At 44.1% G+C, this 121,896-nt stretch overlaps 1 protein-coding gene across 1 annotated transcript; it reads left to right on the forward strand.

Annotated features, from left to right (window-relative positions):
* Nucleotides 1-50,425: 50,425 nt before the first annotated feature.
* On the forward strand, nt 50,426-112,204 carry HK2 (hexokinase 2). The gene is made up of 18 exons (XM_032652283.1): nt 50,426-50,967; nt 70,392-70,554; nt 85,931-86,079; nt 91,207-91,326; nt 91,936-92,031; nt 92,814-92,913; nt 93,238-93,421; nt 96,067-96,222; nt 97,554-97,787; nt 98,938-99,242; nt 100,583-100,731; nt 100,987-101,106; nt 104,197-104,292; nt 104,741-104,840; nt 104,942-105,125; nt 106,443-106,598; nt 107,809-108,042; nt 109,903-112,204. Exons 1-18 carry the CDS (start codon nt 50,905-50,907, stop codon nt 110,045-110,047), a joined length of 2,754 nt encoding a protein of 917 aa, XP_032508174.1. The 5' UTR covers nt 50,426-50,904; the 3' UTR covers nt 110,048-112,204.
* Nucleotides 112,205-121,896: the final 9,692 nt, after the last annotated feature.

A 121,896-nucleotide genomic window follows, 5' to 3' on the forward strand; every position in this document is an offset into this window, starting at 1 on the left:
GCACAGATTTTCCTGGTCTCAAGACCTAAGAGAAATATCCCCTGGGGTTCTCAGAAACAGTCCTGTAATATGCCTTGGAACTATTCAACGAAAGCTGTACTAAGAGGGGTTAAAACAAAGTAGACCTACCATGAACTCCAGGTTCTCTTGGTCCTATCCAGACTCTCCTGCCAGAATAGGGACAGAAGACAACTTCTAAGCATTATATCTAGATGAATGGGTGATTTGCATATCCTTCAAGCCAGGGGCTGACAAACTTTTTCTGTAAAGGGCCAGATAATAAATATTTTAGACTTTAGGGCCATTAGGTCTCTGTTACAACTACTCAATACTGTTGTAGGGTAAAGGCAGCCATAGAGAATCTGTAAACAAATGAGTGTGGCTGAGTTCTAATAAGACTTTATTTTGGGATACTAAAATTTGCATTTCTTATAATTTCCATATGTCACGAAATGTTTTTTGGAGGGTTTTTTTTCTCCAACCATTTAAATGTGTAAAAACCATTCTTAGCTTGTGGACTGTAGCTATTCAAAAACAGGCAGCAGGCTGATTTGGTCCATGTGCCATGGTTTGCTGACCTCTGCTTCAGATGTTCCTCCATAATGAGTAATTTTTATAACTGATTAAGAAATCAGGACGTGAAGTGTTTGGGTAACATTAGCTACTGTTACAGACAAACCTCAAAATCTCAGTGGCTTACCATGAATGTATTTCTGCTTATGTCAGGTGTTCCTAATGGGTGGGCAGCTTTCCTCCAATGGGTGGCTCAGCAACCTGGGCTCCATCTACCTTCTGGCTCCACTCCCAGTCAGCAGACGGGGGGGGGAGACAAGGTGATGGTGGGGCTGCTTCTCAACCATATCAGCCCAGAAGTGGCACATACAACTGGGCCATGTTTAGATGCAAAGGGTTGGGCGGAGGGAATGCTGAGAAAGACAGCAGCTGGCCATGTCTGCTAATGATGCTCCCCTGTGGAAGAGAATGTATATCTGCCGGGTTGCTAGCTGCCCTGCTACAGTGACATTCTTGGACAAGAACTTGAGGGTTGATAGTGACGTTGATTAAGCATGGTTCTGTGAACCAAGCTGTGTGTAAAGAGGACATTCTTCTATGAAAGTTAAAGCTGCTGACCACACCACATGCCTGAAGTACATGGAGGGCCAAGACTTCCCTCTGAAAAACCACTCTGGGTATGCTCAATACAAACTCTAATATGTAGATGGTGGAAGTCTCAACATTCGTCACACAAAAACATGACTATAACATATTTTGTCTGGAAAAGCTTCAAAGAGTTGTAACCAATTATCCAATATGGCCATAAAAAATCATCAACAAAGAACTCAGGGAACCTATAAGATTAAGCGATATAATCTCCTGTTGAACCTTCCAAAATACAGTTATCTTAAAATGTATTTCCAGGTAACTTAAGGATTCTCAGCTTTGGCACGCTTTACCTTCTGGGTCAGATACTTCTTTGTTGTGGGGGGTGACCTGTGCATTATAGGGTATTAGTAGCTTCCCTGATCTCTACACACTGGATGCCAGTGGCATCCTTTGCCACCCTTCCTTGGTTGTGACAACCAAAAATATCCCTGGACATTGCCAAGTGTCCCTGGCGGGTAAAACTGCCCTGAGTTGAGAACCACTGTGTGACGAAATGATAGAACTTAGTGAATAAAATTGTTGAAAATGAGCCAACTAAATGTTGCAGGTGTGAATATAGATGACAATGTTGACTCTGGAGTTTTGTCTTGGGTCGGGCTTTCTGACAATGATTAGGAATTGGGCTAAGTCCTCTCTTGGTAAAAGATGACGCTCGATCAGCAGTATAGGCAAAAATAGCTGCCTTCAATACATTCCTTTCAGTTCTCAGTATTAGGAGGGCATTTAGCTACATATCCCAGAGTGGTTTCATGTAAGGATACGGGATTGCTGCTAAAATGTGCCAGGATTAACTTAATTAACTTATTAGTTTAAAAACTATTCTCTGATATGCCAGGTTGTTCTTACCAACCTTAGCCCTGGAGGTGGCTCTAAATTACAGGTTTCAAATACACGAATACTGCTCAGAAAACCCTGACCTTTACTATTGTCTGGCTGCAGTCTCCAAGGCCAAGATATAATCGATAAAGCCTCAAAACTGAATCTGTTTCTGAACACATGGTCTACAGTGTGATGGAGAATGCACTTAGCCTCATGGCTGAAACAAACAACAAATTGTTAGCTTTGTCATTATTATTGCTATTATTATTACTACTGTATAACAATGGGCATTTGCAGAGTGGCTTGCATTAAAGCTATGCAAGCTTGTAGTACAGAATATCTCCCTACCTTGTAGTTCATTAAAGAGGAAATTAGAGCAGAATACAGCCCAGACTCTTTAACATGGCCTTCAAGACCCTGAGTGATCTAGCCCCTAACTAAATCTAAGCTCATCTTGCCCCACTCTTCCCCCGGCTCACCAAACTTTGGCTTTTAAACATTCCTCTCACCTCTGGAGATTTGGCTTCAGTAGGTCCAGGAACGGGTACTGTTTTAGAGTCTCCCACTGGTTCTGATGGGCTGACAGATTTGCAAGTTGTGGCTGCAAGTTGTGCATGGCTTAAACCTCAGGCGGCTCCAAAGCCAGACAGTTGCCAAATGAAGTAAAAAACAGGGGCTCTATGAACCAAGGACTTCCTATATAGGGATGGGGAGGCTGTTGTTTTAGTGGCAATGTGGGCTGAGACTGAACTTGCTGAAAGTGAGGGGGCAGAGGGGACAAGCCCTAGGAGGGCAGATCCTAGTAGGCAAAATGAATAATGCAATTTCCACTTCAGGACCTTCTTCTAAGTGTGAGGGGTGTGTGTGTGTGTGTGTGTGTGTGTGTGTATGTGTGTTGGGGGGAGGTGACCTCAAGGCCTCAGCTTAGACCTAGACACTCTGGGGGAGGAGTGGAGTCTCTTGGTGGGGGGGTTGTGAGTGACTTTGGTGCCTAAAGTAAAACTTTCCTATTGTCTAAATTCCCTTCAATGGGCTTCCCCAGTGGCGCAGGGGTTGAGAGTCTGCCTGCCGATGCAGGGGACACGGGTTCGTGCCCCGGTCAGGGAAGATCCCACATGCCGCAGAGCGGGCTTGCTGAGCCTATGCTCTGCAATGGGAGAGGCCACAACAGTGAGGGGCCCACGTACTGCAAAAAAAAAAAAAAAAAAAATTCCCTTCAATGGCCTGCATCTGCCATGAAGTCCAATGTTCAGGATAAGCATATCCTGCTCTGCTTAGGAATTCATTTGCACACTGACATTTAACACTTAAGAGCCACTAATGATGGTGGTACAACCTTGTAGATGTAATGAATGCCCCTGAATTGTACACTCAAAAATGATAAATTTTATGTTATATATAATTTACCACCTCCCGCCCCTCCCAAAAAAGAACCACTGAGCCGGACTAGAGGTTGTGATAAAAGGCAAATCTATATATATGTGGATGTGGGACATTTAAATAATTCCCTTTAACCTCCAAAAGGAGGATAGGTGGTCAATTTCAAAGAGTTCTTGCTTGTCTGCAGGATTTATTATATTCTGACCTTTCTCTTATTGAACTTTTTATTATGAAAATTTAAAAATACACTCAAAAAGTGGAGAGAATTGAACAATGAACCCCCTTTGAATCCAGGACCCAGCTTTAACAACCGTCAACTTTTGCTGTTCTTGTTTATATAGCCCTCTAACTTTCCTTTCTTTCCCTTTCTCCCTTTCTTTCTTTCTTTCTCCCTTTCTTTTTTCTCTCTCTTTCTTTCTTTCTTTCTGTATTTTAAAGCATATCACAGACATATTTACAGTTCATCCATAAACACTTCAATTTTCCTATTCTAACATTAAGTTTTCATAGCTTAAATCTCATTAAAGGATTCATTTGCTGCTGTAAGGATTAACGAGATAAGTTAGCTTTGTCATTATTATTGCTATTATTAGGTTCAAAAGTCAGCTCAGTTTCTAAATTAGTATTTGCTTCTCATTCCATGTGATAGGTGGTCCAACCTTCAAAAACTTTACACTCTACCTGAAAAAACAACAACGGATATAAAATAAGATTGTGCAGAATTAAAGGTCACAATCACCAAACCACAAATGTCAAAGGGCAGCCAGTGTAAATTCTGTAATAAGACCTGAATCTTGTGTATGTCAGCTGTGCAGGAATTCAAGAGAGGGGGCTGCCTCTCTGAACCAAGCAGTTGGAGAGGTCAAGATAAGAAGGTACCAGGAATGGGTCTGGAATAGATAATCTCTATTCTTGGCCCTGAACATTTGGTGTCCCTCACAAGATCATTTGTAATTGGCAAGATTTAGAGATCTAGATTGCTAGTCTTTTTTAGTTGATAATACCTTTCTTTCTTTTTTTTTTAAATAGATCTTTATTGGAGTATAATTGCTTCACAACACTGTGCTAGTTTCTGTTGCACAACAAAGCAATTCAGCCATATGCGTACACATGTCCCCATATCCCCTCCCTCTTGAGCCTCCCTCCCATCCTCCCTATCCTACCTCTCTAGGTCATCTCCCTGTGCTATGATGCTGCTTCCCACCAGCCAACTACTTACATTCGGTAGTGTGTATATGTTGATGCTACCCTCACTTTGCCCCAGCTTCCCCCTCCCACCCTCACGTCCTCAAGTCCATTCTCTATGTCTACCTCTTTATTCCTGCCCTGCAACTAGGTTCATCAGTACCATTTTTTTTTTTTAGATTCCATATATATCTGTTAGCATATGGTATTTGTTTTTCTCTTTCTGACTTACTTCACTCTGTATGACAGTCTCTAGGTCCATCCACCTCGCTACAAATAATTTCATTTCTTTTTATGGCTGAGTAATATTCCATTGTATATATGTGCCACATCTTCTTTATCCATTCATCTGTCGATGGACATTTAGGTTAGTTCCATGTCCTGGTTATTGTAAATAGTGCTGCAGTGAACATTGTGTTACGTGTCTCTTTTTGAATTATGGTTTTCTCAGGGTATATGCCCAGTAGTGGGATTGCTGGGTCATATGGTAGTTCTATTTTTAGTTTTTTAAGGAACCTCCATACTGTTTTCCATAGTGGTTGTATCAATTTACATTCCCACCAATAGTGCAGGAGCGTTCCCTTTTCACCACACCCTTTCCAGCACTTATTGTTTCTAGATTTTTTGATAATGGCCATTCTGACCAGTGTGAGGTGTTACCTCATTGTAGTTTTGATTTGCATTTCTCTAATAATTAGTGATGTTAAGCATTTTTCATGTTCCTCTTGACCATCTGTATGTCTTCCTTGGTGAAATGTCTATTTAGGTCTTCCGCCCATTTTTTAACTGTGGATTGTTTGTTTTTTTGATACTGAGCTCCATGAACTGTTTGTATATTTTGGAGATTAATCCTTTGTCTGTTTTTTCATTTGCAAATATTTTCTCCCATTCTGAGGGTTGTCTTTTTGTCTTGTTTATGGCTTCCTTTGCTGTGCAAAAGCTTTGAAGTTTAAGTCCCATTTGTTTATTTTTGGTTTTATTTCCATTACTCTAGGAGGTGGGTCGAAAAAGGTCTTAGTGTGGTTTATGTCAAAGAGTGTTTTTCTTATGTTTTCCTCTAAGAGTTTTATAGTATCTGGTCTTATATTTAAGTCTTTAATCCATTTGGAGTTTATTTTTGTGTATGGTGCTAGGTAGTGTTCTAACTGCTTTCAAATCCTCTGCTGTATATAGTCCCTTTGTTTCTCCTATAACCTTCTTATACCACTGGTCCCCATCACAAACTCTTTATTCAGTTCTCTTCTTGGGTGTGCTTCCACCTACTCCTTGCTTCTTCTACCCCAGAACCTTCAAGACTCTGTTTATGTTGGGCACTGGGAAGGCACCGTCCCATCAGCCTTTCTCCAGCCTCCTGGTTCTTTAGTGGGGCTGTGGTGGAGCCCATTGCTGCTGTTTGAAACCAGTGAACTTTACTTGTTTTTAGGACTTGAACTAGCCATGGACTCAGAGAGAGAGCCTGATGGGCAAATTCATGTAAATGTTGAATGCAGGACTCCAGTGACTAAAAAGCAGTGGGTGGGGAGGGAAGAAAAGAAGGAAGGAAGAAAGGGATGAATTAGGAGTGTAGCTGAGGGTGTAGAAGAGGCTGGTGGCAGAGATCCAGTGCTCAGAATGTCTGGGGCCCAGCTCAGCTAGAACAAAAGCAGGGCCTGATCATTACTACTCGATGCCCTCCTGGTCTATCCAGGCCATATCAGGGAAAATTCAAGCAGAAATCTAAGTCGGGTCAGAGTGAACAAATTCTGGATGGAGAGAGATGAAAGATAACCTGAGTTGGCAACAGGCTGATGTCAGGAAGTAACAGTACAGTGGGATTTAGGACCCTGGTGCTCTGTAACCTCTAGCTTCCTGTTCTAGACACTTGCTACTTACAGTGTGGTTTTGGGATTGGCAGCATCTGTATTACTGGGAGGTTTTTAGCAATGCAGAACCGCAGGTCCTGCTCAGACTTACTGAATCAGAAACTCAGGGGTGGGAATTCCCTGGTGGTCTAGTGGTTAGGGCTCTTTATTTCCACTGCGGGGCCCGGGTTCAATCCCTGGTCAGGGAACTAAGATCCCGAAGCAGCGCAGCATAGCTGGAAAAAAAAAAAAAAAAGAAAGAAAGAAAGAAGAAGAAAAAAAAGAAACTTTGGGTTGGCATTCCTTGGCCCATGGCTACATCACTCCAAACTTTGCTTCTATTGTCGTCATATCCTTCTCTGACTTTGACACTCCTGCCTCCTTCTTATAACACTTGTGATTACATTAGGTCTACCTGGATAATCCAAGACTTCTATCCATCTCAAGATTATGAACTGAAGCACATCTACAACATCCCTTTTACCATGTAAGGTAATATATTTGCAGGTTCTGGGAATTAGGATGTGACATCTTTGGGGGCCCACTATTCACCCTACTACAGGAAGCCATTAGAGAAGTGACAAAATTTGACATATATTTTAAGAGTAATTATGGCTGCTTTCTTGAAAATAGTTTTGTGGGGGCAAGAATGGAAATAGGAAAATTAGTTACTATATCAGAGTGAGTCTTTAAATTCTAAGGGCCTTTTTGGCTGTTCCCACATAAGTGAGCATATAATTCTGTTATGGGCTGAATTTTGGCCCCTAAAATTCCTATGTTGAAGCCATAACCCCTAGTACCTCAGAATGTGACCATATTTGAATATAGGGCCTTTAAAATGGTGATTAAGTTAAAATGAGCCTGTTAGGGTGGGCCCTAATCCATTCTGACTGATGTCTTTATAAGAAGAGGAAATTTGGACAAATGAAGAGACACCAGGGACGTACGCACCCAGAAAAAAGACCATGTGAACACACAGTGAGAAGGTAGCCACCTGCAACCTAAGGAGAGAGGCCTCAGGAGAAACCAACCCTGCCAACACCTTGATCTTGGACTTCTACCTTCCAGAAATAAATTGTTGTTAAGCCACCTAGTCTATAGTATTGAGTTGTGGCAGCCCTAGCAAACTGATACAAATTTAAAATATCTCCCTGAAATCCAGATGCAGACTCTCTTCCTGATGCCTCAGTTCATGATTCTTGTCAGAAAAGGAAGTTGTGTCAGAAGAGTAGTTGGCAGGATCTTCCTGAAGTAACCTCACCTACATCCCAAGAGTGAACACTTAAAACAATCTTTGCTCTTTAAAAGACACTGTTTAAAAAAGGAAAAGAAAAGCCACAGACTGGGAGGAACAATTTGAAAAACACATACCTGATAGAGGCTTGTATCCAGAATACATAAACCACTTAAGTAAGACATGGGCAAAAGATTTGAACAGATACTTCACATTAGACGAGGTACAGATGACAAATAATCACACAAAATGATGATCAACATCATTAGTAACTAAGAGTATGCAAATTAAAGCCATAATGAGCCATCACTATGTACCTACCTACTAGAGTGGCTTTAAAAAAACTGACAATACCAAGTTTTTACAGGAATTCAGAGCAATAGAAACCTCATACACTGCTGGTGGGAATGCAAAATGATACAGCCACTTGGGACAACAGTTTGGTAGATTTTTAGAAGGTTTAAACATACTCTTACCATATGACCCAGCAATCTTACTCTTAAGTATTAAACCAAGAGAAATAAAAATGTTTTACTGAAAGACCTGTGTGGGAATATTTATAGCAGCTTTATTCATACTATCTCAAGCTGGAAACGACCCAATGTCTCTCAACTGGTGAGCAGATGAACAAACTGTGTCACATCCACACAATGGAATACTACTCAGAAATGAAAAGGAATGATCTATCAATATAAGCAAGAAAATGGATGACTCTCAAAAGCATTATGCTATTGAAAGAAACCAGAAAAACAAAGGCTACATACTGCATGTTCCATGACTTTTTGAAAAGGCAAAACTATAGGGATATAAATAGATTGGTGGTTGCTGGGGGCAACCCAGTTGCCCGGGTGAATTTTGGAGGGGTGATATATAATACCATATAATTGTGGTGGTCCTTACATGACTGTATATATTTGTCAAAATTCATTAAATTGTACATTTAAAATTGGTAAATTTAAATGTGTGTGAATCATACCTTGTAAAGCTGATTTAAAACAATAAGACCCCATACTACCTGGACATGGGGAGAGGATATCTAAGCTATGACTCGGGATAGACGCAGTCCCTGTGCCTTGAGTCCTGATGGCTACTTCTATACAGGTAACTCTACCACAATGGTGGAGCACTGAACCCCCAGCTGTCCTTGTCAGTGGAGGAGACTTTGGGATCACTCACAGGAAGCTGTGACAATGTCTTTTTCCACGATGTAGCTGAAGAGCAGGGAAGTGATTTTAATGCATATTAAAGTTTGAAAACCACTAGTTTAAAAGAGGGGTCTTTAGCAGTAATGTATGTGTGCACACAGGAGGCGCTATCTCTCTCTCTCTCTGTCTGTGTGTGTGTGTGTGTGTGTGTGTGTGTGTGTGAGAGAGAGAGAGAGAGAGAGAGAGAGAGAGAGAGAGAGAGAGAGAGAAAGAGAGAGAGAAAGAGAGAAGCTGTCTGTCTGTTTGTAGGAAGGAGGCTGAGGGAGAGGGAGCATTTATAAGTGCAAGTAGAACGCGGAAGACAACCTATGAGATTTTAATACCCTTAGATAATCTGGGCCCAAACTACTTTGGGAGAGCTAAAAGCCTGTTGATAACCATTATCTTTGGCTCCAACTACCTTCGCCACCACTTTTTCCCTGTGACTCCAAAGCCTCTCCCCCATCAGAGGCTCATCCCTTCTCCTTGAGCTTTAGGGACCTTACCATTGTTTTCCTCAGCTGTTAATGAGAGTTGCTTAAATCTGTTCCTCAGTTCCTCAGTGTTACATCATATTATCATCCACCTTTTACAAAGAAAAAAGTTTCTTGTCCCAGTTCACCCAGTGAGTAAGTGGACAGCTTTCAGGCTTCCAGCTCCAGGGTCTCCTGGACCAGATGGCTTCCATAATTTCCCACTACCCCTCACCATCCAAGAGTTTAATTCTGAATATTCCCTTTGTGACCGACCACAAATCAGAGTGAGGAGGAAAATTGGGTGGTGGGGAGAGGGGGCCTGGCAACAGGGTACAGAGGTGACCAGGAGAGAATGACTAGGAGATGATGGTTTTGAGCTCCCTACACTTTCTGTCCCAGGGTATTTGGCTGGGGACAGTGGGGGACAGAGTTGGGGAAGGTACACCTCTATAAGAGAAAAAGCTGCTAGAAGTGGCAAACAATGTAACTATAATTGTCAGGAGACCACCTCAGGAAGTGGACAACATGCTGTGGTCACAACTATGAGACCTTGGTAGAAAACCTCACCACATGGGAAGAACAGAGCCCGGAGCCCAGAGATAAGGATTTCTGTCTTGACTTATGTTTACTAAACCTTGAACAAGTCACAAACCCTATTTCAGCAAACGCTTAACCCAAATAAGACAACATATTCCAATGTGTTTTGTAAAATGCTACACAAGAAGGACATATTATTTCAAAAACCGGCAAACCTTCATTAGAAGAGCAATCCTTGTAACATGAAAGAATGTCTTGTACCACCTTTCCTGAGGCAATGGTGCTGCTGCTTTACACTTGAGCATTTAAAAGCCAGCACTTGAAAGATTTATTTGCAATCTTTGCTCCAAAGTAACTTGCTGGCAACTTACTCAATTCTTTCTAACCAGGCACAGCTGAATATCAGTGTCAGTTATCTCTTGGGTAGCAGAATTAGAGTTGATTCTTATTTTATTTTTATATGGTTCTGCATTTAAGAAAACAAAGGCATGGACATGTGAAATAGTGGGGAGGTTTTGGATAACTACAAGAGGTCAGGTGTGTTTGGAAGTTGGAATATTTGTGGGAGGAGATGGGGTGGGAGCTTGATGACAGCCGTGCTGGGGACTGTGCTTGTGGAGTCCTCTTTTCAAAGGCCCTTAGCCTACTCTGCTCTGGGTTTAAAGCTGTAGCCCTCAAAATGTGGTCTCTAGACCAGCAGAACTGGCCTTGCCTGGAAACTTGTTAGAAATGCAAATTCTTAGGCCCCACCCCAGATGTATTGCAGCTGAAACTCTGGGGCTAGAACCCAGCTCTGTTTTAATTAGCCTGCATGTTGAAACCTGAAAACCACTGGTTTAAAGCATGCCTAAGCTGGGACAGTGCTCCTTGCTCCTAGTGAGCTGGCAAAAAAGAACCAGTTGCCTCAACCATCTATTAGCCCACCCTTTTGTGTGGGGTCCCCTGGGTTGGTTCTCTAAGCCCTAGATAGGTCCTCTTCTCTGACATAATGGCAGGGAGGTGAGGCCTTGCAGTTGAATGATTAGTTGGGATTTTATTTACGGTCAGAGAAGCATCTGGGAGGGACAAACTTCACAGTGCTTGCTCAAATTTAGTTGCTTCTCACTTTGGGTTAAAAAAGGATCTGGGACTTCCCTGGTGGCGCAGTGGTTAAGAATCTACCTGCCAGTGAAGGGGACATGGGTTCGATCCCTGGTCCAGGAAGATTCCACATGCCATGGAGCAACAAAACCTGTGCGCCACAACTACTGAGCCCACGTACCACAACTACTGAAGCATGCGTGCTCTAAGGCCTGTGTGCCATAACTACTGAGCCTGTGCTCTAGCGCCCGTGAGCCACAACTACTGAGCCCACATGCCACAACTACTGAAGCCCACACGCCTAGGGCTCGTGCTCTGCAACAAGAGAAGCCACCCAATGAGAAGCTCACGCACAGCAATGAAGAGTAGCCCCCGCTCGCTGCAACTAGAGAAAGCCCGCGTGCAACAATGAAGACCCAATGCAGCCATAAATTAAAAAAAAAAAAGATCTGGAAGTAACACAAAAGAGGTCCTCAGAAGGCACTGGGTCATCTAGTTTTAGGGTGTTACAGTGTGCTCCTTGCTGGTTCTCCAGACTCTGCAGTTGCTCCTGCTTGTTCCCATTATCCAAGGACAGAGCCTCCCACCTGGGCCTCCCCACAGAACAAGGAGGCCAGGGGTGCATTGAATTGCTATAAATCCCTCAGGGCCAACAACTCCAACACCTCGGACTCTCGGATCCCTCACCTGGAAACCATCTCTGCTTTACCTGCATTTACTTTACTCTGAAACCCTACTTAGAAATACAACCATCCCTGTAGGTCTTACCTTCCTTACAGTCTAAAGTGTTTAGTATATAGTAAAGAGTTCAGTAAATAATAGTTACTACTATGGTTATTATTATTTTGTGTTAAACAGGGAGAGAAGGGGTGGAGGGCATCCCAGTAAGAGGAAACAGCAGGGTCGGCTGTATGGTTTGTAGGGCCCATTACAAAGTGAGGCCTGGCCAGAGGGCTGAGAAATCATTCTCCCTTTCCCACGGGCTCACTGCCCCAACTCAGGTCTGATGGGTTTCCCCCAAGAGACTGCAACCTCTGTGCAGGGACATGCTGAGAACCTGTGTCAGGGGTGGGAAAGGGGCCGTTACTGAGTCATCTGCCAAAAATCATCACCAGAGCACTGCCAGATCAGGGCAGGGATGGTCACCACCACCTCCTCCAGGAGGCACACCTCACCTTGACCCTCCTCACTCATGCACTTATTGGCCTGGGGCTGGAGGGCAATGGAGGCAATGACCTGGGCAATGACCCAGTTATCACACAGGCAGAGGGCAGCAGTTGTTATGAAGTGGGAAGGGGGATAGTGGGCTCCAGGGCAAGGAGCAGATGGCCAAAAACTCATCCCAAGTAGGCGGTGGAAGTGGGATCACACATGAGCCGAGGCTCTGAGCCTTTGAGCATGCTCCATTACCCCATTGGACTTCACTTACAAATTCAAAGATATAATTATTAAGAATTTCAAGACTGCAACCAACCAGAGAGCCCTCTAAGTGTGGAGCCCTGTATGACTGCCCTGGTCATGTGTCCATGAAGCTGGTCCTGTGGGACAGACTGTGTAAAGACATGGCATATAGTGAAACTGCAAGATGGTCCATTGTAAGAAAAGAGTAAGAGTAAGTTCTGAGGTCAGAAGGCGTAGGAGGGGAGGCTAGAAAGACAGACAAGAACATAATACTTAACAGTCAAAAGTAGAGCCATAAAACTTTGATTTAAGTTAAAGGATATAGTAATATATAATCAATACAAAAATTTTGAAATATGGGACTGTATTAGTTTCCTAGGGCTGCTGTAACAAATTATCACAAATTGGGTGTCCCGAAGCCACAGAAGTTTCTTCTTTCATAGTTCAGGAAACCAGAAGTCCAAAAGTCAAGATTTTGGCAGGTTGATACCTTCTGGAGTCTATGAGGGGGAAAGCTGATGCCTCTCCTAGATTTTCCTGGTTTCCTGGTTGCCAGCAATCCCAGGCATTCTTTGGCCTGTAGAAGCATCAATCCAGTCTTCACCTCCCTCTTCACATTACCTTCTACTCTTTATCTTTGTCTTTTCCTCTTCTTATAAGGATACCAAGCATTGGATTTAGGACCCACCCTAAATCCAGGATTATTTCATCTTGAGATCCTTTACTAATTATTCTTTTTACAAATAAGGTCACATTCTGGGGTTCTGACTGGACATGGATTGGAGGAATTGGGGGGGGGAGGGGACATAATTCAACTCACTACAGGGACAGTAAAAAGAAGAAGAATAAAATCATCCATGCTTCTGCCACCTAGAGCTAATATTGATGAATACCTTGTTATATTGGTGGGCAGTGGTAAGCACTAAGGGCTGGAGTGAAAGACGGGAGGCTGCATTGAGAGGAGTTTGGGAGCCATGCAAAATGATTAGAAGTTAAATTTTAGAAAGATAATAACTTTAGAAAGATAAGACTTCCTTCTGGACTTCAGCCCAGCTAGTCCCACCTAGCTTCAAATGTCTCTTACACTTAGAATTCAAGTCTCATTCCAACATATCTCTGGAACCATTGGTTATCATGAACAAACCTCCTTATTTTATTTCTTTATTAAAAAAATTTTTAAACATCTTTATTGGAGCATAATTGCTTTACAATGGTGTGTTAATTTCTGCTGTATAACAAAGTGAATCAACTATACATATACATATATCTCTATATCTCCTCCCTCTTGCATCTCCCTACCACCTTCCCTATCCCACCCCTCTAGGTGGTCACAAAGCACTGAGCTGATCTCCCTGTGCTATGTGGCTGCTTCCCACTAGCTATCTATTTTACATTTGGTAGTGTATATATGTCCATGCCACTCTCTCACTTCGTCCCAGCTTACTCTTCCCCCTCCCCGGGTCCTCAAGTCCATTCTCTACCTCTGCATCTTTATTCCTGTCCTGCCCCTAGGTTCTTCAGGACCATTTTTTTTTTCCTTTAGATTCCATGTATATGTGTTAGTATTTGTTTATCTCTTTCTGACTTACTTCACTCTGTATGACAGACTCTACATCCATCCACCTCACTACAAATAACTCAATTTCGTTTCTTTTTATGGCTGAGTAATATTCCATTGTATATATGTGCCACATCTTCTTTATCCATTCATCTGTCAATGGACACTTAAGTTGCTTCCATGTCCTGGCTATTGTAAATAGAGCTGCAATGAACATTTTGGTACATGACTCTTTTTGATTTATGGTTTTCTCAGGGTATATGCCCAGTAGTGGGATTGCTGGGTCATATGGTAGGTCTATTTACAGTTCTTTAAGGAACCTCCATACTGTTCTACAGAGTGGCTGTATCAATTTACATTCCCACCAGCTGTGCAAAAGAGGGTTCCCTTTTCTCCACACCCTCAACAGCATTGTTTGTAGATTTTTTGATGATGGCCATTCTAACTGGTGTGAGGTGATATCTCATTGCAGTTTTGATTTGCATTTCTCTAATGATTAGTGATGTTGAGCATCCTTTCATGTGTTTGTTGGCAGCCTGTATATCTTCTTTGGACAAATGTCTATTTAGGTCTTCTGCCCATTTTTGGATTGGGTTGTTTGTTTTTTTGTTACTGAGCTGCATGAGCTGCTTGTAAATTTTGGAGATTAATCCTTTGTCAGTTGCTTCATTTGCAAATATTTTCTCCCATTCTGAGGGTTGTCTTTTCTTCTTGTTTATGGTTTCCTTTGCTGTGCAAAGTCTTTTAAGTTTCGTTAGGTCCCATTTGTTTATTTATTTATTTTTATTTCCATTTCTCTAGGAGGTGGGTCAAAAAGGATCTTGCTGTGATTTATGTCATACAGTGTTCTGCCTATGTTTTCCTCTAAGAGTTTGATGCTGTCTGGTGTCACATTTCGGTTTTTAATCCATTTGGAGTTTATTTTTGTATACAGCGTTAGGGAGTGTTCTAATTTCATTCTTTTACATGTATCTGTCCAGTTTTCCCACACCATGTATTGAAGAGGCTGTCTTTTCTCAATTGCATATTCTTGCCTCCTTTATACAAAATAAGGTGACCATAGGTGCGTGGGTTTATCTCTGGGCTTTCTATCGTGTTTAATTGATGTGTATTTTTGTTTTTGTGCCAGTACCATACTGTCTTGATTACTGTAGCTTTGTAGTATAGTCTGAAGTCCAGGAGCCTGATTCCTCCTGCTCCATTATTCTTTCTCAAGATTGCTATGGCTATTCGGGGTCTTTTGTGTTTCCATACAAACTGTGAAATTTTTTGTTCTAGTTCTGTGAAAAATGTCAGTGGTAGTTTGATAGGGATTGCATTGAATCTGTAGATTGCTTTGGCTAGTATAGCCATTTTCACAATGTTGATTCTTCCAATCGAAGAACATGGTATATCTCTCCATCTGTTTGTATCATGTTTAATTTCTTTCATCAGTGTCTTATAGTTTTCTGCATACAGGTGTTTGGTCTCCTTAGGTAGGTTTAGTCCTAGGTATTTCATTCTTTTTGTTGCAATGGTAAGTGGGAGTGTTTCCTGAATTTCTCTTTCAGATTTTTCATCATAAGTGGAGAGGAATGCAAGAGATTTATGTGTATTAATTTTGTATCCTGCTACCTTACCAAATTCATTGATTAGTTCTAGTAGTTTTCTGGTAGCATCTTTAAGATTCGCTATGTATGGTATCATGTCATCTGCAAATAGTGACAGCTTTACTTCTTTTCTGATTTGGATTCCTTTTATTTATTTTTCTTCTCTGATTGCTGTGGCTAAAACTTGCAAAACTATGTTGAATAATAGTGGTGAGAGTGGACAACCTTGTCTTGTTGCTGATCTTAGAGGAAATGGTTTCAGTTTTTCACCATTGAGAATGAGGTTGGCTGTGGGTTTGTCATATATGGCCTTTATTATGTTGAGGTAAGTTCCCTCTATGCCTTCCTTCTGGAGGATTTTTATCATAAATGGGTGTTGAATTTTGTCAAAAGCTTTTTCTGCATCTATTGAGATGATAATATGGTTTCTCTTCTTCTATTTGTTAATATGGTTTATCACATTGATAGATTTGTGTATATTGAAGAATCCTTGCAATCCTCGGATAAACCCCACTTGATCATGGTGTATGATCCTTTTAATGTGCTGTTGGATTTTGTTTGCTAGTATATTGTTGAGGATTTTTGCATCTATGTTCATCAGTGAAATTGGCCTGTAGTTTTCTTTATTTGTGACATCTTTGTCTGGTTTTGGTATCAGGGTGATGGTGGCCTCGTAGAATGAGTTTGGGAGTATTCTTCCTCTGCTATACTTTGGAAGAGTTTGAGAAGGATAGGTGTTAGCTCTTCTCTAAATATTTGATGGAATTCTCCTTGAAGCCATCTGGTCCTGGGATCTTGTTTGTTGGAAGATTTTAAATCACAGTCTCATTTTCAGTGCTTGTGATTGATCTGTTTATATTTTCTATGTCTTCCTGGTTCAGTCTCAGAAGTTGTGCGTTTCTAAGAATTTTCCCATTTCTTCCAGGTTATCCATTTTATTGGCATAGAGTTGCTTGTAGTAATCTCTCATGATCCTTTGTATTTCTGCAGTGTCAGTTTTTGTTTCTCCTTTTCCATTTCTAGTTCTATTGGTCTGAGTCTTCTCTCTTTTTTTCTTGATGAGTCTGGCTAATGGTTTACCATTTTTTTTTATCTTCTCAAAGAACCAGCTTTCAGTTGTGTCGATCTTTGCTATTGTTTTCTTCATTTCTTTTTCATTTATTTCTGACCTGATCTTTATGATTTCTTTCCTTTTTCTTTTCCTTTGGGTTTTGTTTTGTTCTTTCTCTAATTGCTTTAGTTGTAAGGGTAGGTTGTTTATTTGAGATGTTTCTTGTTTCTTGAGTTAGGATTGTATTGTTATAAACTTCCCTCTTAGAACTTCTTTTGTTGCATCCCATAGATTTTGGGTCGTCGTGTTTTCATTGCCATTTGTTTCTAAGTGTTTTTTGATTTCCTCTTTGATTTCTTCAGTGATCTCTTGGTTACTTAGTAGTGTATTGTTAAGCCTCCATGTGTTTGTATTTTTTACAGATTTTTTTACTGTAATTGATATCTAGTGTCATACTGTTGTGGTCAGAAAAGATACTTGATACGATTTCAATCTTCTTAAATTTACCAAGGCTTGATTTGTGACCCAAGATATGATCTATCCTGGAGAATGTTCCATGAGCACTTGAGAAGAAAATGTATTCTGTTGTTTTTGGATGGAATGTCCTATAAATATCAATTAAGTCCATCTTGTCTAATGTATCATTTAAAGCTAGTGTTTCCTTATTTATTTTTATTTTGGATGATCTGTCCACTGGTGAAAGTGAGGTCTTAAAATGTCCCTTACTATGATTGTGTTACTGTTTATTTCCCCTTTTATGGCTGTTAGTATTTGCCTTATGTATTGAGGTGCTCCTGTGTTGGGTGCATATATATTTACAATTGTTATATCTTCTTCTTTGGTTGATCCCTTGATAATTATGTAGTGTCCTTCTTTGTCTCTTTGATAGTCTTTATTTTAAAGTCTATTTTGTCTTATATGAGAGTTGCTACTCTAGCTTTCTTTTGATTTCCATTTGCATGGAATATCTTTTTCCATCCCCTCACTTTCAGCCTGTATGTGTCCCTAGTTCTGAAGTGGGTCTCTTGTAGAAAGCATATATATGGGTCTTGTTTTTGTATGTATTCAGCCAGTCTATGTATTTTGATTGGAGCATTTAATTCATTTATACTTATGGTAGTTATCAATATGTATGTTCCTATTACCATTTTCTTAATTGTTTTGAGTTTGTTTTTGTAGGTCCTTTTCTTCTCCTGTGTTTCTCACTTAGCGAAGTTCCTTTAGCATTTGTTTTAGAGCTGGTTTGGTGGTGTTGAATTTTCTTAGCTTTTGCTTGTCTGTAAAGGTTTTATTTCTCCGTCAAATCTGAATGAGATCCTTGCTCAGTAGAGTAATCTTGGTTGTAGCTCTTTCCGTTTCATCACTTTAAATATATTGTGCCACTCGCTTCTGGCTTGTAGAGTTTCTGCTGTGAATCAGCTGTTAACCTTATGGGGATTCCCTTGTATGTTATTTGGTTTTTTTCCCTTGCTGCTTTTAATATTTTTTCTTTGTATTCAATGTTTCATAGTTTGATTAGTATATGTCCTTGCATGTTTCTCCTTGGATTCATCCTGTATGGGACTCTCTGCACTTCCTGGACTTGATTGACTCTTTCCTTTTCCATATTAGGGAAGTGTTCCACTATAATCTCTTCAAATATTTTCTCAGTCCCTTTCTTTTTCTCTTCTTCTTCTGGGACCCCTATAATTCAAATGTTGGTGCATTTAATGTTGTCCCAGAAGTCTCTGAGACTGTCCTCAATTCTTTTCATTCTTTTTTCTTTATTCTGCTCTGCAGTAGTTATTTCCACTATTTTACTTTCCAGATCACTTATCCGTTCTTCTGCCTCAGTTATTCTGCTATTGATTCCTTCAAGAGAATCTTTTATTTCATTCATTGTGTTGTTCACCTTTGTTTGTTTGCTCTTTAGTTCTTCTAGTTCCTTGTTAAACGTTTCTTGTATTTTCTCCATTCTATTTCCAAGATTTTGGATCATCTTTACTATCATTACTCTGAATTCTTTTTCAGGTAGACTGCCTATTTCCTCTTCATTTTTTTGGTCTGGTGGGTTTTTACCTTGCTCCTTCATCTGCTATGTGTTTCTGTTTTCTCCTTTTTCTTAACTTACTGTGTTTGGCGTCTCCTTTTCACTGGATGCAGATTTGTAGTTCCCGTTGTTTTTGGTGTCTGCCCCCAGCGGCTAAGGTTGGTTCAGTGGGTTGTGTAGGCTTCCTGATGGAGGGAACTGGTGCCTGTGTTCTGGTGGATGAGGCTGGATCTTGTCTTTCTGGTAGGACCGTGTCTGGTGGTGTGTTTTGGCATGTCTGTGGCCTTATATAATTTTAGGCAGCCTCTTTTCTAATGGTTGCGGTTGTGCTCCTGTCTTGCTAGTTGTTTGGCATGGGGTGTTGAGCACTGTAGGTTGCTGATCGTTGAGTGGTGCTGGGTATTAGCGTTGAGATGGAGAACTCTGAGAGAGCGTTCACCATTTGATATTACATGGAGCTGGGAGTTCTTTTGTGAGCCAATGTCCTGAACTTGGGTCCCCCACCTCAGAGGCACAGGCCTGACACCCAGCCGGAGCACCAAGACCCTGTCAGCCACACGGCTTTTGGGAAGTCTGCGGTCTTCTGCCAGCATTAAGTAGGTGTTCTGTAGGAGTTGTTTGACATGTAGATGTATTTCTGATGTATTTATCGGGAGGAAGGTGATCTCCACATCTTATTCCTCGGCCATCTTTAAGGTCTCCCCAGAAACCTCCTTGTAGCCTGAATCTCTTTAAAATAAACAAAAATGAACAAACAAAACCTTCCCCTGCCTTTTGGAAATCTGGTTCTCTCTGGGAAGCACTGGGCTGTTCATTCACCAACTACCATGTAGGGAGTGGGGGCAGGTTGTCAGAATTCTTCTATCATTTTGTTGCTCTTCCTGAAACATTTTCCTTCACCTTCTTCTAAAACCCTTTCTCCTTTGGGACAGTACCCACCTGTCTTACCAGTGTGCTCTGTGGATTTTCTTCCTAGTCCTTGATGTTCTAGGGTCCTAGATTATTGTGTTTTTGCCCAGCTCATGTTCTGTGCCATCTTGGGCAATTTTAACCATGAGGTCAATCCACCTATATCTGGACTCAAAATTTCCTGATCTCATGATTTATTTAATAGATCTATATTAAATTTTTGTATCCTATAAGCAGAGAATATATAGTATTTTCCAGCATTCCTGGGATATTTAGCAGGAAGCAAAGGTTATCACTGCTCTCAAAAGTCTTTCCTAACACATCACTCCTCTGCTGTCTCCTTTGTTCTTCAGAAACCAATCTTTTGAGAACCATGTCACTTTGTTCCATCACTGACATTGATGGTTCATGGGCATGTGACCTGGGTAGCTACATCAGGGCTCCATGCTCAGAAGGGCCCCACACTTGGCTTAATGATCTGCTGTTGCCATCTTGAAATTCTTAATAATTTTATCTTTGAACTTGTGTTTAGTAAGTGAAGTCCAATGAGACAATGGAGCATGAACATGAACAGAGGAGATACTTACAACGTGTGTCTGCTAGTCCTTGCTGCCCATCCATATGGCATTCATGATGCCCGATGGGCACAGAATTCTATTTTATAGCCCCAGAAGCCACATTTTCCATTTCAACTAGGACTTGCTTCATATGCAGAAAAGAAGGCATTTTAAGAAACAGAAACAATTGAGGAACACTATCATATCCTTTCTTACTGCATCAGCCAACCACTTACTTTGAAAATGATGATGTAGAAAGTAAAGTTCCTTCTCCTTTCAGTCCTTCCTTTCTCATCAGTAAGCCTAAGGTAAGTAGAATTGTATACATTAAGAAGGGAAGTTAAAACAGGTGAGTTAGTTTTGTTCTGATAAAAATGAAATACTCATTTTGTAGCATGTACCAACTAAAAAATACAGATTCTGGGATTTTAGTGATTCTGCATGTGAGTTATACGACTTAAATGCTCTTGCATTTTCATATAAAACTGGCATTCCACATAAAGATGAACAGTATACTTCATACTAATAATTTAAATTTTTAATTTTTTCTGTACTCAGAACGACATTAAATAGCAAATGTAAAACATCACGGGGACTTCCCTGGTGGTGCAGTGGTTAAGAATCTGCCTGTCAATGCAGGGGACACGGGTTCTAGCCCTGGTCCGGGAAGATCCCACGTGCTGCAGAGCAACTAAGCCCGTGTTCCACAACTACTGAAGCCCGGATGCCTAGAGCCCGTGCTCCGCAACAAGAGAAGCCACCACATTGAGAAGACCGTGAACAACAACAAAGAGTAGCCCCCTCTCACTGCAACCTGAGAAAGCCCACATGTAGCAAGGAAGACCCAATGTAGCCAAAAATAAATAAATTAAATAAATAAATTTTAAAAACCCAACACCTTGGCAAGTCAAGAGAGAGAACATGGAAGAAAAAAAAACTTTATAGATTTAGGATCATGGTCCATATGCTTCCTCTCCACCTGGCATCGTGCTCTGCAACTTCAACACTCATTTGGTTGATCCACAGTCCAGAGATATATGTTTTGGAAAAAGACTGTGTTTTATTAAGATACAAAGTTGTACATTCATGAAATACTTAGAAAAATTGACCCTATTTTATACAAGGATGTTTATTTCAATACTTCTTATAATAGGAAAATTTTGAAATGATGTTTATGGAATATAGCATAAACTCTTCCCTGAGCCTCCAGCCTGCTGGTCTGTCCCGCAGATTTCAAATTTGCCAGTCCCCCCAATCACATAAGCCAATTCCTTAAAATAAATTCCTCTCTTTATCCACACACATCCTATAGGTTCTGTTTCTCTGTAGAACCCTTACTAATAGAAGGTTCTACACTTTTCTTCACTTCTCCATTTCTATGACCACATCTGGATGGTGTCATGTTCAGAACCAGCACCATCTCAGAAATCTTATACCCATTTAGCACCTCAGATGGCACTCTTCTCTGACTCTTAGACCTGTGTCTACACACCTGTTTCTTCAGTCTCATTGAGATCTCTGGTCCTGCCATCCTTCTATTTTCTCATCATCCATTGACCCTCTTCTGGTTGACTCCTTTGTCTTTCCCACCCAGCTTAAGCTTCCACAACCCATTATTTCAGTCACTCTTATGCCCAAACTTTCAATTCCCTTACCTTTGTCCTTTGCTCAAACTGCCCTGCCAATTGCCAACTTTGGATCATCCTAGCTAACTTCTACCTTCACTTCTATAACCACAATTGATGTACTAGTGTTCTCCAGAGAGGCAGAATTCCTTCCTCCTCTGGGGTATGTCAGTATTTTTCTCTTAAGGACTTCAATTAATTGGATGACTATGGAGAGTGATCTGCTTTACTCAAAGTCTACAGATTTAAATGTAATTACATTTAAAAGATAGTTTGACCAAACATCAGAGCACCAGAGCCTAATCAAGTTGACCCATAAAGCTAAATATCACAGCTAAGTAGCTGCAAAAACTCACATTTTCATTTAACAAATATTTGTTGAACACATAGAATATGCTGTGTGATGAAAACACAAAGATGGATAAAAGACACAGTCCTTTCCCCCACAAGGAATTTATCATCTCTTAGCATGAGGCAGACACAGAAGCAGACATTTGTGATAGAAGGTGATAAGTGCTATGATGAAAAAGGTATTAGAGGTAATATCTGTTAGTAGGATACAAAATTTGATGTGGATCTATTAAATCAATGATAAGATCAAGAAACTTTGAATTCAGACATAGAATGAATCAACCTCATAGTTGAAGTTATCATATAGGATGACACAGAACTTGGGCTAGATAAAAAGGTGGTGACTGAACAGCATCTTGGAGAATAAGTAGGGATTGGGTAGGTAATGAAGGTAGAAGAGGACAGGGCATTTCAAGTTGGAAAGTAAGGCGATAAGGGAGCACATAGCTTGAGTCAAGAATCGGAGATAATATGGTGCATCAGGAATTTGTGTTACTCGAGTGGAAAAGTGGGGAAAGCAGAAGGAAAGATTCTTGAGTTCCATGAAACAACATCTGTTTATTGGGAATCTGCTATTGCCAGATACAAGTTTGTGTATGAGGGTTGGGGGAGAGAGGATGCAGTGTGGGGTACGTTGAGATGTTTCTACCTCCATGGAGTTAAAGCATAGGTTGGGTACACACACACACACACACACACACACACACACACACACCCCACTATGTGTTCTCCATGGGCTGGAGTGATCAGAGGTGGCTTTGGCCACTGTAGTTATACATATCTTGTATTTGGGGCGGTGGAGGAGGGACACTCCTAGGTGGAAGGGAAGGACAGCAGAGAGAAAAGGTGCAGCCATAATGTAAACAAAGGTTCAAAGGAGGCTCATAGGAGCCCATTTTCCACTGAGAAGAGACCAAGCTTGCCAGAGGGGAGAGTTTGTGCCAGGGAGGAGAGTAGGACAGGGAGAGTGATGATTACAAACTTAAGTAGTTTGGACTTGACACCATGTGCAGTGAGGCTTGATCAAAGCAGCAGTGTGGTAAAAAAACAAAACAAAACAAAACAAAACAAAACAAAAAGAAAACCCCAAAACCCAAATAACTTTAGGTGATATGGATGTAGACAAAATTACTAAAGTGTAGGGCTTCTGAGGATGGAGGGAGCATTAGGAGACATGGCAATATTATGAAGGGCTTTGAATGATAAGCTAAAGGCTTGAAGTTTATCTTTCAGGCTAACATTTTTCAAAAAGTTTTAAAGCGGTGGAACTCTTTTTTTTTCTTTCCTCAAAATAATCTTAACAGAAGTCCAATATATCAAACAGATACAAACAGCTGTCTATCAGGTTTTCCTGGTTTGAAAGCCCCTGATGAAGGTGATGTGGATCTGAGGAAGTTGTAAACTCTGATGGCCATGTAGGATCTGGGTTGGAAAGGGAGAGGGTAAAAGCTGAGAGGAAGGTTAGAAAGAGATGAGAGTCTGGATTTTGGAGGAGGCAGCAGAGATGAAAGAAGCAGGTGGATTTGAAGGATTTTAGAGGGAAAAGCAGTGGGAGTGGTGAGGAAGCAGAGTCCAGCTTTAGTCAGGAGGGAGGAAGGAGAGCTCTTGGTATGGTGGAGGGGTGAGGTTCTTGGCTGCCATCAGTGAGGAGAACTTAAAAACATCTGGTCCAGTTGTGTGGCCACTGTTACAGATGATCATTATTTCTTGTCCCCAAAACTTCGTTCAGTGCTGAGACTTTTTGGAAGAACTTCTGAAAGAAGCTTTCGAATTTAGAGTCTCATAAAAAGTGCAGTACTATGTATTTGTTCATGCAGTCTGACAGTCTGAAGAAATAAAAGAACTCCTCCATTTGGATGTCAGGGAAGTTTTATTTGAAAGATCCAACATGGTTCTTGATATCGTTAACATTGCTGTTAAGTCCTGTGCTAAAATTACCTTCACAGGTGCCAAACAGTCAAGAATTGTGAAGGGTTTGAGATTTTATCTGACTTGAAAGCTACAAGACTGCCTCATGGATGCTGGCAGAAGACATAAGATTCCTGGGCCAGAGACAAAGGACAGGTTATTATTCACAGCAATAGTAGTAGCTAGAGTAACATCATTTTTGCATTGTTTCATCAAACCCCAATTTCTACAGGGTGATATGAAAGAACCAAGTAATGCCTGCACATGTAGTGGGTTACATTTTAAGAGAGGAACCCCAATTTTAGGGAACTCAGATCTTTTATAATGGATAGTAAGCCTACCTGAACTTTGTCCTGAAGGGAGACACTATCTTTTTTGTTTTTAATATTAAAAATATTTATAGAAATATAGTTGATTTATAATGTTGTGTTAGTTTCAGGTGCATAGCAAAGTGATTCAGCTATTTTTTTCAGATTATTCCATTATATGTTATTGCAAGATATTGAATATAATCCCTATGCTATACAGTAAATCCTTGTTGCTTATCTATTTTATGTATAGTAGTTTTGTATCTGTTAATCCTGTATTCCTAATTTGTCCCTCCCTCCCTCTCCCCTTTGGTAACCATAAGTTGTTTTCTGTGTCTGTGAGCCTGTTTCTGTTTTGTATATAGATTCACTTGTATATTTTTAGATCCTACATATATGTGATATCATTTGTCTTTCTCTGTCTGGTTTACTTCACTAAGTGAAGTACTTCACTTACTTCTCTAGGTCCATCCATGTTGCTGCAAATGGCAATACTTCATTCTTTTTTAAGACTGGGTAATATTCCATTATATATATATGTATATATTTGTGTATATATATATATACACGTATATATTTGTGTATATATATATGTGTGTGTGTGTATATTATACCACATCTTAAGCCAATTTTCTGTTGATGGTCACTTGGGCTGTTTCCATGTCTTGGCTATTGTAAATAGTGCTTCCATGAATATTGGGGTGCACAAATCTTTTCAAATTAGAGTTTTCCTTTTTTTCCAGATGTATATCCAGTAGTGGGATTGCTGGATCAAATGGTAGCTCTAATTCTAGTTTTTTTAAAGGAACCTCCATACTGTTTTTCATAGTGGCTGCACCAATTTACATTCCCACCAACAGTGTACGAGGGTTCCCTTTAGGGAGACACTATTTTTATCATACTGGACAGTAAATAAATTTGTCTCATACTTTGGAGGAAGACACCATCTCTGTCTTCAAGGTGGTTTGCTGTATATATATTCCTGAAAACATAGTCTGGAATAAAGGCAGGCAGAGCTCTGATCCCAAGATATGCAGAAATGCCAGAGGACTCTGGAGAATTGTCCCTTAATGTGACAAGGCTCTAATAATGATGAGCTAATGGGGTGATTAATTTCCTTCACTTCCTATCTCTTTCTCCCATTGGACCTATAATACACAGGTGAATTTTCCAGTTGACCTAAAAGGTCAACTATTCTATTACACTGGCATTCTTTAAAATGTCTCAAAGATCTGACCACTATGTATCTGAAGTTCTCCCTTAAAGGGAAGTTTCACTTGTCTATACACAGTTTAATGATCCTTCATTGTTCAGGTCTTCAAGCTACTTTGATTCTTTTTACCTCAAATCTCTCACGTCCCTTTCTAGCTTGAAATTTTGTAAAACTTGATCAATTTTATTTATTTGGACCCAAATCCTGAGCTTATAATTAAGAGGTGTATAAGGAATGTTCAAAAACTCTCCTAAAGAATTTTCTCAAGTTTGAGAGAAATAAAAGGCATATAGATCTTTGCAGATAAGAGTTGTAAAATAGAGCAGTAATACACCCTGGTGAAAGATTTTATGAGGTAGTTGAAGAGAGTAAGCTTCCACACCTGGGAAGTCCTCCGAAGCCACCAGTCTACTTACTTTATAATATCACTGGAATGGAGATTCACCTTCTGACACCTTCAGATGAGGATAAGTTATAGCAACAGCCCTAAAGATGGGACTAGGAACTGTATAGTTCCTTCAGGTCAACTAAAGGTCACCCTCTAAAGGAGGGTGTATCCTCAGCCTCTTCTGAGGCTAGAGGGCTGAAGTGGAAGCTGCATCTGTTGCAGTGACCCAGGCCTGTACATTGAATGAAACTAACCTTGTTTCCAGGATAATGACTGACAGAATCAGGGATTGTTATCCATACCAAAGGCAACTAGGTATAGACTGAACATCACGCAGCTCAACCCATTGTGAGGTGGCTTGAAGAAAAACTTAGCTCAGGGCTTCCCTGGTGGTGCAGTGGTTGAGAGTCTGCCTGCTGCTGCAGGGACATGGGTTCGTGCCCCGGTCCGGGAAGATCCCACATGCCGCGGAGCAGCTGGGTCTGTGAGCCATGGCCGCTGAGCCTGCGCGTCCGGAGCCTGTGCTCCGCAACGGGAGAGGCCACAACAGTGAGAGGCCCGCGTATCACCAAAAAAAAAAAAAAAAATTAGCTCAGTAAAAGGGAGCTATATTGAATGGGCCAAACAAGTCCAACCAAATACTCCTTATTGAGGAATATAAATGTTAGATCTAAAAAATAAATTAATTAATTAAAAAAAATAAATGTTAGATCCACAGAGACACATTGGCAGACCCCTGGTAAGCAAAGCTGCAGTGTTTGAGTTCTCCTGGAGGCCTGCTGGTCATCCAACTCCTGGATCCATTGAAACCCATACAAACTGATTCTCTTGTATCCTCACCTCTGTTTCTAACCCATCCTTGAAATCTTATAGAGTAATATTATTATGCCCTAACCGATTAAAAGACCTTTTAATCAAAGTGTGAATGGACCCAGAATCAGAGGTAAAGAAGTAGAGAATAAGTCAAGGATTCTCACATGAGAGAGAAAGCTGAGACTCTAGGACATCATAAACACTGAGTTGGTCAAACATCTGCTGGTAAGAAAAGAAATTAGTTTCACCTGTCCATACTGCTAAATACAAAGGTGGAGACTTGCTCCTAGGTGCTTCAGAAAAAGTTTATGTGGCATGGTTGATAATGAATGGGAGACAAAAATTTCAAACACGTTAGAAACTAAAGCTTCTTTGTCCATACTCCATCACTAGGGGATCTCATCCTTTCCCATGACTTTAAATAGTCTTATGCGGACAACTCTCATGTTTTATCTCCAGCCAGATCTCTGATATGAAAAAAGTCATAGAACCAGCTGTCTACTTGTCATCTCCTCTTAGATTAACACAAGCATTTCAACTTAGCATGTCCAAGATGGTACCCTGGATCTACCTGCTGAGTCCATTCTTCCCCATATTCCCCTCAAAAAATGGTACTATCCATTTGCTTAAGCCAGAAACCTGGGGTCATTCTTCACCTCTCCCATCCAATCTACCAGCAAGTGCTGTCGGTTCTATCTCCAAACATGTCTCGACTCTGCACTATTCTTCCTCTCTGCAGCCATCACCCTTTGCTGCAATCCTTCATCTTTTGTCAGCTGACTCAAGGGCCTCTTACTGCTTACCTACTCTCTTCCAATCCATGCTCCAGACAGCAGTCAGAGTGGCTTTAAAATATTTATACATTGAATCGTGTCATTCACTGTTTAGTACCCTTTAGAACGTAAAGTTCCTCTCATAGCCCTCTAGATTCGCCATGAATCTGAGCCTCATCTCACACTCCTTACTTCATGCTGCCCTTACTCTGTACTTCCCGCAGTGACTTGTCCTTGCCAAACTGTTTCCTATTCTGTTGCCTTTGAGCACATTGCTCCCTCTCCTGGAAGGCATTTTGGCCCCACTCTGCCTGCCTGGCGTCTGGGATACCATGCACGTCATGCAGTGTCCACTGAGGTTATGTATCAAGGCAGCCCTCTTTCCTGATCACACAATTCAAAACGGGCTGCCGGCTTCTCTCTCTCAGTGCACCACACTCTGCCCTCGTAGCATGTATCACAATTTGTATTATATATTTATTGGGGTTTTTACTTTTCAACTGTCTTGAAAATGCTGTAAGCTCCATGAAGGTAAAAATCGTATTTGTTATGTTAACCACTGTCCGTCCGAAATGAAAGCCTACAGGGCAAGGGGAACAGGGTCTTACAGGCTGGGTAAAGGTGAATTAAGCAGCAGCATGGCACCAATACTGAGAGAACTTGAAGCATGAGGGCGTGACACGCTGGGTGCTTCTCTGAGAGTCCCATCTGTCAAAGCTCATAGAGCTGTGTGCTCTAGGTGGGAATAAATATTAACACACCATTATTACCCCGAATGCAAACTCAGCCTGCACAGTACTAGGCCTTATCTCTTGGATGTTCACCAGACACAAAATGGAGACAGATGGGTGTTCTCTGCCTCAGCCAGGCTGAACCTCTGCCTTTCTCCCTCCTCTTACACCCTCATTCCATACCCTGATATTCTTTGCCCCTTCAAGCTGCTGTGGTCTGCCTCTGCTACTTATTTATGTTTTCGGTGCTCCATTCTCCATGCCCAGAAGACTCCATGCCCAGAAGGCTGCCCTCTCTTTTTGGGCCCTGCATTGCAGAGGGGTCTCCGGCATTCTGGCCCTCGCCTTGGGGGTGACGGCTGAATCAACACGGTGCTTGCGTCCTTCCCTCTGGGCTTGCCGACTGCCTTGGCTAGAGAGCCTCCACCTCCTTCCTGCCCCCACCAGCTAGCGCTCACTCTCACCAACAGTAGGTTAGCTTTGTGACCTGACACCCACTCTCTGAGGCTACACTGTAGCTGTCTCTCATGAGGGAGTGAGAGCTATTCCTCATGCTCTGTGGTTTAAGAAAGCAGGCATTACTTCATCACTAAATGCCTAGAGAAACCAAACCCCAGAATAAAAACAGACCCTCTCTATGGTCTCTTTCTACTTCCTTTTCTGTTTGTTTGTATCTACAGTCAATAGAAATCAGAAGCATAACTTAACGGACACCAGAGTTCTGCTGGAAAAAACTGCCTTAGGTATATTTGTTAATCGTTGTTTAAAATTTCATTAGATTTTATAATGACGCATACGCTATAAAATTCAGCGGGTATGAAAAGGTAAACACGAAATGTTGTCTCTCTCTCCTGCCCACACTGCCCCCACTTCCCCTCTGTAACTTTCTTGCATAATCTTCTGGAGATCTTCTATGTACTTACAAACATGCATATATTTTCACTCTCCTTCCCCTCCCCCCACTCTTACATTGTCCTGCAGCCTTCTCTTTCTTTTGAACATGTTCTGCACCAATAATCCAAAAGCTTTACAACTTTTTATAGCTGCATGTGGTATTCCATCATTTAGGCAAATTTATAATTTGCGTTAATAAAATGATGTGTAATTTCACACATATTCAAGTATATCTGTGAATACATTCCTAGAAGTCAAAAGGTATGTTTATTTTTAATTTGATATATTGTCAAATTGCTGTCTGGAGTAACTTACAAGAGTGTCTATTCCCATACATCTTTGTCAGTGTAGTTTCTAAAATCTTTCAAAGTTGTCAATCTGTGAGCTGAAGAAATGTATCACTATTGTAACCCTAATTTGCATTTTCCCTATTATAAGTGAACTCAAGTATATTTTCATATGTTCAGAGCATTTATATTTTCTTTTCTATGAACTCTTCATATTCTTGCCCATTTTTTCAAATAGGATAATGGTCTTTTTCTTATTGAATTGTAAGTGATTATATTTTAAGGAAGGTTGTTTATGGTAGGTTTGTCTCGAGGAATTAAAATTTTTTTAATGTAGCTAAATTCATCTTTCTTTTGAGGCATCTAGGTTTTTGCGTGATGCTTAGAAAAGCTTTAATTGGAGGTTACTGCAAAAATTTTCCCATGATTTTTTCTAATAATTAATTTTTTAACATATAAATCTTGGTTTCATCTGGAATTTATTTTGTTGTATGCAGTAAGATAATAATCCAAATTAATTTTTCTTTACTGATCATCACCCTGATGCTCCAACACTACTTATTAGTTAATCCATCTTTTCTTCTCTGACTTGAAAAACCACTTTTAGCATATACTAAACCCATATATGTCTCTGGGTCTGTTTCTGGGTCTGTCTCTGGTCTGTCTAATCATGACTTAAACTCTTTAACTTCTATCATTATGTCAAAGGGGTGACAACAGTATTTTGGGTTAGTGTTAGGGGCGCTGTTGGTATCTAGCAAAGTAACTGGGCCATATGGAGACTGAATTCTTTATCCTGGCCTAAATCACTCATCATCCAGTCCTTTGCCAGCTACAACAAAAGAGGGTCTGACACTTTAGGAGCAATGGGCCGGGGATGTCTAGACATCACATCTTGCCCTCAGTTGAGCTCACAACCACCCTATGATGTAGTGTGTTCCTTGAGTTATTTTGGTTGCAAGAAATAGAGACTCTCTTGGGTTGGTTCAAATAATAAGGGCTCATTCTCTTGCTATATAAATAAGGGGGTCATGAATCTCAGCCACCTCATGAGAGGAAGCCCACAACAAGACCTCATAGGAAGGCCTCATGTTTTTTTCTTTGTAAATTGCACATCATTTATAAGTTTAAAAACATAAGCATACACAACTCATCTTTCAAGGTTGAATGCATGCATGTTTAATGACCTATAGCGAACATACTAGAGTGCTGGCCTATGATAAGCGCTGGGGAGGGAAAAGGTGCAGCTATCAGGGTTGAAGAGTTAAAAAAAATGAAAATGAAAAGAAATAAACTACAAGTAGCGGGACCTTTCATGGGCTGATGAGAGTGTGCTATGCATCGAAGAATAGTGAACCATTTACATCTGAGATTCTTTTAAAAATTAAAAGTCAAAATGCGAAACTCCAGGCAGAACTCAGTTCACTGGACTCCTTGAGGCAGGTCTCTATTTTGGGGGCAGGTTATACAGGGATTGATTAGAACTCAAAGAGGTAGTGGTGAGCTCTTCTCATAGGAAGAATAGAAAGCACAGGGTAGCCAGGTTTCATGGACACTTAGCTCCTTGTGACTCAAAGTAAGGTCCATGGACCAGAGACATGGCTATTACCTAGGAGCTTGTTAGAAATACAGAATCTCAGGTCTCACTCCAGACCTGCTTAATCAGAGTCTTCCTTTTAACAAGGTCCCCAGGTGATAAGAAAAAAATCATTAAAATTTGAGAACCTCTGCTCTAGGACATAGTCTGGGAAGAGGAAGTTTGCTTAGAATCCAGTGCAACTCAACCTACTGAGCCATTTCATCATACCTCCACAGTGGTCATCATAGGTTTGACTGCAGAAGGGAAACAATTCTGAGTGGTGACAAGGTTCAGGATGTAGCCTCAGAGAGAACGACCAGAATACAAAGAGGGTGGAGGTCGCTGGATATGGAAAGGTCCAGAAACTATGAGGCTGGGGTGCTTGGTAGTTGTCCATGGGGCTGTTGAAACCTTCCAGAATTCTGCAGGACTTGGAGAAGACAGGAAGACTATGGTCCAGGTGCCCAAGAGGGCAGGATGTCTGTAAAATGAGGAAAGACCTGGGGTGACCCAGCTGGAGGCCGTGAGTCTTAATGGAGTGGGACTTTTACTCAAGAATAGAGCCAGCACTGGCACTGGGAATTCTGATCTCACCTGCCAACCCTCAGGAAGAGAAGCCTCTAGAGGAGAGCCAGGGTTCAAGTAAGGTCCAGAGGTAAAGGACACATTCTGCGGAGAAGCTAAGGATGCAGGAGAATTTCTCTGGTACAAAACTGGGGCTCCAGAAGACACACTGTAGATATTGGGATGTGAAAAGAGAGGTAGGAAATTAGATGGAGGACAGCAAACTTGGAGCAATACATGGAGAAGATGCAGGAGGAAACAAACAACTGGAGGGGACTGAACATTTTGGGGATGGTATCAGTCAGGATAAAGTGGTTTATACTTCCTAAAACCAACATTACATGTTCACATTACATCTGCTCCATGTCATCTTCACTTAGGGATCCAGATTGATAGAGGCTGTCTCTGTGCTTCCATGATATAGCCAAAGCTCAGTTTTTGGTGTGCACTTGCTGAAGTTTTCATTGACCAAAGTCACATGATCACATCTAAATTTAAAGGGATGGGGTTATGCAATCCTACCATGAACTTAGAGGGAGAACTAGAAACATTTGGTGACTAGAGCTAATGACTACCACCGGTAGTGACTATAACTTATGGGGATATGAACCATGGGGTGAATGAAGTTTTATGTTTAATAAAACTAAGTTATAGAACAGAATTCTGGGATAGAGTCATGTTGGCATGGAAACCAGCTGCCGTCCACTGGGGGTGGCTGAGTCCTGATGACACCAGAAGTTTGTGCCTGTTCTGTAGGCATGAGTTAGTTCTCAAGATATTTCCAGAGGCTTAGTAATCAGAAATCTATACAGACATACACAGTTTCCAGGATGGCATGTCAACCCTGCTCTTTGCTCTAAAAAGTTTGTCTTTGTAATTAATGGTTTTGTTTTTAGGCCAAAGAGATACTGGACAAATAACTGTCTCAGCTAAAAAAAAAAGAACAGGGATACATTGTTCTGGATGTTTTAGCTGACACTTTAATCTTTTTTATTATTTATTTATTTATTTATTTTTGCGGTACGCGGGCCTCTCACTGTTGCGGTCTCTCCCATTGCGGAGCACAGGCTCCGGACGCGCAGGCTCAGCGGCCATGGCTCACGGGCCCAGCCGCTCCGCGGCATGTGGGATCTTCCCGGACCGGGGCACGAACCCGTGTCCCCTGCATCGGCAGGCGGACTCTCAACCACTGTGCCACCAGGGAAGCCCGATACTTTAATCTTGACTCCCTGAACTTCCATGTCTCTTTGAGACACACACCAGTGTTGCAAGTGGAGCAGCCAACCACATATTTTCTCTGATGGCTAAAATCCTACCGAGAGTGATGCCACACTGTCCCCTCTGATAAGGTTTAGAGAAGCAAAGTTTTAATGTTCTTTGATTGACCAATGAGCAAGTGTCCTGTGGTCATTTTGAGTGCCAGCTTTCTAGTTCTGCAAAACTATAAATACTAAATCACGAGTGTTAGCCTCACTGGGTTCTGGGACTATAGTTCCATGTATTCTGTTTTGATTTCTCCACCAGTTTATAAATTCTGTGTCTGGATTACTCTGCAGGAGGCAGGTGCTGGACCCCAAAACCTTTGAAGAGGTAATATAGGGGACATTGTTGGCTGCCTACCACATCCCTTCTTTTCCCTAAAAAAACCTGATATTGTTTGGGGTCCACCAAATGACTAGGGGAAGGTAACCCTGTCCTCAGCTCCAGGGGTGGCCCTTGGTTGGTCTAAGCCAGGTGTCTCAGTCTTGGTACCCTTGACATTTTGGACTGGATAATTCTCTGTTGTTGGGGCTTTTGTGTGATTATAGAATGTTGGGCAGCATCTTTGCTAGTGACACCTCCGACTCCAGTTGAAACAACCCAAAATGTCTTCAGTTATTGTCAAATGTCTCCTGGGAGGCAAAATCACCCTCCCAGCAGAGAACCACTGGTGTAAACCAACCATGATAAACTTACTCCTCTTTCAAGATTTAGAAGGTTTAGAATGGCTATGTGGCAATTTGACTAATGAGATTAAGGGGAAAGAAGGCTGCTGGGAGTTTCAGGATATGTTTTTTTTCCCTTATAAGAAAGAAACCCAGGGGGAGGCAGGTCCTTTCTCTTTCTCTGGATCGTGTAGTTTGTGGATGAAATCTGGACACGCTGCAGCTATCTTGCTACCAGCATGAAGATGAAGCCAACTCAGGGAGCAAGACAAGGCCAAGACATTCTCAGAGAAGTGGGGCCAGAGCCCTAATGCACCCAGCCTGGAGCCCAGCCCACCACCAGGAAGCTTTTTATTTGAAACTACAAGTATCTTTATTGTTGGAGTCAGAGTGTTCTGTTCCTTGAACCTAAAATCATCCAAACTGAAGTCATCGGGTGAGAGGGCCCTCACTCATTCCTGCTGGGACAATTGCCTTCTTAATTAAAAGTAATACATTTCCCATCACTGAAGTGACAGGAGGTTAGGAAGTTTACTTGGCTTTTTGGCAAGTTCATAAGAAAACTGAGCTCCTGTTGTCTAGGGGGCAGGAGTGAGGAAGCTACAAAGATAAGGACCAGATGATGCTGGGCCAGAAACAGATACAGAGAAGTGCAAAGGGATCAAGCTGTGCTTATGGGGTGGAGGAGTCAGATTTCAGTGCTGAGACTGACACAGGCTCAGCTGATCCCCCCCAAGCGCTGAAGCCAAAACACCAGAGTTGCTACTGTCATGGGTTTTTTTGTTCCTTTGCTTTTTGTTTTTTTAAAACCATTGCCTGCACATTGGAATCACCTGGGGAGCTTTAAAAAATATTGATGCCTGTGTTCCCCCTACCCTCCTCACAAGATTCTGACCTAATTGGACCAGTGTGTGGGCTGAGCATTGTTTTTTTTTTAACTTAAACTTTTCACATTTGGTGGATTCAGGTGTCTAACCCCAAGTCGTTTTCACTCGATTGTGTTGCCTTCACACTAGCAGGTAATTAATTTAATCCCTTTTTTTGGGTGAATAAATAATACTTGCACCTGGTGTAGAAGATTACACAATAAAGTCTCTCTCCTATGCCTGTCTACCAATCACCCAGTTCCTCTATCCAGAAGAAAGTTTATGACTATACTACACAGGTACATGTTTAATTTTCAGTTCCTTTTTATACACTAATGATAACTTTGTATGCACACTGTTCTACATCTTGTATTTTTGACTTAACTGTACTTACTGATCATTCCATATTAATACTTAGCCTCTTTGTTTTCTAATATGTGATGACTAAGTAATTCCATTGTATGGATGTGCTTTAATTTACCTAACAAGTCCACAAATAATAGGATTTAGGTTGGTCCCGGCCTTATTATGACAAATTATGCCCCAGTGAATAAACTTACACAACATGTGTAGGTATGCCTGTAAGAAAAATGGGATCTCAGGATCAACAGGCAGGAGTACTTGTAATTGATGGACAGTGTCAAACTGACCTCGTGGAGCCTGTGTTCTCCTGTCAACAATGTGCTGGAAGAAAGAGTAGCTCTTTCCCTGTGGTAGGGTGTGTTATGATTATTTGATTTCTGCCAAGCTGATGGGCGAAAAATGGTACATCAATATGTTTTAAATTTGCATTTTCGCTATTCTGAGTGACGTTAATCATTTTTCATACATCAAATAGCCATTTGTTCCTTTCCTTTGAACTGTCTCCTTTACTCGTTTTTTTTTTTTTAAATAAATCTATCTATCTATTTATTTATTTTTGGTTGCGTTGGGTCTTCGTTGCTGCCCACGGGCTTTCTCTAGTTGTGGAGAGCAGGGGCTACTCTTCATTGTGGTGCGTGGGCTTTTCATTGCGGTGACTTCTCTTGTTGCGGAGCACAGGCTCTAGGCACGCGGGCTTCAGTAGTTGTGGCTCGTGAGCTGTAGAGCGCAGGCTCAGTAGTTGTGGTGCTTGGGCTTAGTTGCTCTGCGGCACGTGGGATCTTCCCGGACCAGGGATCGAACCTGTGTCCCCTGCATTGGCAGGCGGATTTTTAACCACTGTGCCACCAGGGAAGTCCAACTCAAGGGTTTTTAAAATTTCTTTTTCTTATATATGGTACACCATTTTCCCAAAGAGCAGCCCAACGGTGAGAACCACTGCCTTGGAGTCTTTCCTGTCTCCACCCCTCACTTTCAATCTTTTATTATGTCCTGTTTGGGCTATCTCATACTTTTCTCACTAATTTCACATCTCTGTCCTTCTGTCATAAGCCTAGTAGTGGCCTTCAGCATCTTTCCCTAGGACTTCAGTCTCACTTCCCACCAGTCTATCCTCCACAGTGTTTCCAGCCTAGGTGCTGTGCTTTTGAGTGCTGATGGGATTCTATTACTTCTCTTTTGGCTGAGCCTTCCCTGCCTACCTGCCCAGCCTCCCTCCTGCCAATCCCCACTGAAATCTGCTCTCTAGGCCAGAGCACTGCATGCCATTCAGAACAAACCAATCTCTCCTATGTCCCCAAGACGGGGCATTTGCTGTTTCTGACATCTGGAGTTTTCTTTAATCACTGAGTTCTTACCGCATAGAAACTTGATATTATGAGTGATGTACTTAGGTAACTGGTATTCAGGATCCACCATGTACCAGGCTCTGAACTAATGTCTTTGTATATTCTGTCTCATGATCTCCACTCTGCAGAGGAGGTAACTAGGGCTCAGAAAGGCCTGAGACCACACAGTGTTCCCATGTCACCCTCAGCATGCCACCATGCTCTTCTCAGGCAAACTGTTTGGGGGATACATAATCCTGTGGCCATCGGGATGAGGGGATCAGACACGATAGCCCTCATGTTTAGGATGGCACTGCAGGGGGGACTCATGGCAATATTTCATAGTGGCCTTTTCCTCATTTACTGTGACACTGAATACATCTGTGGAGAGGCACTGGGTTACAGAATGTGTGTGGAGAGGGTGAATCATCCGGCCAGGTCAATTCATTTATAGTTAGTTATCCTGGTGTCATTTAGCCTGCTGACTATTTTCTCCTTCCCACTGAATACAGATACCCTATTTTTAAAGTTCGTTTGCTTTGTTTTTTAGATATAAGTGAAATCATATGGTAGGGGTCTGACTTATTTCACTTAGCATAATACCCTCTAGGTCCATCCATGTTGTCACAAATGCAAGATTTCATTCTTTTCAATGGTTGAGTAATATCCCATTGTATGTATATACATCTTCTTTATCCATTCATCTATGGATGGGCATTTAGGTTGCTTCCATATCTTGGCTATTGTAAATAATGCTGCAATGAATATAGGGATGCACATATCTTTTCAAATTAATGTTTTTGTTTTCTTTGGAAAAATAACCAGAAGTGGAATTAGTGGATCATATTATAGTTCTATTTCTAATTTTTTGAGGAACCTCCACACTGTTTTTCATAGTGGCTGCACCAATTAACATTCCCATCAACAGTGAGGACGGTTCCCTTTTCTCTACATCCTCACCAACATTTACTTGTTATCTTTTTTTTTTTTTACACCTTCATTGGAGTATAATTGCTTTACAATGGTGTGTTAGTTTCTGCTTTATAACCAAGTGAATCAGTTATACATATACATATATCCCCCTATCTCTTCCCTCTTGTGTCTCCCTCCCTACCACCCTCCCTATCCCACCCCTCTAGGTGGTCACAAAGCACCGAGCTGATCTCTCTGTGCTATGCGGCTGCTTCCCACTAGCTATCTATTTTACGTTTGGTGGTGTATATATATCCATGCCTCTCTCTCGCTTTGTCACAGCTTACCCTTCCCCCTCCCCATATCCTCAAGTCCGTTCTCCAGTAGGTCTGTGTCTTTATTCCTGTCTTACCCCTAGGTTCTTCAAAACCATTTTTTTCCTTAAATTCCATATATATGTGTTAGCATACAGTATTTGTCTTTCTCTTTCTGACTTACTTCACTCTGTATGACAGACTCTAGGTCTATCCACCTCATTACAAATAGCTCAATTTCGTTTCTTTTTATGGTTGAGTAATATTCCATTGTATACATGTGGGAAATCTTCTTTATCCATTCATCCGATGATGGACACTTAGGTTGTTTCCATTTCTGTGCTATTAGAGCTGCAGTGAACATTTTGGTACATGACTGTTTTTGAATTATGGTTTTCTCAGGGTATATGGCCAGTAGTAAGATTGCTGGGTGATACGGTAGTTCTATTTTAAGTTTTTCAAGGAACCTCCATACTGTTCTCCATAGTGGCTGTACCAATTCACATTCCCACCAGCAGTGCAAGGGTGATCCCTTTTCTCCAAACCCTCTCCAGCATTTACTGTTTCTAGATTTTTTGATGATGGCCATTCTGACTGGTGTGAGATGATATCTCATTGTAGTTTTGATTTGCATTTCTCTAGTGATTAATGATGTTGAGCATCCTTTGATGTGTTTGTTGGCAGTCTGTATATCTTCTTTGGAGAAATGTCTATTTAGGTCTTCTGCCCACTTTTGGATTGGTTTTTTTGTTATTGGGCTGCATGAGCTGCTTATAAATTTTGGAGATTAATTCTTTGTCAGTTGCTTCATTTGCAAATATTTTCTCCCATTCTGAGGGTTGTCTTTTGGTCTTGTTTATGGTTTCCTCTGCTGTGCAAAAGCTTTGAAGTTTCATTAGGTCCCATTTGTTTATTTTTGTTTTCATTTCCATTTCTCTAGGAGGTGGGTCAAAAAGGATCTTGCTGTGATTTATGTCATAGAGTGTTCTGCCTATGTTTTCCTCTAAGAGTTTGATAGTTTCTGGCCTTACATTTAGGTATTTAATCCATTTTGAGCTTATTTTTGTGTATGGTGTAAGGGAATGTTCTAATTTCATACTTTTACAGGTACCTGTCCAGTGTTCCCAGCACCACTTATTGAAGAGGGTGTCCTTTCTCCACTGTACCTTTATCAAAGATAAGTTGACCATGTGTGCGTGGGTTTATCTCTGGGCGTTCTATCCTGTTCCATTGATCTATCTTTTTGTTTTTGTGCCAGTACCATACTATCTTGATTACTGTAGTTTTGTAGTATAGTCTGAAGTCAGGGAGCCTGATTCCTCCAGCTCCATTTTTCATTCTCACTATTGCTTTGGCTATTCAGGGTCTTTGGTGTTTCCATACAGATTGTGAAATTTTTTGTTCTAGTTCTGTGAAAAATGCCATTGGTAGTTTGATAGGGATTGCATTGAATCTGTAGATTGCTTTGGGTAGTAGAGTCATTTTCACAATGTTGATTCTTCCAATCCAAGAACATGGTATGTCTCTCCATCTATTTGTATCATCTTTAATTTCTTTCATCAGTGTCTTATAATTTTCTGCATACAGGTCTTTTTTCTCATTAACTAGGTTTATCCTAGATATTTTATTCTTTTTGTTGCAACGGTAAATGGGAGTGTTTTCTTGATTTCACTTTCAGATTTTTCATCATTAGTGTTTAGGAATGCCAGAGATTTCTGTGCATTAATTTTGTATCCTGCTACTTTACCAAATTCATTGATTAGCTCTAGTACTTTTCTGGTAGCATCTTTAGGATCCTCTATGTGTAGTATCATGTCATCTGCAAACAGTGACAGCTTTACTTCTTCTTTTCTGATTTGGAAAATTTTATTTCCTTTTCTTCTCTGATTGCTATGGCTAAAACTTCCAAAACTATGTTGAATAAGAGTGGTGAGAGTGGGCAACCTTGTCTTGTTCCTGATCTTAGTGGAAATGCTTTTAGTTTTTCACCATTGAGGACGATATTGGCTGTGGGTTTGTCATATATGGCCTTTATTATGTTGAGGAAAGTTCCCTCTATGCCTACTTTCTCCAGGGTTTTTATCATAAATTGGTGTTGAATTTTGTCAAAAGCTTTCTCTGCATATATTGAGATGATAATATGGTTTTTCTCCTTCAATTTGTTAATATGGTGTATCACGTTGATTGATTTGCATATATTGAAGAATCCTTGCATTCCTGGAATAAACCCCACTTGATCATGGTGTATGATCCTTTCAATGTGCTGTTGGATTCTGTTTGCTAGTATTTTGTTGAGGATTTTGCATCTATGTTCATCAGTGAAATTGTCTTGTAATTTTCTTTCTTTGTGACATCCTTGTCTGGTTTTGGTATCAAGGTGATGGTGGCCTCGTAGAATGAGTTTGGGAGTGTTCCTCCCTGTGCTACATTTTGGAAGACTTTGTGAAGGATAGGTGTTAGCTCTTCTCTAAATGTTTGATAGAATTCGACTGTGAAGCCATCTGGTCCTGGGCTTCTGTTTGTTGGAAGATTTTTAATCACATTTTCAATTTCAGTGCTTGTGATTGGTCTGTTCATATTTTCTATTTTTTCCTGATTCAGTCTTAGCAGGTTGTGCATTTCTAAGAATTTGTCCATTTCTTCCAGATTGTCCATTTTATTGGCATAGAGTTGCTTGTAGTAATCTCTCATGATCTTTTGTATTTCTGCAGTGTCAGTTGTTACTTCTCCTTTTTCATTTCTAATTCTATTGATTTGAGTCTTCTCCCTTTATTTCTTGATGAGTCTGGCTGATGGTTTATCAATTTTGTTTATCTTCTCAAAGAACCAGCTTTTACTTTTATTGATCTGTGCTATCGTTTCCCTCATTTCTTTTTCATTTATTTCTGATCTGATTTTTATGATTTCTTTCCTTCTGATAACTTTGGGGTTTTTTGTTCTTCTTTCTCCAATTGCTTTAGGTGCAAGGTTAGGTTGTTTATTCGAGATGTTTCCTGTTTCTTAAGGTAGGATTGTATTGCTATAAACTTCCCTCTTAGAACTGCTTTTACTGCATCCCATAGGTTTTGGGTCGTTGTGTTTCCATTGTCATTTGTTTCTAGGTATTTTTTGATTTCCTCTGTGATTTCTTCAGTGATCACTTTGTTATTAAGTAGTGTATTGTTTAGCCTCCATGTGTTTGTATTTTTTACAGATCTTTTCCTGTAATTGATATCTAGTCTCATAGCGCTGTGGTCAGAAAAGATACATGATACAATTTCAATTCTCTTAAATTTACCAAGGCTTGATTTGTGACCCAAGATATGACCTATCCTGGAGAATGTTCCATGAGCACTTGAGAAAAATGTGTATTCTGTTGTTTTTGGATGGAATGTCCTATAAATATCAATTAAGTCCATCTTGTTTAATGTATCATTTAAAGCTTGTGTTTCCTTATTTATTTTCATTTTGGATGATCTGTCTATTGGTGAAAGTGGGGTTTTAATATCCCCTGCTATGAATGTGTTACTGTTGATTTCCCCTTTTATGGCTGTTAGTATTTGCCTTATGTACTGAGGTGCTCCTATGTTGGGTGCATAAATATTTACAATTGCTATATCTTCTTCTTGGATTGATCCCTTGATTATTATGTAGTGTCCTTCTTTGTCTCTTCTAATAGTCTTTATTTTAAAGTCTATTTTTTCTGATATGAGAATTGCTACTCCAGCTTTCTTTTGGTTTACATTTGCATGGAATATCTTTTTCCATCCCCTTATTTTCAGTCTGTATGTGTCTCTATGTCTGAAGTGGGTCTCCTGTAGACAGCGTATATATGGGCCTTGTTCTTGTATCCATTCAGGCAATCTGTGTCTTTTGGTGGGAGCGTTTAGTCCCTTTACATTTAAGGTAATGATTGATATGTATGTTCCTATTCCCATTTTCTTAATTGTTTTGGGTTCGTTATTGTAGGTCTTTTCCTTCTCTTGTGTTTCTTGCCTAGAGAGGTTCCTTTAGCAGTTGTTGTAAAGCTGGTTTGGTGGTGCTGAACTCTCTCAGGTTTTGCTTGTCTGTAAAGGTTTTAATTTCTCCATCAAATCTGAATGAGATCCTTGCTGGGTAGAGTAATGTTGGTTGCAGGTTTTTCTCCTTCATCACTTTAAATATGTGCTGCCAGTCCCTTCTGGCTTGCAGAGTTTCTGCTAAAAGATCAGCTGTTAACCTTATGGGGATTTGCTTGTGTGTTATTTGTTGCTTTTCTCTTGCTGCTTTTAATATGTTTTCTTTGTATTTAATTTTTGACAATTTGATTAATATGTGTCTTGGAGTATTTCTCCTTGGATTTATCCTGTATGGGACTCTCTGTGCTTCTTGAACTTGATTAACTATTTCCTTTCCCATATTAGGGAAGTTTTCAACTATAATCTCTTCAAATATTTTCTCAGTCCCTTTCTTTTTCTCTTCTTCTTCTGGGACCCCTATAATTCAAATGTTGGTGCATTTAATGTTGTCCCAGAAGTCTCTGAGACTGTCATCAGCTCTTTTCATTCTTTTTTCTTTATTCTGCTTTGCAGTAGTTATTTCCACTGTCTTATCTTCCAGGTCACTTATCCGTTCTTCTGCCTCATTTATTCTGCTATTGATCCCATCTAGAGTATTTTTAATTTCATTTATTGTGTTGTTCATCATTGCTTGTTTCATCTTTAGTTCTTCTAGGTCCTTGTTGAATGTTTCTTGCATTTTCTCTATTCTATTTCCAAGATTTTGGATTATCTTTACTATCATTATTCTGAATTCTTTTCCAGGTAGACTGCCTATTTCCTCTTCATTTGTTAGGTCTGGTGGGTTTTTATCCTGCTCCTCTATGTACTGTGCGTTTTTCTGTCTCCTCATTTTGTTTATCTTACTGTGTTTGGGGTCTCCTTTTTGCAGGCTGCAGATTCGTAGTTCCCGTTGTTTTTGGTGTCTGTCCCCAGTGGCTAAGGTTGGTTCAGTGGGTTGTGTAGGCTTCCTTGTGGAGGAGACTAATGCCTGTGTTCTGGTGGATGAGGCTGCATCTTGTCTTTCTGGTGGGCAGGTCCACGTCTGGTGGTGTGTTTTGGGGTGTCTGTGGACTTATTATGATTTTAGGCAGTCTCTCTGCTAATAGGTGGTGTTGTGTTCCTGTCTTGCTAGTTGTTTGGCATAGGGTGTCCAGCACTATAGCTTGCTGGTCGTTGAGTGAAGCTAGGTGCTGGTGTTGACATGGAGATCTCTGGGAGATTATCGCCATTTGATATTATGTGGAGCTCGGAGGTCTCTTGTGGACCAGTGTCCTGAAGTTGGCTCTCCCATCTCAGAGGCACAGCACTGAATCCTGGCTGAAGCACCAAGAGCCTTTCATCTACACGGCTCAGAATGAAAGGGAGAAAAAGTAGAAAGAAAGAAAGAAAGAACGAAAAAGAAAGAAAGAAAGGAGGGAGGGAGGAAGGAATGAAGGAAGGAAGGAGGGAAGGAAGGAAAGAAAGAAGATAACATAAAATAAAAGTAAGATAAAATAAAATAAAGTTATTTAAATAAATAATAATTATGAAGGAAAAAAAAATTTTTAAGGAAAAAAACAAAAACCAAAAAATGGAAAGATAGAACCCTAGGACAAATGGTGGAAGCAAAGCTATACAGACAAAATCTCACACAGAAGCATACACATACACACTCACAAAAAGAGGAAAAGGGGAAGAAATCATAAATCTTGTTCTCAAAGTCCACCTCCTCAATTTGGGATGATTCGTTGTCTATTCATGTATTCCACACAGGCAGGGTACATCAGATTGATTGTGGAGCGTTAATCCGCTGCTTCTGAGGCTGCTGGGAGGGATTTCCCTTTCTCTTCTTTGTTCTCACAGCTCCTGGGGCTTAGCTTTGGATTTGGCCCTGCCTCTGCGTGTAGGTCACCGGAGGGCATCTGTTCTTCACTCAGACAGGACGGGGTTAAAGGAGCAGCTGCTTCGGGGATTCTGGCTCACTCAGGCCGGGGGGATGGAGGGGTCCGGAGTGCGGGGCGAGCCTGCGGTGGCAGAGGCTGTCGTGATGTTTCACCAACCTGGGGCGCACCGTGCGTTCTCCCGGGGAAGTTGTCCCTGGATCCCGGGACCCTGGCAGTGGCAGGCTGCACAGGCTCCCCGGAAGGGGGTGTGCATAGTGACCTGTGCTCGCACACAGGCTTCTTGGTGGCGGCAGCAGCAGCCTTAGTGTCTCATGTCAGTCTCTGGGGTCCGTGCTTTTAGCTGTGGCTCGCGCCCGTCTCTGGAGCTCCTTTAAGGAGCGCTCTTAATCCCCTCTCCTCGCGCACCAGGAAACAAAGAGGGAAGAAAGTCTCTTGCCTCTTTGGCAGCTCCAGACTTTTCCCCGGACTCCCTCCCGGCTAGCTGTGGTGCAGTAGCTCCCTTCAGACTGTGTTCACGCCGCCAACCCCAGTCCTCTCCCTGCACTCCGACCAAAGCCCGAGCCTCAGCTCCCAGCCCCGCTGGCCCTGGCGGCGGAGGAGAAAAGTCTCTTGGGCTGATGAGTGCCGGTTGGCACCGATCCTCTGTGTGGGAATCTCTCCGCTTTGCCCTCCGCACCCCTGTAGCTGTGCTCTCCTCCGTGGCTCCGAAGCTTTCCCCCTCCGCCACCCGCAGTCTCCGCCCACGAAGGGGCTTCCTAGTGTGTGGAAACCTATCTTTCTTCACGGCTCCCTCCCACTGGTGCAGGTCCTGTCCCTATCCTTTTGTCTCTGTTTATTCTTTTTTCTTTTACCCTACCCAGGTACGTGGGGACTTTCTTGCCTTTTGGGAGGTCTGAGGTCTTCTGCCAGCGTTCAGTAGGTGTTCTGTAGGAGTTGTTCCACTTGTAGATGTATTTCTTGTGTATCTGTGGGGAGGAAGGTGATCTCCGCGTCTTACTCTTCTGCCATCTTCCCCTCGTCTCTATTTGTTGTCTTTTTGATGGTAGCCATTCTGGTGGTGTGAGGTGATATCTCATTGTGGATTTGATTTGCATTTCCCTGATGATCAGTGATGTTGATCATCTTTTCATGTGTCTGTTAGCCTACTGTATGTCTTCTTTAGAAAAATGTCTTTTTAGGTCCTCTGCCCATTTTTTAATTGGATTGTTTGTTGAGTTGTGTGTGTTTTTGTATATTTTGGATATTAAGGCCTTATCAAATATATTGCTTGCAAATATATTCTCCCATTTAGTAGATGGCCTTTTCGTTCTGTTGATAGTTTCCTTCACTATGCAAAAGCTTTTTAGTTTGATGTAGTGTCATTTGTTTATTTTTGCTTTTGTTTCCCTTGCCTAAGGACACATAGCCAAAAAAAATATTGCCAAGACTGATGTCAAAGAGAGTACTGCCTGTGTTTTCTTCTAGGAATTTTATGGTCTTACACTTAAGTCTTGAATCCAGTTTGAGTTTTTGTATGTAGTGTGAGAAAGTGGTCCAGTCTGATTCTTTTGCATGTAGCTGTCCAGTTTTCCTAACATCATTTATTGAAGAGGCTGTCTTTTCTCCACTTTATATGCTTGCTTCCTTTGTCATAGATTAATTGACCATATAAGTGTGGGTTTATTTCTGGGCTTTCTATTATGTTCCATTGATCTATGTGTATATTTTTGTGCCAGTACATACTGTTTTGATGACTGTAGCTTTGTGGTATAGTTTTAAATCAGGGCACGTGATACCTTCAGTTTTTTTCTTCTTTCTCAGGATCATTTTGGCTACTTGTGTTTCCCTACAAATTTTAGAATTTTTCATTTTGTGAAAAATGCCATTGGTATTTGATAGGGATTGCATTGAATCTGTGGATTGTCTTAAACTTTGCAATGCAGCACATTCAGTGACTGTTGGGTGTGGTGGATGTGTTGTCAAGCTTTGGGCCTGCCCAGCCCCTTTGAACACCCTCTTAATTTAGGACTTCTCCATGTTGTGACTCCTGACCCCATGGGCCTGTTTCCCCAGCTTTCCTTGCAGCTTGATCCTGGGCATGTGGCCCAGGCTCTGGCAACCAACTGTAAGATGTCAGTTCAGAAGCAAATACCATAAAGAAAGGGGTGCCGTGTAGAATGCCTTCTAGCAAGGATGATGAGAGACAGACATCTAACTGTCAAAGGTGTCTATGGCACGTCCTGGATGTAAAATCCTATGCCCAGAATCAGGAGCTGGGCAGAGATGTCTGAGCCCAGTGGCCACCACGGTAGCATTTTTACCAGTGGAATTTGATGGTATAACTTGCACAACATGCTTGGATGGCTAGCCTCTGAGTCTGAGTCTCTGGCCCTGCTGAAGATCCTGAAAGGGACTATACGTTCTTCAGTAAACTCCTTTTCTGCTTAAACTAGCTTGAATGGGTTCAGTTTGCAACTGTGACAGATAAAATTAGATTGCTGTGTACACTGTGGCTTCTATTTTTCAATTTTAATTGCTTCTAAATGCCTCTTTTTCCCAATCCCTCAAATTCATACATTGAACTGTGAAACACAAGGGATTATGCAGATTATTAGTGCCCAGCATTAAAGACAATGCAATACAAGTAGTCCTAATATTTATATTCAGGGCAGGCCCACGCTCACTCTTAAAATTCTCTATGAAATCCCATTACTTATAACATGTTGCAAACTTGATAAATTCTAATTAGAAAAAGGAATATTTGGCAAGTAGAGGTCTCTTGGCAAAGTGGCCTCTTCCCAGGGCAGCTCCCTGAAGCCTAACAGTCAGGCTCAGGTCAGTCCTATGTGAGGCAAGAGCCAGCCTTGTGTAAAAACAGACTATCCTGAACATAGCAAGGGTTTGTTTAATAAATATTTGCTGGGCTTCCCTGGTGGCGCAGTGGTTGAGGGTCCGCCTGCCGATGCAGGGGACACGGATTCGTACCCTCGTCCGGGAGGATCCCACATGCTGCGGAGCTGCTAGGCTCATGAGGCATGGCTGCTGAGCCTGCGCGTCCGGAGCCTGTGCTCCGCAACGGGAGAGGCCACAACAGTGAGAGGCCCGTGTACCACACACACAAAAAAATAATAAATAAATAAATAAATAAATGAATAAATAAATATTTGCTGATTGATTTCTCTCTTGGGGTTGTGGAATGTAAATTACATGGATGTGTTATTACTCTTCAACATTTGTGTGTGTCTCTCTCTGTGTGTGTATGTGTCTGTGAGAGAGAGATATCTAAGGATCTATAAATAATAAATTCCAGGCGTGGAGATTGGAGCCAGAAAAGTCAAAGATGTAAGTCTCAGCCTTGAGTGAGTAATACCTTTTAGTTTCCCATGTATAAGTTGGGGCTTATAACAATACGTACTCCAGCCACCTCCCAGGATTGGGAGTTTTGTAAGAGATAATATGAACTTAAATTACCTTGTGATTATTATCCGGTTCATGAAATGGGACCAAAGAGGGGAGTGGGGAAAAGGCTCTAAAATTAGTGTGTGGAGAAGCGATCATAGCTAACATGACCCACTGGGTTTGGTCCCATCTGCCTGCGGTCAACAGTTTGTAGCACTGGACTATTGGGTTTCCAAGTATTTCTAAGCAGTAGGTATCCTCCTTTTCCTCCCCCACTCCTAGCCAAAGCCATCAATTCCACCTCAGACTTTGAAACATCTAAACCTATAGCCTGACTTCCCTACCCACCCTTACCTTTGTTCAGGCCCTGGTCCTATCTTTCAGCTTCAGCCTCTTTCTGCCTCTGGTCTCTGATCTCCTTCCCCTGTATCCACATGGAGGGCAATTATTGCCCTAAAAAAGCAAATCAGATCACATCACTTCCCTAAGAATCTCTGTTGGATAGCTAAACCTATATATCTATGGTGTTTCTATATCTAAAGAGGGAAGCCCAGTTATGAGACTGTTGCAATCAGGTGAGAGATGTTGGGTGTATGAATTGTTATAAAAAATGTGAAAAATGGTTATCTCTAAGATTTTTTCTATTCATTTATCCAACAAATATTTATTGGTGCCATGTGACAGGCACCATTTTAGGCCCTGTGGATATGAGGAAACAGCATAGGTACAGATCCTGCCCTAAAGAATATACGGAAAATCAATAGGAAATCCGAGTTATGTGATAGTGACTTGGGGAACTCCTTGAGATAAACTGGTCAGGGGAAAGTCCTCTGAGGAGGTGATATTTTGCTTGAACGTCAATATGGAGGAAGAGACAGCTGGACACACTGGAGAAGAATATTTCAGAAAGAAGAAAAAGGAAGAGTTAAGGCCCTTGGGTGGGAAAGAGTTTGACATTTTCGAGGAAAACATACTAGTGTGAGTGCTAAGCAGTGTACTGGGGAAAGTAGTGTAGAGTGGGGTGGACAGGGAGGCAGAGGCCATATCATATAAAGACTTAGAGGCCATTGTCAGGAGTTTGAATTTTATTCTAAGTTTGGAAGACATTAAACTTGAGCCTGGGAGAGACACAGAATGGTTTATATTTTACAGGTCACTCTGGCCCCTGAGTAAAGAACTGACTATAGGGGTCAGGGTGGAGGTAGGCATGAATGGAAGCAGGGGGCAAGGTAGGACAATGTGGTATTGGCTCTGGCTGAGTTGCTGGTGGCTTGGCTAGGAGATGTCCAAGGACACAGAGAGAAGAGGTCAATTAATAGGATCTATTTTAGGGATCAAACTGACTGCTGATGGATTAACTGGATATGAAGGTGAGTGGTAGGAAGGAATCATGGATGATTTAGGGGGGATGGTGATACAATTTGCTGAGACAACCAGGAAAGGAATAGATTTGGGAAGAAAAGTTGAGTTCAGCTTTGGACATGTTAAGTGGGAGATGCTAGTCACTTCAGTGGGAGATGACAAATAAGTCTGGAACTCTGGGAGAGGTCCTCGCTGTAGATTTACATTTGTGAGTCATCAGCGTGTAAATGATATAACTGTCATGGGGCTGGCAGGGAACACCAGGGAGAGAGTGTAACTAGATCAGAGAAGAGGGTGAAGGACAGCCCTGGAATATGCCAGCATTTACCAGTAGTGAAAATGGGGGTTGAGGAACCTGGAGAGTGAGGTTAGAGGGAAACCAGGAGGGTTAGAGCTTCCCTGGCTTAGCAGAGGATGGTGTGTCCAGATGAGGGATTTGGTCAACTGTGCACAACATCCCTGAGAGGTGGAGTAAGACAAGTGTATAAAAGAGATAGGAATAGATAACCAACAAGGACCTACTGCTGTGTGGCACAGGGGACTATACTCAATATTTTGTAATAACTTATAAGGGAAAAGAATCTGAAAAAGAATACACACACACACACACACACACACACACACAAAACTGAATCACTGTGCCATACACCTGAAACTAACATGACATTGTAAATCAACTATACATCAAATAAAAAATTAAGTTAAATTAAAAAAGAAAAGAGATAGGAACAGAGGATTTGGCACTTTGTAGGTCATTATGGTGACTATGACCAAGGCAGTTTTGGACCCAAGCCTGATTGGAGTAAGGGAGGGAGGGGTGAGAATGTGTAGTTGGCAAGGGTACATAGCTTTCAAGAAGTTTTGCTGAGAGGCTAGATCATGGATGTTTATGTTTTTTTCTGTTTGTATATTCTCATTTTCCAACAATGAACATTTAATATTGTGTTTTATTATTATTATTATACATTGCAGATAGCACCCCACTGTTTATGAGAGAAGGAGAAACTCCTCAGGAGAACACTGCAAACCTTCACCTTCCCTCCCCTGCGACCTTTCCAACCCCAGGCTTGCTATTCTCCACAGTCACCAGTCTCCCATAGGCTGCACTCACTCTTGCTGGCTTCCACCATGTATAAAAGTCTGGTGCCAGCGTATGATCCAGCAATTCCACTCCTGGACATATACCCAGACAAAACTATAATTTGAAAATATACATGCACCCCGATGTTCATTGCAGCACTATTTACAATAGCCAAGACATGGAAAAAACCTAAATGTCCATCTATAGATGAATGGATAAAGAAGATATGGTATGTATATACAATGGAATACTACTCAGCCATAAAAATGAATGAAATAATGCCATTTGCAGCAACATGGGTAGACCTAGAGATTCTTGTGCTAAGTGAAGTAAGTCAGAAAGAGAAAGACAAATACATGATATCACTTATGTATGTAAGCTAAAATATGATACAAATGAACATATCTATGGAACAGAAACAGACTCAGATACAGAGAACAGACTTGTGGTGGCAGGTCGGGGGGAAGGGGGAAGGATTGGGAGTCTGGGGTTAGCAGATGCAAACTATTATATATAGGATGCATAAACAACAAGGTCCTACTGTATAGCACAGGGAACTAGATTCAATACCCTGTGATGAACCATAATGGAAAAGAATATGAAAAAGAATATATAACTGCATCACTTTGCTGTACAGCAGAAATGAACACAGCATTGTAAATCAACTATACTTCAATAAAATTAGAAAAAAAAAAAAAAGGAAAAAAAGAAAACGTTTGATGCCGGGCATTAGCTGTGGCTGTGGCTCCTACTCCTCTCAGCATCCATAAGCCACCCCACCCCACACACGACCAGGATCATTTGGTTATGCACTTATCACCCACCCAGTTGCACCCACGCATCAGTCCCACAGCTGCAGACAAAGTTCTTTTCCTGCTTTTTACTTCCCGGCTCTTACAGTGGCAGGATGGGATAATAGGGAAAAGAATAGGGCCTCAAAGACGGACGTGGGTTTCTTCCCTTACCTGCCACTCGTTAACTGTGTGACCTTGGGCAAGTCTCTTTTAAGGGCTCCGTTTCCTCATCTGTAAAACAAGGTTAGTAAAACTCACGTCCATTCAGTTTTGTGATGCCTGGCATAAAGTAAGCAGCAGTTGCGGCGGCTCACTTTGCATCAGCATTGCGCGGAGCCACAATAGGTGAGAACTAAGATGCTTCAGAAATGTGACCCAGTAGCGGGGGCCCCTCACATGACCCCGAGATGCCAGACAGTGTTTCTCTCCCCGCCCAGGGCGTGTGCAAGTCAGGTGACCCGACTTTCCAGTCACCCCCACACTCCGGGTCTGTGATTATGCCCCCCCCCCCCCCCCCCCATAGCTGGGCCTGACGCGGCGGTGGCTCATGCGCCTTTCCGCCCCAGCCTGTTGCCACGGACCACACGTCTCATCCATGCTGCCTGGCCCCTCCCCCAGCCCCGGGTGCGCCCCTCCAGCTTGCCGGCTCGGGTGTCTGAGCGGCCGCGCCCGCGGGCCGTCCGCTCTGACTGGCTGCACCGCGGCGGCGGGCGGCCCGTGGGCACACACACCCTCCCCGTGCAGCCAATGGGCGTGCGTGCGTCACTGACCCGGCGGCCCGCGAGCCGGCAACCCCTCAATAAGCCACATTGTTGCACGAAACTCCAGCGCAGGAGTCCCGGACCGCCGCTAGCACCAGCGTGTCACCGAGCCGAGAAGATCCGCTGGCGAGAGCAGCGCGCGTGTGAGCCGGAGAGGTCCTGTCGCCCTAGTGGAGCCAAGCTGCTATTCTTCTCAAGTTGAGCCTTAGTGATTCTGTGGCTGAAGTTAGTACCTTGACAGTGGGGGCATCCCAGCACGTCGCTGGGAGTGATTCTTGGTCCTTCAGCAGTTGTGACTATCAAAACCTGTTTTTAGAGTCCCGAAACTCTCCAGCTGGGCGCGCCATCGTGTGCCTTCTTTGTGTACCTCCCGGACTCATCGCTCCCAACCGGGCCTCCAAGCCCGGACAAAGCGGTCAGACCGCGCCGCCCTCCTCCCCCGCAAGCGCTCCAGCCTCGGTTTCCCATCTCGGCGCTGTCGGGCCGCAGCAGGATGATCGCCTCGCATCTGCTCGCCTACTTCTTTACGGAGCTCAACCATGACCAAGTGCAGAAGGTAAGTAAGAACGGGCGGGGGCGGCTGGCTCGCCTGACAACATTGCTTTGTCCCCGGCCCTCTCTCCGGGGTCCCGGCCGGCTGGGACTCTCCTCTTAGACCCTGCGGGGACCCGCTTCCTTCCCATTCCGGGCCGCGGACGCGGAAAATATCAGCGCGGCGGGGAAAGTCCTGGGCTGGAGGAGCCACGTCCGCTAAGCACGGGCAGACGTGTGCGCGCGTGCGAGGCTCCGGGGCTCGCGCACCGCGCGGCTCTCCCTCTCTGCGGCCCTGCGCGCGCTCGCGCTTTTTTTTTTTTGGAGGGGCGGGCCACCCGGCACGTAGTCTTTGACTGCTGGGCCCACGTGGGAGGAGCCCCCCTTTCGCTGCCTGAGTTCCGGCCAGAGCACGTGGGGAGAATCGTGGCGGGGGGGAGTGAGTTGGGGGAAGGCTCCGCTGCCGCGCGGGGTTGCCTGGGTTCCACCCGCGCTAAAGGACCACATTTTGGGGACCTACGATTCCCCCTAGCGTTCCTCACGGCCTTGCGGAGGTGGGCTTGGGGAGAAGACCACGCGGGAAGAAGCTGTGAAAGGGTCGGAGAAACTCCGCCCGCCGCACCCCTTCCCCGGAACTGAGGCGCCCGGAACTGTGGCTCCGCGAGGGGCGTACGCCCCCCCCCCACGCCCATTCCCAGCGCCTGCCTCGGTGCCGCCCTGCCTTGAGTACCCCATCTTCGGGCCCGCCCCCAAATGGGGGGTGGACTTTGGATGTTACTTCTGGTGTACCTAAAAGTTTCTCCGAGAGGACCAACACCCCCTTTTCCCCTCTTTGCCGTCTTCCTGGAGATTTTTGTCCTTCTGAAAACGAGCTTTTCCCTGTCGTGAGCCCTGACCTGTCTGCCCGCTTCTGTCTCAGCAGCACCCCGCCTAAGTATGAGCTCTTGCTCGGGCCAGGTCTTTTACGTAAGACAAAGCCTCTGGCCCCGCCGGGGAGCCTCGCTCTCTGTGCCTCTGGGTATGGAGAGTGGGTGGGGCTAGGGTGGGCCCCAGGCGCTCTCTGGGGAGAATTGAGTTTCTGAAACGCTCGGGATTTCGGGATTGGCTCCTGGTCCTGGGCCTCAGCTAGGACTTGAGACGAGAGGGTGGGCTGGGGCGGGGGTGGAGGGTGTCCAGATCTGTGAGTCAATGACAGAGCGTTGCTCAATTACATACTTGAAATTTCTGTATCTCAATGGGAACACATTTTTGGGCAAATGTTTTGACGTTATCTTTATGTGGGGCGACCTGCTCATACTCCCATTCTGGAGATCCTGAGAGCACAGGAGAGGAAGGTGGGTTGCCATCACAGTGTTTTCAAAGCCGTGGCAGATGAACCCCAAAATACCATGACATTACTTAGCCTCAGACTGGAGTAGGGAGCAGAGGGCCGCTGGTTTAGTTGAGTTTTAGTCTGCTTGTAAGTGGCTGTTACTTTCTAACTCAATCCTGGGATAAGGCTCTGCTCTGCACTTTAATTCAGTTTATTTAAGAACGTGTCTGTGATCCGGCAGGACCTTGGCAACTTTCGTTGGACTTCTTTGCCCAAGAAGTGAGTTAACCCTTGTGACAGTCATCTCTTGGCAAGTCCTAGAATACAAAGCTGGAGGACCATTAATTCAGGAGAGGTCTTCTCAGTTGGTTGAATATTACCCCAGGACATTTAAATTTACTCACCCCCTGTCCAGAGGAAGGAACCTAGGACCACAAATTTACCCTCCCCGAAACCAGAGGATGGAGGCTAGGACTGGAACCTTCCTGGCCTGGAATGGGGAGGGGTCATAGCTTTAGTCCCAAACTGGAAAGAGAATTAACCAGGGTATGTAGAAATGAGTTCTAATCTCTGTTTTGTGGTTTATTAACCACAGGACTCTGAGCAAGTCACTTTGCTTCTTTGGACCGCCAATTTCTTTTTGTAAAACAGGGATGACAACAGCAACCTCCTTCACTTTAGGGAGTTGTGATGATTAAGCACAGCAATGTGAAAAGGTCTTTCTTGTAGTCTTCTCTACATTTGCAGCCTGTCAAGTGTCTCAGGGACACTTGGGTGTATTTCCTCCAAATTACCAGTGGGGGCAGAACTGAGTCAGGCCTTAACTCAGCAGGTGTGGAAGCTGGGACTTGGCCTCCCAGTTTAGGTGAGCAAAGCTGCCTGTTTCCAGCAGCAGTTAGGAAATAGAGAATCAGAGAGAATATTATGGAAGGATCTTTTAAAGTTGCTACTATATACTTTTTTTTTTTTTTTTTTCTTTTTTTTTTTGCGGTACGCGGGCCTCTCACTGTTGTGGCCTCTCCCGTTGCGGAGCACAGGCTCTGGACGCGCAGGCTCAGCGGCCATGGCTCACGGGCCCAGCCGCTCCGTGGCACGTGGGATCTTCCCGGACCGGGGCACGAACCCGCGTCCCCTGCATCGGCAGGCGGACTCTCAACCACTGCGCCACCAGGGAAGCCCTAAAGTTGCTACTAGAAGGAAGAATTAGGAGAGAAGGTTGAAGCTTTAGTTTTACAGTCTTTTGAAAAGGCCTTGATTTGAACTCTTCTGAAATCCCTATTATTTTACATAATCTGGGTTGTAGTCTGAGGCAGGGAAAGTTTAGGTTCACCTGCCCAAAACTAGCCCCATCAGGATCACTTGTCCCCTGATAGACAAGCCTAGTGTTTTGTGCTGATTGACACTTTGAAACTCAAGAGCAAACACATATAGCATTTACTGTGTACCAGGTGGTTTTAAGCTCTTTACATATGTTAGCTTATTAACATTCATAACAACCATGAAGTAGATACTGTTATCAGCATCCCTGTTTTACTGGTAAGGAGCTGAGGCACAGAGTGACTTGTTCAAGGTCACTAGCTTTTTTGTAAAGGCTGGAAATTGAAGCCATGCATTTGGGCTCCAGAGGCCCATGCTCTTGACCACACCCCCTGCCTCTGGGACCATCAGAAGACCCCATCCTGGCCCGTGTCTGTGTTCACTCTTGGATGCTGGCAGCACCCTCACCCAGCATGTCCAGAAATGCAGGTAGCTCTTCTCTTGGTCAGATTAGTGGCACCAGTACCCTCTGATTATTCTGACTGGGAGCCCTGGACCCATTTCACTGACTTTCCTTTCTGATTGCTTTACCTTGGTCAGCTGGTCTCTGGGTTACTTCAGAGGCCTCCTAGGGTTTGTTTCCAGTCTCTTTCTGGAGCCAGACTGGATCATTTCAGAAGACTGTGTACTATAACTTATATGTGGAATCTAATATGACACAAATGAACTTATTTATGAAACAGAAACAGACTCACAGACATAGAAAACAAACTAATGGTTACCAAAGGGGAAAGGGGGTGGGGGAAGAATACATTAGGAGTTTGGGATTAGCAGATACAAACTACTATATATAAAATAGATAAACAGGGGCTTCCCTGGTGGTGCAGTGGTTGAGAGTCCGCCTGCCGATGCAGGGGACACGGGTTCGTGCCCCGGTCCGGGAAGATCCCACATGCCGCGGAGCGGCTGGGCCCGTGAGCCATGGCCGCTGAGCCTGCACGTCCCAGCCTGTGCTCCGCAACGGGAGAGGCCACAACAGTGAGAGGCCCGCATACCGCAAAAAAAAAAAAAAAGATAAACAATAAGGTCCTACTATATAGCACAGGGGACTATATTCAACATCCTGTAATAAACCATAATGGAAAAGAATATGAAAAAGAATATGTATATATATATATGTGTGTGTGTGTATAACTGAATCACTTTACTGTATACCAGAAACTAAGGCAACATTGTAAATCAAATATATTTCAAAAAAAAAAAAGACTGCATACTGATTGCTCCCTGACCCCACCCCCCACCTCAGCCTCATCTTCTCTATCTGCATTCCCGAAGACTTGAATCACCATTCCTCTAAATGTCACACCTGGTCACCATTCCATCATACACTGGAGTTGGTAGTTACAGGGCAGGGAGAATCCTAGCTGTTCACCTTTATAGCCAGTTTATGGCCACTGGTAAGGTGTTCAGTGAGTCCAAGAATGAAGGAGTGGACCTTCCTGGGAGAAGAAGCGGAGCAAGGGCTGCAGGAAGTGGAAGAGGGTGAGAGGCAGCTGGGGGGGGGGGGGTGCTGGTACTGGGTTGAAGGGGTGGGTATCCAAGGGTGGGGGGACCCTTGGAGGGAAAGACAGTGAGCTGTTCCCTCACCAAGGCCTGAGGCTTGGTGTGAGACTGATCCTGAGGGGAAAGGGAGGTGGGGAGAGAGAGGGGGAGAGAGAAAAAGGATGTTTACTGTCCTCCAGCAATCAAGGGTTTTTGTCCTGTCTGGAGAGTTAGAGGATTCTTTTAATTAATTGAGCTTTAAATAGTATACAAGATACAGGATTTTTGTCTCTTAAGCATGAGAATCAGGATTAACCGTGGAAGTGAAATGAAGTATACATGCCTTCCTTTAGCCATTAACCGATTATTTTAACACACACAGACTGGTGACATACAATCTTGGAATATAGATAGTTCACTTGGGCTCTTTACTACATTAGTGAGGGGTAGCTTTCAACTCTGGAGTTAATGAGAGGGGAGAATATCTTGGAAGCAGAAAGATTCAACAGAACCCCCAAGAGATAAGAGTTTAATGTTTTTTGAGAACCTACTGTGGGTATAGTTACTATGTGGGAAATTGAGACTAAGACACCTTTCAGCTGTCTGGTGAGATGAGGCTCTAGAAATAGATACTTTACATCCACTAAAGGGTCATGGCAGTCATTCTCATGGGATGCGGAATTAGGGACCTCAAGGGAATCTCAACTGATATTTTTTGAGCACCTACTATGTGCCATTAATCTTCAGATAGGGGATGAAAGTATGGGAGTAAAGTACTGATTAAAACCTTAGTAAGATTATTTTTGGCTGAGTTAACTGACATTGACAGGTACAATTTGCCTCATTTGTTCAACTTAGTATCTTAGTACCAAGTCCCTTTCCTGCTCCGAAGACAATTGATGGTAGCAGGAATATTTTGTAGCTTTTACTAATCATCCATTTGTTTTGTATTGTCAAATTTCTATTTCAGAGAGCGGCCAAGAAGCTCTTTTTTCTTTACCCCTGAATGAATTAAAATTCTCTCTGAGGCTCCTCAGACAAAGCCGACATTTTTTTTTTTTAACATCACTTTTCAAAGTTGAACTTTTCTAGCACCCTGAGGAGTTTGAGGGCAGCTAGGGACCCTTTTCCAGGGAGACTCAAAACAACACAAACCACAACAGTTTTCTCAAAATCTGGCAGCCGTAGTAAGGAGATCTGATGTACTAAAAGAGCTCAGGAACCCCAGAAAACTGGCTTCCTTTTTTCAGATACTTCCGGTTTAAAAGGTGGCTCTTGATAACTGGTTCCTCATTATCACTGTTGAGTTTTGAAGTCAGCAAGTTTGGTTTGTTTTCCAACACTGTGTGCCGTCTGTCTTTGACTTTCAAAAGTAGTGGGGGTGGAGGTGTGGCAAATCAAATCGCGGAGTTCTCTGGCTGCGACTTAACATCTCACACCATAGATCACAGGTAGCTGTTCCTGCTTACCTCTAAAGCAGGTCTCTCAACCTCGGTGCTATTGACATTTTGGGCTGGGTAATCTTGTGAGGGGCTACCCAGCCTATCATAAAGAGCAAGAGTTTTTACCCTACCCCAATTTACAGGGGCGAAGCCTGTGGTTTTTTGTTGTTGTTTGTTTTTAACTACTCCTTTAGAGCGGTGGTTTTCAACTATTAGTGATTTCATCCCCCAGGTGGACTTTGGTGGTGTCTGAAGACATTTTTGGTCATCACAGGCAGGTGGATGAAGACGTGTCATTGCATCTAGTAAGCAGAGGCAAGGGATAATGCTAAACATCCTACAATGCCCAGGACAGCCCCCCTGCCAAAAAAAAAAAAAAAGACTTTTCTAACCCCAGATATCTATAGGTTGAGAAACTGCATCAGAAGAACATGGTCTATCCCCCATTCCAGTATTATAGTGCATTGCTAATGGTCATACAGCTACTTAGTAGTAGCTGCAACTAGGACCATAGTTCTTAGCTCTCAGTGTGCCATGTCATGGGATAGTCATGGTGGGGAGTGGCCTTTTACAAAAGATGAATTTAAGGTGAGGTCTGCAGACCACAGTAGTTAGCAGATGTCCATGACCCCTGGCTGAAGTGTGGGTTACCTGAGTAACTTTTTCTGTTTTCAGCCAGAAAAATGTGGGCAAGGTAAGCACTCCAGGAAGCCAGTGGGAGAGAAGTTTGCTCAGCTGACTCCAGGAGAACCTCACCCTGGCTGTTACTGGGGTTTCTCTGAAAGCCAGGCATTTTCCGGGCTTCTGAACAAGGCAGGCATGTGAGTTGGTGGAACTCCTATCTCAGGAAGCAGAGGGAAGGGGCCGTTGGTACCCACTGAGGGACAGTCCAGCAGTCACTGGGAGAGGCTGTGTGCTGAGAAGTAGAGCCAGGCTCACTGGGGTGGAATCCTGGCTCACCACAAACCAGCTGTGTGAACCTGGGCCAGTTATTTAACCTCTCTAGGCCTCAGTTTCTTCCATTTGTAAAATGCAGAGTGGATAACACCTTAATAGGGTCTTTGTAAGGATTTAAGAGAGAGTGAATATATGTGGAGTTCTTAGAGCTGTGCCTGCTACATAGTCAACACTTTATGTGTCAAATATTAGTACATAGAGATAGACACACTCTCAGATACCTGACTGCGCTATCCATCTGGGCAGAAGCAAAAGAGGCCCCGCTTCTTTTTTCCTAAGGACTTTTAGGGCATATGGTGGCCCACTTATATTCTCTGTCTTACGTTGGATTAGAGCAGAGGACAGGGCAGACAGAAGGATGGAAAGTTCCTAAAGCTGAGAAATAAGGAAGCTTCCTCACTGCTGCATACAACTTCTAAAACCTTCTCTTTTCTGGGCATAGGAGACCCATTTTTGAGCTCTTCCTCTAACTTGCTTTCCTTCTGGTCTTCTGGGGATACAGCATTCCCATTGGGTGGAGGGGGGAGTCTCTGGGTTGCCTGGGGCATTTTGGTACACCTCAGCTTGAAGCGTCCTCCTTGGGAAGTCATGAGAGACAAAGCTGCACTGAATAGTCACAGCATTTGTTCAACCCCTTTTCCCTGTAGAAGTCTAGTCCGCTCCCTGTCGGTACCTCCCCTGGAGGGCAGAATCACAGAGGCTCCAATGGCAGTTGCTGAGGCCACTTACGCTGAAATTGGCCAATGAGATGCTTGCCCACACTTCCTCACATCTGCCCCAGACTCTGGCTTCCCACTGGGGGAACCACTTGAGGTCCCTGTGCTGTTGAGTCACAGGACCGGGTCATGGTAGGTTTCAGTCCCACTGGCCCCTGGAGTTTCAATGAAGGGAACAGTCATTCTCACATTTTCTGGCACATTGAATGGAGAGTCCCTGGCCATCTTGGTTCTCAGCAGAGAGCTCTTTGCCCCTCATGTGTAGACTCTGGGCTGTCTAGTGTGGCCCCTTCTGACACTGAGGTGCTTGGGGTTCTTGACAAAGCCGGAGAGGACCCTCAGTGTGGAACCCACACTCTACTCCCCCCATCCCTGTACAGCCTTTGTCTTGTCCAAACTTGGTTGGGAGTCTTGGCCTTGTTTCCATGGGAGCAGGAGCTAGACAATCTCCTTTTCCTTGAAGTGCCATGCTTTTTGCACTTTTGTCTGTGGATCTCTAAGCAATTCCTTAATAGTCCTTCCCTGGAGAGTGAGTCAGACCTGGGAACCCTCGGTGCCCATCCTCCTCACCCAGCCTTCCTGCCTCTTCTCACCTTCAGCTCAGCATCCCTGTCCTGGAGGCCTGGAGATGGTCTATGTTCTTGGAAGGCCTTGTTCCCAACCTCTTCCTTCTGGCAACACCATATTGTCTGATAAAGGAATGAAACCAGATAAGCCATTGGACAGCTTTGATTTGGGCTGAGTAAGGGCATTTGAAGCTGTCACTTTTCCTTTTTCCCATTTGAGGGACAAAAGTTCCTCCTGCTTCCTCCCATATTTTCCTGTCTCAACCCCTTCTAATGAAGCCTTCCAGCCATGTCCCACCAGTCCTCTTTTCCCCTCAATTCCCAAAGGTCTTAAATTAACAAACATGTACACCACTCACGAAGTGCCGGGCTCTGTCTGTGAACTCTACTACAACTCAGGTCATCCTCAGGCAGCCCTCCAGGGTAGACATTATTATTACCTTTTATTCAGAAGAAGACACCAAGGCACAGAAAGGGACAGTACCTTGCTCAAGGGCAAGCCAGAATTCAAACCCAGGCAGTATGATTCCAGAGCCCAGGCACTTAGCCCCAGTGTGGGGCTGCCTGGGACAACTGGAGATAGCCAGTTGTCTTTCAGTTTCATGGGGTTATCAGTCCGGGGTCAGCTGGGAAGGGACCTTTGAGATCATCTCGTCCAAGCCCTTTATTTTGCAGTTGAGGAAACCAGGTGCCATGTACTAAGGGACCAGCCAAGAACCCAGTTTCTCCACCATTTCCTGAAAGGAAACCCAGATTCCTTTCAGCACCATTGGCATAGAATGGGCTCTTCTCATCATTCAGGTGTGGGCTCCCTGAGAACCATGAGCAGGATTTGATTTGTGGCCTGTACCTAAGGTGACCCTATAATTTATTGTCCAAACCAGGCCACTTTTGAGAGTAAAAGGAGACACTGTTAACAGTTATGCTGCTACCACAGTGTAAACATTGTCCTGGGCAACCTGGGATATATGGTTGCCCTGCTTATGGTGGGTGTGTCTGGGGTGGGTAGAGCAGACTGGGAAGGTCTGGGGCTGGACATGGTACAAAGAGACAGACCCAAAGTGGTTTGGTCCAGCAGGTGGACAGTTGGCAGCAGACAAGAGTGGGGAGTTCAGATGCCCCTCTGGGCATATGGGCTCAGGGGCCGACTCTGGTCCCCGACATGGGGCTGGCCAGGGGAGGCAGAGGTTGACCCCTAGGGGATCTGGGGTACTGGCCAGGGCAGCTAGGTAGATGGAGAGGAAACTCTGCTGCTGCCAGGATCACCTGCAGTGTGGGCCCAGGCCTGAAGTAAAAGGCCAGGCTCTGAGCACCTGGGCAGTCTGCAGTAGCCAGCTCTTCCCCTTTACCCAAGTTACTCTCTCACTCCTCTCCTCAGCGTTTCTGTCACCCCTTGACGTCACCATAACAAATATGTCTTGAGCATCTACTGTATCTCAGTACTGAGAGAGCTCTGGCATCACAAATATGAAGTTGGGAACGTGTAGTCAGTGCCTTTTAGTCCTCTGGGACCAGTGAGAGCAAGAGACACAAGTGTCAAAAGTGTGTTAGTATAACCAGCTGGGAACTCGGGGGAGGTATTTGGGGAGAGGCCGTTTGTACTGGGCCCTGAAGGACAAGTGGGAGTTTGTTAGGCCAGAGTAGGAGAACATTCTAGGCGTGGGGTCAACACATACGTTTAACCTTTTCAAGACAAAAAACTCCTCAGAATTGTACTGATGTATGTGATTTAAGTGATTGTAAATCTGTCTTTTATTATAGTGAAAGAAACTGCTTACTCTCTGTCCTTACTCCTTCAGTTTATAATAACTTGTGGACCTATTTGCCTCCCACCAATAGACTGGACACTTGCAGGCAGAAGGGTCTTCTTTATCCCGATATCCTCAGCGCCTGGCGCTGGCACACCCAATTTAGTGCTCAATCATTATGTGCGGGCGAATGGGGACATATTATTCCTTTGCACTGCTGCCCCATAGTCTGAGGATAGGAGGGTCCCGGGACAGGCGTCCCAAATGCCTGTCTCCTGGACCCCAGACAGGTGCGCTACTGCCTGAGGTCTGTCTGGCTGTAACTCGATGCAGCCCAAGAACTGGAAGAACAGGAAACCCTGTGACGGTGCAACAGGATCCTGGGGGAGTGGCCTGTAAGCCTCCGCAGTGAGCTTCACACTCACCCTGCGCTGCTCCAGCCCTGTGAGTACGCAGTGCGTCAGCTGGAATCTCCCTGAGGTGGCGCGCCGCCCTAGTGGGGGTCCGCCTTGTCCCATCTGAAAAAAGTGTCGAGGCAGATCTGTCACTTCGTTAGCTGCGTTTCAGAGAACAGGAGCCTTAAAGAATCTAGGATCTGCTGTGTCTTTTCCTCCCCAACTCATCCTTTTTTTTTTTTTTAAATCTTATCGGAAACATCTGGCCTTGGCTTGGCAACATTACAGGATAAACTTGCTGCTCTTTGCACAATCTTGGTCCTCCCAGGAGGAGTCTGTGAAGACATTATTATTAATGAGGCCACTGACAGCAGTTACCTAGCTTTCCCTGTGTGGGCACACCTATGCCCCAGGTTAGGGCACTCATCTGGCCACTGGATGTTATGGGTCCTGTCAGGGACTTTGGCCTGCGGTTTGGGGAAGCTTCCTCAAACCTTGGTTTCCTTGTCAAAGATTTGCAGTAAAACACTGGCAAAGGAATAATGGAAGATATGAAATTCTTTTGAAACTAAGTTGCAAGCATGGGTCAGCACATAGAGTCACTGGAAGGCTATGTATCGCTGCATTTAGGTTGTGGCTTTCCCCTCTGATTTGACCTCTTTGGCCAGACCATGTGAGTAGGTAGACTAGGGCCTAATCAGTGCCTTGTCCTTTTTCCTTCCTATGTTTTTAAATTGAAGTATAATTTATGTAGAGAACTGAACACACCAGGTAACTACCACCCAGATCCAGTAACAAATTATTACCAACAATAGCAGGTATACCCCCCACTAAATATAATCACTATCCTGACTTCTACCGGCAGAGATCTGTTTCTGTACTTACTATAAATGGACTCATATGATCTGTTCCTTTTTGTATCTGGCTTTTTTTACCCAACTTTATATTGTGAGATTCATCTATATATGTAGTTGCATGTGATGGTAAGTACTGCCTTCTCATTGCTGTATAGTACCCTGCCCCTGCCTCTCTAACCCTGTTTTGACTATAGTTGAATTAAAGCAGATGAGACTAGTCAAAGCCCTTCACTTCAAGAGGGTGTGGTTCTTCCTAAATTTCTTTCTAGGAGGCTAGGCTGGATCCTTGGAGTCTGGTCTACTATATATATATATATATATATATATATATATATGTATATATACACATATACACACACACATATATATATAATATACATATATATTATATATATAATATATATATATACACCTGATTGTATCTTTAGGACAAAAACACGAGTGCTAGGAAAGCTAAAATTCAGTCAGTTGGTCTGCTTGAGGTCCAGAATCAGCTAAAATGTAGGAATTAGCTGGAGCTCATTCAGCACCTCCTGGAGAGAAGGTTCTAGGTACTAAATCAGAAATACCCAAAGACGGGCTTCCTTGGTGGCGCAGTGGTTGAGAGTCCGCCTGCCGATGCAGGGGACACGGGTTCGTGCCCCGGTCCGGGAAGATCCCACATGCCACGGAGCGGCTGCACCCGTGAGCCATGGCCGCTGAGCCTGCGCGTCCGGAGCCTGTGCTCCGCAACGGGAGAGGCCACAGCAGTGAGAGGCCTGTGTACTGCGAAAGAAAAAAAAAGAAATACCCAAAGACTGGAGAAAGAAGTCCAGCAGTGCAATAGTGCCTCTGGATGTTCCTGTGTCCTTGGCTCTGACTATGCTTATGGAGTTGCTGTCTTATCTAGTTTGGTCACTTGAATTCACCCTTCTATCAGGAGGGTGGGTTCTGTAGGGATGACTGATGAGCATTTGCTCGATTATGTATTATTTATTTTCTGCCTACTTATTAAAAGAATTAGGTGATATGGGTGATATGGTTCAGCTTTCACTGAAAGGACTTCTAGAATAAGAGTCATGGAACAGGCAGAAATGATTAGCAAAAAACTTAGTTCATTAAAGTCGAGTACAGAGCCCTGAGCTTCCTGATAGTCAAGGCAAAAAGGACAGCTCTCCTTTTTTAAAATAAATTTATTTATTTATTTTTGACTGCTTTGGGTCTTCATTGCTGTGCGCAGGCTTTCCTTTAGTTGCGGCAAGTGGGAGCCACTCTTCTTTGCGGTGTGTGGGCTTCAGTAGTTGTGGCACATGGGCCCAGCAGTTATGGCTCTCTGACTCTAGAGCGCAGGCTCAGCAGTTCTGGTGCACGGACTTAGTTGCTCCGAAGCATGTGGGATCTTCCCAGACCAGGGCTCGAACCTGCAACCCCTGCCTTAGGCAGGTGGATTCCCAACCACTGCGCCACCAGGGAAGCCCAGGACAGCTCTCCTTGAGTCAGTTGTTTTAATTTCATTGGCCTGTAGCAGGAAGCACAGTGACTCTGGGCAGCCAGACTTTCTCCTGACACTAAACCCTACAGAGAATTGACTGATCAGTGAACAACACAGCAACTTTACACAGTGGGGTGATCTTTATGATTCTTCCTTCCCATGCTTAAAGGTGATAGGATTAAATCATACTAATATAGAGGCATTGCAAAAGGGAGCTAATGCAATGTAGTGAGGTGAGTGGCTTTCTGGTTCTAAAGTTCATAACCTCCTTCTAGGATCTTGGGCTTGCCCACACCTTCTGAGCCTTTTCGCATGATCTCCCTACTGTCTCCACGTCAACATACATCCAGTGACATTTATGTTGGATATGTATGTTCTTAGCCCGGAAGAACTCTCCCCTGAATGCCAGTCTCACAGGCCACTTGCTCATACATGTGACACTTCCCATGGGCTGCTTTGCATTGTTCTTGCCTTTCTTATCTCCTAAGACCCATCCCTCCATTCATTTCAGAGACATTTATTGAGTCTATAATGAGTTGAGCCCTGTGCTATCTCGTAAAGTCCTAGAGAACAGGAATCCTGATTTCTTAAAAAAATTTTAAAAACATTTGTGTGTGTGTGTGTGTGTGTGTGTGTGTGTGTAAGTTGACCCTTGAACAATATGGGTTTGAGCTGTATGGATCCACTTATATGTGGATTGTTTTCAATAAATATATTCTATGGTACTACCATACTGCATGATTTGCGGTTGGTTGGATGTGTAACTATGTATAAGGAGTGCCGACTGTGGATTTTCCACTGTGTGAGGGTTGGCACTCCAACCCCTGTGTAGTTCAAGGGTCAACTGTATATATATTTAAAGTGTACAATTCAGTGGCATTAAGTACATTCACATACAACTATCACCACTATCCATCTCCACAACTGATTTCTTTTTAAATTATGCTCCTGTATACTACAGTGCTTTGCATGTAATTGGTTTTCAACATAGGCTGTAAAATGAGAGAATCTGGGGTCAGCGATTCAGGGGTTGTATGATAGGAATCTTACAGATTTAGATGTTGAAATTTAAGGTTTCTTCTATACTTTCCTTTGAGACCTCTTAAGGTATTCAAGGTAGGATTTATAGCAGTTTATATAACAAAGTCTCAACGTTGGAATATTGTTCTTTTCTGGATGTAAGTAGTTTGATCAGGACCATTTTCCCACTGGGACCAGATAGGGTGTCCTCACAATCCAGGGAAGGTCACTAGCCATTCAACTGAAATTGGCCTGCAAGATGATATAGGCCCTTGGGGATGATTGGGGGTAGGATTTATCATTTATTGTTTCTGACAATAGAGTAAGGGATCTGGGTGATCCCGATTCTAGTGTCAACTCTGTGACCTTAGTCAAGGCTGTTACCTCGACCTCAGTTTCTCTGAGGTTCCTTTCTAGCTCTCACCTCCAGGGTTTCCTTTCTGGGCTTCCTCATACGAGGCTGGGGCTGTGTCTGCCACACCTGAGCCACTGCACTCTTTGAGGTGGAGCCTCTACAAGGGTGATCTTCTGCTTCCTCCATTCCTTGCATCATTGCTATGACACAGTTTCCCCTCTTTAGTGCTAGTCTGGAGGAAACTGTGGGCACTTAAGATGGGCTTTCCATTTGGAGTGTTATCTTATTTCATAAATAGTATGGGGTTAATTTTGTTGTTGAACATAAGTTCATGTGCCCGACAAACGGTGGGGCCAAATACACTGAAATGTTGGAGTTTGGAACAGAGAAAGGTTTGTTGCAAGGGCCATGCAGGGAGAACGGGTGGCTTGTGCTTAAAAGACTAGAACTCCCTTGATTGTTTTCAGGGAAAAGTTTTTATAGGCAAATTTTGGGGTGAGGGCTGCAAGGTATGTGACTTTCTTCTGATTGGTTGGTGGTAACTGGGCGGTGCTCCAGGAATCTTGTGCTGAGCCTTAAGTTCCCATCCTCTATCTGGATGGGGGCCTTAGTTCTTGCAGAAGAACTCAGGGATAATTGTTATGTGTATCCCTTGAGGAGGAACCAGGGCTCTGCTTTATCGCTTCACTATTGTTTCTTGACTGCTCCTCCATTGTTTCTGCGTTCCCTCCCTTCCCTAGTTAGTAACTGTTTGAATCTGACCTTTAGAACTCTGCGAAAGTCTAGGAGGCTGAAGCCTTTTTCCCACAAACATGAACCAGGACTCGGAAAGGCTTTTGTACCTGGGAAGGCCCTAAAGGGTCCTGCTTGTTTCCAGTTTCTCTTTAGAACTTCTCCTGCCTGTACCCACAGTTCTGTAGAGGAGGCAGGCGTGGACTGGTACGTTATGGGAAGAAAGAAATTGACCAGAATTGCTCAATGAGGAAGTTCTAATCTCGAGATTGCTAAATAGATGTATCTAAAAGTACTATCTCTCTTTAGTCCCTTGTTTCTGGGTAGGCAAGTGGCTTTCCCATACCTCAGCCAGGCTTTGCTTCTGGCCTGCCTCTGTTTCCCCAGCCTGGAATGCCCCCTCCTTTCCTTCTTTATTCCTGATAGAGATTTAAAGAGGAGCAGCCCAGTGTGATAGGCCACACACCCACCGCAGAAAGAGAGGGAGCAATTTGGGGAACCAGCCCCTGTTTTGCTAACCCCAATATGACTAAATAGGGTTAAGAAATGTCCTTGATCCTCTGAGGGTGCCACTTGTCAGAGATGAGTCTGGGAGAAGAAGAGGAAAATGGGTAGCAAAAAAGGTTAGATAGATGGAGAGCTTTACATATGTCACCTCATTTATGCCAGCGACTCTGTTGTGAGCGCTAGTCCTCCCATTTTAGAGGGAGGAAACTGGGACTCAGACACCTATACAAATGCTAGAGCCAGGATTTGAACACTGACTTTTCTGATGCCACAGCCTGTACTTCACCACAACCAGCTACTAAATAAGGGTTGGCTTGAATGTTTCTACTTTGATAGTTTCCAACAACTGAAATTTGTTTTCAACAAGTACAAGGTTTGTCTCTCCAACTCCCAGCACCCAGGATCAACACAGGATTATTTCACACTTTAGCCTAATGTCTTAAGTAATGACTTTCAAAGATCCCAGGCCGAAAGTGGTAAAAATGACCTTGAGCAGTGTTGACCAGAACATAGCCCATCATTATTACATTATTGACATGGTGGATACCAGCCAAAGGAGAGGGGGAGATGTTTGAGCACCCAGACAGACCTAAAGGTGTCAGTTTGATTAGTCTGGAATAGATCTTTGGAATTCTTAGTGTGTCATTCTAATGTGTAGCCAAGTTTGGGAACTATTATCCCAAGTGGCAGAATAGAGAATAGATGGAAATTATCAGAAAGTAGATTTATGTCAGATTGAGGAAAAGCTTTCTAATAACTAGAGCTGACCAACAGTAGAAGCTAACCAACTTTGAGAAGTGGTGAGCCTGTCGTGCTTGGAAGCATTCAAACCTAGGCCTGATGACTATCGGGGTGAAAGGGACAAACTAGATAAACTCAAATGCTATGTTCAGTGGGATTTTGAACTCACATTACCCCAAGATCCCTTCTAAGAGTTAGTATTTTTTAGCCATAGTCTTACTATGCTGTTTACATTTGGTAACATTAACGACATTCTCCCATGACTTTGCTCGTTCCTTGTGCTCCCTCCTTCCGGCTGCACTGTGAGTGAAAGTTGGAAGGATTATGCCAAGTTCATTTTCTTCCTTCCCAATCCAGGAAAAAGGTCTTTGTATGGAGACTGCTTCTTGTTTCTAACTTCGGCTTCCCTTGGCTACCCTTCACTCAACACAGCGGTTCTGACCAAGGCTAGGTGGGCCTCAGTGGTGTGTTTAGGAAGCTGTAACATCAGGTGATTAATCATCCTTTCCTGAGTGGCCCTAAGAAACTCAGGGAGGATACATCGTCATGCCCATCATCACGGCCCAAAGAGAAGAAGTTTGGGCCAAGGTGCTAGAGGTGCATTTTTCATAGCTGTCCCATATCCTTTCTCTTAGTCTCATCTGATGGAGAGGAAATCAAAGCACTGAGGTTATCCAAGAAACTACAGGGCAGAGAGCGCTCTCCCGCACTAAGAGGGTCCACAGGAAAGGTGACGGTGGTGGTCCTCAGGGCCTGGCTTTAGAGCCAGACACGTCGGTTTGAATCCTAGTTCTGACTCTCACCAAGTGACCTGTAAAACAGGGTTGTAGAAGTATGACAAAAGAACAAAGGAAGTCAAGTCAGTAAACCCATAGGATGGTTTCTGGCAGGTAAGAAATGCTTGGTAAATGTTTAGCTACTGTAACGATCATCGTCATCATCGTTGTCATCTGTCACTGAACACTGAAATATGATTATAATCTCTTGGGTAAAGGGCAACATGATTTGAGTAAAGTCTGACTGTTTTAACTTGTTAGGTTCTTTGAGAGTTAAGACTGGATTTCCAACAAGGCTTGTAGCAGTTTAAACATCAGAGTTAAATTAAGCATGGCTGCTGTAGAATTATGGCCATTCCACATTTGCTCTTTTGTGCTCGTGACCTCACACTCCAAGAAGTGACAGTGCAGCCTCTTAACGAGGCAGTACAGGCTTTGCTTTCCCACACAGGAACTCTCTTGCTTCCTTTGCAACATCCGGAGCCATCCATGGAGGTGGGGGTGGGTGGCAGTGAGGCCTCTGGACCTCTCTTCTCTTTGGGAAAGTAGTAATGTGGAAGCTCCAACTTAGTCATGTGTCAAACTCATGATAATGTCCAGAGATATGTCTGCTGCCTTCTGATCTGCCAGGGCAGCCCCATGGGCCATGCCCTCCACCGTTTGCCCTTCATATCTGTGTAGTAGGATGACTGGAATAGAAGATGGCCTTTTAGTGGACATGGCCAGCCTGAATGTGCTGTAGTGCCATTTGGCCTGTATAGACCCTGCTGTAAAGCAGAGAGGGGCGTTCATCAAGCAGAGCAGACAAGAGCACAGATGAGCTGGGCTGCCCTGTCCAGTCCTGGCTTAGCTTTTTGCACCTGTGTGATTTTGGGCATGTTGCCTTTCCCTTTTGGCGGAATGGAGGAGATAACACTACCTACCTCACAGGGCTGTTATGAGGATGAAATGAGTTAATGGGTACAAAACCTTGAAAACAGGTTTTGCTGAAGGGTTTGCTGTTATTACTATTGCCTCTGAGGGCATCTCAGGCTGTACCTGGACGTGGCTTGGCATTAGCCTCTGGTCTGGTGGCTGGGACTTTGTATGCTAGCACTGAGATGCGTAAGCCATAATGTAGTGTTCCTGGGCCAGCCCAGGCATCATTGGGTTTGGAACAGGAGGCCTCTGGGGTGATTTAAGTTGCCTTGGGCTCAGAGTCTCCAGCAATTTGTCTCCCACTGCACCAACAGGGAGAGAACTTGTCTGAGGCTGTATGCTTTTTCCTCCTGGGAGCCTCAAATATCATTAGGGGGGAGGCCAGCCTCCTCAGGAGCACCCTGGCTCCCCAGGATTGTAGGAAGCCCAGATCAGTGACCCAGCTTGGTGTGGGGGCTGGTGCCCCACAGCCCTAGGAGGCTGAGGCAGACAGTGGGCTCAAGGCAATCGAGGTGCCAGGAGCCTGAAACCAGGAAACAGAATTGATGGTTGGAGTCGTCCTGGTTTAGACCAATGGAGTTAGGTGTCTGCTGTAGCTCTTTTAAAAAAGCTGGCAGCAAGGGAATTTGGGGAAATCCTCATTTCTGCAAATTTAAAACCCTGCATGACAAGCAGTGGTAGTGGTCATCAGCCAAGCTTTGCCCTTGGGAATCCTGGAGTTTTGAAGCTGGGAAGACCAGGGTCCCTTCTGGTCCCCCAGTCTGCTGATGAGGCTGGGAGTGCCAGGACCACCACCCTCATACCTTGAGGGCACAGCTGTGACCTGGTCCAAGGGTCCTGATTCTACTCCTACCCTTTGTGGCCAGCAGCCTTACCTGTCCTGGACACTGCTGCCGAGAACGGGGATGTTGTGGAAACTTGTGCGCCTCCTTGGATGGATTTCTATCAGACCTTTTCCTTTTAGGAGAAAACTGGGAATATCCATAGGCGGGGCAGATGAGAGCTTTCAAGAAGCAGACTGTCTGAGGGGGACTCCTGTTGTTTTTCCTTCTCCTGGTGTTAAATCTGGGAAAAGTTCTTGTAAATTTAGGTTGGAAGCAAGATAAATGAAATGACTAGGGAGAGCTGCCTCTGCCTCTGAGGATGGGGGAGGTTGCCTTACCATGTGTATCGAGCCTCTGTTAATGTGTCAGGCAGTGTGCTAGGCTCCAGGGATGCAAGCGTGAACAAATAGTCATGGTTCTTCTTGCCCTTGGTGCTTATGATTTGGACCCTAATAAATATGTATTTCCAAATTGGGGATGGTGTTGTGAAGGGAAAAGTCTGAGTTTGCAGAAAAAACAGTGAAGCCTGATTGTTTTATTAGGGACAGTAGAGAAGGCCTCCGTGCAGAGAGGCCTGAAGGATTGGTAAGGGATCCGCAGATGAGGAGCAGGGTGAGAATCTATGGGGCCTGCGTGAACAGTCTTCTAGGCAGGGAAGGGCAAGTTGGGTGAGTTGGGGGACTGAACCAAGGCTGATCTGCACAAGGAGTGCAGAGGCACACAGTAAGATGGGGAGTGGGAGAGGCCTGGCTATATAGGTAGGGCCTTGGAAGGATTTAGGGTTTGGCGCCAATGGGAAGTCACTGAAAGGCTTTAAGCAGGGGAATAGTAGTCTGTCTGGGGATGGAAAATGGATGGAAGAGGGAAAAGTATTGTAGAACCAGGGATTTTATTAGTCCAGGCAAGAAGCTATGGCCGCTTGGCCTGTGGTGAGGGGTAATAGGGTTGGCATGACTGGCCTTACGAGTGTGGGGGAGGACAAGAGATGAGGGCCAGTAATGAACCCCAGCTCCAGGGATGTTGTCACAGGCATTTAAACTCAACCTTTCTGAAAAGAACTCTTCTTTTCCCTAATTGGCCTTTCCCCTGGTCTTTAACATTCTCCAGAAATAAAATTTAATTTTAATTTGTAGTTTATTTATTTTTTAAAAGACAAGTCCTGTCATAGAGTCTGGTTAAATGGTCTTTAATAATAACCTTCCGTACATAACAGATTTTATCCTTTTGAGGAGCTGAGTGATGTTCCATGATGTAGATGCGTACCGTAATTCATTTAACATATAGGTTGCTACTCTCATTTTCCTCTCTTTCAGGTTGACCAGTATCTCTACCACATGCGTCTTTCCGATGAGACCCTCCTGGAGATTGCTAAGCGGTTCCGCAAGGAGATGGAGAAAGGGCTTGGAGCTACCACCCACCCCACTGCTTCAGTAAAAATGCTGCCTACCTTTGTGAGGTCTACTCCAGATGGGACAGGTATTATACCCCTGGGAGAAGCCTCTGGGTGCTCCATTGCCTGGGAGAGATTTGGGTGACTTTGCCCAGGGACCCAAAGAACTATATACAACAGTGAAGGTTCTTTGGTTTCAAGCCTCAGAAGCCAACCCTTGTTAACTTAAGCATGCAGGGATTTGAATGGAAGTCCTGGCAGTCAAGGAGAAGTAAATCTTTGTCAGCCCTGCTGGGGTACTGCTGTCAACCGTTTGTTTCCCATCCATGTGCTGAGAAAGGCTGTTTGGCTCAGTTTGGGATTTTACAGCTTCACTGAGATTGCACACAATGAAAGTGATGAATAACAAATGTGCCTAATATGGTCACGGCCATAGGCCATGTCAATCACTCTCCGGGCCCATCTAACTGGCACGTTCCACAGACTTGTTGGAGAAACAGTGTGGTATAGGTTGTTCTAGACTGTGTTTTGAACTCCATGAATAAAGACTACTAGAAGTCCAAATAAACTTGGAAGAATGTGAAAGAGACATGGTACACATTAAGCTATTAAAGGCTCTGAAACTGTGCAATTAGAACCTGTCAAGCTTTGTGTTATCCCCTCATTTGGATACAGTCTATTTCATGATGCACTGCCCAGCAAGTGATTGAATTAAACTGGAGAAAAGGGACATGATGGAGACTGAAGTTGGAAGGTGGGTTGGGGCTAGATTCAGAAGGCCTTGCAGGCACACCTGAAACACTGAGTCTTTCTTCAGTAATAGGCATTGGGGAGTAACTGAAAGTTTTTGAGGGGTGTGAGCAGAAATGTATCGGTAATGCACATCATTAGCAGTTTATGCAGAACGGGGGAGGAGGGTGGTGATGGGTGGATGGTAGAGCACAGGGCATGGCCCTGGTGGGGTGTAGTGGGCGGAGACCAGAGAGGATTCAAAGGTGATGCCAGGGTGTTGAGCCCCGCTGCCCAGGGGTGGCAACGTCCGCAGAGAAGGGAAGGGAACTAAGCTGTGCCAGCACTTTCACACAGTTTGTTTCATTTAATCCTCATGACAACCCTCCAATTTTAGAGATGAGATACCTCTGGGGCCACGAGGGGTGAAGGGTGTGGGATGGCTACCTATATATAGAGGGTGAGAGAAAGAGCCCGGGGGCGGCCGCCAGGTTGATGGAGGAACCAGGAAGCACAGAATCTGAGAACCGGAGGGAGGACAGAAGTCCAAAGGGCTGGCTGGTTGCTGGTGAAGCATCTGTACCTGCTGAGAAACGCTGGGGAGGGGTGGGCGGGGCAAGGCACAGGACAGGGCTTGCTCGTTTGTACCACACGCCTTCAGTGTCTCCATCACGTCTGTGTCCCTGAGGCTTACTTGCGTGAGAGCCTTTGGGGACCCGTTCCTCTAACAAGATTTTGTACCTTTCTACAATTTCTAAAATAAGTATGTGTTTGCTAAAGCCTTGGAACCCAACGTTGAGGGTGTGACCTTGTTCAGGATTGTTCTGAGTGTGTGTGTCTCAGCCCTTCAAAGAGCTTCTTGAGGTGAGGGGCCTCCTCCAATTCTCGGATATCCCTCATGTGCCCTCTAGAATGGCACATTTACTATACCTACCACTCCCTCTGACTGGCAGCCACACCTGCTTTTACTGTTTTTATGACATTCTGTTAAATTTACTAGCTCCTTAAGACCAGGGACCTTGTCTTTATTTCAGGCACTAGCACTAAGCAAGTATCCTAAATATTTTCAAAATATATATTATGGGCTAACAGCTTTTCTGAGCATCTACATGTAGTAACTTATTTACTTTTCAAAAAACCCTCTAGGGTAGGTACGAATTTTAAGTACTTTTTTTTTTGTTTTTTTAAAGATGAGGAGTTGGGAGCCTGGATGGTCAGATAACTGGCCTAAGGTCATATAGCTAATGAGAAGCTGAGTCAGGATTCAAACTCATATATGCCAAACGCCAGGCATCAAGACTGAGCTTGATATATTATGTGTGTATGTGCACGTGTGAGCCTGTACAGTCAGCACCAGAGGACGCATATGCTCAGTGGAAATTTTTTGAAATGGGTTTGGGAGTGGATGTCTGGCCTGGATTATAGGCAGGTGAGTAAGTTTGTTGGGGAGAACTAGGTATGGGGGCCAACTTTTTCTATTCTCATTGTTTTCCTGAGATTGGAGCATGGAGACCTCCCACTGCCCTCTTAGAGTTTGCATCCGTTGCTGTATTGTGTGGTCATTAAGTCTCTTTCTCTGACCTCAGGCCAGAGTCCTTGGAGCCTGTCTTTGTCCCACCTCTACCCACAGTGGAGCAGCTGGCATGATTTTGGCTTCTATGCATTTGAGTTGCCTGGACTGAGGACAGGAGCCAGAGGCTGACTCCTGTAGGCTGCTTCTTGGGGTGGGGGGGGGGGTCTGGTGCAAGACTTATCTGCCTGACCTTCTTTCCACACAGAAGCAGGGAGATTTTACATGACTTTTGTGATACCCAGAGTACCTCTTTATAACCTCAGATTCTACAGTGTAAACGGAGACAGTGTGTGAAAGGAATACTGTGTATTGGGATGTTTTATTTACTTAAGCAGAGCAGGTGCCCCCTAGAGTACTAGAGACCAGACTGTAGGAAATGGGGTCCCCAGCCCTTTCATTCCTCATTTGCTGGGGGGTCTGTGGGCCAGCTCCTCATCCCGGTTCTCTGGGACTCAGCCTTTTCTCCTTTGTAAAAATAAGAGGTAGATCCAGCAGTCCTGGTCTGTTCTACACGTGTCCTGGAGCTAGTGTGTCAGTGTATTTACGCACAAGTTCCTTGACTTACTGTAATGAGGGAAAAACCCTTTAATGTCCATCAGTTGGGCACTGGTCAATTAATGCAGAAAACAGTCCTCTGCAACCCATCATAAAGCATGAGATAGATTTATGTAAATTCATATTCTGTAAAATCACGTGTGTGATTTTACAGAATATATATATACACATATAACTATATATGTGTGTACAGGTGTGTAAAGTCTCAAGGATACGTACTGAGCTATTGGTAGTGTTTCGCCAGGAGTGTGAGGTTGGCAGTGACTAGTTAAGTTGAATATATATGTATATGACAACTAGCAATTCTACTTCCAACTATACCTTGAACAGATTCCCATATGAACCCGAGGAGACACGTCTAAGAATGTTCATGGCAGTGCCGCTTATAATGACAGCATATTAGGAACAGTTTATAGACTGTGCATGTGAAGGAATACAATATAGCATGTCACAAAAATGACCATGTATAAATATGGATACATTTAAGAAACAAAGAGTGAAAAATTGCAGAAAGACATGTACCTCATAGTAGTTGAATGTTATTTTAAAAAAACCTCTCCAAGTAATGCTATATGTTGCTCATGGACACACACACATCCTAAATTGTTAGGATATAAGCTAGAAATGTGTACCAGATACATGATAGGGGTTGCTTCTGGAGAGAGAGAAAGAAAATGGAACTGGGAGGGGAACATGAGGGAATATAATTGAAAGTGTTCAACATCAAGGTTTTGAGTTTTATATTTCGTTAGTTGGGCTGTGTGTTATGGAATGTGGCAGCGAGACCAGTACCTTCTTCACTAGATAAAGCCTTGTCAAAAGTGAACATTCTTCTTTTTATTGGCACCCAGTAAAGTGCTGAGAGGAGAAACGAGAGAGCAGTTGTGTGCAGGGACCACTGCCTTTCCCCTGGACGGGGTCACACAGCCTGTGAGGCTTGGCTAGGGCATCTGCTTGCCAGCCAAGGCCGCAGTCCCGGCACTGTTGTCGCTGTTGGTGACTGTGCTTCTCTTCTATAGAAGGCTAGAGGCCTTGCTCACGTGGTGCCTGCACCAGGCTAGCCTTCCTCAGAACCTTGCTCAGCCCTTTCCAGTGTTACTTTTTCATATCTGGGAAGTTAAACCTCAGATCTAAACCTCTGCTCTAAAGGGACTTAGTCAGTGGCTCTCTAACTTTTTTGGACTACATACTCACAGCAAGAAACACATACATATGAATGTTGATATACAACCAAAACAAGTTTCAGGAACTAATGTTTATTCTTGAATGTGACAGATCTATTATCTTCTTTTTTTAAAAAAAATTCATTTCATTCATTCTTGGCTGTGTTGGGTCTTCGTTGCTGCATGCAGGCTTTCTCTAGTTGCGGCGCATGGGGGCTACTCTTCGTTGCGGTGTGCGGGCTTCTCGCTGCAGTGGCTTCTTTTGTGGAGCACGGGCTCTAGGCGTGTGGGCTTCAGTAGTTGTGGCATGTGGGCTCAGTAGTTGTGGCTCGCGAGCTCCAGAGCTCAGGCTCAGTAGTTGTGGTGTACAGGATTAGTTGCTTTGCGGCATGTGGGATCTTCCGGGACCAGGGCTCGAACCTGTGTTTCCTGCATTGGCAGGCGGATTCTTAACCACTGCGCCACCAGGGAAGCCCCAGATCTATTATCTTCTATACTTTAAAACTGTCTCTAGTCAGGTCCTCACTAATCTCTTTTTTCAGCTTGCAGTGTGAAAGCCACTGTCAAATGCTCCTTACCCAGTTTTGTCCTGGTCAGACCTTGGTAAAATTGGCTATTTCTTGTCAGGGGTGAGAGGTGGTTTCAGGGCAGTGTGTGGTGAGGAGTGAAGATCAGAATTCTAGGTTTAAAAGGGTTTGAATTCAAGCTGTGTGCTTTAGAGCAGTTCATTTATGCCCTATTCCTCCATTTTCTCATTTGTAAAAAGAAGAAACATCAGAGGGTTGGCTCTCTGAGAATTAAGGGGGAATCGGTTATGTTACCTTCCCATGTGTGTTGTAAACCCAGTCCTATGCAGCCACGATGGCAAGACTCACAGCCAGCACCGATTTTACTGAGAGAGGGTGAGTGAATCTCCCCGGTCCTTTTGATTGGAGGGAGCAGGTGTGAGGGTTCATCCCCATCGTTGGAGGCCCTCCCTGCATTTTGGAGCAAGGACCAGGTTCCAGCTTTCATAAATCAGGTCTCAGCTATTTAATGGTAATCAAAGACCTGGTAGAGAATGTGGGAGAGACTTCAGGAAGTTTCAGGCCATTTGTTTATGATGGAGGCTTCCATTACACACATGAAATATGAACTTCCAAATTATGGTTTGAGTTCTCTGTGGAAGGAAGAGAATGTCAACAGTCAGAGCCCTGTGGGGGCTGATTTTAAAATATCTGTGCTTTGTAAACTGTGTGGACCATGCAGTGCAAAGAAACATAGTTGGCACAGATAAAAATGAAAATGTAAGTGGTTCAAGAATATCTTACTTAGGTAACTGAATTTGGTGTCAGCTGGTATGTATATAAAAAATGCTCCTTATTTGTTTTTTTCTCTAAGACAGTTTAAAAAAGTTAAAAGAATTGTATAATGAACATCCATATACAGACTACCTAGAGTCTACATTGATATTTTAACTAGATTTGTTTTATCACACTCCTCTATCCTTCCTCCCATCAGTCCCTCTTGTTTTATTTGAGGCATTGCAAAGTAGATTGCAGAAATCAGTTCCTTTCAACCCCAGAACTTCAGCAGGCCCATTATTAACCAGAGTTCAATCTTTGCTCTTTTTTCTTTTGATGTAAAATTTCGTACGAGATGCAAATCTTAAATATCATCTGATGAGTTGACAAATACGTATACCTGTTTAATACAACCCCTATCAAGACAGAAAACATTATCAGCCCAGGAAGCTCCCTGCTGCACCTTCCCAGGCAGTCCCTGTCCCCAACCCCCAGAAGTAATCACTGTTTTAAATTTTCCACATGTATTTGTTTTGCCTGTTCTAGAACTTCCCATATATACAATCATATAGTATTTACTCTTTATGCAAGGCTTCATTTACCCATCAAAATGTGGGCTTTATCCATGTAGTGTATATCAGTAGCTCCTTTTTGGTTGCTGATTTCGTGGTGTGATTGGAATCCTATATGACAACGAATTCTATGGCCACCTGGGCTGTTTCCAGTTTTTGATGAAAGCTACTATAAACATTCTTGCACAAGCTTCTTTGTGGACATATGTTTTTGTTTTCTTCCTTTTCTTGAGTAAACAACTAGGAGTGGAATTTCTGGGTCATAGGGTTTGGGATGTGTTTAATTTATAAGAAACTCCCAGACCAAAGTGGTTTGAACTTTGGTTTCCAAAGTGGTTGAACTATTTTATACTCCCACCAATGCTGTATGAGAGTTCCACTTGCCCCAATAATTATTGTCTGTGACTCCCCCCACCCTTTTTGTTTTGGGCAGTGCAGAGTTGAACAGAGAAATTGTTTATTTGTATCTGTCGGGAATCTCACCATCTTGACCTCTCCGTAGGCAGCCCTAACCTAAGCTGGACTATGCATGTGATTGCAGTACCAGCCCCAATCACAGCCCTTGTCAGGGGGCCCATTACACACATCACAAGGCATCTGGCTTTCAGAGGACAGTTCCATCTTAAGAGGAAATGCAGGAATAGCTGATATCATTTCATGAGCACCCATGATATCTGTTTATGGAAACAATCTGTTTTACTCTCCATGCAAACTCTACAAGGGAGACATTTCCAATTTAAAAATAAGGCACTTGGGGCTAAAAGAGATTGCCAAGGTCACCCGTGTACAGTTAGTGGCACAGTTGGACTTTAAGCATAGGTAGTCTTGACTCCAAGGCCATAAGATTCATGCTTTACATTGGCGCATGTTGCTGAACAAAAGTTTCTGGAGCAAATCAGATTATTACCTTTTAAAATTGACCATAAATATGGATTGACTTTGTACCATTATAATAACAAGCTCAAGTAGACCCGACTAAAAATCTACAAATATTCCAGCATTCCAAGTGATTTATTTATTTCATAAATAATTTACATTTTTAACAAATTTTTTTCTCCAGCGTTCCAATATAGAAAGAAATTATCTTTGTAGTATCCTCATTGCCCTCATTGTCTTGGCGAGATTGTTCAGATATAAGCATGTCTTAAGGCAGAGTGAGATGAAGCCTTTGCTGTATCGATCTTTTGATACTTCCCCACTTCCATGAACTGTGAATTATTTTTTGCAGGTGAATGTATCTCTACCCTCTAGCTAGACTTCGTTCCCTCGAGAACAGGGAATGATGATGATGACGATGATCGCGATAGTTTTAAAATGTAGGCTTATAAATGCCAGGTACTATGCTAAGCACTGTATCTGAACCACCTCATTAATTCTCACAGTGATTCAGTGGTAGACACCATAAACCCTGTTTTAGAGAAAAAGAAACTAGATTTAGAGAGATTAGGCAACTTGGCCCAAACTCACATAATGGGCAAGTAGAAGCATTGGGATTTGAACCCAGCCATCTGTGTTCCAAAGCCTGGGCCCTTAGGCAAGGATATCATTTATCATCATAAAGGAAATGATACTAGGTCATATAATGCAAGTACATGATATGATAGAGAGAGACTAGGCTGGTGATAGGGTGCATGGAGGCTGGTAAAGGGGCCCTTTACCCTGAAAGAGCCCTTATCTTGGTTGCTCAGCATTGTATCAACAGCTGTGTAGTGGGGACATAGATTAATAGCTTGCATACGTGCAAATTAATAAGTGGATTTATATGGTGCCTACAATATAAAATGAAGATTGTATTGATAAGTAGCCTCCATATAGTGGTAACTGGAGTTTATTCAACATTTTACATATGCCAGGTATTGTGCCAAACACCTTATGCATTCATTGCATTGATTCTTGACCAAAAACTGTGTGTCTGTGTGTCTGTGTCTCTGTGTCCTGGCGAGTGATGGGGAGGTGCTGGCTAGACAGGAGGTTATTACTGTCCCCTTTTAACAGATGATGAAATCTGAGTATCAGATTTCTAATAATTTACCTGTATTTATATGGCTAATACATGTTAAAATGGGATTTGAACCCATGTCGGCCTGCCTGAAAATCTTCACACACTCAATGCCTACACAGTATTGAGAGATAATCATATTTTAATCCTTTGAAGAGTAGTTTCACATCTGTGGAGCTCGTATAACATTTCTCTGTGAGTGGCACGTATTTTGAGCTTAAGAAACATTTCCTGAGTATAAAAGCAGCAGGGTGGTGCTTTCTGATGGTGTTTTGGGAGTTTTGGGGGGCACTTACAAAGTGGTATGTGCTCCAGGCCCCTCCCTTCAATTGAAGCAGCTTTATGTTTCTCTGTTTCTACATCTTGGCATTCAGCATCTTGTTGTTGTACTATAATGGAGTATCCGAAATCTTGGAACTTAAAAAGGGGCTGCCAGAGGTGGTAGTGACTGTGGTGTTTCCAGGTACTTGGGAAATACGTGCCTTGAAACCTGTGTCTGGCAAAGTTAGTTTTGCTGGATTACCTACTCAAGACCTAGAGATTTTTAGTTGTCCTCTCAATTGGAGTCCATGCCATACATTCTTAGCCATCTGTCGCGGAGTGCTAGCAGGCACTATGGCACCTTCAAGGATCCTCAGAGCTCTGGGAACGCTGCATCAAAGCTACTTGTTTAAAGGAGGCTTCCAAAGAAGTCCATTTGATCACCTGAAGAAGCCCTGCCCAGGGCGAGGGACTGGGCTCCGGCTCTAGCCTTAACAAGGCAGTGCTCTGCCACTTCTGAACACAGTTGCCTTCGACAAAAGGGCACTGCTGCTTAAAAATGCAAAACAAAACCAGACCTGTTCTGTTCCCAAGTCATCCTTTGTGCACTGGTTGGCACACTGCTCTGAGCTCCTGATGGGAGGAACAGGTGGTGATCTATTTTAATTAGTGGCAAATACCTAGTGATTGAAAATAGACTGTTGGGAAATGCGTCTGGCCCTCACCCCTCACAAATTGCTTGGACATTGTGGGTGGGTGACTTGAATAATGCTGGAGTTATGGCCTGCTCAAATACATTACTGATGTCCCATCAACTGAGATGACAGTGACTATCACGTTCAGGTGGTTACTTACTTAGATGCCATTTTAGTCCTCTTTAGCCTTTCCCTGGGACAGGTGAGTTCCCAGGAGAAACTGAAACCCCTTTATCTCGCTGACCTTATGTATTTGATAAGAACCTCACTGAGAGTGGGCAGAGTGGTAGTCCAGGATGGGAAATGAGTCAGCAAACAAACTCTGCCAGAGGGAACAACTTGAATCCTTTTTTTAAAAATAAATTTATTTATTTATTTATTTATGGCCGCAGTTGGGTCTTCTTTACTGTGCACAGGCTTTTCTCTAGTTGTGGCGAGCGGGGGCTACTCTTCACTGCGGTGTGCGGGCTTCTCGTTGCAGTGGCTTCTCTCGTTGTGGAGCACAGGCTCTGGGCACGCGGGCTTCAGTAGTTGTGGTGTGCGGGCTCAGTAGTTGTGGTGCGTGGGCTCAGTAGTTGTGGCTCGCGGGCTCTAGAGTGCGGGCTCAGTAGTTGTGGCGTACAGGATTAGTTGCTCTGCGGCACGTGGGATCTTCCTGGACCAGGGCTTGAACCTGTGTCCCCTGCATTGGCACACGGATTCTCAACCACTGCACCACCAGGGAAGCCCAGCAACTTGAATCTTAACCATTGGGTAATTCTATGGAGGGTGGCAAGACCTAATACTCCTATCGCCAGTTCCTCTTGACTATGAGTCCTTATTTCCTTTTCTTAAAAAAAATTTATTTATCTTATTTTTGGCTGTGTTGGGTCTTCGTTGCTGTGTGCGGGCTTTCTCTAGTTGGGATGAGCATGTGCTACTGTTCGTTAGGGTGCATGGGTTTCAGTAGTTTTGGCTTGTGGGCTCAGTAGCTGTGGCTCACAGGCTCTAGAGCGCAGGCTCAGTAGTTGTGGTGCAGAGGCTTAGTTGCTGTGTGGCATTTAGGGATCTTCCTGGACCGGGGCTCGAAGCCGTGTCCCCAGCATTGGCAGGCGGATTCTTAACCACTGCGCCACCAGGGAAGCCCCGTTATTTCCTTTCGATAGAGGGTTGTTACCTCTTCTTTTGTCTGCTTTTGGAGGGGGATGTTCTTAATTAGGAGAACCTTCATCAGAGAGAGATTGGGGAGTGTCCAGTGAGGTGGGAACGGAGGTTTGGTATAATTATATGAGACAGCACCAATTTGCGGCTACTGAAAAAACCTGCCTCAAAAAGCCTTAGTAGGTCCTGGGTTCCTTTGGGCAGAAGGGTGTGTCACCTCTTGCCAGTGGATGTGTGTCTGCCGCCTCCCACTCAAGTTTGAGAACATTTGGCCCAGAGGGATGGGCCAAGTTACTGATAAAGATTAGGGCATTTTTGCTTTCTTTTTCATCACTTTATGGCTTATTTGCTTCCATCCTGGATTCTGCGTCAGGTAATCCTCAGCTTCCAGGAACCAGCACCACGAGAGATATGGGTGAGGTGCATAGGGACTGGCACGGGTGCTGGGGTCAGATGAACTTGGGGTCAAATCCAGCAGTTATCTTAACTAAGTGACTCAGCTTCTGAACAACAGTGTCACTTCCTTTGCCACGCAGGCTAGCTTAGAGCCTGTGGCAACCTTTAGGTTTTATGCTCTTGGCATCGATAATGAAGAATTCCTTTCTTTTTTTTTTGTTTTTTTTGGCCACACCACGCGGCTTGCAGGATTTTAGTTCCCCAACCAGGCGCTGAACCCGGGTCCTCAGCAGTGAAAACGCGGAGCCCTAACCATTGGACCACCAGGGAAGTCCCAATAATGAAGAATTCCTTATTTGAGGATTTACAACTTTCTCATGAGCAGCCTTCTTGCTCACTGCAGTAGAAAACTTTGCTAGAGAGCTAGACCTGGATTTAAATCTTGGTTTCAGTTACTTGACCTGAGCCTTAGTTTTCTTATCTGGAAATTGGGATCACGATGTCCAATAAGGTTGTTGAGGATTAATGAGATAATGTTTATGAATATCACACAACATATTTTTCTTCTTTTAAAAATATCTACATGGTGGGCCTTAAATTAACTAAACCTCCTCCACACCTGCCTCTGTCTTTCCATTGTTTTATTGCCACAATAATCCAGATGCAAGTGGAAAAGTCTGAACTGTGTCCCAGAGACAAGAGAGATGAAGACAGGGTTCTGGGCTTCATTTTTTTCAAAAAGTCACATAAGAAAATATAAGATGAATTTGATCTTTTAAATAAACCTATGGTGAAACCTTGCTTCTTTTATGTTAGCAGTGGTGGTGACAACATTTAGAAGTAACTGGAGAGATTTAGAAAGGGCAGTGAAGACAAATATCCAACTGGAGAAAGATAATTGCAGATATACAACCAACAAAACTAGTTTCATTAATATGCAAAGAGCTCTTTTACGTTATTAAGAAAATAATAAATATATATTTTTAAAAGACAAAACATTTGAGCAGAAAATTCACAGAAGAAAGAATTCACAATGCCAGTCAATAATTCAAAATGTCTAACCTACACAAAGGAAAGAAACCAAGTTTAAAAAATGAGCTGCCACTTTGACCTGTGAGGTTGGCAAAGATTAATTGTACATAACATAGGACACTGGTGACAGTGACACCCACCTGTTGGTTTATGTGGAATTTGGAGAGAATTTTTAGGAAGTTAATTTGCTAATATCTTTGGTAATCAAAAACATAAATCCTTAGAACCAGCAATTCAAACTCTTTTCTTAGAATGTGTCAGTTAACAGTCTTCCCTGTTTTTATAATATAAATGTATCTAAGGACACTCAAGAAATGTTAATAATGGTTACTTTTGAGGCATGGAGAAGAGAAGAGATGTTTGCTTTTCATTTTTTCCACTTTTGTACTGTTTGAACATTTTAAAAATCACATTAAAAATGTTTTCTAGACATAACAGCATGCTTAACAATAAAAGAAATCTTACCTCTGGTCTTATGGTCTCCTCAAATATTTTGTTTAATAAATGAACCATCAATAAGCAGATACAATATGAGATGTTTTCTTAATACATTGCCTCAAATACCAAGTATACTCATTCAGCAGAATGATCTCGCTGGACCTTACTGGGCTGTCTGCCCTGTGGCTGTGTACTTAAGAAACCTGCCGTAGACATGTTCTCCTGCCCCAGAGCCTCACTCCTGCCCGTCCAGTCTGACTGTCCCAGGCCCATAGATGCCATCCTCCTTCACACCACATCACACACTCTCTGCTCTGGGCTTCTGGGGTGTCCCGGAAGGTTGACAGTGTAGGTAGGACCTGGGCCAGGAGTAGGATAGGAGTAGGTAGGGATACGAGAGGAGCTACATAATCAAAGGAGTAATAACAGTGACAGCAGCAGCTGTTTATTGATGGCTTACAGTATACCTGTATATTCACATAATGTGTTCTGTATTTCATGTAAGCGCATGACCCCTGGGAAAGTCAGCATTATGAACCCTGTTCTGCAGCTGAGGTGACACGCTCAGAGAAGCCACACAGGTAGTGAAGCAGCTGAGCTGGAATTCAAAGCAAAGCTTGCTGCCTCTCTGTGTGAGGGCCTCTCATGGGTGGTGGAGAGGCAGGCACTAGGGTAGGGGTCCATCCACTGTCCCAAGGGGTCCCCTTAGGATTTAGCTCCAGGAGTCATGATGCTGGGCCTGCCTCAGAGATATTGGACTCTGGAAGGAATGAAGTCTTTGGCTATGGTAGTTGTGATCATGTGTGTTTGTGGAGGGAGCATCAGGGAGGAGGGATGCAGAGGAATGTCTGACCTGGCGCAGTCTGAAAAGAATGACATTCCTTCCTGGGAACGGAGTTATCAGCAGCACCGTATTATTTGTGGTTTCCCTTCAGTCCATCAGCAAATACTGCAAACGCACCATTCTTGATGGAGCTGTCCTCCCCAGTGAATCCAGCTGGGCTGGCCTTAAATCATGACCAACCAGGGGCAGCCTCGGCAGCCTCAATCCCCCACGGTTGCCGATTCAGCACATTCATGTGTCCCGGGGCAGAGTGCTGATGCAGGCAGTTCATCTCTGATTTGCCTTTTCATTCCCCATGACAACCACACACAGTTTTCCCTACAAACTGGCTGACGTCCTACTACCAGGGGAGGCTCAGAACTGAAGTGCCTGGAAAAGTCATCCATGGCCACAAGAGGGGCAGTCTCCCCAGATGGGATTGAGGTTACCCAAGCTATATAGCGACTGTAGCTAGAGGGCTGGGGGGACCTCCAGATGCCCCGGAAGGGACGGAAAATTAGTACCCCTGAGGAGGAGTGCTAAAGTCACCGGAGAAGATTTCAATGGCTTTCCTTGGACAGGTTTCTTCAGTCTCACCTGAAGAAACATTTTTCAGTCTGAGAGGCAGTCCTAATACTGGGCCTGGGAGACTTTTTTTTTTTTTTTTTTTATGCGTTACGCGGGCCTCTCACTGTTGTGGCCTCTCCCATTGCGGAGGACAGGCTCCGGACGCGCAGGCTCAGCGGCCATGGCTCACGGGCCCAGCCGCTCCGCGGCATGTGGGATCTTCCCAGACCGGGGCACGAACCCGTGTCCCCTGCATCGGCAGGCGGACTCTCAACCACTGCGCCACCAGGGAAGCCCTGGGAGACTTTTAAGTGTGGGTGTCAGGCAGTGTTTGCCGAGAGCCTGGATGGAAAGTTTCTAGTACTTATTTAGTGTGTCCTGAGTTCTTGGCACTGTGCTGGTTACCTGAGGCACATTATCTGCTCTTCCCCTCACCTCAACCCCATGAGGTATGATGTTCGTCCTCTAGAGATGAGGCAGCTGAGGCTCAGAGGCTCAGGAATTTGCCACGGCCAAAATGTGGCCGGGGTTCTGATGCAGGTAATGTGGGCTCCAGAGCCAGTCTCTGTATATTGTTACCAGCAAGCCATTGTTGTGTGGAGGCAAGTCCCCACGGAATGTCGGGTGAGTGATGCCCACCCCAAGTTGCCCCTCTGGACCGGAAGGACTGTGTGGGTAAGTGCCCTCAGGGAGCTGGGCAGATACAGCTTTTCTCAGGGCCAAACAGTTATTGCCGCTGAGAGGAAGTGGGTCAGAATAAATCCTTGTTTCATTTAGTAAGAGCGCTTCCCTGACCATCCGATCCATTCTCCCTTACTTCAGTGGCAAGTCTCCCATCAGGAAAGTGGCAGAGTGTTGACAAACGTGCCAACAAGTGAATCCCCCCGGAAATAATCATGTATCCTTCAAGAAGGTGTGCGGCAGGACATTGGAAGACTGGTGGAGCAGTACTGGTTGAAGAGGCTGCTGAGGGGACGAGCCCGCCTTGTTCCCCAGTCCTTGCCTGCCCCGCTGGGCCCCAGCACTGGCTCTGGCCTCCGAGCCTCTTCAGCACTTCCATTCTGTGCTGTAAAATGGCGTGTGTCCCTGTAGCCAGTATTATCGTCTGGAATCTGGACGTTTCCTATTCTGCACTGCTTATTTCCTGGAGAGACTGGACTGTGCCTTCCTGGTGACACCTGAAGATCTTGACCCACTTGTGTCTGTGGTGTCTCCTTCTCCCCACTCTGCCCCAGCCTTGTGGCTTGTCTGAGTGGCCTGACTCTTGTCTTATATACTCTTAAGTCAGCACCTGGGATCTTTTATTGGTGGGGACACCTACTTGACTTATTTGCTAGGCCTCTTAATTTATAGCCAGCTGGAGCCCATTCCACTCCATCATGTGACCCTCATCCTGCCGAGAGATGTTGCTGTCACTGTATACAAACATAAAAGAGTACATTTTGTTCAGGGATTGCAATTTGGCAAAAGGCCCAGGGGGCCACAAGCTTGTAGCAGCGTGCTGGGTGTCCTGGGGCCATGAAGAACAAAACTGAGGCCTGGGGGACTTCCCTCATGGTGCAGTGGTTAAGAATCCACCTGCCAATGCAGGGGACATGGGTTTGAGCTCTGGTCCAGGGAGATCCCACATGCCACGGAGCAGCTAAGATTGTGCACCACGACTACTGAGCCTGCGCTCTAGAGCCCGAGAGCCACAACTACTGAGCCTGCATGCCTAGAGCCCGTGCTCCGCAACAAGGGAAGCCACCACAATGAGAAGCCCGCACACCGCGACAAAGAGTAGCCCCCGCTCAATGCAACTAGAGAAAGCCTGTGCGCAGCAACGAAGACCCAACACAGCCAGAAATGAATTAATTAATTAAAAAAAAAACAAAAAAAACCCCCAAAAACCTGAGGCCTGCTCTTCTGGTGCAGGACTTGATGGGCCCTGTGAGTTTGATGGGGACTTGGCTGAAAGCCCTTGGGAAATAGCTCTTGTGAGGGGGTGGGCACCCTATCACTGGATGTGAAACTGTCTGATTCTTTACGTGAATTTTGAAAGTAATATAGAAGTGTTTAGCATTAAGAAAAAGAATCAGACAATACATAAAAGTGTGTAGAAAAAAGACCCGCTGGCCACCCCATCACCCAGAGATGACCAGTGTTTATGGCAGGATTCTTGGGTTTTAAGTTTTGGTCTCTGTGAAACAGTTATAACTTGTCTTTCCCGAACTAATAGTGGTCCTTCTCGCTGCAGAACATGGAGAATTCCTGGCTCTGGACCTTGGAGGGACCAACTTCCGTGTGCTTTGGGTGAAAGTAACAGACAATGGGCTCCAGAAGGTTGAGATGGAGAACCAGATCTACGCCATTCCCGAGGACATCATGCGAGGCAGTGGCACCCAGGTATGACCCATTTCTTGGGGTGGCCACTGGGGCTCTGGGCCCCACAGGAGCAGATACTGCTCCTTCTCTGTGGTCTGGAGGGAGGAGATCTTGACTGAGGCTCAGATTCCCTGTCCTCTCTTTGCTGGGTGATCCCTCTCCATGCCTGGAGGCTAGGTTGCGGCGGGGGGGGGGGGGGGGGGGCCCCCCTCCATCAGGAGAGGTGCACATGGCCAGAGGGCAGGGAGTGTGTGCACAAGGCCCCAGGGTCTGGATGTGCTTTAGTGGGAGGGATTTTGATTTTCCATCTCATTTGGGGTGTGCTTGCATGCACTGGTTATTGAGGAAAGCCTGCTGCCAGGAGGCTGGGCCAGTATACCTGGACACCTATGGTTAGTGTCAAGAATACACGGCTGTGGTTTGACACTGCCACCTGCCACAGTGGTCATTCTGTAGCCCTCTGACTCACAGTTGCTAGCATAGCATTGCATGAAATGGAACCTGCCTCTTTGCCTTTTTGGTTATTTGCTTTCTCAGCCTGTTGAGAAAACACTAAAATACAGCTTCTGGGAGTCTGTTCTACCTGGCACTGCAGTGGGCTCCGTGTGCTTCCACACTGGCCCCAAATTACGCTTCGTCATCCCCATATCTCTGTGACCTCTAGAGTCACATTTTGTACTCGGCACATACAATAAAAAGAGTGGATGGAGAAGAAATGTGAAATCCAAGTAAGAGTCCTCTCAGTACTACCTAGAAGAGAACAAGCAAGGATGGAGATGCTGTCATGATAGTGTCCAAACATGTTTTGAGCATCTACTAGACACTGGGCCACTGATCCTTGCTGGGAATCAAAGTCTTGGTCCTCCCCCTCCGGGGCTTCAAGTCCAACTGGACCGCCAAGACACACATATCATCCCACAGAAAGTAATACATGTTGTGTTGAAGTAGATGAGCAACCACCAAGAGGAAGAGCTGACAGGAGTCAGGCTGAGTGAAAGCGCTTTGTAGAGATTTCCTCATTTTATCCTCACACTAGCCCTAAGGCTGGGTGCTCCTACTATCTCCATTTTCTAGACGTGGAATTGGGCTTTGAAAGATTGAGTGACTTGGCCTTAGATTACAGGGGTGGGAGGGGCCAGAGGCAAGACACAAAGTCAGATTCATATGACAGGAGTCTGTGTTTGTCCAACTCTAGGAGGCTCCACTTTTTAGGCCACATTATGTAGTCCATGGGTGCTTCCTGGAACTAGGCAACATGGTGGTCCAGGGTCCCTACTACCTGCCCCTGCTTCCAGAGTAGGAAACACTCTCCAAAGGGGCTGGTGCTCATGCAGATGTGAGATCCTGCGGGGCAGGCCCTCTGGGGCTCTCCCTCTCAAAAGTTCTCCCAGGAGAGCCTTCCTACAGAGGGGGCACTCATTGCTACCACACCAGAAGTATCTGGCTTGTTGGTGGGTGATGGCCACAGGTCCAGCCATTGTTCTCTGCTCTTGGGTATCCCCTTTCACCTGCTCTACAAAAGCTTCCTTGGGATGTTCTTTCTACTACAGCTGCTCTCAGTCCATGGAGAGGAATCACCAAAGACATTCATAGCTGTGGGGATCACTCTTGAGTGCTGGCTATTCCTGCTGTATTTTATTATACCTAATATGTACTCAATAAAAGAGTGAATGGAGAACATGAAATCTGAGTAAGGTGCTCTTCCTGCATGGTCATCTCCTGAGCCTTAGAGCTTGGAGGAGGTGGAACCTTCTCACTTCCAGTGCACTGTTCTTCCCACCACAGCAGGCCACCTGGGAAAGGAATTTTGGACCATGAATAGGACACATGGGGGAGATATCTTTAGACCCTTTTATGTCCTTGGGGGTGGCCCTGAGGATAAAACTGTTTTCCTTGTTTTAATGCTGGGGTTGGACACGGGAGGCTGAGTCTCTGGGACAGTGGGATTTGAGCTGCACTGAGGTTGTCACATGGCTCCAGTATACTGAAACAAAGTGTGTTAGTCCAAAAGAATCTATCAGACCCATCTGGAAGAAACTATGAATCTACTGTGATATTAAGAATCCTTCAAATAAATGGAAAAAAATGCTATATAAAAATGAAACAAAGAAACCTAGAAAATATAGGTGCTTATTCCATCCTAAGAAAGGGAAAGAATGTTGTTGTTCTAAAAGCAGCAGAAAACACTTGGTAAAAAGATTGGAAGGAAATTCATTGTTGCTATTTTAGTGGTAGAATTACTGATGCTTTTTTTCCTATCTTTTCCTTTTTCTTTCTTTCTTTTTTTAAAATATTAGGTATCAATCTTTTAATTAACTATAGGAAAACAAATAGATTTAAAAAATAAAATTTAGTTAAGACCAAGACCAAATAACCAAACTCAAAACTTGCAAAAGTTTTTGAAGATCTGTGAACCTGGGCAGTGTGGGTCCCTGGACAGAGTCTGTCTTCTGCCACATGAACTTCCACATGAGAGCAGTGAATTACAAATGGTTATAGCAGCCATTTTAGATTTTTAAGGTGTTTCCTGTGGGAAAGGGAGTGAATAGATTCTCAGACCAATAAGGAAGAGGAAACCTTTCCACCTTCATAAAATGATGCTCTTTGAGCCTTTTTATGGCAGGAAGGTGTTAGCTCCTTCTCCCAGTATCTTATCCTTAGATCATTAGCTAACCAAAAAGGATATAGTCTTCCTTTAAGGGAAGCAGATGGTCTCCTTTTACCCTCTTTTAAAGAGCTGTAGGTTCTTCTAACTCAGAACTGTCCAATAGAACTGTTCATGGTGATGGAACCATTTGATACCTGCCCTGTCTAGTGAGGCAGGCACTAGCTACGTGTAGTATTGAGCACTTGAAATATGGCTAGTGTGACTGAGGAAGGGACTTTTAAATTTTTTAAAATTCTGATTAATTGAAATAGCCACAGATGACTAGTGGCTACTGTATTGGGCAACACATTATTTAATGCCTCTTCACTGTCTCTCTCTTTTTTTTTTTCTGCCTTCCCTGTTGGTAGTGCAATTGGAAAGAGAGCAGTGATCAGGGCTGGATGAGGGGAAACCATTTTACTTTTTCCAACCCCTCCCCCCATCTCTGATGATTGGCCTTATCTCTTTGCACAGCTTCTGCAACTTCCTTTTTTTAGATAAAAACTATTGTACTAAAGATCATTTTGACTAGAGTACCAGGAAGAAGGTGCTGGGAATTTGTTTAACCCTATTGTAAACTTTGTCTCTGATCAACTTCCCAACAGAACAGAACTCGCTGAGTATCTGTCTAGAAACCCTATTTCCACATTAAAATACTTGATCTCTGCTCAAGGGAGTTGGCACTTTGCATTGGGGATCCTCTTAGTGGGAGAGCCCCGTCATTGCCCAGTATTTGCTCTTGAGAATGTTTTGGTTTGGAAATTGAGAGTTTCAGCATCAGCTGAGGTTCATTTTGCACATGATCAGACAGAGAGACAGGATCCATGTGGGAAGTTCAGTTAGAGCTGGCCCTTTTCTAGGAGGGGCTTGTCTTTCTAGCCTCTTACTGAGCATACCCCAGACATCTGGGGAGCCAGTGCATCTCTCGATCTACCCTGCCACCCCAAGCCTCTCAGTTCCTTTATCAATGCAAACACTTTTTTGGTTTAGTGCAGTGGTTCTCAAACCACTGCTTCAGGATCACCTGGAGCTCTACCACACCTTCTGATTCAGGAGGTTTAGGTTTGGGCCCTAGAATTTGCATTTGTAACATAATGGTGATGCTGCTGTGGACCACACTTTGGGGACCCCAGGTTTAGTGGAATCTTCCTTGCTTCTGCCTGGAGAAGGAAAGGAATGTTGTCCACTTTCACCTCCTTTGGCTTTTAGATTTTGCCATCTGATCAACCTGGGCCTTGGAACCTGCTCAGTCTTTTTTTTTTTTTTTTTTTAACATCTTTATTGGAGTATAATTGCTTTACAATGGTGTGTTAGTTTCTGCTTTATAACAAAGTGAGTCAGCTATACATATACATATACATATATCCCCATATCTCCTCCCTCTTGTGTCTCCCTCCCTCCCACCCTCCCTATCCCACCCCTCTAGGTGGACACAAAGCACCAAGCTGATCTCCCTGTGCTATGCAGCTGCTTCCCACCAGCTATCTATTTTACATTTGGTAGTATATATAAGTCCATGTCACTCTCTCACTTTGTCCCAGTTTACCCTTCCCCCTCCGCGTGTCCTCAAGTCCATTCTCTATGTCTGCTCCTCAGTCTTTTTGACCTTTGCTTACTTTTTGTGCCAGAATGTTCCTGGCCTCAGTCTCTAAGTGTCTGGAATGGTCACCAATTTCTCTTTGGGGATGCTGAGTGGGCAAAAAGGAAGCCATGGGGCTGCGAGCTTCGGGACAGATTGAAAGTCTGGATGCTTTCTTAGGCTTAGGATTTTTCTTAGGGGCCTTGAAAAAGGCCTCTAAGAATAGTCACGGTTGTGAGACTGCCCACTCATAAAACCCTATTTATTCTTCAGTGCTCTTTGTGGACTCACTTGGGTGTTCCATACTGAAGTTAGAAAACAAAACTAACTTCTTGGAATTGCCCCCAGGAAATTGGTTTTCTAGAGTGGAGGAAAAATATAAAAGTTACTTATTTTCGTTAAGTTCATTTACAGAATGCTAACAGAGAATGTCCCATCCCCTCCCCCAATCACAAGAGACAGGGATGCTAAAATACTTCTTGGCAGTGAGATGGGCTGCCCTTTCTGGTAAGATAGTCAGCTGTGCATCCACGTCAAGGGAGGTTCTGACAGAGCCACCAAAGGATATTCCGTTACCAGGGCTTGCGATGACTTTCTGATTAGCTTTGGCTATGATTCACCCTGCCTAATGCAGTTATTTTGACGGTGGTTTGGATAAATGGTTTAAGTGGAAGACAGTATTTAATAATCACTAACTAGTGTTAAATCCTTATATGTATTGACTCATTTAATTCTTTTGGTAACTCATGGGCAGGTACAATTATCACCCCCATTTTATAGATGAACAAATTAAAACTTCAGAGGGGATACGTATCTTGCACACATTCAGCTAAGCTAGTTCCTTTCTGAGCCCAAAGTCCATACTCTTAATCTCTAAGCTATTCTGCCTCCCTGCTCATCTTCCTGTGTTGTGTGCCCTTAGCTGTTTGACCACATTGCTGAATGCCTGGCCAACTTCATGGATAAGCTACAAATCAAAGACAAGAAGCTCCCTTTGGGTTTTACCTTTTCATTCCCCTGTCTCCAAACAAAACTAGACGAGGTAAGATGAGTTCTTCAGACACTTTTGTTGCTTCATTCTTTGGACTGGGAGGACTGGGAAGAACTCTGAGCCACCTGCTACCTTTACAATGGAGGTTGTAAAGGAGGTTGCTGTGATGGATCGAGTGGACAATGTTTGAGTATTGGGAGTTCTGTCCTTCTGGGAGAGTTTGTGTAGGTATGTGTGAGAGTGATGGTAGAGGGGTATCGGAGAAGAGGGGGTCTTTATCACTGTCAAACGGCAATTTGGAGGACCATATACATTGCACATTATCCTTATCCCTCTTAGGGAAACAGGAGTGAGATATTAGTCTGGGACTCCCTTGTTCTAAAGTGTTATGATAGACATCGTTGAAAGTTAATGACGTTAGGATGCAAGTGTCTTATTTTGGCATTTCTACAACCTGCTCTTTCCACTTCTTGGGGGCAATAAATCATTCATTGAGTCTCCTTTCTTGGTCATTGACAGAGTTTCTCCTTCCTAGACTAGCCAGGAAGAAATATACAAATTCAGTCATGACTTTAGTTTAGCCCCATGGACGAGGTCTCCTAATGATGAGGAGTGTGGTTGAGTTTTGTGGGGAATCAATATTCCTTGGTCCTTTTCCAGAGTTTCCTGGTCTCATGGACCAAGGGGTTCAAGTCCAGTGGTGTGGAAGGGAAAGATGTGGTTACTCTGATCCGAAAAGCCATCCAGAGGAGAGGGGTGAGTAGGGCAGCAGAGATGGGGAGGCAGGAGCTTGGGGTCTGGAGGCTCTTTACATTCTTTTGGGTTCACTCTGAAGTCTTTCCCTGTCTGTCCTCAAATCAGCATGAGAATATTTTGTGGTTCTTAATGAGAAGTTTTCTTTTCTTCTTCTCTGCTTCTCTGCTATTGTTACTCAATAATCTTTATTTTTTTCCAGTTTTACTGAGATACAGTTCTGTATAAGTTTAAGGTAATGACATACCTATATTGAGAGAGTTAGCACGCCAGTGATCTTATATATGATCAAATGCCTTTGGGGTCTTCATATTAGCATGACGGACAACTAATCTTAGCCTTGGTACAAGAAAAACCCTTTAGTTCTTAATCTGAAGAAGACTCGAATATCATTTTCAAATGAGAAAGTTGGGATGATATTGATATCAGGGTGGAACAAGTAGAGAAAGGACATGATAAAGGTCTTGTCACAGAAGGACAAGACCTTCTGGGAGGGAGGGAGAGAAAGAAAAGATAAAAGAGAATGAGAAGAAAATGATAAGACGGGCTCTTCTCAGTGCAGTGATGGCTGTGAACTAGACTGCAGGGCTGCTGTCAGCGAAGCCCTCCAAGATGAGGACCAGCAGGGTGGGAAGTGAGATGCTGCTGTTAGACTGGATCTGGACCCAGTTTCCAGCTCTAGCCTTGCACTTGAGCTGTGTGTCTTACTGCTCTTTCTCTTCATCTTCACATCTGTAACCTTTCTGTGACAGTGCAAGTCAGAAGCCCCCCTTTTATCCCTGCAGGACTTTGATATTGACATTGTGGCAGTGGTGAATGACACAGTTGGGACCATGATGACCTGTGGTTATGATGACCAGAACTGCGAGATTGGTCTCATTGTGGGTGCGTGAGCACTGGGTGTGAGGAGCAGTGCTGGCCGATGGATTGCGGGGGTGGGCTGCAAAGAGAGGAGGGGTCCATGGCCTGGATGTTCCTTTGTACTGACTACTTCATATTGGAAGATAATGGTGCGGTCACTTTGGAGGGCTGAGCCAGGACTTGTGGAGTTGTGGGTGGTAGTGGGTTGGACCATGTTGGGATGTTGGGAGTCTGCACCGAGGAATCCCAGCCACCCTGGGTGGTCTCAGGACGGAGGTTTAGGAGACATGTGGGGTTTGTGGGGAGGATGGTGCGGGTGGGTGCCGAGCAGTCCCTTGTTTTGTCCAGGCACGGGCAGCAACGCTTGCTACATGGAAGAGATGCGCCACATCGACATGGTGGAGGGTGACGAGGGCCGTATGTGTATCAACATGGAGTGGGGAGCCTTTGGGGATGATGGCGTGCTTGATGACATCCGCACGGAGTTTGACCAGGAGATCGACATGGGCTCTCTGAACCCCGGGAAGCAACTGTAAGCAGCCGCCCTGTGTGCGGTGGGCTCAGGGGGTGGGCGCCAGAGCTGAGGTGGGGGCTGGCCAGCTCTGGGGGTGGTTCTCATTTTTACTTTACAACCTTATAGCCCCCAAAAGTTGCCAAGACACCCACTGCTTCATGGGAACCTTGCGCTTCCTAATACATTGTGACGATCAGTTGCTGAGAGAGCTCTAAAAAAGATAGGACAAGCGGACAAAACAGATTATGGGTAATGATTTGACTGGATCTCTCAGAGCAGTCATTTTAGAAGGTCGTATTCTTCGTATAAGTGTGCGGCCCTGCTCTTTCTTTCCACCTTAAGTTTGTGAGCTGTCCATAGAAACAGTTTGTGCACCACATAAGAAAAGTCATGTTGAGATGGCAAAGATTAGGGATCTGAAAGCTCCTTTTGTAGTTCCCAGCTCTGTCACTGCTCAGGGGATGAAGCTGTGAGAGTTGGCTCCAAATTACTGGCTGAGGTTCTGACTCAGACTCCTGCAGCGTTGCTTATGATGACCTAGGCTGGGTCGCAGCAGTCCCAGGGCCTCCTGCTCCAGCCGTAGCCAGACCCAAGGCATGTAGAAAAGTTGGTTAAGGAGCCCATTTGGCCACCTTTCCTGGACCTGTGGTCCAGCCAGGATCCTGGAGTGGCCTGGAGGAGGTGCTCTAGCATTTTGGACCCCTGAAGTCTCTCCAACCTGGTCAGACTTGGTTTTTAGTTACTTTTTTTTTTTTTTCTTTTTTTTGCGTTATGCGGGCCTCTCACTGTTGTGGCCTCTCCCATTACGGAGCACAGGCTCCGGACGTGCAGGCTCAGCGGCCATGGCTCACGGGCCTAGCCGCTCCATGGCATGTGGGATCTTCCTGGACCGGGGCACGAACCCGTGTCCTCTGCATCGGCAGGCAGACTCTCAACCACTGCGCCACTAGGGAAGCCCTTTAGTTACTTTTGATTCTTACAAAACATTATTTCACTCTCACAAACATTTGCCCAATGTCCTTATTAAAGATCTTGAAACAGGGATTGCTGCAAGCTCTGAAGGCAGTTACAAAACGTCTTGAGCAATCAGGCCCTCTCTGGTCTTTTTTCGAGGCTTGCGGGATCTTAGTTCCCCAAGCAGGGACTGAACAGGGCCCTCGGCAGTGAAAGCGTGGAGTCCTAACAACTGGACCACCAGGGAATCCCCATGCCCACTCTGGTCTTACTGGTGTTGTGACTGTTGTAGGAAATCTTCTAGTACCAATCCCTGCTTGGAGAGGAAAATCCAACCTATAAACCAGCTTTATTAAAAGAGAGTCCTTTTCTTTACAGGGGGTCCTTGCTTCCTCAAAGCACAGTCTATTTAAGTCACAAGCTTCTCTCACACGTTGAAACATGAATCCATTTCACAGACTGGCTGTGTCTGCCATGGCTGGTGAGAAATTCATGGACTGAAAAAACTGCTCAAAAAGAAAAAAAAGAAATGCTGGGAGGACATGTACCAACGTGTCAGCTGTCCCTGAAGTTATTACTGGGCTTGAGGGGGGAACTTTTTTTCACTCTTTATATGTTTCTAAATAAATATTTTCCAAACATTGACTGAAACAAAGTGTTTTTAAAAACTGAAATAAAAACTTTTACCGCTCACACTTCAGAGCCCCACCGGCCCCCTCCCCTCTCTGTCGTAGAACCAGCTATGTTGGAGAAGGTGCCTAGGGCAGTACCTGTGAGTTCCTTACTGTTGAAGCTGGGCTGCCTCCCAGGCAGCGTGCCTGTGCTGGTGCTTCAACATTTCAAACATACCTCCTGCTCAGGCAGTTTTGCAGCTCTCCACTTAGCTCCGGTTCTGCCATACCTGGCTTTGGGTCTTGAGCAAGTCACTTCCCGAGGGCCCGGCTTCCTCTCTTTGGTTTGCACCAGGTGACGTTGGAATCCCATCCACACCCCTGCTCTGGGCCTCCTCTGAAGGTCTGCGTAGATTAGGGCCCCAAGGCCCTGCGTGCCTCCTCTCTCTAGGACCTAGATCCTTTCTAAGATACCAAGAAAGGGCCTTTTTTTGCTAGAAAGAATTGTAAGGGCTTGGTTTCTCCTGTCCCATATCTAAGCCAGAAAGACGATCTTGTAAAGAAAACAGTGTCACCTAGTGTTGAAAAAATAAATTACCCAACTGCCCTCTCAGCTATCCCGTCACCTTCCTCCTCGGAAACTTCCAACATGTCTCACTCCCAGATTCCCAAGACCACCTGACACTTGGTACTCCTTCTCACCTGTCCCGACCTGTCCTTCTACTCTTTTTCATCATCCTCCCACCCCAGGTTGCTTTCACAGTTTTCTCAGGAATCCACAGATGGCCTGCAAGGGGAGGGACAGTGTGAGGTGATGAGTTGCTGGCCCTGTGCCCCAAATTTAATCAGATTGACCTTTTTTTTTTCCTCTTGTAAATAAACTTTGAGGTTCTACGTGAGATTTCATTTTAAAAGAGCATTTCCTTGCTAGAGAAGGAAATACCGTCACTTCTCTACATCTCTCACTCCTAGTCGGTGACACACAAGTTAGTGCTTTGTCCTGCATCAGCCCCACGTGTGTGCGTGTTGCTTCCACAAGGAAGTTGAGAGTTCATTGGCAGCAGAGACTTAATTTTTTTGGTGTGTCTCTCCCTGCAGATTTGAGAAGATGATCAGTGGAATGTACATGGGGGAGCTCGTGAGGCTTATCCTAGTGAAGATGGCCAAGGAGGAGCTGCTTTTTGGGGGGAAGCTCAGCCCTGAACTCCTTGCCACGGGCCACTTTGAGACCAAAGATGTTTCAGATATTGAAGGGTAAGCTTCGGGTCCTTCTCTGTTCACTGGGACCCCAGAAGGGTGGACAGGTGGCCGGGGAATGAGGAAGACGCATGGGCCCTTGATCCTTCAAATGTGGATGGCGGGAGGGTCTCGCCCAGTGTGAGGCCTGGGCCTCACATGGCAGGCCTGTGGCTAGATGTCACCAGCCAGATAGTCTCCACTCTTGTCTGTTTTGAATGTGCTGACTACCATGGTGCTGGGGACAGCTGGCCCCCATGCAGGGACTCGTGCTTTTGCACTTGTGTTCCTGCCTGGCCCAGGGACCTAAGCTTAATCCTGGGGGCTCCCTGTGGGTCTTTTAATGACTCACTTGCATCTACTTCCTTTCCCTTCTCCTGAAGCTCTGACATTTCATTCCCTATTGGTGATTTTCAAAAAGGGCTCTGTCCTGACCCCTGCTTCATAACAGAAAAATAGGTCCTTGGATGGCCCTGAGATTGACCCATTTATTTCCAAAAGGTAGGGCTGAGGCCTACCTACATCTTCACAGAGTGGCAGGAGTGGGAGTGAGGATGGCCTGATTTTTGTTTTTCAGTTAACAATATCCAAAGTGTTGGGCCTGGTTTCCTGTCCTTGAGACTTCCACTTGTCGCTTGATGAGGCCTTGTCTCAGGGACCAGATGGTGGAGAGGAGGTGATTTTGGTGCTGAAGAGAGCAGTGAGACAGTTCAAATGACTTTGTTTTAAGTGGAATTCTCGAAGGAACTGTACCTACTTGTTAAAGTTGGAGGGGATGACAGTATTCATATTTGTGTGGCTCTTAGTTCCCCTAAGAAGAGGGCTAATCTCATAGCATCAACCCTTTATCGCCATATTTAGATGCAAGGTAAAGCAGTGCTGACTCCATTGTGAAGTGCAATAGACTCTGACTGCCTTATAGAGAGAAAATAGGATGGGTTCCACAGCTGGGTTCCTGTGGTCAGAGGGAAACCATTCCCACTAACCTGAGAAGGGCAAACTCACACACACACACAACTTGGTGCGTAACGCCCCAAGACCAGGGCCTTGTCCTCCCATAGGATGTTAAGAAAAATTAATTGTTCTCACTGGGGGAAAATTGGGCACCTGAAGTACTCTGTGTGTGTGTGTGTGTGTGTGTCTGGGAGAGGAACTCAGCTTGTGCTTTCCTCTCCTCCTTATTCACTGCTCACCGCCCCCCCATAGGTGGACAGAGCAGTGAGGTGGGTGTCTGCCCTCCCTGGGACATAGTGTTTGCTGGAGCCGAGGGCTTTCTATGTCGGCCCACATACCCCGCCCACTGGCCACAGTGAGTGGACCCCTGCCCACACGCTGTTTCTGTTTCCCAGGGAGAAGGATGGCATCCGGAAGGCCCGCGAGATCCTGGTGCGTCTGGGCCTGGACCCAACACAGGAGGACTGTGTGGCCACTCACCGGGTCTGCCAGATCGTGTCCACACGCTCAGCCAGCCTGTGCGCGGCTACGCTGGCAGCCGTCCTGCGGCGCATCAAGGAGAACAAGGGCGAGGAGCGGCTGCGCTCCACCATCGGGGTGGACGGTTCTGTCTACAAGAAGCATCCCCAGTGAGCCAGCATTCGGGACCTCTGATAGACCTGACTCCACAGGAACCCGGTTTTGCACTGTGGGGTGGTGGAGATGGACCACAGAGTTGAGGTTCTTTGTAGAATAAAAGCTCCCAGTGGGGCAAGCGGGAGCTATGAGTGTGTTTTCCTTGGCATGGGTAGAGGCTATTTCTGAAGGCTGCCAACTAGGGCTTTACTCAGAGCTCTCCTGGCTTCTAGGGGCTCTTTTTCTGCACCCTCTTATTTCCAGCTTCTCTGGCTCACCTGGGTATTGATGTGATCCTGCCCTGCCCTCCATGTTTTGATCCCTTGGTCATAAGTGCTGAAATACTCAAATTTCAGTTGGGACCTGAAGGATTTCTCTCAATTGTGCCCACTTACTATCCCATCATTTTCACCTAATATGAGTGCCAGGTCAGTGGGCCTTCATTAACTGAAGGTAGATGTGGAAGGTCTCAGCCATTCCATTTCCTAGGCTCCTAGTCCAAAGCTCCAAAAACTTTAAACTGTACACGAATTACTCGGGGATCTTGTTAAGAGGTGGATTCTGATTCAGAAGGTCTGTGTTCAGCCTGAGATCCTGTATCTCTAACAGCCCCCAGAGATGCTGGTGGCCTATAGGCCACACTTGGAGTAGGCCCTGGAGACCATGGCTCCAAGCAGCCACCACACAAGAATTTCTGGCTGAACACACCTATTATCTTTAGCTGTACAGAACACCTCTAGGATTGTTGGCAGAAATGGGCCAAAGAGAGGCCAAAGTCCAGAAGAGCATTTTGACTTTTTCCTTTTTGGGTCTTTCATAAGCAGCATCTAATGAAATGAAGGAAGAAACATGAATAGTAGTTGGTGTCAGAATCACCTGAGGCCGATAAGTTGGGCAAAGGAACTGTGGCCTATGGGAAGGGAGTCTTCTGTGAGTGCATGCAGGCGACACTGGCTTCCCAGAAGGCCACCCTTCCTTTTAGCAGGGTGGTCGCAGTTGAATAGCTGAGCTTTTATACAGTGACCCTTAACTTGGGAAAGAGTAGGGAGAGGATGTTTATAAAGGGTGTCACTTGGGCTGAGGTGGTGAGCTACTGCCCCAACCATTTGTACCATTGACTCTAACTGTGGACACCCACCTCTTATCCCACGTCTGTGACTGCAGTTTCGCCAAGCGTCTTCACAAGACCGTGCGGCGCCTGGTGCCCGACTGCGACATCCGGTTCCTCCGTTCTGAGGACGGCAGTGGCAAGGGGGCAGCCATGGTGACAGCAGTGGCCTACCGGCTGGCCGATCAACACCGAGCCCGCCAGAAGACCCTGGAGTCTCTGAAGCTGAGCCGTGAGCAGTTGCTGGAGGTCAAGAGGAGGATGAAGGTAGAAATGGAGCGAGGTCTGAGCAAGGAGACTCACACCATTGCCCCCGTCAAGATGCTGCCCACCTATGTGTGTGCCACCCCTGATGGCACAGGTATGTGGCAGGGCTGCCACCCAGCTCACCACAGGGTTCAATCGCTGTGGGAGGACTCCCTTAGCCTTAGCATTGGGTGTTCAGGCCAGATTGTTGACCATGTTTCTTCAGCTATAGTACTGGGAAATTCTAGTGTTCGGTGGTCTCAACCAAGGCATTCCTCTGCTAAAACTGAATGGTGATAATAGTAAACACTTAATGAATGCTTACTATGTGTCAAATGCTTCTCTAAGCATTCTACAGATATTAATTCATTTAATTTTTAACTGTTAACAGAGATTAGTAGTTAATTTTGTTTGTTAACAAGCTATTACGTTTTGCACAAAACCTAGGCACAGAGAAATTAAGAAATCTGCCCAACTTCACACAGCTAGAAAAATGACAGAGCTGGGATTCAAATCAGGAATTTTGGTTCCAGGGCTAGCTCTTATAAGGCCAGGGGTTGGCAAACTGAGGTCCATGGGCTAAATCTGACCCACTGCCTATTTCTGTAAATAAAGTTTTATTAGTACACAACCATGCCCATTTGCCTACATGCTGTTTATGGCTGCTTTGTGCCATCATGGCCAAGTTGTATGGTTGCAGCAGGGACTATGGCTCATAAGGCCTAAAATGTTTACTGCCCAGCCCTTTACAGAAAAAGATTGCTGACCCCTGCTCTAGGTCTTGCAATCTAAGAAATGGAGGTCTTTTCCCAATTCAGAAAAATGATCATTGACCAGTCCAGTGTGGTACAGCTGGTACAGGTTCCAGAGCTGGAGACTGGGACTCAGTCCCAGCTCTACCATCTTCTGGCTGTGTGGCCCTGAGCACAGCCAGATCTCTCTCCTCCGTAGAGGGGAATGCAATGCCTCCCTCTTAGGGCTGCCTGAGGGTTGCATGGAAACTGTGTGTGACACACGTAGTGCGTTGTGACTGTGCTAAAAAGGAGGGTTTTCTCATTCTAGAAACATTTCCCTTCAGTTTCCTTTAAAGAGTTGGACTCTGTTGTTCCTTCTGTATTCTAGAGCCTTATATGAGGTGGCCTTTGATTTAGTACAAGTGGCGTGTCTGGATATTCTGGAGTATATACTGTGTCACCATTTCTTTCCTGTGTTCTGGAGCTCTGGAGCTCATTGTGACTCCTGGGGCCCCACAACTTGAATCCGTTTGAGAGCCTCTAAGGAGCCAGCAGGGTTCTGGCCCCGGATATCTTATTTTCTTTATCATTAGGTGGGGCTCACAGTCCATCACCCTGAGGTTGTCCAGGGCCTCCTGGGAGAGCTCCCCATTAGGGGAAGGTGTTTAGACTGTCACTCTCTCCAGCCCCAACCCACCATCTTCCTGGGCTTATTTTCCAGAGAAAGGTGACTTCCTGGCCTTGGACCTTGGGGGTACCAATTTCCGGGTCCTGCTGGTGCGCGTGCGGAATGGGAAGCGACGTGGAGTGGAGATGCACAACAAGATCTACTCTATCCCGCGGGAGGTCATGCATGGCACAGGGGATGAGGTGAGGCAGGGTGGCACCTCTGGGAGGGGACCCCAGGAGACACCCACTTCTCACCTGGGAGGGCAGTGCTTTCTCTGCTCACCCGTGGTCCTGGGGAGGGCTACGTGGGCTAGGGCCCTGGGCTGGCCTTTGCTTAGGTGCGTGCCTGAACTGGCCTTTCTCCTGGGTGGAGGCCTCGAGCTGGTGCTCAGACCCTGGTGGGGCAGCACTCCCGGGCCAGGGTTCCTCCTCTCAGAGCCCAATTTCTGCTTGCAGCTCTTTGACCACATCGTCCAGTGCATTGCCGACTTCCTTGAGTACATGGGCATGAAGGGCGTGTCCCTGCCTCTGGGTTTCACCTTCTCCTTCCCCTGCCAGCAGAACAGCCTGGACGAGGTAATAGTGCCTTCCTGGAGGACTCTCCTATGGGCTGTACCGACTCTGAACCAGCCAGAGTTTCGAGCAGGGGAGAATGCTGGGCTGAGAGGAAGAAAACAAGGGCATGAGTGACAAATCATGGGGAAGGGCTTGTTGATGGGAATGGGCAAGTCAGAGCTGATAGAGGTCAAGCAGGTAACAATCTTTGGGATAACGATGATGATGCTAGTAATATCAACAACTGACGTCTTTAAAGCATTTTATGCGAGGTACTCCTAGGCTTCCTGTGTGCGTAACCTCATTTAACCCTTAGAGCAACCATAGAAGGTAGGTGTTTGTATACCCGTTTTGCAGAAAGGAGAACAATGTCTGCGGAAATGCCAACTATCTTGCAGGTCATATAGCTTGGGAGCGGCTAAGTCATGATTTCATTCCGGTTTCCTGACACCTGAGTCCGTGCTGTCAGTTATGCTCAGCTGCTCCTGAGGCTCCCGTTTTGGGCTCAGGACATTTCGCTCCATCTCCCTTGGCTGCCCTGGTGTTTCTCTAGTGTCACCTTTGCTTTTCATTCCCTGTCACCTTGCCTCGGATGAATGAAGCAGGTTGTTGAAGAGCTGGTGCTCCCACATATTCTGGACATGGGTGTGTTGAAGTGTAGGAGAGCTGAGTAGGCAATGCCTAGGCTTACTCAGGGCAGATGACTGGTATGTTAGATATCAGAATACTCTTATTTAAGCAGTTGTTTCTCTCTGTCTCGATCGGTGTTCTAGAAGCTTACATGCTTGGTACAGGTGGACATATGCTGTGGATGGAGTTACCAGGGTACAAAGGGCATGGTTCCTGCTATAGGTGCCTACAAACAAACTGGATTGAGGAAGCAAGCTCAGAAAAGCGAGAGCTGCTCTTTGGAATGTGGCAGCAGTGGAATGATGAAGCCCCGAGGATGATGTTAATCTGAGCACATACCTGGAGGGCATGAGGAATACTTGGTCAGAAGAATGAGCTGCTGAGGAAGAAAGGCCGGCAGGCCCGGCAGTATGGAGAAAGGCATGTAGGTGGGAACAGTCATAGGTACAGTGGGCTTGGCCCAGTGGCGGGAAAAGACCTGCGTTTCCAACAGCGTCCCTGGAACAGGAGGCCTTACGTTGCTCAGCTGAGTTTTGTAAATGCCTCCCACTCCTCCCTTCTGAGAGTTAAATTCACCACGTGCACTAGCACGTGCACTTCCTCAGGTTTTAGGAAGTCCCGCAATAAAAACCCTGCCTAATCCAGTATTTCCCAACAGCTGTTAACATTTGTCCAGTGTTAGCTAGTCCAGTATTGCTTTTAGCTTTTCCAACTTCTTTGTCTCAACATATTATACTTTTTCAGTGTCCATACATTGGGTTTTAAAGCCTTCACATTTGCATCAATTTACCAAAAGGACTTATCAAACGTGTATAAATATTTACGTGATATTTAATGAAACACTGCTTATTATAACAGTCATTAGAAACAAACCAAGTTGTCCAACAGTGGGAAATAGTTAAATCATGAGTCATTCACTGCCTCATATCAGCCAACTAGTTTTTTCAAGGAATTTCAATGATTTGGGAGAACACTGGTGGTAAGACTAAAAAAATATTTTTAATCGAAGTATAATCTCTATAATATAGAGATATACAAAACGTGATTAATAGGAAGATAAAAACATAACATTCCAGTGTACATGCTTCCAGACTTTTCCTACTGAAATATTTTTAACAGACACTATCTTACTTTTCAAGTATAGCAACATGTATACATGTTTATATATTTATCTAGTGGCTCCCAAGGCATGTTAACTGTTTCTGTCAGTGCTTGAATTGTAAAATTCCAGGTTATTGTATTGGACTTTATACCGTATGTTCTAAGTTTCTGTAAGGAGCATGGATTCAGTCTAGAACTGTGAAAACTAAGAACAAATGAAGCAGAAGCCGGGTTTTGTCTGTTGTTGTCTGTAAGCTGGATTCTGCTCTGCTGAGATCACCCTGTTGATGGGAAAACCAGCAGGTACTGAGGTCCAGAGGCCTCAAGCTGCCTGGGTTAGCTGGTGGCCACGGGCAGTTCTCCTCAGCTGTTGGGGCCTCTCCATGTCTTATTATTAAGGGACCACCTGCAATAATGTAATTTGAACATTCTGTACGCTTGAAAGTGCCAAATACAAAATTTCATCAGAGACGTCAAGCTAATCCGTAGACAAGAAAATCAGGTGGAGAGAAGTACATAGTTGTTTGGATGTGGGTGTGTAAACCAGGCCACTGCTGAGATTGTACTTTGTTTTTCCGAATTTCCTGGGATCTGAGCACAGCGGGACTTGTGAGACCAAACTCCTGGGCCATGAAATGCCAAGCGGGCTGGTATAAACAACCAAGCAAGTCATGGAGAAACAATACAAGTGGGTGGATAGTGAGCACACAGCCCACTTATAGGTTCTGACCTCTCAGGAAGGGGGCCTGGGGGTCCTTGATGCTTGTTCCCTGATAGGCTATGGCAGCAAAGAGGGAACGAGGGAACAGTATATGAAACAGTCCTCCATATTCAAAGCCACCATGTATCTGCTCCTGGAGGGCCCTTTGACACAGCGAAGGGTACTTGTTCACTTCGTACTAGAGTTTGAAATTTTAGAGACACAAACCCGCCCCTCTGTACGCTGTACGGGGCAAACTGCTTTTCCCCGTGAAAGAAACAAGCGTATAGAACTTAGTTCCTTGGCAGGGGCGGTCGTATGGTGCTTATGAGCCCATCCATCGGAATTGGTGGGCCTGGGGGGTGAGTCCTCCTCTCTTGCAAGCTGTAGGCCTTGGGCAAGTTACTCCAGAGCTACAGTTACCTGTAAAATGGGCGTGATAATGATAAACATTCCACAAAAGTGCTGTGAGGATTCAACGTTGTAACACATGGGTTGTGCCTAGCCCAGTACCTGTTGCATAGTAGGCACTCCTAGTAGGTGAAACAGGTTTAGAATAATTTGTGGGTGAGATGATTGGTTTTTAAAGGGCATCTGTATAACCTGTGAGGTTGTGAACTAGAAAATGACCCGGGAGCCCTTCTCTGATATCCACCTCCCCGCCCATGTGTGATTTTTAGAGCATCCTCCTCAAGTGGACTAAAGGCTTCAAGGCATCTGGCTGCGAGGGTGAGGACGTGGTTACACTGCTGAAGGAAGCCATCCACCGGCGAGAGGTGGGAGAGGCGCGACATGAGGCCCGAAGTGATCTGGGTGTTCAGAGCTGGGGGAAGTGTTAAGTGCAGTTGTGTTGGTCAAAGGGAGAGTTAACCTAGTCCTTCAGCAGCTGGTGAGTGTACACTGTGTGTCAAGCCCTGCTCTTGGCAACTGGGGATTCAGGAACGCCCACAGAAAGCTCTTGTTATATAAACAATCCCATGAGCTAATGTCAGGTGCTCTCGAGCTATGAAGGAAGATGAAGTTGGGTGAGGACAGAGTGAGTGGGCTGGGGAAGGGCAGTCTTTTAAATAGCATAACCAGGGCAGGTCTCTGAAGAGGTGATATCTGAGCAGAGAAAATGAGCCCTGCCTTATAAGTTTTAGATACATTTAAATCTCCCTTGCAAGGGTCTGAAGGGAGAATATTGTGGTTCATTTGTGGATTGGGATCTGCTGTTGCTCTCAGGAGTTTGACCTGGATGTAGTTGCTGTGGTGAATGACACAGTTGGGACTATGATGACTTGTGGCTATGAAGACCCTCACTGTGAAGTTGGCCTCATTGTTGGTAAGGACTCGGGCTGTCCTTCCTGTGTGGGGACACACAACCAAGGGTGGGAGGACGGAAAGTGCAGAGTGAGGCCCTGACTGACATCTCTTGATTGGCAGGCACGGGCAGCAACGCCTGCTACATGGAGGAGATGCGGAATGTTGAGCTGGTGGAAGGGGAAGAGGGGCGGATGTGTGTCAACATGGAGTGGGGGGCCTTTGGGGACAATGGATGCCTAGATGACTTCCGCACAGAATTTGATGCAGCTGTGGATGAACTTTCCCTCAACCCTGGCAAACAGAGGTAGGTACCCAACTGCATGTAGGCCCTGGTACGTTCATCTCAGAGCTGAACAGTGATGAGTGATCTGGTCCTCCACAACAGCAAATCCCGGGACACTCATTCTCTTGAGATGTTAATGGAAGAGATTTCTTTGGAAAGGGCTTCTTGTCAAATACATCTGGAAAGTTCTGGGTTAAGTCCTCTTCCCCCTGCTGGACTGTGATGCTCTTGAAGTCCAATTGGGAAAACAAATCACAACAGTTATGTTGCAAGAATTTCATATAGGGAACTGGTCACACAGGTTTTAGAGGGATGGAAAGACAAAAAGGGGATGCTGAGGAGCAGTTAGTACATGTAGCAATCAGCTCCTACCCTGAGGACTAGGAGAACAGGTGGGAGAGAGTATTAAAACGTGGATCTGGAACCTGAGGAAAAACAGACAGTTGCACCACCTGCTGCCATCAGGGTGAAGAAGCATTGCTGGGGTGAGGCAGATAGGAGTAGGAAGCAATAGAAGCAAACTTCTTTCTCCTCCATCCATCCAGTATATGGCACCCTCTACTGTCATACTGGACGAGGGGGTAGCCCCAGCATCACAAAGCCCCTGGTATGGTGGGATCCCATTAGGAAGAGGTTGCACGTAGTGTTTCCTAACTAGATTAATCAGGGACCATACTTCTGCAGAATATACTTTGCAAAATATTTGTTTATAGTAGAGGTCACAGGCTAAAATGCCTCCAGGAGCCAGGCAGGCAACATTAATGAAAGAAACAGGCTGGAATAAGACAAGATTGAATGATGATGGGGTTTTGGTTGAAACTGAGAACACTGACTTTTTAAAGGCACTAGGTAGAGCCAGAAGACCCTCATGCCATTGAGTAGTCATGTTTCGTTCTAGTGGCCAGAACAGGGGTCTCCAGCTGGCACTAGTTACTTGAGCAATAAGTGATTAGCCTGAAGAGAAAGCATGCTAAATTAAATTCTCAGCAACGCAGGGGGTTAAGACAGCATCTTACCCTTCTGGAAGTGTGGTGGGGTTTGGGTGTGCGTTCCTTCTTGAGGAGTTGGGAATAAGCCTTGGAAGGGAAATGAAACCACAAAATGGGGTCAATCCCAGGGAACCCCTTGGGCCTCAGGACACGTTTTACTGAAGGCTATGAGTCAGTATGTGTGGATGCCAGGAATCCTGCCTCAGCGAGTCAAATAGCATTTCCTTCCCACGAAGGGGAATTTGTATGCCTTCTACCTTCTAATGCAATGAGGGTGACGGGGCTGGTGTACCTCAGCACATCCCACCACCTTCCTTCTTAACCTCCATGAACATTACCTGCATTGCAGGTTCGAGAAAATGATCAGTGGCATGTACTTGGGCGAAATTGTTCGTAACATCCTCATCGATTTCACCAAACATGGGCTGCTCTTCCGTGGCCGCATCTCGGAGCGGCTCAAGACACGGGGAATCTTTGAAACCAAGTTCCTGTCTCAGATTGAGAGGTGAGAATTTAAGGCCTGGAACAGGATAGACTGTATATCCTCCTTTTCACGGACAGACAAGCTGGGATTTCCACAGTTCAAGTAAGATCAGGGTGTGGCTTACGTAAAGGTCAGTTTAGTAGCTCCCATGTTTGTATCTATATAGTGTTGTTTTAAAGTACGTTATGAACAGTTGGCATTTTAAGGGAAAATATATAATATTCTCATGAAAGATCATGGTAAGCTGGATGAGCCTGTGCAAAGAAGTATTGTTGGGTTTTAGACCAATTTCAAAGGTAGAAAGAAATATAGCTGCTCATAGAATGTAAATTGGAATGCACAGAGGAAGATAACCCACTAAAGCACTTATGCTTGGCAAAAGGGTTCTTCTTAACTGCTGGCTGCAGTAATAAGGCAACCAGGATTGAGTGAGGTTGGCATGTCAGGCAATGCAGAAACATGCCCTGTGGCGGCTCATTAAAGCAAAGCCTTCTTCCTCCAGTCTAATGGTGGAGAAGTCTGCTCCAAATCAGAATACTGAATTTCAGAGCCTTTTAAAAATTAATGCTGTGTCATTATTACTCTCACACATATAGGAAAACAGGAACTGGTTGGTGTACATGAGTGGGGCCCTAGGGCATCTGCACCAGTGAATAGAATATTGTTCTGGTTTGCATGTCTGTTTATTTTCTTCTTATAGTTATATTTATCTTTGTTTCATAAATAGTGCACAAGTAGATTTCAGACAACCCAGAGTGGGGGAGTAGAAATAGAACAGGCATTTAGTGTTGGTGGGTGACGCTTGTCCTGCTGACCTGTGAACCATGAGAGATTGGACAGGAAAGGGCTTTGCAACTGAAAACTGTCGCATACGAGGATCATCACTGTCTTTACTGTCAGTATTTCCAAATAAGTGGAATACATGGACAGTGAATTTCCTTTTGTTTTGAGTGTCAGTTTTGTAGCAGCAGTGCTCTACCTTGCCTGGGCAAAGTGGCATAAGGAGCTGTTTCTTCGTGTTCTCTCTGTGAGGGTCAGTGAGATGAGCACTAGTTCCTGAACTGAGTTTTAAGAATGGAACCACCTCTCAGGGGCAGTGGCTTTTGCCCCCAGCTCTCGGAAGGCCAGGTCCCCCAGAACCACTTCTGATGAAGGAGCCAGGCCCCGGAGTGGCAGGCCACCATGCCCTCTAGGTATGTGACTGACCACTCACTGTCTCCTCCTGGCCCAGTGACTGCCTGGCCCTGCTGCAGGTCCGCGCCATCCTGCACCACTTAGGGCTCGAGAGCACCTGTGATGACAGCATCATTGTCAAGGAGGTGTGCACTGTGGTGGCGCGGCGGGCAGCCCAGCTCTGTGGTGCAGGCATGGCCGCCGTGGTGGACAAAATACGAGAGAACCGTGGGCTGGACACCCTCAAAGTGACAGTGGGCGTGGACGGGACCCTCTACAAGCTACATCCTCAGTGAGTGCCTGATCTCCACTCTTCCTGCCCATCTTTCTCCCTCTTTCTCACCATTCTTTCCTTGCTCTCCTTTCTCTCTCTCTTTATTTTATGGCAAATTATCAGATATTCCAAAGAGTGTATATAATATATATATATTATAGTTTAAAGATTAATAACTAGAAGTAGGTCTGTGTTTTACCACCCAGCTAGGAAGCCCCCTGTGAGCCCCTCCCAGTTGCACCCTTCATTCCCCCCTACCATGAGTGAGTGCTGGGGTGATTAAGTCTATTGCTTTCTTTTCCCCCTCCATATATCTACGTATGCATCTACATTGTTTAGTTTTACTTAATTTTGAACTTACCATATGACATCTTTTCTTTTGTGACTGGCTTTTCTCACACCACATTTATGGTTTTGAGATGCATCCACATTGAAGTCTGCAATCACAGTTGATTCATTTTCAAGGTTGTATAGCATACCTTTGAATGACTATACTATAATTTATTCTAATGATGAATATTTGGGTTATTTCTAGGTTTTGACTATTACAAGCAGTACTCCTGTCAACACTCTAGTAAATGTATGCTGGGACTCTGGATCAAGATTTTTTCCTGCAGTCTAGGGTAGGGGTTGGCAGATTATAGCCGCAAGTGTTTTTGTAACTAAAGTTTTACTGGAATACAGCCACACCCACTTGTTTATGTGTTGTCTATGGCTGCTTTTGGTTATAACAGCAGACCATATGACCTACAGAGCTCAAAATACCTATCGTCTGGCCCTCTGTAGAAGTTTTCCACCCTCACCCGTGGTATGGAAGTACTGAATTCCCTTTTCTTTTTACTCTTTTTCCTGTCTTTCTCCATCTCTTCTCCCTTTTCTCCTCTCATCACTATTTCTCTTCTCCTTTCTTCCCTCACTTGCATACGTTGAAGAAATTGTTTTAAAATTAGGAAGTGCCTTAGTCCCTCTCCCCTAGAAGCTCTTCAACTAAAAGTTAAAAGAATAGAGCTGTGCCCCTTGCCTGGACATGAGGTAGGATGGAGAGACTCATCGATTGAATTGTCACCTGCTGTCACCATGATTGTTTCAGGGAGCTGAGAAACTTGCCCAGAGTCTACACAGTTAGTGAAAAGACTGGACCTTGAGAAGTTCCAAGTTTCTCTTGTTGATGATCAGTGTCATTGTGAAAATAGGAACCTTAGTCCCAAGTGAGGGTCGGAAGGGGGACAGAAGTCTAGCCACCAGCACTGGGGCTTGGTGTTAGGAGCCTCTGTTCTCAGCTCTGCAGATGGGGAGGAGCAACTCATCCCTGCTATTGTGGGGAGATGATGACAAACGGTTTCTTCCTCTAGTCCCATATCAGGAGGAATCTGTGATTTCTGTTCTCAACACACCCTCCTAAGTCTGCTCCTTTTGCCTTTAATGACATTTTGGGTTAGATATGAGTCTGATGTGAGTTAATACCTCTGGAAAATAGAATATCACACATGTGGCACTTCATCCTTCCCTCCAGAGTTGATGAACAGGTTATATATACACTTCTGCAAGGTGTGCTTGTGGCGTCCATGACTGTTGAACTTCTCTTTCACTGCTTAGTTTTAAGAACACAGCTTGCCAGAATCTCAGACTTTTGTCCTAGAGTTGAATCTTAGCTTCCCACTTGCGCACTGTGACACAGAATTTGGGCATGTTGCTAGTCTCTCCAAGTTTCAGTTTTCTGAAACACAATACATAATGTTTCCTACATGGTAGCTGTCATCCTCTCTCCCATCTCAATTATTCCTGGGTTTCCAGCATCACTTCTTAGGGTCCCATCTCCGAGGACACAAATCAATTGTGACTAAGGTATTTTTTCTGTCTTCTTCCCAACTTTTCCAGCTTTGCCAAAGTCATGCATGAGACGGTGAAGGACTTGGCTCCAAAATGTGATGTGTCCTTCCTGGAGTCGGAGGATGGCAGTGGGAAGGGGGCGGCTCTCATCACTGCTGTGGCCTGCCGCATCCGAGAGGCTGGACAGCGGTAGAGCCCCTGAAATTGGAAGGACTTCCTCTGGTTTCCCTTCTTTCCTGCTTTAAATTATAAGTCGATCCCCTTGTGTCAGAGACAGACCCCTTGGCTTTTCCTTGGCAGAGAGGACCTTATTGGACTGGGTTTTGTCTCTGGCTACTCACTGTAGAGTTTGGTACCCAAGGCTTAGCCCTCCTGAGATAAATACAATTTGAAGTAAGGATTTGTTCCCACTTGTCACAACCATTACCATTGGTTCTCTTAAAACTTGAAAAAAAATTTAACCTTTAGTAATCCCCCTGGCCAAATTCCATGTCCCCGTATAATCCTACAGGGTGGGGACACTAATGAAAAAATATAGTTGCTTCACCTTGGAGCCTGAACATGACATTTCTAGGTGGAGAGCATCCCCCAGCATGGAAGTTGATGCTGTTTCTCCTCTCAGAGATCTGGGAGGTCTCCACTGACTTGAGCCTGATTCTCCCATAGGCAGGGAGGAGGGGCGGTAATGTAGGGGAAACCCACGGACAGCCATGTGGCAGCCCCTCTTCAACTTCATCTTTAAGCGTTTGCCTAGTGGGTTCCAGTGGATGCTGTTCCTGGAATCAAAGCATCCCGAGTCTGAGCAAGCAAAACCAAAGCCAAGAGTCCTGTGAGTGGGCTTGTTGTCACATCTCCTTGTGGGTTCACAAGTCATCCATAAGCAGTGGACCTTTGGGGGAGGGAAGACTTTTTGGTCTGTTTAAAAATTTTTTCCTGCAGAGGTGGAAACACTGTATTTTCATTTTAATTTATATTTGAAATTTATTTAGTTCATGAAGTACATCTGCTCCTTCATTTTGACACTGTACGTAACGATCGGTTGTATGTAACGTATTTATATGTTAATTTGTTATGTCTGTAAATACACAGGGTCTCATTAGTAGATCAGTGTAGTTAAAGGATGGAAGATGAAGATACTGATTGGTTCCTAGAAATACCTCATTCATCTTCAGGAAAAGAAGGAAAGCCTCTTTAGGGTGAGCGAATGGCCAAGCAGCTCCTTGCCAGCTCCTTTCCCTGCAGACTCAGAAACTTGGAAGGGGGCTGGGGACAGAGTGAAGGAGGCTGGGGCTATGGATTGAAGACACCACGCTAACTGGCTGCTCAGTCTAGGGGCTTTCCTGGAGCCATATTACATGAGATGCTAACAAAGGAAACAGGAATCATTTCAAATAGACTCTGCTTAGAAATCTTCATCCTTAGGGCAGTTATTAGTATTTTAAACCTCTCTAACAATATAAAGGAAGCCACCAAAAACATTGAAAAAATTGTCTAATTGTTGATAGCAAACCGAACCAAAACAAACAATCAAACAAACGAAACTTCAGGAACAACACTTTTGGTGGATTTGTGCCCTCCTAGCAAAGTTCGCCTTCAATTTGTTTTGTAAATGTTCTACAAGAGGTGTTGTCCACAGACTTCCTTACACTGAGCTGTTTTTACAAGAAGTGTTTATTCCAAACTGCTTGGTGCGGGGTTGCGGGGGTGGTGAGGGGAGACATAAAACCTTCCTTACCCTGCTCTTTAGAGTGCAGTTAATTCTGAATCTGAAAGCCCACTTCTGCCCTAAAATGATCACACCCCCACACGTTAAACCTGAATACTTCATAATAAAGAGGGGATGACCTTTTAACAATGTTGAGTAGGATACGAGGATCAAAACAGAAAAATGGAAAGACGCAACTCAATAGCACCCAATTTTTGCACATTTATCAAACTTGTACTGGAACAGTGTCTAGATTTGTGTATCATTAAAGGATGCCCAAGAAATAGAAATGAACCTTAACTTTTAAACTTGAAAATTAGGCACCATCTATGAAATTGCACATTTTTAAAAGGTAGAGCTGTGTGTGTGGCTATTTAAGACGTGTCATTGGTTTCCAAAAAGGAAAGCTGGAAAATGCAGTTTGAATGTTTGTGTTCCCACAGTTAGGTGACAGTTCCTTGCTGACGCTGCTTTGCCCATGTAAATACATTGACTCTCAGTCTTTGACTGGGATGTGCTCAATAGCAGATCATCTCAAATCCTTGAGCCCTCAGTCTAGTGAAGATGTTGTCATGTACCATAAAGGACTAGTTGAATTAACTGTGTGATGTTAACTATTAATAAATTTTAACATTTTTCAAAGTATTCAGCGTGTGATTCATGAGCATTTTTCAAGAGTACAGTCATCTTTTGAGCATATTAGTACTTCCTGGCCCATCTGAGTAGTTGATGAGTGTTTTGATTTTGACTATATGTGCTTGACAGGCATGTAGCTAACTCTTGGCCTTGACCCCAGATATTTCTCACTCCAGAAACACAGTTCCAGTGGAACGGGAAGGTAGGTGACCTTTCCTAGGCCGTCTTTGAGCCCCCAGATCTCAAGCACCACTGAAGAACCATGGCTGGCCCAGCAGTCTACTGTTTAAACAGTTTGGCTGAGATGTAGCAGAACCCTCAGAGACTCTGGGTAGTCTCCGTATAGGCATATGTGATTCACATTCAGGATAAGTAAAGCCCTTACTTATATGAACATCTAAAAAGCACTTGCCTCTGTCCTATCCTTACAGTCTTTCAAACCCTCTCCTTAATAAGCAAAATACAAACCTAGGAAATAAACTTCTCACAGGTTCCTGGTGATACCCACTGACTTTAACATGGCCCTGTTTGACAATAACTGAAGGGGGAGGCAGATCAAGGCTAACAGAATGCTAGAGATAGCCAAAACACAAAATTCAACCTAGCTAGTGGTGAAGGAAAAGAAATTTAAATTAGACCCTATTTTTATGACTTCAAATTGGTGAGATTATAGGAGCATTCTCATATACTATTGGTGGAAATGCAAGGTATAATTATTTAGGAGGGAAATAGTCAATATCCACGTTTTGTGTAATTTTCTAGAAATTTGTGCAGAGGAAGTACACATAGCTGGAGACCAAGATTTAGCTTTAAGGGTACTGGCGACTGTATAACTTAAAATAACAAAATCGGGGAACTCCATACCGTGGGTCTGCCTACCTTGTACCAGGGTCCAGTCAGGAAGACAATCTACTCCAGTTATTTCAAACAGATTTTAACACAAGGACTTGGTTATGCAGGTGATAGGAGAGCTGAGAAGTCCCACAGTATAGAGGAGCAACCCAGAGATTAGCAACATCAAAAAAACCCACTTCTATCCCAACGGCTGGGCCAGATTCCGAAAGCTGGAACCACAGAGCTGGAGTGGGAGGTGGTTAGAAATACCCTGTCTTCTCCCTCCCACCCTCTAGTTTTCTGCAGTGTCTCCCGTTGACTGACCCTACCTGTGAGGCAGGGGAGGGTGGGACCTGGAGCTAAATAATAAGTGAGGTGCATGTAACCTGTAAAACCATTACAATGTTACTGAAGGTTATTTGGTATCATAGAAAATGTTGACAGTATGCTGAAAGTATGTTACAAAACAGTATGGGGCCTTAGCCCCATTCCTCAGCAGCCGTCCGTCAGATTTCCCCACCTCTGCGACTTGGGCACCCCTGTGGGGCTCTGGAGCAGGCCACTCTGCTGGGCCTGCCAGCTTAAGCTGCCAGCTGCTCAGGGCAACTTTGGCAGCACCGCCCTCCTTAGGTCACTGCTGCTCCATCACAGAGCCTCGGAGAAGAGCCCTCCCTTTTCCCAGTGGGGCTCCTGGGTGGACATAGACCCTTAATTCCCCATAGATCATAATACTGGACAAGATGCTCTGAAGGCAGTTTTCTCAGGTTTCTGCGCTCAGAGACCCTGAAAGCCTCTGGGCCACCCATACTCACGGGTTTCCCACAGTCTTCTCCCTACTCAACTCCCACCTCCTCTGTAGGGCTCCTCACCACCGGGAAATCTATTTCCTGCACCCAGGTTGCTTCCAGCTTGGAAATAGCTTTTCCAGCCTCTGCCAGCCTGTCTTACCTTTCACTCCCTTCTTTGTTGCTTTGTTTTCATTTTTGGGGGGCACCAGGGGCAGAAGGCTAGATTACTCACACCCCACCCCCCCTCAATTCAAGGCATTTTCTAGTCTTTGCAAGGAGATTTCTTGCTTTTTTATTTTCTTATTGCCTTTTATCCTCTGGTCCATTCTCCACTCACAAGTGGCAACTATGTTACTGTATTGATGTGCAGTTTATTTGTGTGTCTTGTGTGCATGCTTTTTAAAAATTAATTTTTATTGGAGTATAGTTGCTTCACAATGTTGTGTTAATTTCTACTGTACATCAAAGTGAATCAGTTATATGTATACATATATCCCCTCTTTTGAATTTCCTTCCCATTTAGGTCACCACAGAGCACTGAGTAGGGTTCCCTGAGTTATACAGTAGGTTCTCATTAGTTATCTATTTTATACATAGTATCAGTAGTGTATATGTCAATCCCAATCTCCCAATTCATCCCACCCCGCTACCTTTCCTCACGTCTCTACAAATGACCCAATTTCGTTCCTTTTTTTTTGCGGTATGCGGGCGTCTCACTGTTGTGGCCTCTCCCGTTGCGGAGCACAGGCTCCGGACGCGCAGGCTCAGCGGCCATGGCTCACGGGCCCAGCCGCTCCGCGGCATGTGGGATCTTCCCAGACCGGGACACGAACCCGTGTCCCCTGCATCGGCAGGCGGACTCTCAACCACTGCGCCACCAGGGAAGCCCCTCGTTCCTTTATATGTGTGAGTAATATTCCATTGTATTATGTACCACATCTTCTTTATCCTTTCCTCTGTTGATGCTTTTTATAATTTACAAAATGCTATTGGCTAAAAATTGCTTTTTGCCTTTTTTTTTTCAAGACTCATGGATGCCGCTATTGGGCATATCTGACTCTTCACTTCCAGTAATTGCATAAATATCCCACTGTGTGCATGCACTTTGTTTTCCCACCTGTACTTCAAGTGATGGACATGTGGATTGACTCAGCTCCAGCTACACCAACATCACTGCAACAAGCATCCTTGCACATTAATCATCTTTGTAGTTATCTCACTGGGCATGTACCCACCCAGGAGCAGGAGAGCTGGAGCATAGGTTGTACTTTTGCTTAATTTGACCCTCTCCTGCCAAGTTACTCTCCCGAAAGTCTGCCCCAAGCCACCACTCCCGCCAGCAGTGAATTGTAGCAACACTTGGCATTATTCTGTTTTCTACTTTTTATTAATGTGCTTAAAATGAGTTCGTATGATTGTTTTCTTTAAATCTTTTTTTTACATCTTTATTGGAGTATAATTGCTTTACAATGGTGTGTTAGTTCCTGCTTTATAACAAAGTGAATCAGTTATACATATACATATGTTCCCATATCTTTTCCCTTTTGCATCTCCCTCCCTACCACCCTCCCTATCCCACCCCTCCAGGCGGTCACAAAGCACCAAGCTGATCTCCCTGTGCTATGCGGCTGCTTCCCACTAGCTATCTACCTTACGTTTGGTAGTGTATATGTGTCCATGCCTCTCTCTCGCTTTGTCACAGCTTACCCTTCCCCCTCCCTATATCCTCAAGTCCATTCTCTAGTAGGTCTGTGTCTTTATTCCTGTCTTACCCCTAGGTTCTTCATGACATTTTTTTCCTTAAATTCCATATATGTGTGTTAGCATACAGTATTTGTCTTTCTGTTTCTGACTTACTTCACTCTGTATGACAGACTCTAGGTCTATCCACCTCATTACAAATAGCTAAATTTCGTTTCTTTTTATGGCTGAGTAATATTCCATTGTATATATGTGCCACATCTTCTTTATGCATTCAACCGATGATGGACACTTAAGTTGTTTCCATCTGCTGGCTATTGTAAATAGAGCCGCAATGAACATTTTGGTTCATGACTCTTTTTGAATTTTGGTTTTCTCAGGGTATATGCTCAGTAGTGGGATTGCTGGGTCATACGGTAGCTCTGTTTGTAGTTTTTTAAGGAACCTCCATACTGTTCTCCATAGTGGCTGTACCAATTCACATTCCCACCAGCAGTGCAAGAGTGTTCCCTTTTCTCCACACCCTCTCCAGCAGTTACTGTTTCTAGATTTTTTGATGATGGCCATTCTGACTGGTGTGAGATGATATCTCATTGTAGTTTTGATTTGCATTTCTCTAATGATTAGTGATGTTGAGCATTCTTTCATGTGTTTGTTGTCAGTCTGTATATTTTCTTTGGAGAAATGTCTATTTAGGTCTTCTGCCCTTTTTTGGATTGGGTTGTTTGTTTTTTTGTTACTGAGCTGCATGAGCTGCTTATAAATTTTGGAGATTAATCCATTGTCAGTTGCTTCATTTGCAAATATTTTCTCCCATTCTAAGGGTTGTCTTTTGGTCTTGTTTATGGTTTCCTTTGCTGTGCAAAAGCTTTGAAGTTTCATTAGGTCCCATTTGTTTATTTTTATTTCCATTTCTCTAGGAGGTGGGTCAAAAAGGATCTTGCTGTGATTTATGTCATAGAGTGTTCTGCCTATGTTTTCCTCTAAGAGTTTGATAGTTTCTGGCCTTACAGTTAGGTCTTTAATCCATTTTGAGCTTATTTTTGTGTATGGTGTTAGGGAGTGATCTAATCTCATACTTTTACATGTACCTGTCCAGTTTTCCCAGCACCACTTAATTGAAGAGGCTGTCTTTTCTCCACTGTACATTCCTGCCTCCTTTATCAAAGATAAGGTGACCATATGTGCGTGGGTTTATCTCTGGGCTTTCTATCCTGTTCCATTGATCTATCTTTCTGTTTTTGTGCCAGTACCATACTGTCTTGATTACTGTAGCTTTGTAGTATAGTCTGAAGTCAGGGAGCCTGATTCCTCCCGCTCCGCTCTCAAGATCGCTTTGGCTATTTGGGGTCTTTTGTGTTTCCATGCAAATTGTGAAATTTTTTGTTCTAGTTATGTGAAAATTACCAGTGGTAGCTTGATAGGGATTTCATTGAATCTGTAGATTATTTTGGGTAGCAGAGTCATTTTCACAATGTTGATTCTTCCAATCCAAGAACATGGTATATCTCTCCATCTATTTGTATCATCTTTACTTTCTTTCATCAGTGTCTTATAATTTTCTGCATACACGTCTTTTGTCTCCTTAGGTAGGTTTATTCCTAGATATTTTATTCTTTTTGTTGCAATAGTAAATGGGAGTGTTTTCTTGATTTCACTTTCAGATTTTTCATCATTAGTGTATAGGAATGCCAGAGATTTCTGTGCATTAATTTTTATCCTACTACTTTACCAAATTCATTGATTAGCTCTAGTAGTTTTCTGGTAGCATCTTTAGGATTCTCTGTGTATATATAGTATCATGTCATCTGTAAACCGTATGATTGTTTTAATTTACGTTTCTCCACTATGACTTTGAGCATCTCTTTTTATGTTTCCTTCAGTAATTGCCTGTTTGTATTCTTTGCTGATTTTTCAACCAGGGTTCTTTGTTTTCTCTTTCTGATTTGCTGGAAACCCTTATTTAATCTAGATGATCAGTCCTTTGTTGGCTCCAGGTATTGTATCTTCTCCTAATCTGTCAATTTAGTCCACAACATCCTTTGTTGACTAGGAATATTTTCTTTTGGTATAACCCAATCCACGAATTCTTTTTGCTTTATGTTTTGTACTTTTGACATTTCTTTCCCTTAGCCCATTAACATTGTCTTATATTAATTTTATTAATAGTTTTACTTTTTATTTTAAAGGGTTAATGTAAAATCATTAGGGAGTCCATCTTTCAATGTAATATCAGGGAGATTACAGTTTTTTTTTCTTCATGTTATTAGTGGGTCTGCCCTTTCCCACTGATTTGTGACCCCTCTTCTGAAATATATTAAGTTCCCAAGGGTCTGTTTCTGAGTACTTCTTTCTGCCCCATTGACTGTTTTCATTTGTTCTTGAACCACTAACAGACTGTTTCTATTATCGCGACTTTCTAGTGTGCCTTAATATCCTAGCAGGGCAAGTCTCCCCTCTTTTCCTTTTCAAATTTGTGCTATTCATGGCTGGTCCTTTATTCCTCCATGTAAATTTTAGAATAAGTTTATCAGATCTCTGATAAAAAGCAGCTTAAATTTTGGTTAGAGTTGCAGAGAAATTACTGATTTGTGAGGTAGAATTGACATTTCGAATGTTTACAAGAACGTTACAAGATTGTGTGTATTAAAATCTTTTCTGCTTTTCTCAGAGTTTCAAAGTTTTCTTTGTAGAGGTTTTGCGAATTCTTTAAGTTCATACCCAGAGAGTTTATACTTGTGCACAGTCCTTGAATTTTTTTTGTGTGTGTGGTATGCGGGCCTCTCACTGTTGTGGCCTCTCCCGTTGCGGAGCACAGGCTCCGGACGCGCAGGCTCAGCGGCCATGGCTCACAGTCCCGGCCGCTCTGCGGCATGTGGGATCCTCCCGGACCGGGACACAAACCCGTGTCCCCTGCATCAGCCGGCGGACTCCCAACCACTGTGCCACCAGGGAAGCCCCAAATCCTTTATTTTTATTATATTTTCTTGTTGATTATTACAGGGATTCTTGGCCTCGGCATTGTTAAGATTTGGAGCTTGATGTGAGGGCTTTGGGGCTTTGTTGTGAGGGCTGTCCTGTGCGGTGTAGGGTGTTAGCACCATTCCTATCTTACACCATCAGATGCCCATAGCAGCCCTTCCCTTCAATGTCTGAAAATGTCTTCAGATAGTGCCAAAAGTCCTGTGGGAGTGAGATACCCACATAAAACACTGAACTCAATATTTTGTCCCAATTATTGTATGGGACATGTTTAATTATTTATTTCTTATCCAAAATTCAAATTAAACTGGGTATCCTTTTAAATGTTATTTGTCCAATTTATCAATCCTACCTGAGAGGCAAAGTCACTCCTTGTTGGGAATCACTGGTGTAGAGAAAAGTTAGGAATTTGTGTATGTTGATCTTGTTTCTGATAAACTTGCTCAATTTTATTATTAATTGCAGTAGGTTATTTATTCTGTTGTTTTTTTCTATGTAGATTACCATATTTTTAAATAAATAATTTGTTTTATTTTTCCCTTCAATTGCTAAAACTTTTTGTTTTCTTTTCTTACCACATTGATTAGGATGTCTAGCACTGCTATACAGTAGCAGTAATAGTACACTTTTTTAAAATTTATTTTTTATTTACTTATTTATTTTTATTTTGGATGTGTCGGGTCTTGGTTGTGGCACATGGGATCTTTGCTGCCGCATGCAGGCTCTTTGCTGTGATGCGTGGGCTCCTCTCTAGTTGTGGTGCACGGGCTTCTCTCTAGTTGTGGCATGTGGGTTTTCCTTTCTCTAGTTGTGGCACATGGACTCCAGAGCGTGTGGGCTCTGTAGTTTGCAGTAAGCAGGCTCTCTAGTTGAGGCACGCAGACTCAGTAGTTGTGGCGCTCAGGTTTAGTTGCCCTGTGGCATGTGGAATCTTATTCCCCTACCAGGGATGGAACCTACGTCCCCTGCATTGCAGGGTGGATTCTTTACTGCTGGACCAGCAGGGAAGTCCCACTAGTACATTTTTGTCTCCTTCCCAATCTTAAAAGAAACGTGCCTAAATTTTCTCCATTGAGGAAAATGTTTGATTTCGGTTTTAGGGTACCAATTTAAGGAACTTCTTTTTCCTATTCCTAGTTTGCTAAGATTTTTTTTTTTATTATAAAATCTTAAGCAGATGTTGTACAACATTAAAGGCTTTTTCTGCATCTATTGAAAGAGATGCACGTTTTTTCTCCTTTAGGCTTTACTGTAATAAATAGCATCAATGCATTCTCTGGAAAATTTTCCTTTATTGCTGGGATAAATTATATCTTTTAGTACATTGTTGGATTAGTTCACCTGGTATTTCATTTTTTGCATTCTCATTCATAAGTGAATTAGTTTTTGCATTCTCATTCATAAGTGAAATGAGGCCATCATTTTTTCTTTTGTATTGTCCTGATCTGCTTTTAAATAAAAATTACATAACTTCACAAAAAAGGCTGAGCAGTTTTCTCTCTTTTTTCATTTACATATGTGAAAGTGTACAGAATAGATTACTGAATCCTCTGTGTTTCAATAGTTATTAACTCATGGCCAGTCTTATTTGGTCTATAGCCCCATGCTCATCTCCTCATATTATTTTGAAGCAAAACTCAGACATTTTATCATGACCACTACAAATGCTCCAGTATAAAGATAAGAGCTCTCTTTTTCCAACCTATCCACAATGCCATCACCTCCTCCCCAAATACTCATAATTCCTCAATGTCAAGAAACACCTAGTCAGTTTTTAGACTTCCAATTGTCTCATAAATGTCAATACAATTTTTAAAAATAAGAATCCAAACAAAATCTACATGTTGTGCTTTGTCACCTGTCTTCTAATCTCTCATAGCCTTCTGCTCCCTTCCAACTCTGTTTTCCTCTCTTCTGAAGAAATCACATTGTCTAGAGTTTCCCATGATTGCATCTCTAGTTTGGCATGCTCCCCTGTCCTCTGTATTCCTGTAAATTGGTAGTTTAATCTCAATTCTTGATCAAATGTATTGATAGATTCAGTATTTTAGCAAGACTACTTCAGAGTGGTTCTTGCATTATTCTTTTATTTTTATGTGTCTGTAATTGTTCTCCTTTTATTGTATATTTGCATATTTCAATGTATAATGTCTCTTTCTCACCCCTTTCTTGATCAGTCTTGCCAGAATTTTATTTCATTAATCTTCCAAAGAATTAGCTTATGAATTTTGTTAATTTTTTTTGTTTTTTTCTCCTTCATTTATTTTTCACCCTATCTTTTTCCTTCTTGTTTCTTGAACTTGCTTTGTTGCTCCTTTTTCAGCTTCTTAAGTGAACTGTTTAGCTTATATTTGAAGTTATAAATTCCCCTCCATCTACTGTTTTTAAGTCCCTCAAATTTTAATACATTGCCATTTCACTGGAATTCTAAGTAATTAATGTGGTATATGCTTTTTTTTCACCTTATAAAATTCAATACTCTCTTATTTAGTTTTCAGTAATTTTTTTTTTTTTTGGTCTACGTTGGGCCTTTGTTGATACGTGCGAACTTTCTCTAGTTGCGGTGAGTGGGGGCGACTCTTTGTTGTGGTGCACGGGCTTCTCACTGCAGTGGCTTCTCTCGTTGCAGAGTGCAGGCTCTAGGCGCGTGGGCTGCAGTTGTTGTAGCACACAGTCTTCAGTAGTTACAGCACGTGGGCTCAGCAGTTGTGGCTCATGGGCTTAGTTGCTCCATGGCATGTGGGATCTTCCCAGACCAGGGCTCGAACCCATTTCTCCTGCATTGGCAGGCAGATTCTTAACCACTGCACAACGAGGGAAGTCTCTAGTAATATGTTTTTTAAACTATGTTTTTGTTATTCTTTTCTAATTTTTTTGTATTATGGTCTGAGAACATGGTCTGTTTGATATTCAATATTTGGAATTTGTCAAGTCTTCCTTTGTGTCCTAGTATATGGGCAATGCTGTAACCCTTCTAGAGGTGTCTAAAAACTCTGTATTTCTCTGGTATAGTGCATAAACTTAAGCAAAGAGAGAGAGGCACAAGCACAGAGGCAGAGTGACTGTGGATAAGTTCTAGATGATTAACATAAGTCACTTCTGAGTTTCTTGGTGGTAAATTATAGGTGGCCTTTGTTTTCTCCTTGGACAGTAGTTTTTGTTTGTCTGTTTCCTAATATTCTTGAAATCAATGTCAAAGATTTCACATGGCACTCACTGCCCTAGGTTGGTAAGAGCACTGGTATGGACAAAGGATGACATGTGCCACTGTAGATTGTGTGGATGGCCTGCCATCCTGCTCTGTAAAATGAGGGGATTTAAGCTCCTCACTCAGCTTGAACTTTTGTGTTCTGTTATTTGTAAGCTCCGTCTGCTGCTGGTGTGGTTACCCGAAAA

Source organism: Phocoena sinus, chromosome 13 (genome assembly GCF_008692025.1).
Source record: "Phocoena sinus isolate mPhoSin1 chromosome 13, mPhoSin1.pri, whole genome shotgun sequence".
NCBI lineage: Eukaryota > Metazoa > Chordata > Mammalia > Artiodactyla > Phocoenidae > Phocoena > Phocoena sinus.

Excerpts from the sequence above, each read along its gene's own strand:
- HK2 (XM_032652283.1), top strand. The coding sequence starts at position 50,905 with ATGATCGCCTCGCATCTGCTCGCCTACTTCTTTACGGAGCTCAACCAT. Across the intron at positions 96,223-97,553 it reads GATGTTTCAGATATTGAAGG|GGAGAAGGATGGCATCCGGA; the intron begins GTAAGCTTCGGG and ends TCTGTTTCCCAG. Across the intron at positions 106,599-107,808 it reads TTCCTGTCTCAGATTGAGAG|TGACTGCCTGGCCCTGCTGC; the intron begins GTGAGAATTTAA and ends CTCCTGGCCCAG.